This window comes from Barbatula barbatula (assembly GCF_947034865.1).
Source record: "Barbatula barbatula genome assembly, chromosome: 5".
Lineage (NCBI taxonomy): Eukaryota > Metazoa > Chordata > Actinopteri > Cypriniformes > Nemacheilidae > Barbatula > Barbatula barbatula.
The window spans coordinates 11,768,526-11,875,819 of record NC_136769.1 but is presented as its reverse complement, the minus strand read 5'-3'; the positions used below and the strand labels follow the sequence as shown (position 1 = coordinate 11,875,819).

At 39.3% G+C, this 107,294-nt stretch overlaps 3 protein-coding genes across 5 annotated transcripts; all 3 read left to right on the top strand.

Moving 5' to 3' along the window:
* Window positions 1-3,406: 3,406 nt before the first annotated feature.
* syt3 (synaptotagmin III) lies at window positions 3,407-32,536 on the top strand. The gene is made up of 13 exons (XM_079456700.1): window positions 3,407-3,616; window positions 9,758-10,073; window positions 10,190-10,624; window positions 15,719-16,120; window positions 16,912-17,020; window positions 17,668-17,850; window positions 20,398-20,524; window positions 20,798-21,016; window positions 23,679-23,799; window positions 24,364-24,535; window positions 28,322-28,451; window positions 29,118-29,208; window positions 29,690-32,536. Exons 3-12 carry the CDS (start codon window positions 10,477-10,479, stop codon window positions 29,202-29,204), a joined length of 1,698 nt encoding a protein of 565 aa, XP_079312826.1. The 5' UTR covers window positions 3,407-3,616; window positions 9,758-10,073; window positions 10,190-10,476; the 3' UTR covers window positions 29,205-29,208; window positions 29,690-32,536.
* Window positions 32,537-36,633: 4,097 nt separating this feature from the next.
* med25 (mediator complex subunit 25) lies at window positions 36,634-55,497 on the top strand. 3 transcript variants are annotated; one of them, XM_079457151.1, is made up of 20 exons: window positions 36,650-36,831; window positions 37,278-37,418; window positions 37,571-37,616; window positions 37,723-37,847; window positions 38,017-38,115; window positions 38,209-38,329; window positions 38,670-38,829; window positions 38,985-39,115; window positions 40,959-41,034; window positions 41,134-41,360; window positions 41,435-41,521; window positions 43,903-43,988; window positions 44,090-44,147; window positions 45,861-45,968; window positions 46,745-46,918; window positions 47,154-47,255; window positions 47,434-47,505; window positions 54,521-54,673; window positions 54,769-54,868; window positions 54,965-55,497. In XM_079457151.1, exons 2-20 carry the CDS (start codon window positions 37,282-37,284, stop codon window positions 55,069-55,071), a joined length of 2,169 nt encoding a protein of 722 aa, XP_079313277.1. In that variant the 5' UTR covers window positions 36,650-36,831; window positions 37,278-37,281; the 3' UTR covers window positions 55,072-55,497. The 3 variants fall into 3 exon arrangements, with proteins under 3 accessions (XP_079313279.1, XP_079313277.1, XP_079313278.1); XM_079457153.1 differs by lacking the exon at window positions 47,434-47,505 and having other exon boundaries at window positions 36,634-36,831; XM_079457152.1 differs by lacking the exon at window positions 47,434-47,505 and having other exon boundaries at window positions 43,906-43,988.
* An 8,306-nt stretch (window positions 55,498-63,803) lies between these two features.
* Window positions 63,804-92,954, top strand: lrrc4ba (leucine rich repeat containing 4Ba). The gene is made up of 4 exons (XM_079457284.1): window positions 63,804-63,913; window positions 71,951-72,115; window positions 86,902-87,411; window positions 88,880-92,954. The coding sequence occupies exons 3-4, from the start codon at window positions 87,166-87,168 to the stop codon at window positions 90,821-90,823; spliced, it is 2,190 nt and encodes a 729-aa protein (XP_079313410.1). The 5' UTR covers window positions 63,804-63,913; window positions 71,951-72,115; window positions 86,902-87,165; the 3' UTR covers window positions 90,824-92,954.
* The last annotated feature ends 14,340 nt before the right edge of the window (window positions 92,955-107,294 follow it).

Sequence of the window (107,294 nt, the reverse complement as noted above, 5' to 3'; positions counted from 1 at the left end):
CAGATCTGCTGTGTTTGAGGTCTTAAAGGGATACTCCACCCAAAAATAAAAATTCTGTCATGAATTCCTCACAGTTGTTCCAAACCTGGATAGATTTCTTTGTTCTGATGAACAAATGTTTGGAAAAATGTTTGACTGGTTGTCAAAGATGTCCAAGAACTTTTTGCTCTCCTAAACTCTTCAAAATATCAATTTTGTGTTCCACAAAACAAACAAAAAAATAGCAACATATTTTTTCCTACTATGATAGTACCAGAAATGCCAGTTGCTAACATGGTCCCTAATATCTTTCTTTGTGTTTATAAGAACAAAGATTTGGAATGACTTGAGGGTGAGTAAATGATGACAGAAGTTTCAGTATCCCTTACGCCCTGGCATGAATTGTGCTCAGCTGGTTTTGCAAACATAGTTTATTTTTGCAGGGAGCACAAGGTTCATAGTTTGATGTTAATGTAGTCGATGCATTTGATCTTTACTCTGGAACAAACCAATATCCTAATCTTTCTGATCATTGACCTTAGTCATCCTCCCAATAACTCTGTAATAAAGTCTGTTTGGTTACAGTTTTAGACAGGCACATATGTCTAAAAGTAAAAAAGCCAGATCCACCTCAAATCTCTATCTGAAACTCTATATGTTGGAGATGTCTGGAATGAAGTATAAATATTTTATAGGAAACTGTAGTGAAGACGGATGAACATAAATCGGAAGCACGTATTACAGTGGTGAGTAAGAAAAAGCGTAGATAAAAATTAAAAGTGTAGCTGGGATAGAGAAAAGAAAAGTAGCAGAATGAGTCAACGGAACGATGAAAGTCACTGCAAGGAAACTAAAAAATGAAAGAGGAAAGGGAACGAGAGATGTGGGCGACTCTCTGAGAGACTGTCGTCATGGTAACAAAATAAAATGGAGAACTCAAAAAGGAGCAATCTAGTGAAAGAGGGCAGCCAAACTGTTGCAGATGAGAGAGGTGAACTTGGGCATTGATGCCTGAGACATTATCAGTATTGTCACAGGCTGCCTTTTTGATCCTCTCAAACCTTGTGCTAGATCTACCGACAAGGAGTTATGAGTCAAATGGATGAAAATAAGGTCAAACGGCACTTTAGCTGGCTGTTCATGCTTAACGTGATTTGCACACACAGAACATGTTCCTGGGTTATCATGTGTTGTTGTTGGAAATACATTCCCATCAACCAATCATTGCATTGGTTTTAGAGGTTAGGACCGTGGATTTCACAGTTTCAAATATGTGTATTATTTTGAAAATGGAAATATACTTAAATGCTATATGATAATTATTTTGATCATAAACTAAGCAGGCTTAACAAAATGAAAAATAGTTTATCTTCTGGTCCGCAAAAACACCCACAGTCAGATCAAACCTGTGACCCATTTTAGTGTCACAGCCCACCAGTTCAAAACCCCTGGGTTAGAATTGAGTTGCTCTGGACTATGATGGGTTAAAAGGAATGTGGTGTTTCAATTACAAACAAAGGACGTTGATCCAAGAACACGTTCTACTTTTGTAAATCACATTCTGCTGCTCTTTGATGGTTTAAAAGCTCATTATTTATGCAACTCCTCAATTACTGAAAAGCTCTCCGCTGCAAGTTGAAGCATAGCGTTTCCATTGCCAAAAAAAGCCTCCAAGAATCTGCACATTTCTGTGTCCACAAGAGTGTTTAAATGCAATTTGTTAGTAGGAAACAGGAGCACTGCCAGTGCATGTTGCCTCGCTGACATGAGCTCACTAAGGACAACGACTGCCGCCCGAGGCCAAGCTTTCAGATTTCTCTCTCTGAACCCTTTTTGTCTCAGCTCTCCTCTTCTCTCTCTGACCTGTCTCTTGCGCTCTCTCTTCATCTGTCGTTGAGTCTGCCGTCTCTCTTCCTCTCTCTCAATAGCTTTTCCTCTGTTGTCTCTCTCTCTGCCCTGTCCTGTTCTGTTTCTTCCCCAGCCTCTCCCTCTGCTCTGCTGTGATAGTTAGCAGAGGCAGCTGTTTACACTCATTTATACCCCAATCGCCATGCTCAATGCTTCAGGCTGATACACTACGTGCCCTTTATTTTATTGACTGCTCATCAATATCGTACATTACCACAGAAGGAATATTATTGGGATAGTCCATATGTAAAGTATTCGTGTTTCTGTCACTCTGCTGCAGCTGCTCGATTACCTGTAATGATGATTTTAGCTGTACAGCAAGATACTATGATCGCATATCAAGTAGTTTCGAGTTGTTACTGTTTTCTAAAAATAAAGTGAGTGCTCTGTTTGTAGTTTTAAGGAGTGTCTGGTTATCACACTGTATAAATATTCAGTGTAACTGTTCATGTGTGAAATCCCACCGTCTCATTGATGACGGAGAATGACTAGCAAATTTAAGAGCACCTGATTGGCTCATTTACATAAAACATATTTTAATTACTGATGCACTGTTCGTGCATCGATATGTAAGGGATCTTACTTCACAGAGGCAACCCAACTCCGCCTCCTCATCGTGCATTAACATCCTTCAATGCACAGCTAGCCGTGGATTATCCCGCTTATATACCGTGGTCATTTGCCAAGGTAAAGCTGGTATTGATGTTTACAGTGTAGGTATGATCTAAAAATTACAGTTATTTTGTCAGTCCTCACTGGAACTACAAGTGCATTACATGGTTTTAATGCATAGTTTCTAGCCAATCAGAATTGAGTATTCAACTAGAACATGGTATAAAGTGTTTGAAAACATTGCAAAAATATATATTTATAGTGCGATTGCAGCATTCAATTAGTACTGATTCTTTTTTAATGTCTATAGTAACTGCCTCGGAGGACTAAACGGTAACAATGAACAATACCAATTCATGGTAATATCAGAATTTACTAATACATGTTTAAAATCCAAAGTGGTATCTATTAACATTAGTTAATGCACCATGAACTAACATGAATAGTTGTATCGACATTTCACCACTAATGCTGAAAACTATACTGTTCATTGTTAGTTCATACATTTGCTAATGTTAACAAATAACTATTAAAAACTAATAGTAAAGTGTTACCGTTATATCTTAGTTTTGTCTGAATTAGGCAATACACAAGGGGCTCCTGTATTAATACATCCATTATTATCCCATCTATAGGCCCACTTATGTAGGTACCAATAGTCAGAACATATATAGAAGATTAAGCTGTCAACCTTTTATAATACGCCTCGCCTATTACCAAGACGATATCGCCTGCATTTCTCTAAGCATCCTTACATCGTGCTCTTCCCGTGACTGGTCGACCGTACAACAGTCCATGATCCATTACACCCCCACCCCCACCCCACCCCTGGCCCGTCCGCTCTCTCTCTCTCTCTCTCTCTCTCTCTCCCCTCCATACATCAGTATGTGTTTAGAGCTGCACGCGCACTGGAGCCCGTGAGCAGAGTCGCGGCTCGTTTAGTATTCCGCGCACAAGGCAAAGGAGGGAGAAGGAAGGGAGGGCAGAGAGTGAAATAGAGAGGAAAAAACGAGACTGTGAAGACAGGCGAAAACACAGAGAGAGAGGAGGAAGAGGGGAGCGGAAAGACACCTCCTCTGTCCCTCTCGGTCTGCCCTTTGGCATCCGTCTGTCCCAGGTGCGGTATTTCAGTCTTTATCTTTCTTTGGCTTTGCAGGGCGGATGTTACAGTGTTCCCGTTATTTCGCGTCGCATGAGAGAAAATACAATTTGGATGAACGTGAGCTCGAAAGAGAGCGTGCATGTGATGGAGACTGTCGTTGTGTTCGAGGTCTGCATTGCTTGTAAAAATAAAGACTCTACGGGTGGTTGTGTTTCGGTTATCCTTAACGTATATATCTGTATGTGCCGCTTGTGTGTTGTAATGGTTTGCATGTCTGTCCGGTACCGTCGTGCAAAACCCTTCAGTGTGGGAATTTGCCCTCAGCAGTCTTAATTGGTCTATTACAAAATCATGCATGAATTGTTTTAACTACAGTACTCTGAATCGTGACCTCGCATTTTCAAATGTGCACATTATGTGTAGGTTACTGTGTATGCAACAACGTACAGAAGCTTAAGTGACTCACAGTGCAATTTTATTTGATGTTATTCTCTTCTTAACTTCATTCTTTCTGCTCAACGTGAACATGAATCTGCACATGCATGTGTAATTCTAGAAAAAGATGGGAAATATATGATGCTGCTTCTCTTCAACCCCTTATCGGTGTTCCTTCCCCTTCCAAACCCCACCCCTACCCACAGTCTTCAAAGGGAGGCTTACATGGGTTCCTATCAGGCACAGGACTGTATTTATGCAAATATTAATACATCCATATGGAACCGTCATAGGAATCCTCTCCATTGCTTGCAGACGGGCATATACGGGCATTCGTAAAAACCGTATGTGGGGGCGATCAAATCCCCCCACAATGTGACGGAGAAGGTGATGACGTTGCTTGGCTGTCGGGCTGCTGAGAGCTTCCCTCCACGCTCTATCTGTGTGGGAGCAGAATCTAAAAGCTGCCTTAGAGCGTCACCAGCATCCCAGGGTTCCGCGCACGGAGTCTGTGCTTTTTTTCTGTGATGTTATAGATAATTTAAAGATACTTCGAGGGACAGCAAAGCTGAAAAGCAGCACCAGGGAGACTAAGTATGGGCAGGGATAACTTGCAGAAAAGCTTTGCTGGAATATCCAAGTGAATGTGCAACTATTTTGTACACTTTCAAAGTATGAGCACCTGAAAAGGTTTGGCTGTTTTTTTAAGCTTTCTAAATGTTGCATAACAAAGTCGGATCAGCAGTACTACACTCTTCCGGAGACTCATAAACAATGTTACAGCACTTCGGGAGCTTCTTCGGCTTACAGCCACAAGCTGTAATGTCCAAAGTATCATGTTCTTATATTTTACAGCAGTATGTAATATCACCCCTCATTTTTGTAGAGGTCCTGTGGTGTAAATGACAGTAGCCCTTGGCAGTGTCGTTGAGGCCAGTCAATGCAGAGACAGGAAGAATCAGATATTCAGTGTCCAGGAAGCCACAGCATTTTGCCATATATGAACAATAAGTCGAGGAGAGGATGCAGTTATGTGTGTGTTTGGTAAGCAACCTGAAGGTTTTTTACTCTCTTCCAGTGCATCGTGTAAGAGAATGATATGAAACCGGTTGACAGAAGGGATGGAGACGGTAGAGAGTGGTGGTATTAGAGAAGAAGAGGAGTTCTACATCGATGTACTAAAACAGTGTTGCTATCATTTATTCATTCATCCTCACTTTGCAGAATGTCTTAAAACACTTGGCTTTGAAGCCAAGGGGTAAAGAAAATTACTGTTATCTTCTGACAGGTTAAAAAAAAGCCACAGCCTTACAGAAACAAAAGCAGATTAAACTCCAGATGACATTGCAGATAAGACCACAGGCATGGAGGTAATACAGTGAGTGAGAGAAAAAGGAGGCGTTAAAAAGGAGAGAAAGAAAACCACAACAGCTTTATTAAGACATTACTTGAATATCCTATTGGATATACTTAATGGATTTACATCCCTTGTCAATAGAAGTTTTCAAATTCATAGCCTCAGCAGGGAAGAAAGGGATTAGGCATCTTTTTTTCTTTTACAATTAGTCACAGTCACATCTATCAATTTTAGCCGGATAGGGGAAGTTGTGAGACAGGTTTACAAAGAATAAAGAGGAAAGACATTGTAATGGGAAAACCCCCCAAAAACTATATAAGCTCTCGATAGTACGTAAAATGTTTGCTTTAAAATTTCCATCCGGTGATGGGAGCACCCGGTGATAATAAGGACTCAGGACAGAACCTCAAACCCATCTGCTATGTGCTGTAAAAATCATTCAATGACCCGAGTGATATGTGGTGTTGATGGACAGGTATCAGAAATATTTAGACTTTAGAGATCTGACAGTTATGCGGTGAACACCAGGTGTCCTGTGTATGAACAGTCAGTTGTGTGTCCCTTTTGGCTTCACACGTTGGTGGCTGCAGTGAGTTAAGATGTTTATGTCATTAATACCTGTTGTATTATTGGAAAGTGTCATTTGTCATCTCTTGATGTTTTGTCTATGAGGGGATTGTTCATTGACAAGACTGTCTAAATATTATTATTCATGTTGTGATTGAACAGCACTTACAGGTAATATTTGTAAATGTTTTCATTTTAATGAAAAGTATTGATTTTTATGTCGGTGCTTTTTTGAGATAAAATCATCTTTTGGCTTCAGGTCCAAGTTGGGAAGCTTACAATTGGCAGTTTAGGTATTGTCTCAATTGCCTTGACACCAAACAGAATTATAACCTTGTAATGTTTCTAAATGCAATGGTAGCCGATTGAAACTACAAATTTGATGTCTCAATTGTTCACATCTAGACAACAGGATTGAATGGAGAGCATTTTGCACAATGTCTCCTGTATTCCTGTTTTCTTATTTTTCTGAGACACACTCACTCTTGTCTTTTGTGGATCTCTACTATCTCACAAACAGGGCTCAGATTTGGCCGGTCACAGTAAAATAGTAAATATTCTTACCAATATCAAATTATCCCATCTTCCCAGCTATAAGAACTTTGTCTAAGGTTCTCTAGAAGGTCTAAATGTTGAAAAACATTCTTTCAACATTAAAAGAGCATATTATCAACGTTACTGTATTACTTGCTAAACATTCTTATACAAAAACGTTGGTATAGACATTGTTCTTGTAATGTTAGTGAAACATCCACAACATTCAGAAATGGGCATGGGCCGGTTTTCCGGTTTCAAGGTATACTTAGGTTTGAAAGAGTCAAGGTATCGAACCAAACACATTTTGTGTGAAGGTATGAGCTATGTTTACATAAAATTGATTAAATCATGAAATTCAATGTTTGATGTTTACGTTTAATAGGCCTATATATTTCAAATGAAAGAATTTGAAATTTAAAGGCTTTTTGTTGCCTGACATATATTTTGCATAAAAATAAAATGTATTGTGTCCAGTTGAAAAGTTGTTGTTTGTATATGCAGACATTAGAAATTAAAGTTATCATACCGTCAAAATATAATACCGGCCATGCCTATTTAGAAATAACGTTTTATAACGTAATGGAAATGTTACTGTATGTCAACAATTTTAGTCTAATCTAAACTAGGAGAGACATCAGAGACAAAGTCCAAAGAAATATCTTTTGATTCTAGACCTCTGGGAATGCAATTATGGCAATTTTGATTGATTTCAATGAACATCGACCTTTCCTTTTATTTTGGCCCAATTACATATCTACATTATCATTGCTTTTTCTATCATTTTCTTTCTCATTTCTAGTGTGTGTTTGGACAGTGTAATTCTGTCTGGCTTGTGTGTGTGATTGGACAGTGACCATGCAGGTTGCCGGTGTCCCTGTTGTGAGGTATTGCTTTTCCTGGAGATATTGATTCAGATCTGGACAGCAGTCAATGGAATGTCTGAGATGGGTTTCATGTTCTGTTGTTCTGGTTGTGCGTTTCATTTCTGCACCACACGTTGCTTCACTTGTACTTTTATTACAGTATATGACTTGTAAATGTCCATCCGCCAGACACACATTAAGAAGATTTTCTTTTTGTCTATATTCCAAGGCCACATGCTGTATTGTGCTACCAGGCACTTGCTGGCCCATCACAGTTCCCTTTTTATGTCTCATAGTTTATACTGTGCCTCTCTCTCTTTCTTTCTTTCTTTCTTTCTCTCTCTCTCTCTTTCTCTCTCTCTCCCCTCTTACTTTCTCTTTTTCAGCTCCTTCCCTTTATATATTTTTCATTACCTTCTCTCACCCTCCCCTCCTACCCCGCTCTAACTTCGTTCTGAATCGACCCGGCTTTTCTGGACAGTGGCACTGTAGTTTGGTGCCAGACGGCCATCTTTCAGATTGAGATATGCAGAGTTTTTAAGTCAAACTCAGACAGATTTACAGACCGAGCACTGGTGAAGAGTACAGGCAGGGTTTTTTTTGGTGAGGGAGCATTTTTTACAGGCCAATCTGAGACTCATTTTTACAATGGAGCACAGATCTGAGACAGACAGATAAATGGGCCTCGATCTGTTTGGGTTTCTTCTTTTTCAGATCACAAGCCAGACTGATGGAGCACATTAATGCGTAGATTAGGCAGAAAGAGGAGAAGCAAACGAGCGAGTGTGGGTGAACATCTTGACCCGAGTCTTGTCCTGAATGACTTATAGCTGTACTTGAACCTTTGACTGATTGATGAAATGGCTGCGAAAGCGGCACCTAGCTGGAGAGAAACTATCCACCTCACAATGAAAGACCAATGACATTTTACAGACCTAAAAAGCATGAAAGAACAGTCTATCAGAATGATAGATGGACATTCCGCTCAATATGGAGGCATCCCATCGGAGGAAGAAACATATAGGTCTGATTTCTTGAGGGACTTCACTGGCTAAGATAGAGAATAACACGCTGATGAAAGAAGGCGAACTGCCAATCGATTGAAATATCGATAGATTTGGCAACTCTTACCAGCATTTTGCGGTTTTCGGTAAAGCAGAGAGGGGATGAAGGAGGAGTGGATAGAAACACTTGGAGGAGGGTTGAGGCACAGAGTGCAAAAGAGAAGGAGCAAAAAAGGTGGAGCTATGACCTGGTTTTTTGAGACAGAATGAGCACACCACTAAAAACGCTGAAGAGATCTCATAGAGACAGAACCTCACGCTGACAAATTATATACACACTGGTTCACTGGAACATCTTTATATCTCAAACCTGTGTGTAGAGATATGTCGAATGATCTTTTTGCTTCGTATAAATGACAAATTACAACATTTTGTTCACTGTATATAACATCAAAAATGGATAGCAGAATTATTATTGTGGACACAGACTACATAGGGACAGTTCACCCAAAAATTGTAATCCTGTCTTTATTTAATACTAACCCTCAAGTTTTTCCAAATCTGTATTCTTTTTAGTTTGTTTTGGTGGACACAGAGGAAGAAATTTGGAAGACTGTATGAAAGGAAACCTTGCCCATGATTTTCCTACTATTGTAGTCAATGGTGGGCAAGACCTGTTGGTTACAAGCATTGATCTAAATATCTTTCTTTGTGTTCATCAGAACAAAGAAATGTATACAGATTTGAGGGTGAGAAATTATAACAGATTATTTTGGTAAACTGTCCTTTTAAATTAAATGCATTTAAAGAATAGTTCATTTAAAAATGAACTATTCACCCTCCTGTCATTCAAAACTCTATTATTTCTACTTTTGTGTTCTGCTGAAAAAAATTTGAGGGTGAGTAAAAAATTTGAAATCTTGGCAAGTTGTTTCTTTAATAAAAGAAAAATTGGTATTGGCAGCAGTATTCCTTATTATAGCTCTGACCTTTTCTTCCAATCCGGTAATGAAAAGGAATTATAAATTCTGAATGAATAACATTAAGTGCTATAGTGTTGATTGGCTGCATTAACAAGAACACTTACTTCTATCCTTCACATGAAAGTTTATCATCAAACCATTAGGTTTCCCTAATCTTTTATCACGGAACAAGAACCACAACTCTTAAGGTAAACATATTTTATGGTTGACCACATTCTTGTTTCAGAGATGGACTATACTAGGAGAGCTGTTTGTCTTTGAGATTAAACATTTATCCAGCATGAACAGTTCTCCTCTGCATGCTATTGAGCTCTGCAAGCCCAGCGGGTTGCCTTTATAATTTAACCATAATTTTACAGCAGATTTTAATGATGTGTGCATCATTCTCTCCCCCCCTCTCTCTCTTTCAGCCACTGTAGAACATTCCAGAAATACAGCCGTGGACCACAATCAACATTTTTAGTTTGAATGAAAAACGTGGTCTCAAATTCAACTCTGACCCGATGCTGCTCTAAGGACTAAGCCTGCAAATACTCTCCTCTACTCCCCCAACTGATCGTTTAACTGAGAGTAATAGCCCAGCAAATCTTGGCTATGCTTTCTGAACAACAGCCCTTAATATAGTACCACTGTTTATTCATTGAGGAAAATACCATTTAATCTGGTCTTGACCTGCTTTACTATGACAAGGACTCGGGAATGTCAGTGTCATTCTTCATAAAAAAAGTATGTGGAAGGGAAAGTCTGCTCTCACACACACAAACACAAAATCCTATCATTCTGTTTAAATTTATTTCATACATTTATCCATTATCTTTCCTTCCCTCTTTGTTTTTCACCAGGAGTCCATGTTATTATTGAGAGGAGTGATTGTGACTCACTTACCAATGGGTTTCGAGGCCATTAAAGCCAATATTTCAATTAACGGTTATTAAGAGACCTTCACAGCTGCTTGTTGAAACGTTGTCCTTCAGGATCCACAAAAAGAACCTCCTGTTTTATTGGATCCCTACGGTAGAAAGTGGCCGTACACTCCCTTTCAACTCAAGCGCCGTCCAATTGGTGTGGGCGGTGAGGGCTGCCCCGCGATTGGCCGAGTGGCGGGTGGGTGTGCGATGCGGATTGGAGGATGTCGGGGGACTGGGAAGACGACCTTTGTAAGAAGGCGTTGGTGCTGGTGGAGGAGCTTTGCTTCCGGTCTGGAGGCTTCAGCCAGAGTGCGAGCTGCCAAGAGTTCAACTACATGATGAGAGGACCCAACAGACAGATGAACACAGGTGAGGTCATGGCACAGAGATTTAAAGAGACAGTTCACTCAATAATTGAAATTATGTCATTTGCCCACCCGTACATAATGTTAAATACATGTAACTTTGTTTGTTAAACACAAGATTAATCAATCTTTTTACTTTATGCACCATAAATTATAAATGTTACATTTTAAAGGGATAGTTCACCCAAAAAGTAAAATTCTGTCATTATATGCTTACCCTTAAGTTGTTTCAAACCTGTATTTATGTCATTATTCTGCTAAAAGATATTTGGAAGAATGTTTGTAATCAACCAGTTCTGGGGCGCTATTGACTTCTATAGTAGAGTGAAATCTACAATTGGAGTCAAGGTTGCCAAATTCTGTTATTCCCAAATTCTTTAAAATATCTTAATTAATAATCTTAATTTAAGGGTTCGTAAATGATGACATAATTTACTTTTTGGGTGAACTAAAAATACATACATTAACTTTGTGTGAGGAACAGGCAGAAATCTGTAAGTATATGAAAGGAAAGGTCATGCAGGTTCGGGACAAAATTAGGGTGACGAATATAGACTGAAATTTCATTTTGAAGTGAACTATTCTGTTAATGCATATTCAGATCTTAAATTATGTTTTTTTTTGTCCATCATTTTACCAAAATATTGACACTGAACAGACAAACAGCCTAAAAGGGTGATTTCCCAAAGCGCTGAACTGTGAGAGGAAAGGGCATCAAGGAGGAGCACTGGTAATAGCTGCTCGTTCGTGTGATTGCGGCTGGTCATTTATTTGTATTCACATCATGTGCATCCCAGGTGTTATGGCCGGTTGCTGTGTTCAGAGTGAGACTGTCCTGTTTACAGATTTACTCATTATTGTTGAAATTCCCAAGTGACCAGTGATTGAAATAGAATTGAACTTGCATTCCATTAAATATGAAAAGACACAACCATGGGTAATTGGAATGAGTCTAGTGTCTGAGTTTTTAGTAAAAAGTTGAGGCTGTTGAAGCTTTTTCACAGATCTAAAAACACACTAAATTAATTCGAAGATACAATGGAGACAAGTATGGGTGTATGTAGAGCACAATCATCACAAAAGTAATGTTTAAGCTACAAATGCAGAGTTTCTGTATTTACTTAACCCTGCAGGAGTTAACAAAACTATTTATTACTTATTACTTTCATTAAGGACTGTAAATCTATTGTGCATTCATTTGGACTTTCTTTTCAGCTTAATTAATAATAGGTAATTTGCTCTGAAGGTTTTGTGTGCTGTTCTTTTCTCTTTAAATGTGTTTTTTTACTACAACCAAGGGTCTGTATTATACAGTATCTGTGAAACTGTGCCAAATCCAAAACATTATGGTGAGCTGAGTTAAATTGAGCATGAAAGTAGTTTTGCATGTATAGTTTAGTAAATACAAAATTGAATGAGTCGAAAGAGTTCTGCATTCACTACATTAAAGATTTTTATATTGTGACTAAATGTCTGTCATTAGTTATTAAAGGAGTACTGGATTGAATCCTGGTATCACTGAAGTTTTGCTGGAGGCTTTAGCGTTTCAAAGTCCTTAGTCAACATTTCTCTCAATCTAATTAAAATCCTTTTTTATTCTGAACAGAATCTTCTAAAGACACAGAAGTGCCTTGCACATGCAACCTAAGGTTTTTGAAGTAGATTTTAGATTCACATTTCTAGTCTAATCAAGTGACACCTTATGTTGCTCAACTTTCCTTTGAAATGCTTAAAGAGTAAAATGAATAAAATTGAACGTGCATGCCATGGTAATCATTGGCTGCCAAATTTGCTTGGTTTATTCTAACACAAGATGCTCTTTTCTCGTTGTTAAATAGAGACATGCATATAATATTAATTAGTGGAAATCTGAGGGGTGCTGCTTGGGGGTCTTTAAACTCTTCTGTACTCACCGGATGGCCCATATGTGCAGAACTGCTGAAGGGCTCTATACTCATGCTGTCAAGCATACCGTAACAAGGTGAAATGAAAAAAATGAGACTATTTTTAACCCTGGGACTGTCTGAGAGTTAGAGTTGAAGGTTCTGTGCAACATTATGTGAATAACAGAAATGTTAGCTGTTTTTTACAAGAATCTGAGAGATCTGCTTATTTCAAAGTCTATGTTGATCTGTCACTGAGTCACTGACACTCTGTGTGAATTTTGTTTGTTGACAGAAATGTATCAATCCAGTATATTTTCTAATTTAACACTTCTTCCCTTTACAAATTTCAAGGCAGATTATTGGATCTTTGACTACACACTTCTTTACAGTTTACCATTATTAAAGTACAGTTATTTGCAAACTAGACGAGTAGTTATGCAGCCCCTGAATGTCCAAATGTTAAGTAGGACCATAAAAAAGGCTTGTGCATCCCCACCCAGATCTTTAGGAGGCGGTGACGGTGTGGAAAAGTAAATCAAGCTTAGCAAGAGGGTAGAGCTCTGATCTTTTGGTCTTTTGGAAAAAAAAATTCCTTTGCAAGCAGATACATTAACCGTTCTAATCCCAAACCGCTTCTCTGTTGGGTCTCTTTCTCCATCAGTGTCTGATCATTTGGATCCACATCTTTCATTCTTGCAGTTCCGCCTCTCCCACACCAGTGATCGCTCTCTCTCTTTCCTTACATCACTGTCCACTTTTCCGACCTGTTTTTCTCACCCGGGAGCCCTTGCAGACTTTATTAACCCCTCTATTGTGCTATCTCTCTTTCTTCCTCACCTTCGGCGTGTGGAGTAAATACGTTATCTCGACCAGTCAGCCTATGTGTCTGCTTCAACGTGTGCATTAATCTGTTAGCTCCTTCCAGGACCCTCCCTTTTCCCACTGCTTTTCATTCCATTCATTTTCCCATTCTGCCTCCATCATCCTGTATCACCATTTCTCCTCTGTACTCCCTTTTCCTCTGATCTTCTCCTCTGTCCCTCTTCCATTTTCTCCTTGTATTCATCCCTCTTCTTTCTCCCTCTATAGTATCTGCATCTTGTTCTTTAAACTGACAGATCAGTCGCCTCGTCCCTCCCTCTGTCCTGCTCTCTGATCATATCTTTTGAACAAGTAGTGATTAATGACATACAGAGACTGATGAATTATTCACCAAAGAGAGACAGAAAGAACAGAGAAAGGAAACATTGAGGATGAGAAGGAGAGAAGTGTGATGGAGAAAGGAAGGAAGCAAGAGGGCATAGAAAAGGTAAAGGTGTGAGTGTGCACTGCTGAACTTTCAATTTGTGAATTACTTGATATAATTTCACATTTCAGGAACATTGAATTATTTTAAAAATCAATGTGGGTAATGCAACCTGTAGATTTTTGACATCATATTTAATGATCTCATTTGATTTAAATGCACAATGAAAACATTTCTATGAAACGCTCTAGTTTGTCTGTAAAGTCTCCAGTGTGGACTAAAATGAAGCAGGCGCACACCCCCTTGTTGTGTTAGACTAATAAAACGACCATTTAATTTCTTTGAATTGCAATTTGGTTAATTTCCTGTCATTCCAATTTAACATTATGAGGGCTGTCGCCAATTTAATTGAAATACCATCTTATGAATTCAAATAGAGCCAAATTTTATTTTCAGATTTGTTTCAATCCTGACTCACTCTTAGAAATGTGTTCGCAATGGAGGAAAAGATGGTAGTAGAGAGAAGGAACAAAAGGAAAAGATTGAACTGAAAAACAGCTTACGGGTAAATAAAGAGAGGGCTGATGGAGTTTGAGGTAGACATATGATATGGCTTCCTTGGATAATAGAAATTACACCGTAGCTCTTGGTGGAACCGTCCTGGGGTTTTAGAGCTGCTGGTGGGTGTAATGTCTGAGATAGTGATGTGAGAGAGGGTTAAGTCAAGGAACCATGTGGGTGTGAGATCAGACCGACAGACACACTGACAGACCGGGCCTCTGTTCCTTTTGATTGGCAGGCACTTGTTTGTTTCTGCTTGTTGGAGGGGAGCTGTTCACCCCACTGTGGTTCTGAAAGCGACTTGCCAAAGTCCCCTTTTTTTCTCAGATGACTCAGTCATGCACGCTCTTATAGAAATTGTTATTAAAGGCTTCGTGATTGAAAGCTCATACTCAGAGAGATACAGAGTCGTAAGGCTTAATCACAGTTTAGAGGACATCTTTGTGTAAATTGTCATTGGCGTCACCACTTTCTCTTCTAAGAAATAAATCCATCGTTTTCTTGGCTTTGTATTCAGATAAGGGCTTGTGAATGCTGGGGGAGCCAGTGATAATTTACAGGCACAATGCACCATCTCTTTTCCGTTTTCTGCCTCTGATCCTCTCTCTCTTTCTCCTTCCTTCAGTTTCTCCCAAGTCATTCCCCGAGCGCAGCATCTGTCTGCCAACTCCACCTCATTTGCACATTTTTCTTTTCAAATATCTCGCTGCTTATCCATGATAACTTCCAGGTTACGTAATGAAGCTTGTTACCTAGAGTTGGGAGCTAAGTACCAGTTTTTATTCTAAACCATTAAAACACAAAACTGGAACTGAATGATTTTCACGATTCGTTCAGTTAATGAATCTTGGATGCTAGGTTTGATGTAGATGGAGCACCGTACCCAATTCTCTGACAGTGTTTCCTGCAATGCTACTGAATCTACAGGACTGCTGCAAAATGTGTCTTTGACTGAATTGTGGTGTGAAGTGAATTGAATGTGATGTGCTGTTTCACAACGAATACACAGACAATAAATGTACAGTACCCCCTTTGCTTTGCATGCTGCAACCAACATGCTCACACATTCACATTGACCTTAAAACACGTAGTAGACACATTCAGTTTAGTAAACTCATTAAAACATGTTTTTTTATGCATTTGGCAGACGCTTTTATCCAAAGTGACTTACATTTGAACTAATATTGTTTTAGTTTATATTTCCTAAGTGTTTTGTCAAGACCAATTATTCTTCAGGCACTAAAACAATCATTAACGGAATCATTAAGGAACTGGAACCAGTCAATAAAATCAATAACAGGCCCTGAATCATTAAATTCCTCAAGATTCCCATCTCTGTTGTTACTTCCCAAGGTTATGGGAAATCAAACTCTCACCCTCCCTCCCTCTGTTTTTTTTCTCTCAGAGATCTCCGTGAGTCTGCTCTCTGTCATTGTAACGTTCTGTGGCATCGTGCTGCTCTCTGTCTCTCTCTTCGTCTCCTGGAAGCTTTGCTGGTTGCCGTGGAGAGATAAGGAAGGAGGAGGTCTGAGCTTGACGTCAGGGCTCCTGCCTGGTGGTGTCGGTTTGGGTGGGGTGGGGGGCGGAGGGGGCTCCTCTCTCCTCCCTCCCCTGTTGCAGAGGAAAGATACACACTCCTCTTCCTCTCTTTATCCCACCCTTCCCCATGGTCAGCATCACCCCCATTTCTCTGACCAGATGGGGGTGGAGGGTGGAGGAGGGCTGGTGGTGGGGGGTGTGGTTGGTGGTCCGCAGGAGATGCAGGAGCATTCCTACCTAGACATGGACTCTTATCCCAACAATGCTGGTGAGAATTTACAAAACACTTTGTATTTTTCACTTACAGTGATTTTCAAGTACAACACTGGTAGCCAAAGAACTAGATAAATATTTTATTTTATATTTTGTCAGTTTCAATGGTATTAAGTGAAGCATTTAAAGAAACATTCTAAATGTAATGTATTGTGAGTATTTAGATTCTAGTATGGCAGACTTTCTCAGTGTAAACATTCTGGTAAATGTGCTACAGTTTAAAGAGCAACGGTTCACTCTTGTTTACTCTGAAAAGCATTTGTGTGTATAACAAATCTAGATGATGCGCAACATAATGCAACAAACGGCAGGTGTCTCAAGACACTTTTTAAAATTCACTATTTTTAAGTGCAGAGCATCTCAAAATTTGCACTTGTGGTGCGAGAAATAAAAAAACCTGTGAGACGTGACACATCAGTCAAAGGTGTCTGTAAAAAGTGTAGTGCATGTTTGCACAAAAACTATAAAAAAAGCACAGATGTACAACAGATCACATTTTGTGTAAACAGTCCCTAAGACTATAGTGAGATATCGTTGCAGTCCATCCATTTAACTAAACATAATACACTTTTGATATTCTCTATGGCTTATGCTTCCTTTCTTAAATATAATAAATATTGCACTCCAGCCATTTAACTTTACTTACCTATACTCTTTTGATATTCTCTATGGCTTATGCTTCCTTTCTTAAATATAATAAATATTGCACTCCAGCCATTTAACTTTACTTACCTATACTCTTTTGATATTCTCTATGGCTTATGCTTCCTCTCTATTTCTGATTAGCAAACCTTAAGTTGAGCCAGACATCTCCTGAGTTGCCCCCGGCAACAGAAGCAGGCTCAGCTGCGAAAGACCTGCCCAATGCCCACTCGCAGCAGCAGGTCACCACCAGGTCAGTGACCTGCTCTTCTTCCAGTCTGTGGTTGTGTGTGTGTGTGTGTGTGTGTTGCAGAATGATGGACTGAGTGTGTTGAAGGATATGTGCTGCTTTTTGCGCACAGTGTGTACTAAAGTATAGAATAGATCTATATTTTTTAACCACACTACCAGATATTATAGATTTCTTTCAAGGACACAGTGGGGACTAAAGGAAATGAAAACCATTATGATTTTTTTATTCTAAAATTATCTTGATTTATATTTTTAATTATATATTTTATTCCCATTTTCGTCATTATTTTCTCATTACTATAATAAAACGTTTTTAGTTAAATATGCTTAAACTAAAGGCAATACAACAAATTCAACCAACTGTACATTTTAAATGATAAATAAAAGGAATAACTATTCTTTTTATTATCATTATAAAAATAAAAAACATTGTTTTACATTCATGATAGTATTCATAAATCATTTCAAGGAAAGTTCACTTTGCTTTCTTGATTTTCAAGGTAAAATATTGCCTGGCTTGTTCTCGACAGCTTCATCTTACTAGCCTCGAGCCTTAAACACCACATCAGACCGCAGCACCCGCTATGATGGGTGTTTGTGCTTTATATGCATGTGTGAATGAGTGTTCACCCTCTGTTCTCTCTCCAGGCCTAAGACCATTACTCACCAGCTCTCCAGTCCTGATTTCCACGGTGAAGAGAAGAGTGAGCAGCTGACCAGCATCGGTCAGATCAAACCAGAACTCTACAGGCTGCGCCAAGGAGACCAGGGGGACGGCAAACAGGGCGACACCTGCGGCAAAATCAGCTTCCTCCTGCGCTACGCCTTCAAGTGAGATCCATCTTTCCAGCTCCCATCCCCGCGGGAAATCGTCTCGTATGGAGTTGTTACACAATGTGGATCCTTGTCTCTCAATACTTTAGATGGTTAAAAATAGATCTCATCGTCAAGGCCCACAATTTGAAAAGGAGAGGCAGGGGAGTTGCAGTCAGCACAATGAGTTATAATCAGGCCCTCTGCGGGCAGCCCTCGCGCGTCAGTCCCGGTCCTTTATTTCGCCGTCACGAGGAGGGACATTAGAATAGTGGAAAGTGCTGATGTTTGAAAAATGAAGGAAGGAGAAGCTGTTTCGTTCATGAATTATATATGACCAGCCACTTTAAACAGCACAGCCTGTCAACACATAATAACATGGCGCTGTGTTTTGCCCAGAATTTACAGAGGAGGGAAAGAGAACGAGAAGACGGGCGAGAGGAGATTGATACCTCATTCTTCACACATTGGGAGAAGTTTAAATAAATGATTCGACAGATCTGTCCCCGTTCATTACATTATCAGTCTTTTTATGCTCCGCTGCTTCTGAGTTGGGCGACACACGAACGGGGGTTTTAAATTAAAGAAATGCAACAGGATATTGAATGATGCTCCACGTCAGAGTGAGAGCTGGCGGCCGAGATTATATCTCATCCCCGTGTGTGTTTAATTGACATCATCACACCTCCTGCTATGCTGTTGCATGTGAAATGCATCAATGTGAATGTGTCACAGCTACAAGCATTTTGGGAATAGCGGGCAGGTTGACACCGTCAGTCAGAGTTGCATCCCGCGGGACGCGGCTTTGTATCAGCACAGCGGTCGGCCGACAACACCTGTGGCGCCGCGGGAATAGCAGCCATTACTAACCTATTGTGTGTGAGGGTTTCAGCTGAATTCTTGTGTTTTATTATTTTAATTTATCCATCTACCTGTCAGATTCATGCTGAGTGGTGTTCATTGTGTTTTCTGGACAATATCTTTCAGGCAGTGTGAAAGCATGTATTTAGTTTGAGCTCTTGTTTTCTTTAGAATTATTTTATAGGGGTGGAGGGAGCCTGTCATTGGATAATGAAACGCCACTGTGACACTGCTACATGCGGTGTGGGGTAGGGGCGGCTTTAAATGAACACTCTAATGTCTGTCATTTTCTATATAGATCTGAGTGCTAATAGCACCGTACATTTCAAAAGACCAGCCTGATTTAAAGTCATCATGTTGTGTGCCATTGACATGAAATTGAATATCCCAAACAGATATCATTTGGGCAATTCCATGCAAATGTCAACCTTAAAAACATTTGGTAGTTAAAATACCCCCAAAAGCATTTTTTTCGAAGCATGATTTTCTATATCAAGTAAGTGCCGCCTTCACAATGGTCAAATCCATAACGGTGCATATTCCTCATAAATGGGCACTAACATTTTTTAATAACTGTTTTATGTTCTATGCAGAGCCATCCCTTCTTCATTTGTTGGGTATTATTGTTTCCGCATTTTAATTCACAGAAACTTTTTTGGTCATTTCTGTGTCATATAAATGTTTATTCCCCTTTTTTAAAATAGAACAGCGATATTTTCTGATGTTTATCAACAGGGGTTTTCTACAAACAGATGCTTTAATATTTTAGATGAGAGTCTGTATGTCACATCGACAACACAATATGTCACATCCATAATGCTTTAATTGCCCATATAAGTCTAGAAAGCTCAGAAATCACATTGTCTGGCTATAATAAGATGCTAGAGTATAATTAGATTTTTTTGTGACCTCCAGATTCCATAAGAAAAATTAATAATTTAAAACGTTTGTTTCCCTCTCAACTGTCATGAGCTAGTTAATGACACATTCTTTGTGATCGACATGTCTGTTTGCGGGTTTATTGAATTTCGGGATGTGCTGTCCCTCCCCCACTGTTGTTGATTTATTCAAGTGTCCTAATGAAGGGGGGATGCATTTGTTATTGCTGAGAGACACGTTCCAACAAGGCCTGATTAGTAACCACAGAAGTTCCCCCGCCTCTCTTATTTACATCTGTACAAACACTGGGTGAACCTCACGCTTTCAGAAGTTCACCATCACGCTGTGTTTGACATCAGACTGCAACAACCCACTGCAGGAATGACCTACAGTTTGGTTTATAATAAGCTGTGGGTTATTTATAAAGACCCGTGTCGAGGGCTCTCGCCAACCGCCACGGACATTGCGGTGCACATCAAATATTTATGTTTCGTATTCACATTAGAGATGTATTATCTCATTTATTCGCGTTCATACAAGATCCTTTAAGCAAACGCAGAACAAGTATCACTCCATCCGTCAATTCATTCCAAGCTGTTGAGTAGAGTTTTACCACTGGCACCTTTTTGGCTTTTTTATTTCCGGACTTTGGTGACAGCCATAGAGGCTCTGTGAATTCAGTGGCCCGGTTGTCAGTCTGTTTCAGCATAAACCTACTCCCCTGTCAACGCCGGTTAGATGATGCCGAAACAGACTCTAGCGAGCGAAGAAAGTTCCAGATAGTTCAAAGTGAATTACTCTGACATTGATGTGTCTTTCTCACAGCACGGAGCAGCTGGTGGTAAAGATACTGAAAGCCCTCGACCTCCCGGCAAAAGACGCCAATGGGTTCTCCGATCCTTATGTCAAGATCTACTTACTGCCTGATAGAAAGAAGAAATTTCAGACTAAGGTATCTTTTTTATTCTACTGAGGCTGCGACCGGCTTTTGCTGCCTGTTTAATAATCCACCGTTGAGATGGCAGCCCCTCTTAGGACTCATTAAGATCTAGATGCATTTGTGTGAGATTTTTTTCCCCCACTGCCCTAGTTCATATTAAAATAGATCTGTATCAGCCAGGGCATTTGAATTACTTTGTCGTTTGACGTTCTCAGCTTTTACACTTATCTAATTTATTCCACTTTAGCTCATATCTGCTCTTGATTCTGTCGCTCTGGTTTACAGGTGCACAGAAAAACTCTCAACCCTGTATTTAATGAGACGTTCCAGTTTAGCGTGCCGCTGGCTGAGCTGCACTCACGCAAGCTCCACTTCTCCGTCTACGACTTTGACCGTTTCTCCAGGCACGACCTCATAGGGCAAGTGGTGGTGGATAACCTGCTGGACTTCAGCGAGGGGACTGGAGAGAAGCCTATTTGGAGAGACATAGTGGAAGGAGCCGCGGTGAGATAATGCCTGAAATGAAATTTACATTTGTGCATTTGGCAGCAACCTTTATCCAAAGGGACTTGCAGTGCATTGAAGTTATTCGTTTTATCACCTTGCGCACTCCCTTGGGATTGAGATCTTATGCAGCTTTCTCTTTTAAATATCTTAAACATTTTCGGGCTTTTAGTGTTAAGCTATTATAGTTATAGATACCTATAAACCAGTATGCTCTAAAAAGATCATATTTGATCTCGTAATTCATATTCAATACTGAAGGCCGTTCCCTAACCCCACCCATAAACCCCTGGTCACCTCTGGTGTGAAAGCAAATCTCACTAAAACGTACAAATAAGATCGCATTTATTCATTCAAATTAGCCACCCCATAAAATGTGTACGAATTCCTATGAGATTGTGTTGAGTAAACTAAATGCTTCTCGCTTTTTTAAAAAAGAGGAGCCACTCAATATGTCCCACCCTAAGTTCCAGTTTCATTAAAAATTATCTTAGGGCAGTAGTTCTCAAACTTTTTCTTGTAAGGCCCCCTTTGTGTAGAATCCATTGCTTTGCGCCCCCCCCCCCAAATAAAGACTTATAATCTTAAACTAATCATTTTAATCAAACCAAAAACATATTCTATTATAAAATGCTGGAAAATCTATTATTTTGGTTGGTGGTCTTATTATTATTCTGATGTTTGATTTCACACAATTTATGATAAATATCTAGATTTCATAAAATGCAACACAGTTCGTGGTTCCATCTTGGGGCCCCCCAGAGGGGCATGGTCCACAGTTTGAGAACCACTGTGTTAGGGCAGACATGTTCAAGGCACTGGGTCTTTGAATAAATGGACGAATTATTTATTTAACCCTTCAGTAAGGTTAAATAAATAATAAATCTAAGCAGTATGATTTTGGTACAGCATTGTGTCAGCAGCACAAAGATTAAGGCTTTAATTCCCATCATGACATACAGTCAATCTCTTTGGATTCTGTCATTTGCTAAATGCATCGATGTAACAAATGTAATAATGTTAGCATCATATATAGCACTTCAATGAAGTGCACTAGTAAAACCCATTTCATATTTATGATACACTCGCAAGTGAACATCATGCATGATTTCATGCTGAGCTGCTGTCACGTCCTTGGGGATGTTTGTAACAGAGGTGTGAAGAGGTTCAGCGATGCATGCGCTTGTCCTTCTAGAAAAAATGACCTGAAATTAGTGAAGGTCACTTGAGCCGTGCTTTCTTGAGAGTACTTCTAAAAATGTCACAGCATTTTAAAGAGCGTTTGTTAGAAACATTTTTATCAACATCATTATTTTTGAATGAATAATGTGCCCGTACCTTAAGAACAGAGACGAGATTTGATTGTGTGGTTAAAGGAAATATGGCACAAGGTTAAAGGAGCGCAGATCTGTCAGATAAAGGAAAGAAGATCAATTTGGCACCATCTACTGTACTTTCCAGTCCGACATGACAAATTAAAAAAACGTCATGCTTGCTGGAGCGAATTATGTCTCACAATATGACCACATATGACTGGTGCAACTGGAATGTTTTTATACATCCTCCAGATAATCAGCTGCTCAGGTGGCGTTAGCTTTTTCCTGCCCACTCAGCTGGTTAGAAAATAACTTGAGGTAATTTTTCATTGCAGCGTTGTGGTGTGTAACAGAATAAAGCTCTGGGTGCATACAAATCACGTGTTTGGAGTCAAACCTAAGGCTGCCTGCTTCTGTAGTTCTGTAACACGTATCCCAGATGCTTGACGTTTTTGATGAAATACTGTAGCTCTTTTTTGTTTACCTCGGCTGCTCCTGTGCTTTTTTCATTATAGCTGATGATAAATTCTGTCTGGCAGAACAGGAGCTTTAGACAAAGATGAAAAGTCTAGACAAAGAGTTTAGTAGGAAAAACGGACGCAGCATCTCAACACGTGCCTTTCAGATCAGAGGATCCATCTGTTTTTCATTAATCACATACAGTACAAGCGCTAAAGTTTTTTTTGGTTTTGTTACCCGTTCCAAATCTGTATACATTTCTTTGTCTTTTGAACACAGAGATAAGAATGTTAGCAACTTTCAGTTTTGGGGCACCATTGACTACCATTGTATTTTTTCTATGGTCAATGGTGGCCATAAACTGATAGTTGCTTACATTCTTCCAAATATATTGAAATGTGTTCAACAGAACAACAACATTTATACAGGTTCACAGGTTATACATGATATAATTTTAATTTTTTGTTTTCCTTTACATAAAGCTTTACTCCCCAAACAGTCTTTTGATGTTTATTCCAGTGCAATTACTTGCCCCATAGATTTATATGCTAATAGACAGCCTCATTGACTTCCACTTAGCGTTTATACAAAATGAAGGAAGAGAAATTATTTTCCATGGTAACAGTTCTATCTGTGAGCTTTGTTTGAATTGATCCTGAAACATTTCTTTTAGAAATAAACTTTGATTTAGTGTTGACAACCACATTAATATTCCTTCAGTACTGTACATTTGTAAAGATGCTTTGAATTTGTTACAAAATGTTTTGAATCACCATATGGAAAATATGTTTCATTTCATTTATTTAGCATTACATGCAATAATAGTGTCCAAATCCAGCACAGCCTTTGATGTGATCTCTTGCCCTTCTTATGTGTTTCTTATGCAGGAGAAAGCTGACCTGGGAGAGCTGAACTTCTCACTGTGTTACCTGCCAACAGCTGGCCGATTGACCGCCACCGTCATTAAAGCCACCAATCTGAAAGCCATGGACCTCACAGGTTTCTCAGGTAAACGCCCACCCAACCCATTCTCCCTTCCGCTCTAAACTTCTCTTTTAGTTAATCGCAATACCTCATCAGTAGCTTATTGTTAACATTCAGCCGTGATGAAACCAACACTCATTAATAACGTTAATGTCACACGTCCAGCATGTGACTAAGGTAATAACAATAAAGGTCATAAAAATATCAGTTTTCCAAGCTGTGAATATTATATAGCGCCTCTGAAAAGTTGAATGTCAAAACAGAAACGCCTCATAAAGGCATCAACATGGCAGTCGTAAGGATGAGAGACATCCTTAATAAGTGTTGGCTAATTTAATTACTGTAGAGAGGCTCAACGTAATGTACTAAAGATTAAAGGACGTGATTTTGTTGCATCATGGTGCGTTAGGAATGTTTGGCGCAAGCATCATTACACCGCTTCTAATATATCACTAATGCTAATACAATAATTATTGATGCAGTTATTAGCATTAATATTAATGTAGTGGATGCATTACGTACAGCTGCTGAAATTCTCTCGTTTTATCTTTGTATCCTTCTTTATAGTTTTATCTTGTTATTTTTCAGATCCGTACGTCAAAGCATCTCTGGTTTGTGAGGGTCGACGGCTGAAAAAGAGGAAGACGTCCATTAAAAAGAATACTCTTAATCCTACGTATAATGAAGCTCTGGTCTTTGATATTCCTAATGAGAACATCGAGAACGTGTCGGTGATCATCGCTGTCATGGATTATGACTGGTAAGATCACGACAGCTGTTCTCCTGTTGAGATGCCGCAATGTGTTAAGCTCCGGGCAATGATATGGCTTGACAGGCAGCATACGCTTTTGTCTTACAGTGTTAGTTCAAAAATAAGAATTCTGTTTTCATTTCTTCATCCCTTTGCATTCCTGTAGTGCATTGAAAATATTTTCTGTGTTGAACGCAAAATGAGCATTTAGCAAAATGTCCAAGCTGCGGACCAAGGACGGTTGTATTCACCATTCACTTCAATAGTATGAAAACAGCTGCGAAATGTTTAATATTTGTTTACTTCCCTTCTGTTAAATAAGATATAGACATTATTGACAGCAGTCTGTTGATGTCGGGGATATGGTTCTATTCTGGCCAAACTCCCACTGTCACGGATGGACAGAGTGGAGACAACAGCGAATGAAAATCTCCAGGTGTAACGAAACAGATCCAGCAGAATAAAATTACAATACTATTCACATCGTTTCATTTACATAAGATACACTTGATATAACCAAGTAGTTAATGAGCTGGTGTATTGAGAACAAGGTAAAGTAACAAACTGAAGACGTGCAATAGATCTCTGGTGTGAAATTCCTGAGAGCGTAGATTAGTGAGCACTATGGCAAAGGGCTGTCATGCAGGTGATAGTGCTGCAAATGGAGGGGGATGTTAGGAGCAACTTGCATCCATGCAACAGACAGTCAGCAGATAGAATGAACGCAGAACCTAAAACAGATCTGAAATGTTGAGGAATTGTTTATGTTATGATCAGGAGGCTCAACTAATGTGACCTACCTGAATTCATGTGATGCTTGATTTTTGGGTACAATGTCCCTTTTAGACATAAACAGAGAATGTGCAGAATGCCTTGTCGATTTTTTCAGGATCATCAGGATCTCATTTAGCTGTATACACCTAATGTACATTTTACAATAAAAAAAGCAGCATTGCTGATAGTGATGGATTATTTGTTGTATAATTATTAAATTAGAGTTCTTCCTGCACATATTTGTTCTGCTAAACATAGGACCATATGCCCCTGTGTGTCAGATTCGTTCCTGGTGGACGTCTGCACTATTTTGCATGAAGACATGACACCTCATGAATATACATGGTGGCCTAATACTAATGGAAACAGTGTCTGGGGTTGAATGCAGCCAGTGTTTCTTGTCTGGTGGGCACACCTTAGGTCACCTCGATTTGTTTGCGTGTGTGTGTGGCTTTCCTGCAGCCTCCTTCAACGTTATAGCCCCTCAGAGTCACATGTACAGGTAGCTTGAGTATAAATAGCTTTACTTTTTAAGTAGGCAGTATTCCTGCTGCTATGTGTATGCCCAGGTTTTGGTGTTCTTTTGAAGAACAAAATATGCCTTGCAGAAATCATGAGCATACTAATCATGCATCAGATGCTTTTTTAGGCAGTGCTGAGAAAATTCACATCTGAGTTCTCTAATGTGTATTTGTCAGTGGTCTCAGAGATTCTATCTCTCCCCTATGGCATGCGGCACACCACCAACCCTTTAACGAAGCAGCTCGCCTGCACGCCACAGATAACGCCCAAGTAATGGCTCTTAGCATTACTGCATGCCATCTGTGCTAAAAGCCTATCTACTGGATAAGAGTCATTTCTGACATGCTAAACAACAATTTTGCAATATGTTTCCATGTAAGGATTCAAACTAGCATTGAGTTGGGAGATAAAGGTGCATGCAAAATAAAACAAAATTTCTTGTTTGAGATGAAGTATTTGTTTTTCAAGCAGACTGCTTCAACTAAATTTGCTTACATTATCCTGGCAGCCTTAGAAAAAGTCAAGTCGTTCGTTTAAATTCAGCAGATCTGGGAAAAACAGCGGCTGTGATGAGCTCAGATTGAGGACCAATAGGAAATCAAGATACATTTACTTGACAAGCAAAATGACATTTACATTTAGTCATTTAGCAGACGCTTTTATCCAAAGCGACTTACAAAGAGTTCGGGGAGCAATTAGCAATTTTTATGTCATAAAAAAGCAATAGTACAATAGGTGCTAATACAAAGTTACTAGTTTCAACAAAAGCTAGACCAATACCTGTTGAGAGAAGAGGGTTGTCTGTCAAGTAGTCGCAGAAGAGGTGTGACATGCTTTCTGAAAAAACGCTGAATGTAATGATTATGCATAAGGTGAACACAAATATTTTGAAATTTTGAAAAATAAACTAATAGTAATACGTTAATATGTAATAAGTTTCATAATTCAATCAACTTTTTTCATACAGATGGTTTTGGTTGTTTAAAGCACAGACTCGCTTAATATTGATAATTGTTTCGGAATAACATGCCATAATCTTATGTTTTTTATATTTGTACTGGAAAGCAAAATCAAAATATTTGTAATATAATTGTCAACATAAGAGGCTGGACAAAAACCTTACTGGCACTTATTTGTAATTGAAAGATGCCATTATGCGCTATGCTAGATCAACATCCTTTATTGGGTTTTAAACAGCATATTTATCAAATACTCATAAACCTTATCCCTATCTCCAACTGAAAACTAAAACTTTCCCTAAATTTAAAGGGACAGTTTAACCGAAAATGACTGATGAATATTGAAAATTTTAAACCAGCGAAGAAAATCTGACAGTGAGAAAGAATATCATACAGGTTTGCAAAGTGTGACTAGCATGCTAAAGAAGAATAATTTGTGGTTTCCCAAATAACTATTTAGTCAAAGATTCTTGTAAGAAACATTTATTTTCCACGTCTTTAGTCTAAATATCTGTTTACCACTAAAAAACGAACCATTTATGAAACAATGGTTTTTCAGCATTGTGAATCACTTTTTTAAGGGTGTACTACCCCCACCAAAAATATTTTAAGAAATTCTATTGAATGTTGTTAAGTGCCTGAGCCTGAACCCTTTTTCTAAAAATCCTATTGTTGATGTTGATGCAGAAACATGTCCTACTGAGTAAATCACAATTTGGCATGACATCCAGCTTTTTAATGGCCGCTGTTCTCCTCAATCGTTCCAGCAATCAGAGAAACGGACAAAAGTGATTGTTTTGCTTGTTATTTTATCTTCACTCTAGAAGCTTTTCATACTCACTTTTCAGGTAATTAAATGATGATGACACCTCTCTATGTCTCTCTCTCTCTCTCTCTCTCTCTCTGCACATTTTCTCAGCCTCTTTTTCTTTATCCGTGTAATCAGTAGACCTCACATAAGCCACATCCCATCAGCCCACTGTTACGATTCTTCACGCAAACAGTTCCATGTGCTCCTGCTTTGAGCTTCTGCTTGATTTTGTTTATCCTAATTCAATAATTTGGATGTACCTCTGTCTTTCTCTGCTTCTGTTCTATCTGTTTGTCTGTATAATTATATGATCCCTCAGCCTGTGTCTGCGTAATTAAAGGACCATGTGTAAAATCTTCTCTCAATGTGTGTGTGTGTGTGTGTGTGTGTGTGTGTGTGTGTGTGTGCGCGCGTGCGGGCGTGAATGTCTGTGAGTGGGTCTTAATGGGCAGGTTGGTTATATGACATAGCGTGTCCTGTCTGTGTCTTTCTAATTACATGATGGCAATTAGGTCTGCTTTTATATCTTGTTAGTTTGTGCTCCTGAAGGTCTTCTATGTCTCTTTTCCTTTCCCTCTCTCATCCATTTGTTGTAATGGATGCACTGTGCTATAGGTCTGGGCTTCATTTTTTTAGCCTAACTGCATTAATTCAATCTCTCTCTCTCTCTCTCTCTCTCTCTCTCTCTCTCTCTCTCTCTCTCTCTCTCTCTCTCTCTCTCTCTCTCAGTATCGGTCATAATGAGGTGATCGGGATGTGCCGTGTGGGCAGTGATGCTGATGGGCCGGGAAGAGAGCACTGGACAGCCATGCTGGCAAATCCCCGCAAACCTATTGAACACTGGCACCAGCTGGCGGAGGTAGGCAGCTTGACCACATGGAATGTGTGTGTGTTAGCATGTGAGAATCAATTAATGTGCACCGTGTGTTGGGAATGCCCACGTCCTTATTAAAACGGCTTTAACCTTGATTTTAACCTTCATTTTTGCCAGTTTGTCCTTATTAGTGAGACTGGTGAAGAAGGTGAATGAGAAAAGAAAGATAGAAAGAACATTATGATTACATAATGAGTACTTAATAATATTTAATACCAACTTATTTATTATTGGTGAGTTATAATGCAGAAAAATAATGCAGAGTGAATTCAACGTAAGAAAAGTGTAAAAACAAGAAAATGTTTAGCCTGATAACAACAATGAATTGTGTACCTTAGAATCTTCATTCTAAAATATATGACAGAGACTGCATTTAATACATTAATGCCATGTTTTAACAAACAATACCAACTTCCTTTGTTATATTATATATATTATGTTCTAAAGTATGTTACAATGCAGTGTACTATTAAAATATGTAACCATGAAGTCCATATACAATAATGGATTTTTACTTGTGGTTACAATTATTTATGAAAATTCCAAGAACATTTTTTGAATTGTAAGGGCACATTTTCTTATAGACGTCACATAAAATGTTATCAAATCAAGAATGTTAATGTATGTTGTTTTTAATGTCCACCTCCCCAGGAGAAATCCATTACTTCATACGTGTCAAAGAGTGCCACCCCCTCCCCTAAGCCAAACATAGTGGTGGACAGCCCTCACTCTGAGTAGAGATGTGAGTTTACACACACAACAAACAGTATGTTACTTCACCAAATAATATATCTTATGTAACACTTTTAACCCTCCTGGTGTGTGTATACTTCTTATAAAGAGCACCCCTATCACGTTCTTTCTTCTGTGGAATACAGACGGTTGAAGAATTTAAACCTCACAGGATTAAAAAGTGTCCCTTATTTCGGCTGGAGCAAGAGCTTGCCTAACGTTTCATAAAAACTGAAAACAATATTATTTATTTATTATATTGTTGATAAGTAGCCATGTTTAAATGCAGGAAATGATTCATTCCGTCTAACTGATGACTTCAGTAGGACTAGTCCTAAACCGTTGTGACTGTCTTGAATTCTGTATTCAGAATTTCGACTTGTATGTTCCACAGAAGAAAAGGTAAATACATTTCTGTAACTCTTTGAATAAACTAATCCTGTAACAGTGCTTTCTCTCTCTCTCTGTCTTTTTCTTTATCTCACCCTCAGGTCAGCATTATCTTTTTAGCAACAGAAATACATTTTTTCTTTTCACCTGTGAATAATTGTTCATCAAGACAAAACCAGAAAAGAGAGACTGTGCTTATGTTAGTGCTTTTCCTCCCTGCAAACCCAACACAATATAAAGAGATCCACCTAAACCTGGAACACACACACACACACACACACACACACAGACAGACAACACAACCATACAAACACTTGGAATCATAATAAAACTCTGGCATGGATGGTATTGCTTCAGGAATGATGTTAACGTCAAATTATGTAACGATTTATTCAGGGGAAATATGATGAACATTCCCACTTTAAAAATAGATGATCTTTATTTAGTTATTTAAAACTGAGCCTAAAACATTTTAATTACTTAAAAAAAAGAATCAGGCAAGAAACCTGATCAATTCTGGACCACGAATGTGTGTGTGTATGAGTGCATGTTTGTGTGAGAGAGTTTGTACGGGTGTCTGTGCGTAGCTATAAAACAAATAATCTATACAAAGTGTTTTCAGTCGGACAAGTATTTGGAGTGGTCTTCTCTGCCAATGCAGAACACTAGCAACTGTTTCCCATATCTCTGGAGAGGACTACTTTATTACTGTACCCATCTGGAGAAGGAGGACTAAGGACGGACGCATTGGCCAATCACGTTGTGCAGTGTTGAAATGTGTCCCTCTGCCTTTAGCATTTTAATCACCTTCTGCTTGGAGCTCATTAAGATCAGCAATTCATTTTATTTAGTTTATTTACCATTGTTGTTCTACCAGATAAGAAAGGAACAGTTGGTGGGTTTGCAAATATGATTCCCCAGCCCGGACGCACTGGCAAGTTGAATTCCTTTGCGGACTCTTCCATGGAGCTAACATTGATTTCAAATATTGCCAGAGGACCCTATCTAGGATGGACCTTGGATTTACGTGCACGTCCTGGGAAAGATTTGACCATAGTATTTTATTTTTATACCACGGCAGGATTTTTTTTTGAGTTCTCTCATTTCAAAAGAGGAAGCGCGTGCTCTACATGACCCCTCTGCCAGGAGGACCGCTTCGGAAAGACTCCTCCCCGTGTACCTAAGTGTTTGTGGGAGTATTCTTTTGTGTCGATATGCGTTTGCTCGTCGGTTCGTGTGTGCGTGCATATGCCCGTGTGTCGTATATGTCACTGTGACCCCGTGTTTGCCACCAACGTCTCGCATCCCCTTGCCCCGTCCTTTCTCCTGCACAGAGTTTTTGTTTTGAACAATCAAAATGTGTCTCCTGTCCTGTGTCTTAGATGAACTATTTCCTGTTGCACTAGGTAGGGACAGGGTGTATTTCTCAGATGCGGTCGTAGAATGTGCTGTTGATCTGTCTCTGTTGTTTCCCTAACACTGAGTGTCCCTAGCCTGATCTGTGTTCTCGTGTTGGGTGTTCTTATTTCCTTTTTTTGGTAAATGTGCTATGTGTGTAAGAGGGGACAAACCTATGGTGGCCAGGAAATAAATGTCGGATGTTTTTAATTGTCTTTAAAAGAAAAAAAGACTCTTCATCTCTTTCGGCTGAGCATTTCTTGCGAACAGAGATAAAGAGGGAGACTTGTAGTCTTATCTCATTTTAGTGCCACGGGGGTCCCGACACGACTTTTGTTTGACTTTGTTTACATCTCGCATTCCAAACATCTCTGTACAGTCCTTGTATATCAGAATAGGCGCTTCTTATATATCGACCAAGAAACAGCTACATTTATCAATTCACGTACCATTGATATCCAGGTTCACTGCAGCTATTAATATCGCAGTACAGCCACTGCCAATGCTATTGCACATACCCCTCGATGGAGGAATACTAAATTACCAATCACAAACAACCATGAAATGTATATCAGTATAATTATTTTCCACGCCAGCCCCTGAGCTCATATTTTCACCATTTCTATTATTAATCACACATCGGGCCAAGCCGTCAAGCTATCGAGCTTGTGCACACACACACATACACGCTGGTGTGTGCGCAGTCTTTAGTCCGTTATCATATATCAGCTCTTGTTGTTTTCTAAGAGCCCATTGATTCCGTCATACACGTAGATGTGGTATCGACCCACAGCCCCATCCAGCTCCTGTCTGCAGCCCTGTGTCTGAGGACAACACACTTCTGCTGCCTTAGATCTTACACTGTGGAGGCACGTTCTCTGTAGAGTGACCTTTGAACCCCTCTGTCAGCTTCCGCACTCACCTCTCATTTTTACGATACGTCCGTCTTTCATTCCATTTCTCTTTCTCTTTTTTGCAGCCTCGGTCTGTACTTTCTGTACGTTTGTCTCCCCTCTTTCCTTTGTCTCTCTGTGTCAGTGCAATTCTGAATGATCCCGAGGAAATGTGTTTGCATGCTTATATTAACATGGATGATGTCAACTTGATGCAATGATAATTTAATAAGTGATGCTCAACACAAAATTTGACAATGAACTTGATACTAACAGTACTAATGACAAACATGTTGACCTGTTCAATATCATTGAAACACTGACGATCAGTGATGTTGTTAATATTGTATATCCTCTTTGAAATGGTATTACAGTTTCTGGGTATATTTTTGTTTGTATGTTGGTTTGTTTGCTTTTTTAGTTTTCTTCGAAAGGTTTACTTTTTTATATGTTCAGATTAAGCTGAGAGCAAGATGAAAATGAAACGCAGTCAGGGCGAGAACATTTCAGCTGAAAAAAAAATAAAAATTAAAACAATATTGAAAAAAGCAAAAAAATTAAAAAATCCCCCAAAAAACTGTTAGGAGGATGATAATGTGAATGATTAAGATGATTCTAAGGCTGGAGCAATGATGGCTGAAATAAAACATATGTATGAAAATCATTACCATGTGTTTGCGTGATACAACTACGTATTTGTCTGTTCATGTGAAGCACTGTTGATAAGGTGTGGATCATCTTGACATTCCTTGTACCTCTTTCTTTTTGAGTTTTACTCCCTTTTCACATTCCACTGTGCATTATGCTGTGCGTTAGTTAGTTACTCTCATAAAGTGTTTAGTCACTGTGAATCCACTTTATATAAATGCAGCATTTCATTCCTCATGTTCAAGGTTCTGTTTGTGTTTCTCTGTTTTTTTCCCTGTGCACGCAAACACATACTTTAAGGGATAGTTCACCCAAGAATGAAAATTCTGTCTTCATTTACCAACCCTTAGATTGTTCCAAACCCGTGTAAATGTATTTGTTCTGCTAAACACAAGTGAAGATATTTGGAAGAATGTCAGTAACCAAACAGATCTCATCCCCCATTGACACCCATACTATTTATTTTCCCCACTATGGCTGTAACTGATGGGGGATGATGCACATGTTTGGTTACCAACATTCTTCCAAATATCTTCCTTTGTGTTTGGCACCAAAGAGAAATTTATAGTGAGTAAATGATGACAGAATTTTCATTTTTTGGTGAACTTTCCCTTAAGATCCTATCTATAAATTTAGCCTGACCCACTTCTCAGACCTCAGACCTTTCTCCACATCAGTGGAGAACATCCGCTCAAAAGTCAATGCTTGTTTCATCTGCCTCCATCTTGCCTGCTCTCCGAGTCTTCTCATCTGTGTTCATGTGAGTCTAATGCACCGTTCATAGAAGCCACAGAATATCTGTAGTCAGCACTCTCTTCCAACCCTCCACACTGACACACACAGATAAAGGAAGAGAGACAGAGGTGAAGGGAATTACCGTGTGTCGACTACAAATCCGAGAAAAGCAGGGGGAACGTTCTTGAAAGAGACCAGCATGGCGAGAATTTTGAAAGAAGCATAAACGGGATTAAGAGAAAAATACATCTAAAGGAATAGCAGAACAATAGAAAAGAAAACTAGTTGGGTAAATTGGAATTAGTTGTGCGGGTGGATTGTGCGGGTGTGTAAGGACAAGATAGCATAGAAGGAGAGAGAAACAGAAAGGGGATGAGGATTTGTCCGTTCACAGGCAAACTGAGACGTACACCTGCGGCGGCCCACACTACCAGAGACGCTTCTGAGGTGAAGACACGCCAGTTAGCACGACTACCCGTTCCCCAATACACACACTTACACAGAAAGGTGGGGGTCGGGGGAGCCGCAGTCTCCATGGCAACGTTCCCACAGTGCAAAAAAAATCATTTAGTCAGAAAGATATTTCACCAGGCTCAGTGAGCTGAGAGAGATGGGAAAGAGAAGGAGAGAGGGGGTGATCAGAAGGGAGAGACTTGAGAAGGCATGCTATGGAGATGTTTTTCTCACGTTGGGAAAAAAATGATGGAGTAAAATTATTAGCGTGGTGCAATTATCATTACCACTAATAGCCATGAATGGCGAATGCTAGGTTCATTTTCACAGCCGGAGAAAACATCCATTGTGAGATGCTGTTCATTTCGGCACTGACAGCGGGGAACATTTTAAAATATTTATTAGTCTTAAAGGCTTCATTATCCCACACATCAGAGCGATGCAAATGTTTATGTAAACTGTCTCGTGTTCGGTTGTGCATGAAGTGTATCGCCTGGTTTTCTTCACCTGTGCCTGCAGCACTCCTTTCTTTATTATAAAAGGTATCTCTGAGTCTATGTTGCTGTAGTCCCAGTGACCCAGTGGTAGTGGTGGTATGGATATTGGCGTGTATGCCCGGGTTGCCTGTTGAGAGTTCCAGATGGCTTCTGTCTCCCAGCAGAGAGGACCTGTAAGGCTGCCTGTTTTAGTCAGAGCCACCTGGAGCACACCTCTCTTGAGAATAATGTCGGACGTCCAAAAACAAGTCATAACATCCTGTTGGAATGTCAAATAAGCGGACCGCTTAAATGCCCAGGGTGCTGCACAAGAGCTGAAGTTATAAAGCTCAGACAGGCTATATTTAAAATTTAAAGACACTTAAGAGAGGTAATTTTTCAAACGACTTGCAATGTCACTTATATGCTAATATATTTCCTCATTTAGGCCAGTTCACACTGAATTTCTGTGTATTACACAAGAAGAATTTACATTTCAAACTAAGTTTTAGGAGGCATGGACCACCTCATTCACTATATTTGACAGTTTTTTGGAACAGCATAAAATAATAAATTTGGCTATTAAAATGTTTTTGTGAACTTATAACTTTATTATAAACATATTTTTCACACCATGTGAGAAGATCCGCAAAATAAATTGAGATCACTCCAGTAGTGCCTGTATTTAGCATTTCTGCGTGTAGTTTTCTTTGCAGTTTTCGCAAACATTGCATCTTATCAGTGTGTCCCATTTTAATTTCTTGCTAAATAATATTTTTGTTTGGAATTTGGGAGAAAGTAAATAGTAAATGCAGGATTTCTTTTATAATTTAGGAGTGATCTCAACTATACAGTACTGTATGTTGGCTCCTGCAAATATGTTAACAAGACAAGGTGACTGTAAATCATAATCACAAATCGAAAATCTTTTATGAAACATGCAATACAAAATAATGAGAAATCACTGAAATATCTAATATAATAGCTTGTGACTTCCAATGAGTGGAGAAGTAGAATCCAGAGAGGACCATATTCTTACTCGAAAAACTCAGATTTTGATTTAATATGATATGCTGAAATGCTTTTAAAACCTTATGTATAAATTGTATCTAGTCTCACATTAGGCTATGTATTTGCGTCTTAATATAGTGTAAGAATATCATTATATGGTTTAATTCCATATAAGCCTTCTCTCTGGCTTCTCTCCTAAAACCGTCTCTCCTTATCTGTCCACCCCACACCACAAAGCTCAACAGAATCAGCTTCCAAAATTGTGTGGCCACACAAAGGAAAACTCCCTGGAGGTCAATGTGGGAAAAAGAGCACAGGGCATGCCTTTTTGCAAAAGCCCATGTCTAGACCAAACAAGTGTTTATTCATTCTGCACAATCTCAAAAGAGGTTTCCTAAACGATTGAGCAAAACGTACAGAAATGAGCGTTATTCGTATGGGAGATCTTATATTTGATAAACCTGATGTTCAGTGGAGCGCTCTGACGGTGTCGTGGTCGCCACTGGAGAATGTGGTTTCTATTGTTGGAGAAAGAGAGAAGATCAGAGCTCGCGGGTTGGATCGCTCGGGGCCGTCTGAGTAATTATGCACATTCTTGCGGTAAAGAGCAACGAGGACAGGAAACAGGTTGCACGCCGACCTAGAAACACCATTCTTCTTCTTCAGTGACTTACCTGTCTCCCTCTTTAAGCTTGTCGGTGAAGTACAGACCATTTTGTTTTGTAGTAAAAGTAGGCCTACTGTTTTGCCACAATTTGTACTATATTAGCTATAGCCTACTTTTACTACAAATATCATGGTTATCCTATGGTTGCCGTGTTAAGACCATAGTAGATTTGGGTAGGCTACTACTTGTTTTACATTTAGTAACATTTACATTTAGTGATTTTGCAGCAAAAGAAAAAGGAAAGGGATGTGACCATCTTTTTGTCAATTTTTGAACTCCAGTAAACAGGATGTAGAAATGTGACAGTAATGTATCAAGTCAACGCACAATTTGATGAATTATTTTGCCCAATAACATTACATTATTATAACAAACATTATTATAGCATATAGTGATAGTTTTCAAGCGCTCGTAAATTATTATGCGGATGCTTGACTTTAGTGACATCTGCTGTTTACTTAGTTGATTGTTCTTTTAAGAAATCATTTAATGACCACAGTGACAGTACGACTACGGGTAATAGTAATAATACCAGATAATAATACTAACCTACTGCTAAATACGAGAAAAGACAAGTCAACGCGTCCGACTACTGTATCTTCATAATACACATTTAAAATAGTTTAACCTTAATAAGCATATATTTCATTTCCGTGTCCAACGTCAAACAATAAAGGAGATGCTTGGTAATAAGAGAAATAGACTAGGTTGGTTTGAAATTGACGTTTTGAGAATAAAATCGATTATTCATGACTCGATTCGCCAGCCCGGTCCATTTTCACAATGTGAGACCAGAGCGTAGTGTCGACTGCCGAGCGATGTTTGTCGTCAATACGGTTTGCTTTAACGTTTAGGTGAAGCCTTCAAAGTGCTTTGAAGGCGACGGGTTTAATATCACCGAGTTTAAGGACTGCATCAGTCCGTTTTATTTCCGTCAAAGGGTGGTCTAATAAAAGGCGCAGGTAAGAGACACGAGCTAAATTAGCATTTGATGATAACAGCTAACGTTAACTAACATGCTAGGATTGGCGTTCACAGGCGCAAATTGCTCTATGCACACATTCTGTTTATATGTGAATTTACAGTTAAAACATATAAAACTTTCACGAAGAATATCTTAAACCTAAGTGTTTGGTCTCAGGTTATACATAATTAATCATTGGATTGGATGTAATTTTTATAATCACGTAAGGTCACTTTAACATCATTTTATTAAAGTTTTGCTGGCAGTTCACTGGATATTGAGATACGCATGCGTGATACAATAACTATAAATGGTTAACTATTTATTTTAAAGTTAATACAATTCAGAGGACAAGTCCACAACAAAGAATCCATATCACCCTCTGTTTTATATTTTCAATGAATGTACATTATTATATTGATCTGCTGTCTGCTTTGGTTCTAGACCCATGGTGACCCATATGGACCCCACGTCTAAGTCTGGATTAAATCAGGTGTCAGATGTGGTTTTTGTCATAGAGGGAACTGCAAATCTTGGTCCATATTTTGAATCGCTTCGAAATAATTACATACTACCAACTATAGAGTAAGAGTCATCACATTCAGACAGTTTATATACATTTACATTTCGTTGCACTGTACTTGTATGTGTGTAATGACAATAAATTGAATCAAATCAATTTATATACAAATAATAATATATGGCATTCTATACAAACCTGCTTTGTGTGATGACAGGTATTTTAATGGAGGACCACCCGCTGAAACAGATTTTGGAGGAGATGTAAGTTCGATGTTGTCGTACGTTTATACCTCTTTCACTTTACTTCTGTCACCTCAGATATGCCTTCCGATGATGTTGCATATGATCAGTCTTTTTCCTTTATTAGTATGGCGGTACACAGTATGGACTGGTGGTCTTCAACACAGTGGATTGTGCCCCAGAGTCTTACGTTCAGTGCCACGCTCCAACCAGCTCTGCGTTTGAGTTTGTCTCCTGGATTGACAGCATTCAGTATGGGCTTCATATGTTTCAACACATTTGCTATATGTCACCTGCAGTGTAGATAACTAGCCACTCTATCAGACATCAGGTCCCTTACAGGAGGTTTTAATTCTTAGATGACTGACAGATAAGCCTATATGCGAGGAACTCCAGGTTTACACAGATGTGTTTTGCACAGGTTCATGGGAGGCGGAGCAGAAAGCTGCAGTCTCATAGCCGAGGGCCTTTCCGTGGCTCTTCAGCTTTTTGATGACTTCAAAAAGATGAGAGAGCAAATGTAAGTACAATGTTTCTCATAATTTAGTACTTAAATGAAATTCTAAGGCAGCTATTGACAATGACATAAATGATCTCTCCGCTCTTTATCCAGCGGTCAGACTCACAAGGTTTGTGTATTGCTGTGTAATTCTCCTCCCTACTTACTACCGGCTGTGGAGAGCGTCAGCTACACCGGATGCACTGCAGACAGCCTGGTCCAGATCATACGTGACGTGAGTCTGCACTGATCTACTTCCATTTAATCAGTACTTTATTCTGGCCATGTTTCTGAACTGACGTATTTTTGCAATGTGCTGTATGATAATAATTCAGGTGTACCAATATTGATTTCAACAATTATTTATTTAATTATTGAATCAGGGGCAATAGACACATATTTGTACTGAATGCAAAGGTCGTCATTTAATAACACAAAATAACACAAATTCCTAGTTTTCATCTTTCTAATACAGTATTTTTAATATTTCCAATAGTTTAAGATAGACATTAGAACTTTGTTCTGGACTGTTTAAAAGGACATTATATTGATTATGTTTATGCTTTTTGCTGTAGCGGGGGATCCATTTCTCCGTAATTGCTCCACGGAAACTTCCAGCGCTACGATCTCTTTTTGAGCGAGCCTCCTCGATAGCAGGGCCACCAGAATCTGCACATCCGGACTACAGCCAAGATCCCTTTCACATGATTTTAGTTAGGGGCATTGCACTTCCTGGTGAGAAAACCTTTTTTTCCTGATAAAGTCTCTAAACAGTGTTTGGCCGCAGACCTTTGTGTTGCAAAAGGGGGCTTTTGAAAAAATATAATTGTATTTTAATGCATTAGCAGACTTGCTCCACTAATGCTATTTACTCTATGTTGTACATCCAGTTGGTCCTGGAGGAGGTTCTGGAATAGTTTCCCTTAAACCTGTCCCGCCACCCGCATCTCTGACTGTGTCTCAGTCTCTGGTACCTCCAACCCAAGCTACTCCACCAATAAACACATCCCTTCCATATCAGGTACGTCTGTGAACAGAATATGTATTGACGTTGAAGAAATGTAAAGAAAGGTAAATATTTTTTTGGGAGTTCAAGATTATTAAGACAGGTTTGTTCATTAAAAAGTTTATAATAAGTGGTTTAAATTGTAATTTAAAAATGATTGTCTTTCATTTGCTGCTTAAATCAGAGGAATACAATGACATCATGCAATGTTAAATAAAAGTTCTGTAACTGTTATGAGTTTGTTTTGCCTCTCTTTGACCCCTGTGGTAAATTTACCATCAAAGTTTTTTCTTTATGAGTCATAGACAAAAAAGAGCCGCTAATCCGTGGCCACAGTTTTGTCATTTATTCCCTCAATTTAAAAAAATGTACTCTCGGATTAATAAACTGTACCCACGAGTTTCCAATCCGTGCTCTCGGTTTTGTAAATATCAACATATTAAGACAACTTCTAATACAATCTAAAATAAAACGGTATACAATATTCGTTAATATGACATTTTACACTTTGAATCCTTGAATGTTCCTGCAGGTGCTTGTTCCGTCTTAAAACGGAAGCTTTAATTTCACGAGTAGGCTACAGTTTGCAAAACTGCGAAAGCATGTGCAGAAATTATGAATTTGTGGGTACAGATTTCAAAAACTGAGGGGACGGTTTACAAAACCGAGAACACGGACTGGAAACTTGTGGGTACAGTTTATTAATCTGAGAGACGGTTTTGTAAACTGGGGGGAACAGTTTTAGAATCTGTGGCCATGGATTTACAAGTCTTGTTTTTTTTCTCTGACGAGTAACCAGGCGGGCTCCATACATTATTGCCTATTGTTGCAAAGCCGCAAAAAGGAAAGTCATGGTGGGTCATCTGTTTTGTGCCAGATTTAATTTGTGAAGAAGCTGTATATAATTATACCTAATAATTTATTTCTGACAAAATAATCCAAATTCAGTTTTATTATGTTATTACAGTGACCTTTGGTAGGTAGAATGTTACCTTTTCTATATCATTGTTATTTATCGATAAGAGTAATTAGGATAATTTTAGTCTGTAAACTACATAATTGGAGGCTCGTAATTGGTTATTTTCAGTATAGAGGGCTTTTTGAAAGCTATAGTTCAACCAAAAATGAAAGTTCTGTCAGTATTTACTCACCCACGGGTCATTTCAAACCTGTAAGACTTTCTTTCGCAGAACACAAAAGAGGATATTTAGAAAAATGTTGGTAACCGGCACCCATTGATTTGCTTTGTTTTTGTGTCAATAGAAGTGAATGGGTGCTGGCGCCGTTCCGTTACCAACTCTCTTCAAAATATCTTTTTTTGTGCTTTGGAGAGGAAGGTTATACAGGTTTGAAATGAGGGGGGGGGGGGGAGAGGGTGAGTAAATGATGACAGAATTTTCATTTCTGGATGAACTGCGATTTATCAGTAGATCTAGTAACATTTACATTTAGTCATTTGGCAGACGCCTTTATACAAATGGACTTTGAGGGTTCAGGGAGAGATAAGCAATATGTCATAAAGGAGCAATAATACAATAGGTGCTTATACAAAGTTACTAGTTTCAACAAAAGCCAGACCACTACCTGTTGAGAGAGGGTTAGTGTTTTTTTTTTCTTCTCATTCATTCAGTATTCACAGAAGAGATGGTTTTTCAGTAGTTTTTTTTATGTTGTGAGAGATGTGGTTGACCAGACTGAGTAAGGAAGAATGTTCCACCAGGAAGGAGTTCTGAGGCAATTCATTTGTGTTGTGTTGTGGCTTTGTTTTTAAATGAGCCTGTACAATAATGATGAGACCTCATGACTGTTGTCCTTTGTCGCACACACACACAAACATTTTTATTATCTCTGCCCATAGAGTAACCCCTCTCTAAGCGCGGCCCATAATGCAGCACAGATGGCTCTAGTTGCCAGTCAGCAGCAGAAGATTCGATGTGGGTCAAGTTGTCTTCTTGGATCATCTTTTACAGTTATTTCCCATTTTAAATGCCATTTGTTAACGTGTTTCTCTTTTGGGTTGTTGGATTTTGCAGTCCCACAAATAGCAAACCCTCCCTTCAGTCAGTCTGCAGAAGGTAAACCCAGTCTGTCTACAGTAACAACAGTGTCACCTCCAGTGCTAACACAGCAACAAGTTCCACCTCAGCAGCAACCACAAGTTCAACCCCCGGGCCCGCCCGCACCCATACAACAGCCACCTCAGGCCCCTCAGCCGCAGCCCACCAATCAGCAGACGCCGCCTCCGTCTCAGCCTGGCATGGTCAGATTTGATAATACTACATTTTATTTAGACGTTACTTTCATCACTCAAAAATTGAATTTTTTTTTGTTTAGCCTGCTTTACCTGCACCTCAAGCTGGAGCGCAGCAGGGTGTTGCCAACAAAATTGTGGCATGGAGTGGAGTTCTAGAATGGCAAGAGGTGAGAAACTTATACTGATGTTTATACAACAAAGTCTTTGCAGTGCTTAAAGTCCGGGTAAAGACAATTCTGAGAATTGTTTCTAAACGCACTGTAGATGTTAGAAATGTATTGCTGAAATACATTACAAAGACACAGAGGTGTGTAGTACTAAATTATGGAGATAAACCGTTAAACAGTATTTCACCAATTCTCTGTTCAGGATTTTTTGGGTGGGGCTAAAACAGGAGATCAATGATGTAATTGACGCATACATGGCCTGCCCCTATCACTAGAGCGCCTAGCATCAGGCGTCTGCTCAATCACAAGCTCAGGGTTGTAAGCGCTCATGCACACGCTTTCATACTCTCGCTCTGCCCAACTAAACTAATCTTGCGCCAAATAACAAGAAAATGCTAACGCAGATGCGAATGGATGAAGGAGAATTAAGAGAAATGAAGGAGGATCATTGCATATGATCGCGACGTGCTTCAGTGAAGGACGTTTAATTAACTCATTTTGAGATGAGCAAGTGCAGATAATCCACCCTACTTTTTCGCTATCAGCAATCTAAGCATTTACCTTATCAGCTCAAGAGAGAACCACTACAAATAGACAAAGCTGTCCTACCTGTATTCACTCTACAGTCTTCAGGCATTCCTCCAACACCCCGGCTCCTCACCACGAGACCTTTTTCTCCTGCAGGAGCTCTGGGTTCGAGCTAATACCAGGCCCGGAGCCCTCTTTCTGGACAGCAAACCAAATATGCATACCTTTTAACCTGCATTATTATCTTCATAGGCGAACTCAGGAATTATCTATTGATGAATATCGCGCACATTGACTTTGAATTCAAATCCTCCCATAAAACGTATTCACATCATTCACATATAGCCTTCTTGGCTGGGGAAGTTAGTTGAGTGATGCCAGTGGGCGTAGCTTCCAACATTTTTAGAGCAGAGAGAATCCTCCAATATTTTATGATTTATTTGATTTAATTGGAGGTTTTTTCTCCATTCAAATTTGGCTGGGTTGTTAATAACACACTTTTTTGTTGTGTGACAAACTCAGAACAAATATTTTAACGCCACTTAACTCGGATTTTAAAGGGACAGTTCTGCCAAAATACTAATTGTCTCTTCATTTACTTGCCCTCGATGAGCAAATGTTTTTTCTGATGATCACAGACAAAGATATATGGAAGATGCTTGTAACTTGGTGGTCAAAAGTGTCCCAGAACTGTTTGCGTTCCTACATTCTATAAAATATAAAATAAATAAAGAGTTTATAAAGCAATTTTTCCTACTAAAGTACTCAAGAATTGTTTGACCCTGGAATTGTTGAATTCACATATTGAGTTGTGATTTATTTATCAAATATTTAGGTTAGGGGGTTTACAATCGGAAAATGAACAATAGAGATCTCAATCGATCTCTCCAATGTCTTATGCAAACCCCTAAGCCCACTTATCCTAACCTAGCTCTCTAGCCGTGTTAGAACAAACTGATTATCTTGAGAAATCATTGATGTATTTTTAGGTGATTATTTTGACCCAAGGTTGTTGTGTCTGGGGTGTCATTTGCACAGTGTTTAATGGAATCAATGATATTCCTTGATTTCTATTTGATTTATAGAAGAGTGTCAGCGTCTAGATTAATGCTGCTCTATTGACCTCTCCACACTAGCCAGGAGATCATCTCAGGGGACGTCTAAACAACTCCTGTTTACAAATTCTCAAGCACACAGTCACTTACCAATTTTTTTATTTTTGACCATGGGTCAACACAAATGATCAGGAAATAAAAACACAGATACACACACGCTGTGCTAATTATCACCATCTGGTCAATAACATGCCAACAACGTCCGCTTATCAAGCGGGGAGGCTCGCTTCGCTGCCGAGGCCTGTCATAGAGTCACCATCTGGATGATGAGTTCACACGGCTCGCCGCACTCTATTCTCCAACACAAACACTGCCTAGCGCTGCAGCGTGTAAATTAAATCAATAGTAACTCTGTGCAACAGCTCTGTCGATCCGCAGATGAGTCCTGTTTCTGTGATATCATGTCTGTTCAGGAGCTTTCACACAAATCTAGATGAACAGACCTGGTCTGGGTGATCAGCCTTTGAAATTTAGAAGATGGTGGGCAGTGGTCCATTTGTTCGTAGGTTGCGGCGTTGTTATTGATATAAGAATGTTTTAGCTGTCTCGTTGTCAGGGCGATCTCTCATGTTCCTGAAGCTGCACAAGCAGGTTGTATATTTCACCAAGCTTTGAGCCTAATCATCCGTCTCTGCCAACAAGAGTTTTTTACTCCTTATGTTAACCTCTTCATCTTATTCTGTCTTTTTTACCCGCCCCCTCCGTCACCTCTCCTTCTCTCTCCATCAATCACCGCAGAAGCCCAAGGCATCGTCCATGGACTCCAATACCAAACTGACACGCTCTCTGCCCTGCCAGGTCCAAGTTAGTCAAGGGGAGAATCTGTGAGTATGAAACTACAGTACTGGATTGATTTGAATATTGTAGAATATATAGTAGAGCTGCTCAGAGAAGATAGAGTTGCGTTTTGTTTTCTTTGTTGCAGAAACACAGACCAGTGGCCACAGAAACTGATCATGCAGCTCATCCCTCAGCAGCTTTTGGTAAATGTGAACTTTATAATTCTCTATTCCATAATTAGGATTTTTCCGCTTTTAACAAGTGGCTACTGAAGATACAGCCGTGTAAAAATTAAGAGACCATTCCAAATTTTCGTTTAATCTAGATATATTGTAGTCATTCCGGTTCATTGTCTGTTGAATTTCAACAAAATCAAACCTCAGGAGTGACAGTCATCCAACCGCAATGTGAAAGACTGACAGCATGACAAGACACGTGAAAACTGATAAAATCAAGGTTACCACATTAAAATATACGTTTATAAATATTACTGTTGTATCGCTTAAAAACAAAGATGAACTTATCTTTGCAATATTTGAGGTCTGAAAAGGTACAAAGCATCTTTTATTTTATTTTGCCTTGTTTAATTTTATGCAAATAACTGCAAATAGAAACTATTTTTATTTTAAAGGTCCGGTTTTCTGCTAGTCTCATATTAATTTTGAGTAACTATAGAGTAGTACTGTATACTTTGTATCTTGGAAAAGGATTTAGTTTGATCACATTTATAAAAGATTGTTACAGCTGTACAATTATTTCCGAAAACACATGACCTCCTGGGGGTGTGCGGGGGCAGGAACTAAATCATGAGCAGCCAATACAATATATTTTGATTCACTTTGAGTTTGTGTTGTTTACATTATTCACGTTCGCGCCAATTGCCAACAAAACACAGATATATGACTTAATTTCGCTTTCCGCATGCGGTTCATGTCCGGCATCTTTTAGCGTTGGGAACGCTCCATCTATCAGTTTCAAATGATCTGAAAATCCAGCGTTATATCCACCGTTTATAACATCCATCACTAAAATGCTGTGAGCAAACAAACACAGAATCGAGCACAGAATAACTACGTAATAGACCTTTATCACATTTCCTGTATTCGCTTTTTCAGTTAAAACAAATGGCTGAATTTTCTAACCAGCGGTGATACTGCAGCACTCAGCTGTTTTAAAACTGAACATCGTACTCCTTACCTTACTTTCTTTACACAAAATAATTGAGGAAAGAATGGGTGAGATTGATACTGTGAAATGAAGTGCCATTCTTTAAAAATAAGCATTAAAGTGCTGAATTGTTCCTATAAATATATTTCGAATCCAAATGCACATTCTGAATACATTTATTTCCTAACCTACTACAGTCCTGTGTTTTCTTTTACAGGTCATATTTCATTTTAAACAAATATGACTGATAAACACCTTTTATGGGAATTACACATAGTTTTATTATAGTGAGAGTGTGTTATATATTTGTAGTAAAAGCAGGGGTATTTTATAGAGCTTGGTCATTTTTTGTAAGAGCAGTATTGCTTACGTGCGTTGTTAGTCCTTAAAATAGCGTAATGATATTAAACACTTCCTTAATCTAAAAAGAGTAACGTGATGACAGAAAACTAAATTTAATAACAACTTATAATGAATTTCTTTCAAATCTTCTGTAAATGTCTTTTAATTTTCAAAGACATTTAAAGTGTCAGTGGCGATATACAGAACTGCGTTGAGTCTTTGCCAAACGTCATCTATGTTTACCTCTAGAGAGTGAACAGTTATTTCTTCTGAAGTTTTCTCACATTCTTTTGCTGCCTTGCAAGCAATCTATATGTCCTTTGGGAAATGCAAATCTATTTATAATTCTTGCTTGAGTGTTTTTAACCCTCTCACTTTCTCTCCATCTGTCTCTTGTCTTTCAATAGACTACTCTTGGTCCACTGTTCAGGAACTCACGTATGGTGCAGTTTCTCTTCACCAATAAAGATGTGGAGTCTTTGAAGGGGCTGTATCGCATTATGGCCAATGGATTTGTGAGTATACTTACAGCATCAAGAGATGAACCTGGAAGTCCAAGGGCTGTATGTACAGTATATATATATAAACAGTCGTGGTAACCCTAAGAGATTTCCAGGTGGGCATATTGAAATAAATGTTGCTTTTAATGCCTCAGGTTAGTCTAAATCAGTAAAAAAAGGAGTTAAGTATAGTACAAAATAAGCATTTTTTATGTATTTTTCTAATAATCATTAATTGCTGCTTTACATGTAAATAAGTACATGCAATCCTCAGGATCAAACCTGTGACTCGAAGGCTTTGTGCCTTTTCATTTTATTATCTCTTAACCATTATACAAGGATTATTTTTCCATTGCAGACTTCTACAGAGAATATGACGTTTGTACCGACACTTTGTTGCCTCCAGGGGGAGTCCTTTATCTGCTTTTAATGTCTGCAGCTGAAAATAAAAAGATTGTGTTTTACATTTAGCAATGTAAAAAATTGTCTCCCAAAACTAAATTTATAGCAGCAAAGTCAAACCACCAGCACCTCTTATGAAGTAGGAATAAATCTGAAATGAACTTGTACCCTGAAGCTTAGTCCCTTGACACAGACGGACAGATCTGTCAGTAGTGAAACACCATTAACACTGATTAAATTCAGTTTTAGACTCTGTGTCTGAGAAATGGCTGCTTAGTTCATTTTAATCTTGTGCTCAAATACAATCATGTAGGCCCAGGCAGCTCTACAGTCACTTAAGTTTGATGAGTGGATTGGCACATTGCTTTATGTATATTGTGTTTGTGTAGGCTGGCTGTGTACACTTCCCCCACAGTGCGCCGTGTGAGGTGCGGGTGCTGATGCTGCTCTACTCGTCGAGGAAAAGGATCTTCATGGGGCTGATTCCTAATGACCAGAGCGGATTTGTTAACGGCATTCGGCAGGTCATCACCAACCACAAACAAGTGCAGCAGCACCGTTCCGTAAGTCACACATACATACACATTTTTATTCCATTCGCACCTGTTTCACCAATCATTACACATGAAATCACTTCTTATGGGCGGGATTTTGCCACCTGGGTATCAGCATGAGACCATAGACAAAAGAATGAGAAAATGTGCATTCAAGTGAACTCTAACACACAGTAATGTATACACTAATAAAACTGTATTTAAAAGCGTTCTCTTTGTAATTCCACACCTGTCTTGTTCTCAGATGAGCAACGCAGCTCAGATGCAACCCGGACAGGTCCCAACCAATCAGAACTTCCTCAACAGACCGCCAGGTCCCGTCACACATGGCAACGTGCAACAGCAGGTAAACCAGAAGCGCTGCCCCACCCCCTCTTCTCACCTGCCCTGCTCACACTTCCTTTCTCTGGCCCTGTGCACTGACCCTGTTTGTAAGTCTCATCTACTTGAGATGGAATGACATGCATGCTGTTCTAAACCTTCCTCGACTTCTCTTCCTCTCTGCCTTTCTCGTTTTGCTTCAGTCTGTGGTGGTGGGCTTACCCTCCGTCAGTCAAGTCACACTGATGGAGGACCAGCAGAGACAAAACAACATGGTGAGATTGAGAAACATAATTACACGCGCACATGCACACTCACAGAAGACATTTGCATATCCTGCAAGCACGGCTCGGATTCCTGCATTTTCAGTACCAATCATGCGAGCGGCACCACATAAATTTGTGCCAAAAAAAGTGCAAAAGCGTCCTCACCAGTCAAGTCAGACCATTTATAGAAACCGAGGTTGCATATAATGTGTCACTGTATTGATGTCACCAACCATGAGCAGATTAGCGAATGACCGCCCACATTTACATATCAACCTGTTCGGTTTGGAGCATCTTAGCGGGGGAGTTGTTACTCATTTCACATGTGAAGAGGTTAGCCAAACTTAACAGAAGACACTTGCATAACAAAGTAACAACGACCCTGTGGTTTTCCCCTGCTTTAAATTGGACAACGCCTTGGACAGTTCGTTCCTAACTGAGTCTACTCGGGTGGTTCGTTCTTCAGCTTTTTGAAATCTTGCTGAACTTTTATTTGATATGTATATTTTTCTGTCTTGTAGCCCCAGACTAATTAATGTTTTCTATCAATTGATATCATTGTTTTGTCTTCGTAGTTTATTCACACAAAAAAAAGAAGTCTTTATTATTTGATGGAGTGCCTACCTATTTAATGTTACAGCTTGAAAGGAGCGGGACGTAACATCAAATTGGGGGCTCGTCCAAGATGCCACATGTAAAAGTAAAAGTATATATTAAGGTGCACTTTTGTATTTTTTGTGGTGCTTACCAAAAGAAGTATTAAGATAATTGTTGAATGACTTGTAGGATGTTTTTTATTTATCTTGTAACAGTAAGGCTAAGGTTTTCCACTCGGAGTGTGTTTTCTGTAACATTTCCTGTCGCAGTGGTTGATGGGATTTGTATTTTTCAGTTTTCTAGTATGCGTTTCTGTTTGACGGCAATACAAATACAATACGGCAAAACGAATACAATACAAAACGCACACTGTATGGCAGAGCATTTTTCAATATTATATTATTCTGTTATTATTCGAGTGCCAGCATTTCATAACAAGTTTATAATTAGGCTTTAGGCCATCCAAAAACAAGCATACATTATCCTGTGTTATTAGTAGAAAATATGCTATGCGAGTTTGTAAAAAGTACAGAACAACAGGAATTAAGCTCACGCAGAGTGAACGAAAAACGTGTTAATAAGCAGACTGCCCAGAGCACAATAATATAAAGAACATAAACATTTAAGGGAGTATAAGATCATCATATTTATATTTAGCATGTTTTTGAGCAAACGATCCTGTACGCCAGTGGCTGCAGCCGACTTTCTCACTTCTTCATCAGGCAGGTGCTGCAGATGTGTGTTTTAAAAGTCGTTAAGCCATCAAGTTTATTAAGCTCTTCAAATAATTTGAACATTTAATTTGGGGATACAAAATACGGTTAATTATTCAAAATTTTGAACGTGTTGCATGGTCGTTGAAATGGCCAAAAGAGTTTTGGGCGTTATTGTTGCAGTGTGTATTAATAGGCAGAGCACAGGAGGTGTATTCAGCACTAACTAACGAGCAGAGTCGTAAATTTGATGTTGTGAAACCAGCTATTTTGCACACTTATGATCTGGCGCCTGAGGCATATCACCAGAAGTTTAGGAGTCATTTAAACCTGTCAAATGCACTTATATTGAGTTTGCTAGAGAAAAACAGAATCTTTTTGATATGCTGGTGTTCTTCGGTAAAAGTTACAACCGAGGAACAGCTTCGAGAGCTCCTTCTTTTGGAGGAGTTTAAAAATTGTGTTGCAAGAGCTGTTACGATGTATCTAAATGAACACATTGTGACTCAATTGTCAGATACTGCTCTTATCTGATACATTTGTTCTTACTCACCAGAACGTTGCTCATTGAAGAGTGGCCTTCAATGCCTCGTTTAAAAATGAAAAGATTGATGCACATCAGAATGTTGTGTTGGCTCCTTCTTCTGACCATTTCTCAGTAACAAGTTCAAAATGAGAAATGATCCGTTTTTTGTAAGAAGGCAGCACATAAAATCTCAGAGTGTGCTATTCTCAAAAAGAAAGAGAGCGTTGTAAACCTGTTGGTTTAGTTTCTACATCAAGCAAATATGGTAGTCCTGACAAGCAGATAAAACCCAGAGCATCACTGAGATGGAACATGTAGTAAGCACTGCTAACTTTGCCCCTTTTGTTACGGATGGGACTGTTTCTTTGCCTGAGTCTGATGACCGATGTACCTGTCTGTATCCTTGGAGATACTTGGGCTGGGCAGTCATTTTTGATGGAAGGTATCTTTGTCTGGAGATACGACCACCAGAGCTCATGTTTTGGTAAGGGGACTTGAAATGGGATTCATGGAAGTTCCTTTACATCGTATTTGTCTTAATTCCAGTCTTGTGTCTGGAAACGTGGTTGTGGGAGTTTGTGCTATGCTCCCTTTTTCTGGAGTTATGTTTATACTTGGTATCGATTTAGTGTTTGGGAGACGTCAGATGCTAATGTTCCATCTATAAAACTTGAACAGAACCTCTGAGAGTTATCATTTATTTGCTGCCTGTGCAATAACTCAAGCGATGTCTAAGAAAAGGATGCCAGATGAGGGCATACGATTCTTAGTGATACGTTTATGTCTTCTATTAACGCTTCAACTGAGATGGTGTTCCAGAGAATGAGTTACATTCTGTTGATGATTGGGGGGACAAATCTGGTTCCATGTCTGAAACTCCATTTACTTGTGATGAATATGTTGACACTCATTCTCTGCCTCCACTTCAAAGTGTGGCTCGAGACGAGTTAATTAATGCGCAGCCGGCCAACGAATCCCTTCATGAATTGTTTTTTCTTTAGTGGCTGGTGGAGAAGAAAAATCTTCGTCTCTTTGTTATTTTTTTCAAGGTGGATTGTTGTGTAGACAACAGTCTAGGAGTTCTGAGATTTCATTTGATCCTAGGATTCAAATTGTTCTTCCTCTAATTTTTTGACAAGCCGTCCTTCAGTTGTCACATCAGGGTTTTGCCGGTCATTTGGGTATACGGAAGACTTATGATCGAATTTTGAGGAGATTTTATTTGCCTAGAGTCAAAAGAGACATCATCAACTTCATTCAATCTGGTCACACGTGTCAATTGACTGGAAAACCGAACTAAAATGTTCCATTGGCTCCTTTACAGCCTATTGCTGTAGATACTACTCCTTTTCAACACTTGATTGTCGATCGCGTAGCTCCTTTACCACGCTCTAAGGCTGGACATTCTTATTTACTTACTGTAATCTATCAAACTACATGCTATCCTGCGGCGTATCCTTTGAGGGGTCGATTACGACTAAATTAATCCTGAAGGTTCTAATGAGTTTTATGTCTGTTTTTGGCCTTCCGAAAACCATTCAATCAGATCACCAACTTTATATCCAGGCTCAGAGGTTAAACATAACATATTGAATTAGGGATGCTCCGATCCGATATTCGTATCGGGTATCGGCGTCGATACGTAATAAAATTCTAGATCGGGTATCGGTGCAATTTGTCACCGATACCCGATCTGACATAAAATTTGTGCTAGACGATGTAAAAGTTCATGGAGACACCGGCGCTTAAACTCTCTCGTGGGCGGCTGCGCATTGCGCAACGTGCGATATCATACGCTAGCAACGTGTGACATCATACGCTAGCAACGTGCGACATCATACGCTAGCAACGTGCTCTGTACGTAGTGCACGTGAACAAGTGAACATATAGCAGCGAACAGCATGGAGCGAGCCAAAATATCTGTCATTTGGAGTTATTTTACAACAACTACGCCAATAAGTTCCACCGCTTTCATTGTTATGGATGGGCAACCGCTGTCCGTCGTTGCGAATAATGGCTTCAGACTCCTTATAAACCACCTGGAGCCGCAGTACGACACGCCGAAGCGTAAATATTTAACTCTACCTTGAACTGTACCGAAAAGTCTGCAAACACATATCCGAAAAAATTAAAGATGTCAATGCGGTGAGTTTTACAACAGATATCTGGAGCTGCGACGTGTCGCTTTTAAGTTTAACCGCACACTGGTTGGATGAGAATTTTGTGCCACAAAATGCCACGTTAAATGCAACAAACGTGCAGTTTTACTAAGCTAGGAAAGCTAGCGTTTTATTCATCTGTTTCTGTGTTGGATGTTAAATTTTATTTTCACTAAACTTTAGTTTAGTTAAGTGGACTTTGCTTTAGTGACTAAAGCATTAAAAAGATCTGATTCATGTTATTTTGAATATCTAAAGCAGTAAAGCTATTACTTTTTTGCTCAATTTCAGCAGCTTTTTTTTGCGAATTGATTTTTTAATTATTTTTGCACTTTCTTAAAAATTATTAAGAGATTTTGTTTCCATTTATTTATACCCGTTTATCAAGCTAGTGAAGCTGTTGTTATATTCAGCTGCTTAATTTGCACTTTAATTTTGAATGTCTTTTGTCCAAAGATAGTGAACACTTTTGTTTTATTTTTCATTTGTTTTGCACCGGTGCTGGTTTAATAAACTATTTACTAAATTTGTGAATCATTAGTTTGTTATTTTGTTTTACGGGGTCAGGAAATTTATGTTAAGTCGAGCCTGATGTCTTGCACAGCAATGCACATAGTTTATTAAGTAATTGTGCACTTTAAAATTTTTACCTTAGTATCGGATCGGTACTCGGTATCGGCCGATACTGAATCTCAGGTATCGGAATCGGTATCGGAAGCAAAAAAGGTGGATCGGAGCATCCCTATATTGAATGCTTATCATCCTCAGAGGGCTGGAAAGATTCCATCAGATCCTTAAGTCACTTATGAGATCTTATTGAACTTGATTGTGACTGGGAGGATGGCCTACCCTGGATACTTTTAGCTATTTGTGAGATCCACATGAGATTGTTTTGGACTAAGTGAGTAGTTTTCGTTATCGACTGTATGAAGCTAGAGCTGTTGCTTTACGAAAACTAGGTAAGTCTCAGGAAAAGATGCTAGGGTTGTTTGATCGTAAATCCAGACTTTTTATAGTAGGCGATCAAGTGTTGGCTTTGTTGCCTGTGTTAAGTAGTCCTTTCCAGGCTGGGTTTACAGGACCTTACTCTATAGTTAAGTTTTACCCTAATAATAACTACCTGTTAAACACCCCTAACCGTCAACGAAGTGTGTCACATTAAGCCATATGTGACCTTTGTATCGTCTCTGCCTATTGGAGTGTCTACTGACATAATAGAGCTTAATGTTCCAAACGCATATGCAGTGATGGATGGCGATTTGGAGGAAAAGGCTGGTCCTTCTCGAGGTGTGGTTGAAGGGCGCCTCAATAATTCAGAGGTTCTTGAAAATGTAACACTGTATTTGTCTCATTGGGTGAATCAGAGAAGTCTGATATTATTACGTTGGTAAACTCATTCACCTCTCTCTGTTCTGATATTCCGACACAAACTCATGTCATTGATCATGACATTGATGTCGGTACTGCCCAACCTGTGAAACAACATACATATAGAGTAAATCCATTCACGGCAGGAGTGATGGTCGAGGATTTATCTGCGTCTGCACTGTATGATGATATAAACACATAAACTTAATCTCCAGAGTTGCTCTGAGAGTTTATTTTACGAGCATTTTACTGTTTGAGTGAAACTATCTGCAAACACACAAAAACTCGGGCGTCTTCCTGAAGATCCATCAAAATAAAAGTCCCATTAAATTGTTAACCCTTTAAACACTTGGACAAAAAAATACAGTTGTGTACTATAGTATTTGATATTGAAAATTGTAGTGCCCTTGAAGTAAATTGATAAACACTGTATACTATGGAAAAGTTCACATATATATATACTATGTAAAGTTCAAAAACACTAGTATCTAAGAATTTTACTGCAGTTTACTATAGTAATAAATAGTTTATAGGTTTGTTTTAAAGCAGTCACTGAGAGTTGGCCTATAACCAAATTCAGGCAAACTTGACCAATCTAAATCCGAAACAATTATATTGATTATATTATGTTACTATTTAAATTACTTTTTTTGTATGACAAATATACTTGTCCATAGGAACACTACATGAAAATGCTTAATGTCAAGCCCTGCTACAGTAACATACTTTGTATAGTAGTAGTGTACTCTCTTCCCTAGTAGTGGTGCAGTTTCTTGTTTTTTTTTCCCTTGCTGAAATCTCTCGTCGTACTTCTCGTAGCTCTTGTTTTGTTGTTTTGTCACTTAGCTTAATACCCCTAGGCCTAGGCTAATTATTGTTTTCTATCAATTGTTATTATTGTTTCGGATTCCAAGTTTATTCACACAATAAAATAATTTGTAATTATTTGATGATGTGCCTACCTATTTTATGTTACGGCTTGAAATGAGCGGGCCTGTTTAAGGGTCAGAGGGATCGTGATTTTACGATTTTGGCCATGTGCCACCCATTTAAACAGGAAGACCAAATACAGTTCAGGCTTTTGTTTATGCTTGTCGTTTAGGGTGGCTACATCTAAAATCCATAATAGCACAATAACACACTGCCATAGAGAAACGCAAATAATGACACGGCATGATTGTACAAAAATGCAGAAAATATTGGCAGAATTGTGAGTAGATGTAGTCAGAGTCTTTGTCCTAAAATTACCCCATAAATGGTGAAAATTCAAAAGGAGAAAGCAGAATCTACAGTTCCTCTCTTGCATGTTTAGTTTACGTGCTGCAGACTGGCTTAAAAACCCGGAATATTTTCCAATCTGTTTGAATATCAGTCCGTGGGTGTGCTGTCTGCGGCTGAGACTAGAGGGAGGGTGGAAAATGGTCATGTACATTTACTGTTTTTGGTGCAAGAAGCCTTGACTTGTGTTTTTAGTAGACTTCTGGGAAAACAAACACTACAAAATTGCAGAATCTTTCCTCTTTAATGCCATTGGCACTGTTACACTGCTCTCATCTAGGATATAATTCTCTCTATTGTACGAATATGTTTATAATCTTTTTCAGCATTTATTTTTTGTCTTTTGTTGCATTTCACATCACTCTGATTTTGGTTTCCATTAGATGAGAGCGGGCAATCAGCAGCAAACCGTCACTGGTGCCCCACCCAATCAAGTGGCACAAGGTCAAGCCCAGGCTCCCGGCGGCATGCTCCGCCTCCCAAACCCAGGAGCCAATCCCCAACTCCGTAGCCTCCTACTAAGCCAACAACAGCCTGTAAGTGTGTTCGATAAATGGTTTATTAACACAGTGATTTACTTTATAAACAGTTGTTTTTAATTCTCATCGCATCATCTCTCTTTCCTTTACAGCAGGGTGGACTGCAGGGCATGCACCCCATCCAGCAGATGGGTCATCCAGCACCAGGAGGGGGCGCTCAGATGCAGCCCCAGTGGAGGCAGCCTCACCAAGGTACTGTGTTGTTTACAGTGAGGTGGCATTTATGTCATTTTGTAATGTTTCATTTGATTTTTTTTACTAATATTATGAGTTTGTACATTCCCACAGGTCCAATGATGATGTCTACAGGTCCACGAGGTCCAGTCTCACAGAATCCTGGAATGCCACTGGTGTCCAGCGTCATGGAGGATGAAATTCTTATGGACCTTATTTAAGGATGACCTTACTCATTTGCTTCAGAGGTTTCATTACAGAACACATTAAGTCATTTTACGTTTTGTTAGAAGCATAAGGGAAGAAAAGAGGTATTAAGGTGTGATAAAGGAGCTATTTGTTTCATACTCATGTATTCACCAATATTTTTACACACAAACACATTTATCACTGAGTCCTGTGGGCGGGAATGTTATTGTTCATTCAGTCTGTGCGAGTGTAGGGCTGAGTGTTACAAAACCAGGCTCCGTTTCAACACTCTCTAATAATACAACGCCTCATTCAGCCCGATAAAATTAATCGATCAGGTTATTATTGTATTTTTATGAAAGTTTTACTTTCTATAGATTTTACTTTTCTTAATTTGTCTTTCGAAGTCTCTACTATGTTGTTTTATGAAGCTGAAATAAAGTTAATTTTGTCAAGCAATTTTTGTGTAAGGTCTGTATTTGATTCTATAGAGCTCAGAATGGGGACTTGTTTGTTTGTATTTGTGGGTGTTAACCTGGTAGTGGTGTGTTAGCAGCCGGTAAGTGACTGAAATAGGCTGAGTGATGGGTTGCAAAATGCTTCATTCTGCCAAATGGTGTCACAGTGTTAAAATTAACCACTCCAATATGTCATGGAACCATACAGTGGACCCTTGTGCCAAGTAGTTCTACCAGATGGCTGCACTTGGCCGTGCTTTTCTTGGCATAACGTGGAATCGGGCTGACCACGTACACACATTGTACAGTGTGCCAATGCTACACACATGCACATTGTTGTATACAGTAAGCGAATACCTGCGTGCTAGATGATTGAGATTCAGTTTTGCACTGAGCATTGAAAACACAACTCTGATCTTGTGGGAGCTGAACAGTTATTAATAAGCTAAGAATCTGATTTGATTTCTGATCACGCTTATTTTAGACAAGCCCGAGGCGGTCATTATTAAATGGCATGTGATTAATGCAAGACATACTACATATCTGTCACATTACCAATGCATATTCTAGATCCATCACAGGTCCAGGGATTGGTTCATTTCTTTGCAATGAACCACTGTTTTTTTTTAACTGGATCGTGGGCATGCAGTCCGTGTCAAGACAACGACTGCATTCCGGAAGGATTGTTAAACAGCCTCCGGTCAGACAGCAGCCAACCGTTTTCAATAAAGCGCGCACATAGACGTTCGTGCTTGTACTTGCACATGAACACATGTGGACTGCTCACTACACAGACAGGCATTTTCACACAGACAGGAAGTGATGTTAGTCCCTGTCACCTGAGAGACGGAGACGGTTGCTAAGATACGCTGACACTGGGATCTGATTCTAAGCCTTTTCTCCATCCCTTCCTCACACACAACGCGTGCACTGATAGATAGAGGCTCTTCTGTTTCACATTGATGCCTGCTGATCCTGTTTGCTGCCATCCAGGTCACGTCGACATCTGAATCGCCTTCACTTTTTATATTTATTTAATCTTAACCGTCTCTTTCTTGTTCCTTTTTCACCCTCTCTGGTCTGTGATTCCTATTTAAAACACTCTGTTTAGTTATCGCTCCTTAGGATCTGCAGACTGTTTGCACTTATCAAAGTTTGATGTGTGTTGATGCACGGTTACTGTGTCATTAATAAAGCATTGCAGCGAGTAAATAGCTGTGGCAAGTACAGTGATGACTGGGGCCTGTACTTCAGTATATTAAGCGTAGCTTGAGGAGTTGGGCCATTCTGCTCACTCATCTGGAAGAGAGAGTATTGTTGCAGTTCCAGTGGCCGTATGGCTGCGCTTTATCTTGCAGCGTCTGCTCTATCGATGTTGAGCTGTGGCCAAGGGAATAAGTGGGTCACAAAGCGACATAGTTTGTTTTGGGAGGGGGAATGCTTGACCTGACTTTTGTTTTCAATATAAAACACAGTAGCTGTGGAATGGTTGTTTTATCCCCAGAGATGTTCGTCTGAAACGGTAAACAAATGTGACATCTTTCCAAATGCCAGAGTCATCAGACCTCAGGGCAGAGATACAGCGTTAGTCTTAGTAAATGCCATGGCTGAAAATTGACCATTTTTGTAGCCTTTGCCAGCATTACCAGCAAATTTTTTTATAAGAGAGAGAGAGAGAGTTGTATTTGCCCGATGGAAACAGGATTGTTTTCTTGTATTTCTTTCTGACAAACTTTCCTTAGTATTAAACAATTTTGAGGATCTATTGAAGGAAATACAATACAATATATTATACATAACTATGTTTTCAGATGTGTACAAAGACCTTACATAATGACACTATGTTTTCATTAGTTTAGAATGGGCTATTTCTATCTACATAGACCACGGGTCCCCCTGCATGGAATTCACCATGTTGTTTCTTTACAGTAGCCCTAAATGGACAAACCTCTCTACAGAGTGCGTTAAATACGTTATCTCCTTCGGCAAAGAAGCGAAAACGTGACGACATCTTAGTACTGTGTTAGCTGCCGTTGTGATTCGAAAAAGGGTGGAGTGAGCCGTTGGTTGCAATTAGAAACCTCAACACTAGATGTTGCTAAATGTAATACACTGCGACTTTACATTCTAAAGTTTCTTTAACTTTGGGCTTTGTAAGTGTATTGACTGATTTTCATTCAGCAGGTGTTTTCCTGTTCACACAGCTAGAAGATGCTTGAGTTTAACTAACATCAGTGGTATTATAAGGTTTTATTGTGCATTTTTCAGGGTTTCATGCCCGTGAGGAGGCATTTGAAGAGTTCATACTCTGACAGCGGAGATGTTTATTGGGTGAATGTGAACTACTCTCTCTTCTGTGTTACATGTTCAGGCACGGCAAGGCAACAGCTTGATGGTGAGGTGAGGCAAAAGCGCTGGAGCACCATGCTGACCATCTCTCTGAACTGTTTTAGTTTGGATCCACATGAGTGAAAAGTGGAAGTAAAAAAGGGAAAAAAGATGCAATGCATTTCCTTCACAGCAAGACTCAGTTGGCTGCAAATCCTGACTCAACATAGCACAGTAGATGACACACAGCTAGGAACCGGAAGCGGAAATATTATTAGCCCTTTGAGAAACGGTGTGAACAGGAAACACTAGAGTTTATCAAAACAGGTTCCCTCAGGTGGCAGTGTAAAGGTGCTTGTATGGTCAGTTGTCAGTGCTGCTATTTTGGAGCGTTTTGATTGGTTTAGCCTGCTTTCCTTTTACACAAACAGTTATTTTAAAATGATAGCAGTCCAACCTCACTAACCAGATTTGTTTCCAGATTTGTTTCAGATATTTCTATATGGCAAAAATTTTACTAGTAGGTGCAGTAGCCAACAGTAACCAACAGACCCAACAGTCATGACATGTATGCTGCTACTTCTGTGTAATTGAATCATTAATTGTAAAGAGCGTGTTCTAAATAATAGCAGTGTGGAGTTCAAATAGAGAGGTAAATCATTCTGTTCAAAAACAGGTGTCAAACAAGTGGCCCTTGTTTAAGGACGAAAGCAGCAAATGTTGTAATGTGCATTTACCTCTGAAAATCGGAGTAAAATGGGTCGTTCCAGACATTGTTCAGAAGAACAGCTTACTTAGATAATTTTTTTTAAATAAAACCAAAACCAGAAAGACATGGAGGAGAACAGAAAACTAGCATTCAAATGGATCAAAGAACAGCCAAAATGGCAAAGACTCAGCCAATGATCAGCTCCAGAGTGATCAAAGAAAGTCTGATGTTACCTGCGAGTACTGTAACAATAGAAGACGCCTCTGTGAAGCCAAGCTATCGGCAAGAAGCCCCTGTAAAGTCCCATTTTTGAAACAATATGTGCTGAAGAGGTTGAAATTTGCCAAAGAACACATTGTCTGGCCTAAAGAGAAATGGCGCAGTATTTTGTGGGCTGATGAAAGCAAGATTGTTCTTTTTGGGTCTAGGGGTCGCAGACAGTTTGTCAGAAGACCCCCAAACACTGGATTCAAGCCACAGTACACTGTGAAGACAAGTGTGGGGATCATGGATCAATTTGAGTACATTTAAATATACAGGTCATGTTGCCTTAAGAGGAAAAGAGGAAAGACAACGACACCAGTAAGCAAGCAGTATCTTGGTTCCAGACCAACAAGATTAATGGTATGAATGTGGCCAGCCCAATCTCCAGAACTTAATCCAATAGAAAACTTGAGGGGTGATATCAAAAACGCTGTTTCTGAGGCAAAACCAAGAAAAATGCAGAGGAATTGTGGTCTGTAGTGCAATTGTCCTGGGCTGGAATACCTGTTCACAGGTGCCAGAAGTTGGTTGACTCCATGCAACAGAAGTGAAGCAGTTTTCAGAAATCTGTGGCTATACAACTAAATATTTGTTTCGTGATTCACAAGAATGCTAATACTTCAAGCCTTTTTCATTTTATTCAGTAAATGTTTGACTTTGTAAGGAGAAAAAAGCAGACACTGCTATTATTTTGAGCACCCTAAAATTCCTTTTACTTCACTTTCTGTAAAATAATAACAAATTTGATCATGTTTTCTTCATGTTTTGATTTAGAATAGAGTGTGCACTGTTCCCAATGCATTTCTGTATTGAAATAAAAGTTATTCTTAGGATTTTGAGCTTTACTCACTTTTTTAAACACACGTGGTGAGAATTTTTGTGTTTTGTAGTGCAGGCAGTGATCCATTAAATTACTCCTGCAATGCTCACAAACGCGGTCATCCAGAAAACATCCCTCACATAGAACATACGCATCTTTACATGATTAAAACATCTCAGCAATCAACGCAGAGCAAAGCAAAGCACTAACATCACACTATACCAGTATGCACTCAGAAGGTAAAGTGTGTGCATTTGTGCTAATGCTGTAGTTAAACTTTAATGCAATTGTAAGTAACAGCAATGCTTTAATTTTAGATGGGGCGTGGAGCGTCACACACACGACTGCATTGCAAATCATCATATTGTTTCGTCTTTCAAGTAGGCACGCAAAGAACACTAGCCCCACCATGATGTGAGCCAGCGACGACAATACAGGGCTTAACACAAAAATGGCATAAATAACTTAGGGCATAAGCATAAATATATTCTGACGTGCCCTTGAGATTTTGAGTTTTGATGGAGCTAAATGCGCTGACATGGCCTGCCACAGCAATGCTTGCCACATGTCTGCTGGATCAGTGTAGAAAGGTGTTACAAAAGCACTGAGGCACAGAACAGCTTCTCTAGATCTAATGCACGAGCAGTCTGAACAACATGGGTGCTTCTAGGGGTGGGCTTCCGGACCTTAAGCCCTCAATGCTCTTAATCATGTTTTGTCCTTTAATGCTTGGCATTTTTGTCACTGGTACAATGAGCTCGACTTGCAAGCCACATGTCAGACAATTTTTAATGAAGTCGCATATCGCTACTGTCCTCCTCAACCGTATCTCCATTTTTTTTTTGTTGCCATAAATCCTCATTATTAGTCACACCGTTTGTCTGTCACTGGGTTTTGCAAATATCTAACCAAAAGATATTTAAAAGTGCTTGTCATCTTTATTTTCATTTAAAAAGTTTTTTCCATTTTTTTAAAAACTGTTTGAAAAAGTTTCTTTCTGCTATGAAATGATGGTGCAGTTCATTTATTTAGCCATTGTCAATAACCATGGCATCTTGTTAATATTAATATCTTTTGTATAAGAAAAATGGCTAAAAAAGAATTTGACTGATACCATTATTTATTTATTTAATTTATTTAAATTGTTTGGTCACGATAATGGTGTAGTGAAATATTTATATTGGGACAGCCATATAGATGTTTTCATCGGACGCAGGCGCCTGGCCCATTGTAAACTTCCTGATACAGTAGAAGTCAAATTGTTTATGCAATATATACAGACATTTTTGCCACAATGCACATCTTAAAACTCAAAAACAATTTTTAACGGCATTTTAAAATGTGATTTCGGTTTATCTATGTCTGAGACCTTTGTACATATGTTTTTTTACATTAATATTTCACATAAATTCCACCCTACAGATTACTTATTACGTTTATTAAAGTGTATATGTTATATAAATTCCTATATTTTAGTAATTGTTTTCCTTATATAAAGGTTTAGACTATGCCCTGAATTGCTCTTGACCCTAGAACCTGTTCTTCTTACAAAACAATTGCATTATAAATTCCTATCTAATCCTTATGGTGGATTATCACAGTGCACAAGCTCAACCAAGAAACTCACCGTATCCTATTGCACTGTAGCACACTGTCGTTTAGAAGTAATTCACACTATGGGAGAGGACACAGCGCAGAACATTAATTCCGAAGCATGCCGTGAAATACAGTGCGTTTGCTAAAGCTAGTAAAGCATTGCAGCGCTCAAAGTTCTGTACGCTTTCCCGCAGCTCCCCGTGAAGGGCGGTAATCGCACACACAGGGCCTAGTGTTGTTCAGAGAGCGAGAGCAGTGCGCACGTTCCATCTTCATCATGGGAACTGCATTAATCTGCCGGCCAGCTCGCATCACTGTTCATTTAGTGGCCTGTGGTGTCTGCATAATAAGTCACATCTCAGCCGCCCCACAGAAGAGAAAAAAGGTTTACAAAGATTGAACTGGGACAACACGGTCCACATGGCTGGCGTACACACGTCCTGACTACCGTACCATTTAAGCGGGGGAACTCTGGGCTAGAACAGGTTTTGTTTTAATTGGGGTGAAGCGGAAGAGATGAGGCGATTGTAAATGAGGAGGGGGGACAGCTTGGAGTCTTAATCAATGGAGATTGAGGGCTTTGATTTAGAGAGAGAGAGCAGTCAACGGGGAGACAGAGAGAGATCCAGGAAGATTTCAACATAGGAGGGTATCTGTGGGAGAGGGGAGGAGATTGGAAAGAGGAGAGAGAGGGAGGGCGAGAGACACAGTGAGAGAGAGAGAACCGGAGGGAGGGAGGGATATCCACTGCACTGTTGTGTGACTGGAAATTTAATAGAGAGAGAGAGGGAGGTAGGGAGGGAGGGAGGCAGAGGAGCAGGATGCTGAAGCTGGACGAGAAAGAGAGCGAGAACCCACTGGTGGAGAATTCCAGGGGAGAGCTGCGGGCTATGAACAATGCCTCCTCTACTGCATAGAGTGCAGGAGGGGGCAAAAGGCAGGAAAGGAAGGGGGGGGGGGGGGGGGGTTGATATTCAAAGAGAGCCAGAGAGCTAATGGTATAGATCTGATGTCAGTGAAGTGTGTGCTCTACTGTGTGCTGCAGAGAGTGGCGGATGAGGGGAGGACAAAAGTGAGGTGAAGTGGGTTTGTTCGGGGGCATGCTGATTTGAAGGGTGCTGGACTGTTAAAGAACCTGTGAGAAAGCAAAAAACAGTGACGTACATCATTTCAGACTGGGAGACAAAACAAGCTGTTCCCTCATTTCATAGCAATTCAAACTATAAAAGAGATGTTGAGCCTGGTTATTGTTTAATCTGGATAAACTTGAATAAACATTGTTTGTGTACATAAGAAAATAACTATCCACAGACGAATTATTGGAAAGAAAAGTTGTGGTTAGGCTGCACACTGCATAAGAAAGTGACTGATTCCTTGTGTCTGAATTTAGAACGTTATCAATTCAGTACTAATCACCCTTCTGATACATCTCATTTTTTATCCCTGCCCTACTTCTCCCTTTCTCATGGGCAGAACATATTTTCCCTCTGACCTCTCCCTCCTCCTCTCACACCTCATTTACCCCCAATTCCTCCAATCACCAACTCAAGCTGTAACGCCCCCATCTATCGAACGATATCTCGCACAATAATTTATCGCGATCTTCCCCAACCTCCCCAAAACCGAGCTCTAAATAAGCACGAAAGGCTGCTTGGGAGCGTTTAAAGTCATACGCTGGTGACCGTGAACGGGAGGGGGGCGAATTCAACTACTGTATGCGCCTCAGCGTTGCTATGGGAACGCAACATCCAAAGCAGCGGCCGCGCACATGCGTTTTTCGCTCTCTCTCACACGCGCGCGCGCGATATCACTTCTATACAAACATGTGAAGTATGAGCCCGCAGCATTTCCTAAGCAAGAAATTCTTACAGGTGTACAGGCCATTATCAGATTTCACTGCACATGATGTCGATCGAGCGCTATAAAGGGGGTTTATGGGAAGCGTCTGTCTCCTTCTTAGAGCGCATCGATTGACATGTCCTGCGCGTCTGATGCGACACGCATGAAATAAGGTCTTATTGACATTCACCTGCACCATTGCTCACCTTGCAAACTGCCCCCAGAGGCTACAAAGCTGGAAACCAATGCTGTATGTACACGTGTGTATAGTTGTCTAACCCACGATTTTGCTTTCTGGGGTTGAACTTTATTATCTAGCAACATCTTTTGTTGCCTAGACTTTTTTGGAGCTTGGTGGTGGTTTTCCAATAAAGACGTTCTTTTATTTTGTGTTAGGTACAATAATATATTTGTCGAACTGTTTTAAAACGGAGTTGGATTCATTATCCAAGCTTACATGCAGTTCGTTTGTAGTCGTCCTTTGGTAAAGTTAACTGTTATTTTCTCCTCCTGCGTGTATTTTTCCACCTGACCCGCCACTATACTCACAGACAGTGCTGCTTCTCTGCGAAAGGGTGAATCAATTTAAGAGAGAGAGAGAGAGAGAGAGAGAGAGAGAGAGAGAGAGAGAGAGAGAGAGAGAGAGAGAGAGAGAGAGAGAGAGAGAGAGAGAGAGAGAGAGAGAGAGAGAGAGAGAGAGAGAGAGAGAGAGAGAGAGAGAGAGAGAGAGAGAGAGAGAGAGAGAGAGTTAGACAGCGAGAGCTGGGGAGACGGAGAAAGACAGGGGAGAGGAGACATCGACTCCGCACCAGAGCTTCTAAAGGATATATTTATATTAACAGAAAATAAAGGCGAAAAAGGTAAGAATTTATAAATACCGTAGTACTATCTGGAGAAATATTAGCCTATTTGTTCGTGTCATGTTGTGTTTTTGTTTTTGTTTCACAGTCCAGGGAATGTGGGCATAAATAGAAGGCTAATCGCAAACATCGCGTACAATAATAACTATTCCTTGTTTTAAACATTCAGCTGTATTTACCCAAAAGTTTACGCACATTTTGTTTTATTCTGTATGAATACACTAGAATGAATGCGGCAGAATGTGTGTGCCTCAGTATATGTCCAGTTGCTCGCGCGCGCGCTTGTGTGTGTCCGTGCATACGCGCGGTGGCGCACATCGATGTAAACTAATGAATTTGTGCTGTCGAGACACCTTTTAACCAACATGTAGTGACCTACAACCACAAATCAACATACAGCACTTTCGGTTAAGAGATTGCTTGTTTTTTCCTTTTTAGTAATGAAAGGCATTCGTTTTGAGGCGATCGCACCTGTTTGTCTGGTAAAATGATCTAAATATTGTGTAAGCCTTAGAGTCAATGGTGGTTATTGATATTACGATTGTAATCAGGGTGTGTTTATAACACGCAAACATTTACCTCATCACATTGTGTGGGAAGGATGCTCACCAATGCGCATTTTCTTAGTTTACTTGTCACGCTGTTTCTCGGTTTCCAAATATCTCAAACGTTTTTAAATTTCGAAAAATGATCGAGTGTTTTCATTTTGAAGACGTTTTCTGAATTCATGGGTGTAAATACGAAGGCACCATGTGGCCTGTAATAAATCACGGAAGCGCGCGCGAGTCTCGCGAACAAGAAACAAACAGATTAGGTCAATAAATATAAAGATTTTCTGCTATCTGCGACAAAATTATACAAGGTTTGAAATGTTTATTGGTGTGGTGTTATCGTCTCTGACAGAAGAGGCTCATGTACGTTATGATAAAGTGTGTGTGACATGAGTGGTGATAACTTGGGCATCTGTTGCTGAAGGAAGAGGAAGCATACAGGGCACTGGGGCAGTTCTTCACACTAGTTCCCAATGCTGTGGAATGAACGCTGGAGAGTAAAAACACTCTCTCTGTTATGATGTCATGTTGCTATTTCAGAAAGAACGCGGGATGCGTTTATGGGATAGCTTGGCTGTTTATTTCCAAAATAGTGATTTGTTTTTGATGATTTTGAGATAGAGTTTGAGATACTTCTGTGGTGTAGAGAATTATTGGAGCTTTTTACAGAGCTTTCAGGCTCCATTTCACTCCATATCAGCGAGAAATGGGCTTTCATTTCTTTCGTCATATATGTTCCCTTGGCAACATAAGCCATGACACATCACATAAATACAATTGAAAACAGCTTTGAGGAAGACATTTCACATTGCAAGACAGGTGTCACTGGGCCAAAATGGCTGCGATCAGCATGATGAAGGATGTTTGTTGGTAAACAATTGTTTTAATCATGCATAACCGGAGCATTTAAATAGCATTAGTCAGAGACGGTATGGTTGAGTGCAGAAACACCAGCGCAGCTGATAAAAATATGACCGGTAGTCTTAAAATCTGGAGTCACAGAGGACCGTATTCATAAAAACCATCCACAAGGATAGAATTAATGCATGTTAATAACTTTCTAATGCTTGATGTGGATTTTCCAATGGGTCTCTTAAACATACAGGTGTTAAATTTAAAGGAGACATGAAGTTTTATGAATAATAATTTAAATGGCTTCATAAGTGCCATATTCCTCTCTCTGACTCTGCTTGTGCGATATATTTCATGAGAAACTGTAACTGATACCTAATTGTGTTCTTTTGCTTTTTAATTCACACGTTTGTGTGTGTGTTGGTTGACCTTTGATGCTTCTCCTCACTTGCGTTTCAGGTATCGTTTTTTCTTTGCACCAATAGGCTTTTGACTTCAGTGGGTCAAAAGATGGCAGACATCAGCCAATAGAGGAAGATTTACACAGACGTGCTTTAGGGAACAATTCACAGAGAACATAGGCATTGCTCCCTCAACCATTCTGCTTCAATTAGACCCTTCAGGGCTGCAACTCAGCAAGGTGCTTCTCAATGTCTGTGGCAAAACTAAATCTAAATAATTAGACATTGTTTAAAAGGTGGTTTAGAGACACAAGGAGGGAAGCCTGTTGACATCAAGGAAAAACAAAACACAGTTGCAGAACAGAACTAGTAGTCCTGCCGGGGTTTGGAATATGAAAATATAGAGAGTAAGATGCCTCTGGAACTATTTTCTTTTTTAGATGCTTTAGAAATGAATAAAGCAGCTTCATCTATTTAGCATCCGTGTGCCTGGGGTGTTAACGTTTTGCGTTACATTTGTTTGTTTATTTATTTGTTTACTTCACCTTTGTTTATCTCTGTTTTCAGATCAGTAATAAAGATGCCCAGTCATTTATTAATTAAACTGCAGCTCTCTTTAATTATTTCAGTTATAAATCTGTCTTGTTTGCTCATAGAAAATGACAATGATAAGCAAATACACACACAGGACATGGTTCAACACATCTGTACACCTGTATCATAGCCAGACATTTAGTTGCTAAATGTTTCTTCCCCCAGTATCCTCTGCTAAACAAAACTGGTATGGAAAAGACAGACTCAGAAGACGTGGGAGGGTTTTTGTTGCTTGTTGGATGATGTTAACCAGACGCTAGTCTTTGTAGCGTCTGTGCCATGGGATCTGAGGCAAAATTATGGCTGATGACATGCAGAGAAATATTGCAGTAGAATATTGCTGATTGGCAGCAGCAGTCAAACCATTGGAGTCCATATATGAGGATTTGTCTAAAGCTGCGTGAAGGGACTACACACACCAAAATGAGAAAAGCAAATAATCACATTCTGCATGTTAAATTTGAGATTCATATTCCCTAATCTATTGCAGGACGATTTCTGCACAGGCATTGCTGACCGAATGTAGTCTCCATCCAAGGCCATACGACACTATGCGAGAGCATAATGTTTAATGCATCCTGCTGTGCGTTACATCTGCTGTCTGTCTGATTTACGACTTTGAGAGAAGTTATAAAACCGTCTTGAGGGAGTCTGTAGTGTAATGTTTAGGGACAGAAGTTACACCATCATAACAAGTGCAAGACATTACTGGATTTCCTCTTTTTTTTTGAACTGCCGTGCATAAAATATAAACTTGTTTTGGACGAGGGAGGAAGACGCTCCTTTTGGCTGCCTTCTTTGCCAGTTCAGGCTGAGCTGCTTTGGAACAATCTGCTGACTAGAGGGGCAGAAGTCACAGTTTTTGTACAAAATGTCTTAGTGGCATTCAGGACACGGTACTCTTGGCCGGATTGCGAGAAGGCCATCTGCAGTCTACCGAAGAACTGAAGGGATGGCTGGACTGGAGACAACTGCTGAATTGACCATTGCCCGAGCAAAATGCGAGAACCTGCTCCTCCCTTAACGCCTTGTGCATCCGATCAAGGGTCGATATGTAGATAGTCTCTTATAAATCATCACATGTCAACTTGTGTGCGCCGGCACAGGGCGGAAGAGGCGAGTGGTCTGCATACTCTGGCGCTGTTTCAAAACCAATAAATGAGGTGGATTGAGCCGATCGAGCCATTCAGGCGCTGACCCATCCATAGTGCTGATTCTTGGCTCTTGCTCTCTCCCTGCAGAGCGGAGGCGTGGAGGAAGATGGCCATGGCATAATTAGTAGTGATTGCTTTGATTGAGCCCCTCAGACCAGGCCTCTGTGCTGGTCCTTCAGGGGCTCAATGAAGACTGTCAGACCTTTAATTATTGAATAATTGTCAGTAACGAATGGCAGTGCTTAGCAATATAAAATTAATACCGTAATCCAGCCCAAAGTGACATAATTAGAAATAGCGGGAACGTCTCCCTGGACAGGAAGCGCTTGTGCCGTTGGAGTCTCCTGTGGCGATGTCTGGAAAACCCAGTGGAGCGGTGGAAGTCCACTCATGTGAAGGTAAAAGGCTTCAGGGATGGAAGGACATGGGTGAGAGGTCTGTCATTATGTGAGACGAAAAGGTTGAGGAGGTGGGCAAGATCTTACTCATGTGTTAGGAAAGATGGACAATGGGCATGCTTGGCCGGCACCAAGTTAATTTAATCGCTCATTAGGGATTATTAATGGGGCTGTGTGAAAACAAGGCATCCCATGTGTTTAGATTATGTGTCCGTTAGTAGATTTAACATGTCCTGGTAAGTCAAGTGCTGATTTCGACCAGATTTTAGAAGCAGGTCACTTTCAAGCGAGCATTCGTAAAAGTCTAGTGTATGAAATTAAGTGGCATCTAGTGGTGAGGTTGCAAATTGCAAAAAACCAATGGCTAACTCCACCCCTTCCCCCTCCCTTTCGAAGCACTATGATGGCTGACACAGAACTAAGATGTCGTCATGTTTTTCCTTCTTTGCCGAAGGAGATATCGTATTTACGAAAAACACTCTGTAGAGCAGTCTGTCTGTTTAAGGCTACTGTAGATACTACAAGGTGAATTCCATGCAAGGGGACCCACGGTGTATGTAGATATAAATAGCTCCATTCTAAGGTAATAAAAACATTACGCTTTATTACGTAAAGTCTCTGAAGACATAGTACACCGCTGAAGACATAGTAATGTATATTATATCGCATTTCTGTCAATAGATCCTCCAAAAAATTATACAGCACCTTTAACTGTTCAAAAAAAGTGTATTGACTTAGAAGGAAGAAAATATGGAGAGATTTAAGGTCACACATGGTTTTATTGAGTATTTTTGTAATGGCGTTACTTTGAGTCATAAACGTTTTTGGACTGTGATGTAGTTCTATACGGCTCTTTGATGTAAGCCAGGATGTCTTCAAAACATACAGTAAACTATGCAATGTGTTTGTAGCGACTGTGGTCATGCCGGGATTTATCCTTGCGTGACAAATGCTAACTGCAAGAGTTGCCGCTATATTTAACCCATCATGTTTGACTCAAGACACATAAAAACATCTTAACGCACATTGGCAGATGCACTCTGTTCAATGTCAACCCAAGATTCAGTCACGTGTTTGTCAGTCATTGATTACAGGGTAAACGCAGGTTGAGATGTGATGCTATATAGATAAAGGATTTTCATGCTGATATTTCAAAATGAGCCGAGACCGTAACTGCTTACTTCATGAGTAAACATCTAGAGCCTGACTTGCAAGGGTGGTCAGACAATGGTTCGATCATATGTGAGTAAAGCTGACTTGGGGTAATAGAAGTGGTCAGGCTATGGTTAGCTCATGTGTTTGGAGAGGCAGTTTGGTAATGAGAGCATTCAGGCTTCAGGGACCTCACAATGGCCGTTCCACTGCATTGAGCCACACTATCTGGTCGGAGTTTGAATCGGGTCACCGGAGGAATAAGTGAGCCAGGGGAGGAGCATAGCTTAGTGGAGCAGTATAGACCCAGGCAATGTTTTTGTGAATGATGGAGATAACTCATGTATACGTCTGTATGCATTTGTGCATGTTTTTCTAACCTTTAGTTCTCCCATAAATAACTCATCAATGTCAATGTATAAGTCATCTGTGTGTAAAATGTATTAATCGTTCTTTTTTGGGAAATGTTTCAGGGGTTTTGTCTCCTTACAACGGAAGTCAATGGGGGCAAGTGTTGTTTGGTTACCATCATTCTTCAAAATATGATAGAATAAAAGTCATACAGGTTTGCAATGGCACGAGAGAGGGTGTAAATTATGAAATAATTAAAATTTTTGCTAAAACTGTCCTTTTAAGCTTGTATATTTTACTCAGTGGCTACTAAGAGAAAGTTAAATATTTTTGACTGCTTTCTTATTTTTAATCAATTAAAATTAGTTGATATTTTTAGAATAGTAGATATATTTCGAATAACATAAAAAAGTAAATTTGTTTTTCCCTTATATCTACACGCACCCTTGACTACTGCAGTTGTCGAGCACATTGGCATAATTTGCATAATGATATACTGTATTGATCTATATGTGTGTATGCACATGCACGTGTCTAAGTACAGTATATGGGCCATTCTACAGAATTGGTTTAAAATCAGAGTCGGAAACATCTTTAAAAAAATATTTTCTTTTATGTAAGCAAATTATATAATATCTTTTGCAGTCAATTTTCTTATTGTATCATATTTCAAATAGTTTTAGAAAATTCTTCCTCTCCCCAAATTTAGTCAAAGCAAAATAATAAATTATTAATAAGTAGCATTATATTTACATATTAAGATTTTGTTTAAGTCTACTTAAATATATTTTTGACTATTTAAAAAAAAATTCACATGTAAATCAACAACATTTTCAATTTTAACTATAATTCAAGCGTAATTTATGATACCAAATCTTTCTTTGTAAAAGGTATAACATTTATTATACTGATTTCAAAGTTAAAGCTTCATTAGTTTATATATACATTGAACCAAACACTATCATAACATCTTAGTTGATGATTTAATATACTTTATTTTTGACAAAGTGATGGTAATGTTTTGGTAGTGATCACAATATTTAATTTGCACAGCTGAATCAGAATGTGTTAACACAAATAACTAACTATGTTGCACAAATGCAGCCAGCACATATAGAAGACACACTTCTGACAGTAAATATCTAACCTAAATTTAAAACCTACAGATTACATACTATATCACTACTAAAACATACTAAAATACTAATGATATGCATAACTGTGAGGAGTTTTGTTTATTTCCCCAAATAAAGGATTAAGTGTTCCTTTTTCTCACAACCGAAAGATTTTGGTCACTAACGAACAAATTATACCCAGTGATACGTTTCTGTCGTGAGAGTTTTGGTAGTGACAATTTTTGAATACTTTGATCCTAGCTCAAAGATGCTAATCAGCACATGGTTAGTTCGGAACAGATGTACACACATAACTACATTTTATGGAATAATGCCCAAAAAGTTTGCTTAATTGCAGAAAATGTTTGGTAGTGACGGTATTTAAAGTTACACACTAATTTTCAGACTTTTGAACACATTTACTTCTACCACGATCTACTTACCATGTAGCTTATTAGAGAGAGATACACAGTAATGATTCTTGATCAAAATGTGGGGGTGTGGCTAAAATCAGTCTCTATGTAAAATGTAAGAAAATTTGAACTTCACTTCAAAAAAAACATTTTTTATGTATCAGAATACGCATGTTGACTGTGTTTCACAAAGCTGGCCAGCCAGAATACAACATATCACGATGACGACGATGATGTCTGATTGTAATTCCCAGAGTCCAGCACAGATTCAGAGTCTCATCTGTGCTGATTTTGTGGTGCTTTAAGCAGACATTGTCCCTGGGGGAGAGCTGATTTACTGTGAAGTGGTGGTCACCACGAGGTGTGTATGTGTGTGTTTGGGGATTCATATTAATGGCATCCTCCAGGGTAAGAGGAAATAGTCACAAAGGAAGGGTCTTAAATTTTATACATACTTCACAATACCATAGAAATATGTACAGTATAGGTCCCTTAGAGAAGGCCACGAATGAGAAAAATGTCACCTTAATTGCATTTTTGCTAGTTTAGGAGTGAGAAAGGTGTTTATGATGAAGGTGAAAATTGGAGTTCACAATACTATGACGAGGAGGTTAAAAGAAGGACGAGTTAGGAATTATATTGACCTACCAGGTGGTTATTATCCCCCAAATAAATCCGATAATAAACAATAAATAAATATTTGATTTGCAGAATACCAAAATCGACCAATCAGAATCAAGTACTCCACAGGGCCATGTAATTACATCAGAGAAAGATAGAAGTGTCCGTGGTGTGACTTCAGCATTGTTACTTTGATAAATCAAAGCCTTGGCTCCACATTTAGAATGATTATGCAGAGTGCCATCATGCGAATGTACTGGCCTTTATTTCTTAACCCACACATCTCTCTCACTCCCTTTCACCCTCCCTCTCAGGGATCCTGTGGGTGCTAGAAGCCTACTGGGGGTTGACTTGCACAGCGTGCACATTTATTTATTTCATTTACTTGTCCTTTCATTAATTTTTTGCTCGACCTTGTCATCTCTCCCTGTGTAGATACAGCCCAATGTAGCAGCAGTGGCAGTGCAGAGAGAAACAGGAAGTCCCAGGTGGGGTTGTGAGTCCCCAGCGCAGTGCGATGGAGCCGTTCCAACCACGTAGCCTCGGAGTCGGGCTCTGGTCGTCAGAACCACTGCTCATGTGATGGTGACACGCAAGATGGTGAGTTAGGCGGTTACTATAGCAACCCTAGGCTCTCAGCGCGTGCTTCTATTTCACCCAGTGTGGGAGAGAGGGATGGAGGGAGAATGCTGTAAGAGAGAAAGACAGCTGCCAGGAACTGCATGGAAGGGTCTGGAGAGCAGAGAAAGAAAAAACGGTGAATGAACAAGGAGATTGGGTAGAAAGGGACAGAAATGTCCATATGTCCACCTGCAGACGAGCGAAACTAACAGACAGGTTTGCATGAGGGAAAAGACCTCCGAAAACGAAAGCACTGCAGCATTGGCTGTCAGATAAACGCAGCTTTTCTTTGCACTGCTCTATTCATGTCCATCTCTCCTCACCTCCCTCCCCTATCTTACTGGCTCGCTTTGATTTTGATGGCACCGTGCTGAGAGAGACATGGTGTCTGTCTCCACGGTGACAGGTATCCATGGAGACATCCATCAGTCTGTATATGTCAGCGTTTCCATGGGGACGAGGATCTGGGGGTGTTTGTCAGTGCTCTGTGCTCTTTTGTTGTGTTTGCTGTGATGGTGTTTATCTTTGTTTGTATTAGTTGTGGTGTCACTCAGCGTTTGTGAAACATAAATGTTAAACTACATACAGTAACATGACTGTGCTCAAAAACCTTCACACTCACGCATTCTGGTCTGTGATTTGTTGATGGTAAAATGTGTTAATGTGCATAGTATACGTAATTTACAGGTTGATTCAACATAAAGCATAAACACAGTGGCTCTGTGCCGCATTTTAAGTAATTGCTGTTATTGTTTGTTTATGCGTATAACTGCTCCTAGTTTGTTTGACGTACTGTTTCCAGTACATAGTGAAATTGTTTTGTTATGGTTTGAAGGGTTGTTGGAAAGTGGAGTATAAAGTGTATATGTTTTAGATTTTAATGCAAAACATTAATGGTTAGTGGTGGGGGGACAGACATGGGGACAGACAATCAAAGTAAAGGAGTTTATTCCGCGTTATCAACCATCTGACTGTATGTTATCCTGCTTATTTCATGGATACGTGACACGTGTCAATTATCTGACACAAAATATATATTTTTTTTCTTTGAAATATTCTATTAGCTCCTTTGGAGCAATATAAACATATAAACATTTTGTCGACACGCTAAACAGTACCGTTAGTTTCCAAGTACCGTTTAGTTTAGTATTCTAGATTGCTGTTTAATAATGTTTGTTATTAAATGTCCTAAGTCATTGAAAATGTGTGAATGCACCTTAAAGCACCTGTAAATACAATCATAACTCTCAAATATGTTTATACAGAAAGAAAACATCACATACACGCATGCACGAGTACAGGCAGAGGCATAGATTTCACAAGAGGATTCCACAGCACAGTGACCGAGACACCCGTCTGCGTGATTCTAGCCTGCAGAGCCCCATAAAATCACAGGAACTGAAGAGAGAGCGAGACAGAAATGGAAACAAGGAAAGATGGTCAAAAGTGCTGAAGTTTTCACAAAAGCCCCCGGAAACATGGATTGCTGAGATGAGCTGGCAGGGCGTCAGGCGCACAGTGCATCAGCGTGATGGTTTACATGCTTCTGTAAATGGCTGAGAGACGTTCTGATTAATAGCTGCTTCTCTGCTCCCCTCGCAGCCAAACAGGAATCAGGAGGATCAACACTTTAACACTGCAAAGTGCCAATTAATTGTTTGCCAGAAGCACTTGTATACATGTCACACAGACTAGGGGTGTTTAGTTTCACGAAAGCGCTTCTATTCCGAGAGAGTCAAGCACAAACTGCGGTGCCTCGGCAATGGTAAATGCAGACCTTGGGTTCTTTAAGGGAAAAAGAAGATATTTTGTAGAACGTTGGTAACCAAACAACACTGAGCCCCATTGACTTCCATTGTATGGACACAAAACCACAGAGACATTTCTCAAAATATCTTCTTTTGTTTTACACATAACCATATACCGTACGAGAACGTTTAAATCATTAAGTTGTAATATAAATTGTATTTACTCTCCAAAGCTGTTCTTTAGTCGCCTTTGGCTCTTTACAAATGTTAGTTATGTCTGTAGTCTTTGAAAGGAAGTGCTAGAGTGAAAAATCTGCATGTGTTTGTATGTATCTGTGAGAGACAGTGTACAGTGTGTGCCTATCATCTGATAAGATCACAGAACGCTCATGACTTGTTTTGCCACGCACACTCAATGTATCAGCGCGCCCTGCAGGTGTGAGTTATTTATACGGCTGCTGCATATGTGCTCGCTATTGTACAATACCGCGCCATCATCTCCAATTCCCAGTTGTAACATCACTGCATCTCGGGCGAGACTGAGCTTAAAAACTTTATGACACATGAGAGTGGAGGATCTCTCTTCTACCATCAGCATTCCTATCATTCCCAATCACAGCCCATCACATCTCATCGAGCCCCGCAGTCTCTCACAGACCGTTAGAATCCGGCCGCACACAGATCACGTCCTCGGCAGACGGCCATGTAACTCTGGCGTGTAAAAGTAAAGTGTGAAATTGAAATAGAGGCTGATCTCGGGTCTGGATTCATTTGCTTTGATATGACCATCTGTATGGTGGTGGGTGTTGGTGCTGGGTCCCGTGTGGCCACGCTCACCTCTCGGCTCGCCTAGCCGTGGGAAGAGTATCGACTGTCACCATCGATTTACCTGTACAAACATCCAGCTCGAACCACGCGTAGAATATTTCAATAACCTGGGGGCTCCTCTCCCCTGAGCCTGCACATAAATCAGCCACTACACAGGCTGCACAAAGCAGTGGAGTTAGCATACTATTTGTCATGTCTCATACAGCGGGGAGCCGGCCGCATTGTGCCAGCCCCGTGTATAAGGGGACGAGCGCGCGTGGAGGAGTGTGTGGGCACGTAAAGTCAGAACCTCATTCATTGGTGAAAGTTCTGGACCAATGTACTTCTACTCTACTGTGTAACCTTACAGAAATTATTCTTAAGAATCTTTTCATTCATTATCTATGAAAAGTTACAAAATATGACATCTTTAATTTGCACAGTGGAAGCAAGCTTTTATAGTTTTGTACATTCACAGCACAGAAGCGGATGGGTTATGCAGTAATGTGAAGCGATATCCATGTGCGTACCATATGCTAGTTAATAAAATCATACCGATCGCACGAAAATGATGTGGAAACGGTAAAGTAAGGAGGGAAGTAAGGAATTGAGAATGGATTTTATTTTAAAATTTAACCCACATGGACTGTATCCTTAAAAATACTGTAATGTAATATCGGTTTGATCTTTCATATATAGTATAATGTGCACATAGACGTAGACGTAGTTGCCCATAGTAGAATGTCTGCCCATACCCCATTGTAGAATATTTTAAAGTAAGTTTATAGTCTCCAATAGCGACCAACCTAAAAAAAACACCCAAAAAACATTCAAGTTCATATTCCTTGTGTTTTACCTGAACATACTGTGTGAGAAAATGAAGATATATGGAACAACAGGAGGTTGAGTGAATAATGACAAAATGTGAATTTTTGGCTGTACTACCTCCCCGTTTTAACTGAACAATGTAAGAAAAAGAGAGCCTTTTGGTACAATATGCGATACCTTTCTTTTTAAGCGGTTGAGTGCCATAACGTTGCACAACGAGCGCATTTATTCATGTAAAGCTTTGGCTCAGTGCGTCTCTAAGGCTGTTTTACTTGGATTCAGTATGGCAGTTTGAAACACCCTAGACCAATGCAATAAGACAAGGAACAGATGAAAATGAGGCAGAGCACACTCTCCTTCAACCAAAGATTTGTCGAATTCCCCAACCTAAGGACTGTAGCTACTCTCTAAGGTTACCAAATCAATAAATAATGGAGAGAAAAGTAAAAATTATTTCCACATTCTTTACACAAACCTTTATGTGGATGAACAGTGAAGGGTGCACTTTTACTGCCCATAGAGAAACAACAGAATGAAAACCATGTCAGCCCCGTTCCCATGTGACTGCCTAAAAATAAAATATTGCTACGCATCACATTAAATTAGCACAACAGAGTTTCATTCTTCCTAGAAATAGTAACACTATAATTGTAGCTGTGCTTGATATGAACTTGGTATAAAAACATACCAAATGGCAAAGATGAATGTTTACTATTTACTCACAGATCCCAAAATTCCCCTGAATCTTTGATGCAGTGCTTGAGAGCTTGGATTGAAACATTACATTTTTTGAGAAACACACAACTCATCAAACATTCAGGGAAAGTTTGGTATTAACAACAACTGCACATCGTAGAAAACATGGTATCACCTATATTGACCATAATTAATAAGCAGCAAAATCCAATTTAATAGTATTCACATTTACCTGGCCTCCAATGACACTTAAAACTTTAAAAATGTCTCTCAGTGAAGAACATCAGACACAGGCAGATGGGAAAACACCCATCCAGCAGATAAGAAAATTGATGGGTAGAGTAGTATCAGGGATGTGTTGGATTCATGCGGACTGGCTCTCATTGTAAGTGCCACAGGAAGCTCCTGTCGGACAGTACAAAACTGACCATCCTATTAAATATTGTTGACCATCCTATTAACTATATCATGACAGACTATAACAGGATATTAATGTAGACAATAGGTGACGCAGTCTATGAAAATAAATGTATTGTTTTCTGAATAAAATAATCCATAATGTAAAGAACATTATGTGAAAACAAAACATTACTATCTTTATTATTGACTGAGGTCATGTAAAATAAATTGTGAAATTAATGCTTGAAATTAAACTTTGATGCTTATTATCTCAAAATTTGATTTTGAGTCTTTAATCTGGTTCACAAATGTCTTCATAATGCATAAAAAATCTAAATCTAAGGTAATTGTTTTAGAAATGTACACCACGATACCAAGATATTATGTACCAGTAGTTAAAAGTTGATTTGACCTAAAAACTGCTCGCAGGTCTCTTCAGACCGTAGAATAAAGGCACTACATTGCACTGAAATCATCTTTAAAATCGTACATTATTAGAATTAATGTAGAAAAGTGATAATCAGGGTTTAGGCCAACCACAATGAGTGCGTTTACATGCACAGTCTTACTCCGATTATGCTTAATAAGCTGATAACGTGTAATGCCGCGGTCACACTTGACTTTTCCCTCCATTGACTTCCATTCATACGCATGCAAGTGCGACAGGCCGGAAACGCAAGCCTGTCCAACGATATTTCGCATTTCACTGCGTAGAAAAGTTTAAGTTTGGTGAACTCTGACCTGCAAATTCCCACTGCATTTGTATTACTAAACAGACTATCCATGATGACGTCACTGCACAGGAAAACTTCCATGTAAACGCAGTTTTCTGCGTAGCCGGTTTATTACTATGCATGTAAACACGTGAAAACAGGTTTCTTTTTAAGCTGATGTTTGATAGATATCCGTTTATTTTGTCCATGTGTTTGTGTTTAGATGTTTGCATAATAAAACAAACTGCCATTAATAAATGAATACATACATTAATGAATTTTTTATGTTTAATTTTGAGGACATTTGTTTACAGACAATGCTGGTACTAGGGCTTTCGCAATCAGATTTTCTCTTGTGCAGAGAAATAATGATATTGTGAAAAAATATAGACCAACACTGATCCAGAACCCCTTCCTCCTCAAACGTTTTAAACAAAATACAACCAATAGAACATTTATAGCCAAATCAAAATGTTAAACAAATATCTTTAAGAGTTTGGTGTCTGGCGCTGGATTATTTAGGTTATTAACAGATGTGTAGGATCATCATGAGAACTTTTGCTATAGAGGGTCATTTCATTATTTAAATAATTTGTAATGTCATTTTGGTCGTCCTCTCTTATATCCCTAATCAGCGTTTCCACCAATAAAGCGTTAAATTAACTTTTTAAGCCATGTCAGGGTCATCATGTCTCCCTTATTACACTTACATACTAAAACTGTCTGATAGCCTTTATCTACAAATGTACCATTTTGAAATGACTACGTCCTACTACACCTTAGCCTGCAAAGACGACGTGAAGCACCTACGGTTTAGAATAAATAATCCTTATGCCAAGCAGTGATTTAAGTATGCATCCACAGTACGTAAGAAGTCTTTTCCCAATGGTGATTACTGCTGTAGAGTTTATGTCAGTTCGCTCACTGTCTGGCGTGATGATAAGGTGCTTAACTCACTGCTGAGTCTAGTTTACACATTATATGGCGTTGTGCGGAGAAAAAGTTGAGCCTAGTTATTGGATTTCCTTACATGTCATTACCATCATTGCAACAGTGAGCATCCGTAGGGTTTTATGTTATCTGCACTGTCAATGTTACCGCTTTCCGCACTGTGAATAGTCTTTATGATGGTCAGATATATTTAGAGATTTCGCTCACTGAATACCAGGGTCCATTCTATATACTGTACATAATTCCATGTTTTCTGTGAGCACACGTTTTTATTGATGTCTTGTGTAGTAGGAAATTTCCCTGTAATAATATTCTGGTCTGCGCTAAGCCGTGCTGCCACCCAACATAGAGGCAACCGGAGCTCAAATTAATTGTCACAATTTTATTACAGGGAAAACAATAACAGCTCAACATACACGTCGTTGTGCCAGTACATCTGTCAATGGCAATCTGCCTGACAAATAATTATCATTTTTCATCATAGGTCCACATGTTTTGTTGTGTAACAGCAGATGAATGGGTTATCTAGGGGTTCTGCTTGCAGCTTTCTTTATTTTAGCAGACCCCCTTGTATTGTGGCGTCCCCCACCTCAAACATCTCAGAAATATAAACCAGGGGGGCTGTGCTCACATTCACAGTGTTTTCCTTCAAATCTCTCGCGTGTGTGTTGTTTATGATAGGATCTGAAATGCAATATTGAGGCATCGCTTGATATTACAGGTGATATGATGGGCAGTTTTGAAAAGTACCATTCAACAAAAATGCTACATCACAAGCCCCAGAAACCATGTTAGTGGCATATTTCTAAATATGGAGTTTCCCTGAGGAGGAAGCAGCACTCAGTAACCCCTGTGTGACTGCATTCAGCATCTGTGCTAAAAGTAAGACATGTTGTAAGTGTGTGTATACTTCATGAAAGGTTAAAAGTGATGTTCGTAGTTCCACTGGTAAAGCATGATACTAGCAATGTCAAGCTCATGGGTTCTTTTCCCAGGATAAGCTTTAATGTACTTTAAAGGGATAGTTCAAACAAAAATGAAAATTCTGTCATCATTTACTCACTCTTTTTTTCTTCTGCAGAACACCAAAAAATAAGTAAAGAAATTGAAAGAATGTTGGTAACAGAAAAACTGAGGTACCCATTGACTTGCATTGGTTTTGTGTCCATACAATAGAAGTCAAAGAGTGGCGCCGTTGTTTGGTAAACAACTTTCTACAAAATATCTTCTTTTATGTTCTGCAGAACAAAGAAAGTCATACGGGTTTGAAACTGCAAGACGGCGAGTAAATGATGACAGAATTTAATTCACTTAAACCCTTTAAATCACTTAAAGGTGTCCTGAACTGGCCGTTTTTATTATTTTATACTGTTGTCTGAAGTCTACTTATGATATTCGCGTGGTTTTTACATTCAAGAACATCAAAATCAATAAGTAATAGGCTATTTTCTATCCGGGTTTTGAGTCCAGCTCAAGAAAAGCTCAGTTTTTAAGGGCGGGTCGCATTGAAGGCTTGGAAGTAAACACCCACTGCTTTGATTGGATAACAGTTCCAGAAGACAGCAGTGTGCCCTGGGATGTACATTTCTGTTTGTCTGTTTCGCAAGCTACGTGCTTAGTTGGAGCCTTCTGTAAACTTGGTTAGACAAATAGGTTTACACATAATCATGACATAAAGCAATAGTGATGCGTCTTACATATATTTTTACTCGCATAAGATTTGGTCGGATTCAATATTGACGGCACAGCATTGCTTTTTAATCTCAGTCTCTCTGCAAATCCAGCATCGACATGTGCCTTGTTTACAAAGGAATCCACGGTGAAATGAAGCTAACAAATGCTCAATGTTTCACCCACGTGAGCATACTTAAAAATAAACTTCAACTACACATTCCTAATATCAGAATCCAAAGGAAGCGACTGTGTTCTTTCACAACCAGGAGCGGCACAATGTTGCATGTTTGTTGCTTGGTCGCTCTAAATAAAAATAACAGTGAAAGAAAGCTTTACTTTTGCACATATGACACAGGATTAGCTGCTCTGGAGATTGACTAAAGTGCTAAAAGGCTAAAGTGACAGGGTTGCCAGATCATCACAGATACAATAAGCAAATAAAGACAAAGACGACCTAACCTTACATTGCAAATTGTTTATATATTTTATTAGACCAAATAATCTCAAACTCTGCAACAGACCATTTTTTAATAGTTAAGTGCAGAGGCTTTTTTATCTAAGACCAAACAACAAGCATAAAAGAGCTTATTAATAACAAACATGGCAACAACAATAAAAGAGCGCTGTGTGATGCAGCATAAACACAACACAGCGCGTAGCGGTTTAGTTTAAACTGACGGACAAAACAAATCTTTAGCCGAAAAATATGTCCCTATGATTACCAGTTTATTTCAGTAACAAGGACGACTTCAGTTCTGACACTTACAGGATGTCCGTTTGAATACAATGAGCTTTTATATAACAAAAGCTCATGTCAAAATTGGTTTCTTAATTCATGACACCTTTAAAGTCACAATGAAACGGAAGTTGACGTATATCCGAGTAGAACGGCTTCTGAAATTAGAAACAATTTAGGGTGAGGCTTTATTTTGCCCTTTTTGATTGGTTTGTTGTAAGTTGGGCATGGAGGGGAGGGCTAAAAATGCCTGGCCATTGAGTATAGTCCTACCTCTTTTTTGTTGCTTACGTCATGTGGTGAAGAGTTGTTGTTGAGAGGTGGAGAGGAGCTTAATGTTTTTGATTAAAGATTTCAAGTGCAAATGAATAACAAAAATAATGGTGTGCACGGATAAATCATTTATAATAGTCATTGCAATGTAAAACACTTCAAATTTTCCTTTTTAACATAAAAAGTAAAATGCATTAAATGTAATGTCTTTTTTTGTTTGAAAATAGTTTTCCACCCTAATATGTATATCTTTACAAGTAAACTTTACTTGAAGGTTGAAATAAAACACTGAAGGTCTACATGTTTGTGTCATTCTGTGGTCACACTAGACTTCTCATTTCATTGACCTCAATTGATTCGCATGTGAATGTATGTGGCAGACGAAATGCAAGCGTGTGTGTGAACAAAATCTCATTTCACTGTATTCCAAAGGTCAAGTTTGGTCAACTCAGACCTGTGAATTTGTATCACGTGACAATGTTTGACCAAAAGAAGACTGAAACATCATGGCATGACCTTTTCAGTTAGGAAAATTAAATTGCACTTTGTACAATTCAGCTTTACATTAACAAAACAAAAAAACAATAGCATTGTAGTTATGAACTCTTTTAATCTTTTTCTAAAGGATTTTTCTGGTTGTAGCACATATACACATATATCTGTATAAAGATTTAGCATTTTCAAGATCTAGTGTGACCCCAGAATAAGGGGTTCGTGTAGATGTAGGGTCACATGATAGAAAATAGAATCAGTCTGATATGTAAGTCCTCAAAAATACAAATGTGTCTACATATATGAGCGAAAAAAAAAGACAAAGTTTGGTTAAAAAGGTAACCATGGTAACTCTGTGCTAAGATTTAAGTAAGGGAAGAGAGATGAGAGCCTGATTCTCCAGGAGACTGATACAGAACTCAGGCTAAAGGGTTAATATGTTTCAGTGCAGCAGGTTAACCTTTCATCAGACTAAGAGGCCAATGCTGTATTTACACACCAACAGAACACACGCACAGGGGGAGTGTAAGAACGAATTAAAGAGAGGAAGAGACAATAAAGGCAATCAGTGGGTTTAACACTCGGATAGAAAGGGTGTGAGACAGGAAGAGAAAAAATGTAAGCTTGTGTGGCACAGGGCCTGTAACAGGATCACAGTGTCTTGTGTGTGCGCCGCAAACACGTTTTGTGCAAAGGGACACGACGATTCAAACCACATTTCCCAACAGGCTCACAGCTGACTCAATTTCCTGTCATCACTGTCATTTTGGACTCCATTTCCCATCAACATCACAGCAGATGCCATGTCCCATTACAGCCCTTTAATTGGCAGTTGGCACTCAGAGCTAATTGTAGCTCTTGTCAATCATGCACGAAGATGACACAACATAGATGGATAAAATAAGGTCACTGTTATTTCCTGCATGACGTTTTAATAATTATTCTATGGTGAGCACTCTTGCCCCTTTCTTTCAGCTCACACGGTCCAATGGGCATGGCTGGACCAATTTCAGGGGTCCATTTTGTCCCAATGTAATTTACTGTTAGGTTAGCCCGGTTAACATGTACTTGTTTCCTGTCCTTTTAAATGCAGAACATCTTTGCAAATGTAGGCATGTTTCCCATTTGCTCTCATTGTTTCCTTTCCATTGTTTCACTGCCATTAGTCTAGCACAGTATGTATGCCAAATGTGTATATAATTTGAAAAGCATTATTATCATCCCAATAACAGTATTACTTACATTTATGCATGTGGCAGATGCGGTTTTCCAAAGCAACCTACAGTGTATTTGAGCTATACATTTTGGCATTATGTGTATTCCATGGGAATTGAACTCATGACTTTTGCGTTGCTAATACCATGCTCTTTTAATTGATCTACAGGAACAATTATAATTAAGGTTAATAATATTTATTAAATTAATCATCTAATCTAACCCCCATAATGTATTAAGAAGTTAAATTAAAAATTGCAATTTAAAATTGGTCTTGCCTTTGTTCTTAACACATCACAGTACAACCAGCATAAAGTAAGATTTGGGTCCACTTTATAAAGGTTAATACTGTAGCCTATGCCATTATGAACAAGCGTGGCAGGTATTGCTGCAGGTAGTTGTGACAGTATTAGTAATGCCTTAGTTCCAGTGTTTATAGAGCATGGCCTGGGGTTTGGCTTTCTGTAGTCTGTCGTAGCGATAACTTATCGTCGCCTTCTTTGGCCAAGGCCCGCCCAATAGACCAAATGACTGACAGGTAAATCAACCAATCACGTTTCGTTGTGAGCCGCGTTAATGTTTAGAGGTGTGGCAATGTACCCGCAGTAACAGACCGATGAATTCACGAAAATGTCAAAAGTTAACAGCAACAAAATTATTATAAGTTCATGCCGTAAACCTTGCATACTTTTAAGAATTAAATGTTTAGTCGATCGTGATGAATTCTTATAGCAACCGTTGAAAACACGACAGCTTACTTCTTAGATCAGACAGCTTTGTTGTTTCCAGGACGGTCCCTTAAAGAACACGACACACACGTCTACCGGAAATCCTGTGAAATTTAACCAATCAGATGACGACTTCGAACGTGCTGAAGTGTTTCCAAAAAAGTGTGCCATATGCATCAGACGTTCAGCCAACAGAGCGTGGGCGTCTGAGGCTGCGACTAGGCTTTCTTTTATATGACAGCTATACAAATTGCTTTGCCCATAATGCCTGGTTATGGTCACAGTCAAGCGGCAGCAGGGAACATCATATTTGTTCACCTGACTGGAGCGTGTGTTTTAGCTGGGGTTCATCATCTTGTATTTTCTTAAGGGGCCAGTGTATGAAATTTAGTGGCATCTAGCAGTCAGGTTTGCGAATTTGCGAACGACTCACTCCACCCCTCCCTTTTGAAGTGCTACGACGGCTGACACAGAATTAAAATGGTGTCACATTGTTGCATCTTTGCTGAAGGAGATAACATTAACGAAAAACGCACTCTGTAGAGCAGTTTGTCCGTTTAGGGCTACTGTGGAAACAACATGGTGAATATTATGGAAGGGGACCCACAGTGTATAAAGATAGAAATAGCTCATTCTAAGATAACAAAACATAACATTTCATTATGTAAGGTCTTTATACACCTCTGAAGACATAGTTATGTACATTATATTGCAGTTCTGTCGATAGATCCTCCTGAAAACTACACACTGGACCTTTAAGAGACTGGGTCTTATTCAACAGGATATGATAGCATTTTCTAGAACTTCTATTTCTTATAAATAAAATACAAATTAAAATAAAAGATACTGCATATTGCATTCTTTAAACTGGGTTAATATGTGGTGTTTACGGTTGTTATGTGTCGAACATCTTTATTTTACCTTATTACACGGCTCGTTAGAATCGCTTGATTCTGATTGGCCAGTCACAACTTTTGCAGGTTCATTATTCCCAGATATCAACCTCTCAAAACTAATAACACACAGTATCCCAGATGCAGCAAATCATTTTGACAGGTTTTTTGACAAATTAAATATAAATATGTCTTTTAATAACATACATTACAATATATTTCAAAATGACTTTTCGTGACATTTGAAAGTTGTTTCTTACCTTAAAATCGAAAGTAAACTGCGTTTCTTCGCGGAAGGTCTGCATTCGGTAAAAATTCACATTTCCTGTCCAGTTTTTTCTAATGTGGCAAATAGCCGTGTAATAAGCGGAAAATGTACAAGCAACCGGCTGTTGTCGCGAAATAATGTTTATGCGATAATAACCGTCTGCCTGTACATTATCCCTTACATATTGACAACATTTCTTCACATGTGCATTTGCCATAAGTGAATAAAGCACAAAGTTGACAGCACGATTAAAATAAAGAGTTACAAAACATGTATGTGATTCTGACAGGGATCTATTAGTAAATGAGAGCCATTGTACTCCATGCAAGCTTGGGTTGTCATTGTGCATGGCAATGAGGCAACACAATTGGTCTGATCAGTCACTGAAATACACATAGTAATACACAGTACAGACACTGCAGTGCAGTTATCTCTCTACTCTCTATATCTCTACCTGTTTCATATTCAATCCTTTCTGTTCAGCTTTGCTCGTCCTCTCTGGGAGAAATTATGAATTCATGTATCTGTCTCTCTCTCTTCTGTATCCCTCCTTCCCTTCGTTTCTCTTTTTCCCCATTCTCTATTTCATTTTTTTAGCATTTCTTACTTTCTGTCTGTTTCATACTCTCTGTCTCTAGCTCACATTTCACTCTAGTCTCTCTCTCTTTCTCTCTCTCTCTCTCTCAGTATTCATCTATTAGTGTTGATGATTCTGTTCTGGCCCTGCAGCTGTACAGTCATCTATCAGTTTAATAATCTCTATTCTTTTCTTCCTCTTTTCTTTATTTATTTTTACTGTGCCGAGTGTAAAGCCCTGTGTGAAATGAACATGCATGTCAGTGTACGATAATTAGGGTCATCATCATTAGTAATGCTCTGTGTCTCGCTGGATACCCTTATATAGTTACTGGAATCTAAATAATCTGCAGTGAGCGCTGAACCCTCCTGCTTGAGGTTCGAGCTAGCCATCCATCAGCTTTAGCACACTGCACCATATAATGCTGCTCTAAGACCCCATGAGCTTAAAGTCTATGGGCATTAAGATTAGTACTATAGTTCACCCAAGCACTATTATTGTAGTAAGGCACGAGGAATATGAGCATACAAATCGTGCCAGATCTCTTATGAGTTTTTGCTAAAAGGAAAAACAACAGGCTAATAATTGTTTATTTATTCTTAAAAAACATGTGACCAAATCACGTTTGGTGTGTTAATACTACATCACCCAAGATAAGTCTTAACAGCAGATGAACATTTGACCTGCATGTCTTTTCTAATGTACAGTAAATGTGGTCCTGCATATCACCTGTCCTTCCAAAACCTTGTTTGTCAAGATTTGCTGTTTTCATAGGGATTTGAAAAAACACTGTGCTTGTTTTTAAATGATTAAAGACCCACTGAAAGGCTCTGTGCTATCATGTCTCTGAACCGGAACACACTCACGTGCAACCGCTCACGTTGTTCTGAAGCTAAATTAGGACTTTGTTTATGCTGTCAGGATTGCCCACTATCTCCCATATAGTGCACTTTGTGTCATTCTATATGTAGGACATAATAATTTGTGCGAACAAGTGGCTGATATGAGGCACCGCTTCTGCTGAAGTGTAGCATGATGTCACAGAATTTCTCGATTTTTTGAGCGCACGTGCCAGACGTGGCAGTTTCAACGCTTATATCTTCAAATGCGAATTTTGTCAGAGCTTAAGAGTATATCAGTTTATTGACATTCTTAAGGCTAACTTATTATTAATAAAAGCAAAAAAATTCATTTTGATTTCACTGGGGCTTTAAATATTATGTTGACAAACACTTTTTAAAACTTTTTATTGGTTAGATATTTGGAGAACCCTGTGACAAACATAAAGGTGTCTAATAATTAGAGATGCATCAATATATTGGCCAAAAATTGGTCTCAGTCGATAAAAGGTATTTAAAAACAGCCGATGATCAGGGACGATATATCCCGTCCATCAAAAGAGTTCCGGAAAATGCAATGAATATGTGCTCTGATCAAAAATGTTGAGAAACATCCCCAGTTTGATCTTCAATATTAATAGTCATTATATGAATGAATAACATTCAGAAAGTTAAGAAATATCAATTTAATCTTCAGAAATAGCATTGGCATCGAAATATCTCACTTTGAATATTCGACTCGGCATAGAAATTTAGTTTCGGTGCATCTTTACTAATAATAGGCTAACGGTTTATGACAAATATATGTTTATGTGGCATTATGTTACTAACTCTATATGAACCTGAAATAATGTCCATATTTGACTCTCTAAGAGGTATTAAACATGACTTCAGACGTCCTAATTTATCCTTTTTTTCTCTTTTGCAGTAAAACATGTATCCATCACAAAGAGGGCTGTCGAATCAGGAGACCCTTTGAAGCAATGAAGGCACAACGTATGTAATTGTATTGAAGGAAAAAACAAGCTACCGACCAAGGAGGATTTTTTTCTCTTAGAAAAAGCAGACGTGAATTCCATTCCTGGAAAAGCTATAAAAGTTGAGAGACAGACTAATATTCAGCAGGACATCTGCACCTTTAAAACCAGCCTATCAACTTTTGGAATACTGGAAGGGTCATGACCCAGTTGCCATGCGCATCACCACGGTGACCAGCCTTCCTAGTCCCTCCCCCCTCCTCCTCTTATTGGCTCAGTTGCTGTTGCGGGTTATCCTCCCTGGCCAACAGGCAGCAGGAGCCGCTTCAACCTGTCCCACTCCCTGCAGTTGTTCCAATCAAGCTAGTCGAGTGATCTGTACAAGACGCAACTTAGACGAGGTGCCTGATAATATATCAAACAACACACGATACCTCAACTTACAAGAGAACTCGATACAGGTAAATAGTCACCAGACCAATCATTTCCCATCATGCATTGTGAGTGCATCACGTGCCACTGTGTTTGCTTGTTTGTTTTTTATAGACTGAAATATTGAGCGCAATTTATTTTTTCAGTCTCTACAAATACTGAGATTTCGAGATGTTGAGTCAGGCGCTTGTATGACCTACTTTGAGCCTGGAGGTTCGTGTTTATTCTAAAGATAAAGTAATGGCAAACATACAGCGAACCCCAGCACTGAAAGCATTAACAAAAACAACACTATTAAAAAATAAAGCATGATAATAATAATAATGCTTTTCATCAAGGCTCCATTTTAGCATAAAAATTCTGATTTGGTTTGTTGTGTCCTCGAGCCCCACTTGAAATGATTAAAAATCTAAAAATGTTTTAATACCTGAAGGCATCCTAGTTTCTTTGGCTTCTTTTTCTCCCTTAGCAATGTACCACGAGTGCGCTGCTCTGACAGTTTCCACCCTCCTCTTCAACACCCCCATTCCAGTGTGTTTAACACCCTCCACCCCTCCTCTGCTCTATATACAGAGGGTATTGTGGCTGAAGGCCAGCAGAAAGTTTCTCTCTTACCAAGAAAATCAGCTCTGGCTGCATCAAATGCACAGAGCCTTACAAAACCCATAGATTTTTTTGCTAAATTCTAATTACTTAATGACTATTTTAACTTGTTTTTAAGTTGTTTTTCCCCACCACCCTTACACAAAGAAAATATGTTTTCCTACATTAACTGTCACCATTAAATCATTTAATATATATTTAAAAAAATATAAAATAATACAATGATAATATATTACAATATATTGTATAATACATACATGCTTCTCATATATTGAGAAATATTAGCACTTAATAAAATGCAATATATTTTCCCATACTCCTATATATTTTTGTTTTGTAAGGGTAGTGCTTACTGAGATTTATACTTTTTTAATGTGTTTCTGTGTAGTTATATTGCCTTGGGTTTTAAATGTTTTACGTAGTGGTAGGAATATCAGAGATTCACTGGGGAGACTGGTTGGATACATTCTTTTTTTTAAACCATAGATACAGAAAATGTCACTATATTTATGTATAGAGTTTGGATGGAAATTCTTTACATTTTGAGGTGGAACCCCTTGAAATTCACTTCCTGGACTCCATCTGCCGCATTCCCCCCATTTCTAGACCTGGTTATAAGATTAAATTGTAAAGCTATTTATATCAATACAAGTTAAACTATAAAACAAAATAATATATATATATAATTTATTTATTTAAATACATTTATTTAATATACAATAATTATATATATTAAACCTATAGATTTTTGTGAATATAAATTCTGTAAACAGCACTGTTGTACAACATTACCATATTTATTTGTGTTTTGTTTGTTTGCATTGTAATGTTATTGATGAGACATGGATGTCAATAAAGAATACCTATCCTAAAAGTTTTTTTCACTTTTATCAGGTCATAAAATCAGACACATTCAAGCATTTGCAGCACCTGGAGATCCTCCAGCTCTCCAAGAACCAGATACGTCAGATAGAGGTCGGTGCTTTCAATGGCCTCCCAAACCTCAACACTTTGGAACTGTTTGACAACCGCCTCACTCTGGTACCATCACAGGCTTTCGAGTACCTCAGCAAGCTGCGGGAGCTGTGGTTACGAAACAATCCCATTGAGACCTTGCCAGCTTATGCTTTTCATAGAGTCACCTCACTGCGGCGTCTTGACCTCGGTGAACTTAAGAAGTTGGATTATATATCCGACGCAGCCTTTGTTGGACTTATCCACCTGCGCTACCTGAACTTGGGAATGTGTGGCCTGAAGGACATCCCTAACTTGACTCCCCTGGAGCGACTTGAAGAGCTGGAGTTGTCTGGGAACCGTCTGGAAATAATCAGACCCGGATCCTTTCAAGGTCTGAATGCATTGCGTAAACTGTGGCTCATGCACTCTCAAATGTCTGTCATTGAGCGCAATGCATTTGACGATCTCAAGAACCTAGAGGAGCTCAACCTATCCCACAATTCCCTGCACTCCTTGCCCCATGATCTTTTCACACCTCTGCAGAAGCTAGAGAGAGTGCATCTCAACCATAACCCGTGGGTCTGTAACTGCGACGTGCTGTGGCTAAGTTGGTGGCTTAAAGAAACTGTGCCGAGCAACACAACCTGCTGTGCGCGGTGCCATGCACCTCCCTACCTGAAGGGAAAATACATTGGAGAGCTGGACCAGAGCCATTTCACCTGCTATGCCCCTGTTATTGTGGAACCACCTACTGACCTCAATGTGACCGAGGGGATGGCCGCAGAACTCAAGTGTCGCACCGGCACCTCCATGACCTCTGTCAACTGGATCACACCAAATGGAACGCTAATGACCCACGGCTCTTATCGAGTCAGGATTTCTGTTCTGCACGATGGCACACTGAACTTCACCAACGTGACGCTGCGTGACACGGGTCAGTACACCTGCATGGTGACCAACTCAGCTGGGAACACTACTGCAACTGCTGTTTTAAATGTGACCTCGGCAGATTTCAACGTCAACTACACCTACTTCACCACGGTCACTGTAGAAACTGTTGAGACAACAGGAGAGGAAGATTCTGCTTTACGTGTCTTTAATGAGACCTTCATTCAAATCCCTGGATCTACACCCTCTGGGCACCTCTGGCATGATGCTGTCACCACTACTGCTTCTTCTCTGTCTATACTTGGCTCATCCTCCTCCTCAACCAAACCCACGTTCACTGTCCCCATATCTGAGCCTAACTACCCTTCTGGGCTAGATGATGTGATGAAGACCACCAAGATCATTATTGGTTGTTTTGTGGCCATTACCTTCATGGCGGCAGTCATGCTGGTGGTATTCTACAAGTTGAGGAAACAGCACCAGTTGCACAAACACCATGGTCCGGCACGAGCGATCGAGATCATTAATGTTGAAGATGAGATTGGAGCTGGAGCGGGCATTCGTGGCAGTGGCATCTCGGGGGGATCAACAGTACCACAAGGAGGGTCTGGCGGACAGAGCCTGCGGCTTCACCATCCCGAGATTGTCAACCTCCCCAACCTTGCCCGAGCGGAGCATCTGAACCATTACTACAAAGCCCATCACTTCAACAATAACATGATGGGTCTGGGTCTTGGTGGAGGCTCTGGCGGAGGCCTAAATAATAACAACAACCCTTCTCCCTGCTCCCAGAACCAGACTACCCCCATCTCATGCACCCAGGTACCTGTTTCTGCAGGAAGTATGTGCTCCATGCCTTCTTCAATGCCCCTGCCGACCCTTGGCATTCACGGGTCACTGAAAGGCCTGATGAGTAAAGCCCAGAACCCACAGATTGAGCCATTGCTCTTTAAGAGCGGCTCCAAAGAGAATGTCCAAGAAACCCAGATTTGAAGTTGAGAAAGAGAAAGAGGGAGGGAGATAAATGTACAGGGAGACAGAAACAGTTGAAGGGTATTGGCAATTCAACCCTATGGGTATGTTCTCAGGAGTCATGAGAAAAGGTAGAGCCAGCATTGTATGAAATATCAACTACACCAGAATAAGACACAGCTGTGAAATCACTACAAAGTCAATGCGCTGGCACAGTTTTGAGGAGGAAAACAGCAAATCACACCACAGCTGTAATCTTTGACACACTCTGATCCACCTGTATTTGGGTGAACATCAAACTTCAGCAACACACATTTGCCAATACAATATGAATCAATAGATTACTGTTTAATGTGAGGTTGATAATTATGTGCCAAACTTGCACCAATCTGTGCCAAAGCAAAATGTTTGCAGATCAACATCACTACGCATGTGTACAAACACATCTCAGAATGTGAAAGATCAGTATACTAGCTTCACATATACAAAACTCCATACACAAAGCAGAGAGGCTGCAAAAATCTGAATAAACCATACGCACCATTAGGCTGGAAGTTTATATAGAAATACATGAGCATAAGCTGAAGTGTTTACAGAAAGAAGTGGCAGAGAACGAAAGACCACACATGAAAATGGTTTGAAGTGCAAAAGTAAAGCTCAGAGGAGAAAATGGATCATTAAGATTTTGTCATGGTTCACACTCCTGCAGAAGGAAAGATGGATAAGTAGACCAGCACTGTGCAGAGGACTCATGTTCGATCATTATAAACTCAGAATCTCCCGTCTCGCAAAGGCCCTCACATGTGAGGTGAAGAGAGGAAAGTGGAAAAAATACCTACTAAGCAAAAAGACAATGGAAGCTATATCAGTTTTAAGAGAATATATAAACTATGAAAGTACACGTGATATATAAATATATTTTCATCCAGAGAAATAAATTATGAAGAATCTATACATTTTTCTGACTAAAAGCCACGGCTTTTGAAGAACCCTCGTGGGTCTTAAAGGCATTCTGAGGGGTTGAAGAACAGGATGAATATACGAATTCTGGAAATTGTATTTGATTACATTGGCTTTGTTTTTTTAAGTCTTAAAAGGTATCACTTTTCCGGTTCTATAACTAACAGGGTCATTGAGGAGAGGTAATTTTAATTCACATTATAAATAGACTACTGTATAATTCTTCTGGCCTTTGAGATCCAAATCGGGTCAATTTCCGTATCACCATTATCAATGGAATTATAAAGACAGTGATGATGATACGTTGTAATGCAATGAAAGTGTAGAAGCTGATCTACATGCTGCTATACAAAAATGGATTTTAGTGTGACAAGTTATGAAATCCGATAACAAAAAAAAGGTTACGGTTGACATTACAGTAACTATCATCATTATTGAAAACCATCAAGTGTCAACAGCATAGCAGATTGTTTTAGTCGGTTTCTTTGTTTTTACCTAGAGGTGATGTTTGTAATTCATTGTGTAAAAAGTGATTGTCGCTACAGCTGATGATCATCTTGTTGGAAAAGCAGTGGAATTACAGTACCGGAAGCTCTACAGTAAAAAGCCGTAACTACAACAACAAAAAACTCCAAAAAAGGAATCGGATGGGCCTTAAAATGGTTCCCTCAAGGGCCTGAACTCTCCGTTTTGTACAAGACTAAACTTTACCAGGACCCTGCTTCTTTGCCCGTGTGATTCAACATGATTCGGAACAGAACACAAACTCTGGCGATTACTGCAGGGGTAAAATGGATTATAGTGAACACTGTGTCCAGAGATGTGGATGATGGAACTGCTGTTTAAACAGAATTCTGAGGACCCTATTTGAAAGGTAAGAGAACCCCACTCAGTGAGAGAGAATGGAGCTTGGAATTTTTTTAATGAAAATGGACAAATAAAAATTGAAAACTATAGAAACTTATAGAGCTCTTTTAAAACAAAACTATTATGATAAGTGTCTTTCATTATTTGTTTTTACCTAGTTTCATTTTGTTTTTTCTTTATCGAAATCAAGTGTTATCTTAATTGTAATATTGTTATTGTTATTATAATTAGCTAATACTACACTCGTTATAATTATAAAAAATGTTCTGTTAGCAGAAGTCACTTCGAAATTGAAAAAATATAAATATATGGCACACACAACGACAACTGAATTTGTGAAACTTGGTGGCATTGATTTGTTCTATGTTTTTGTCTTTTCTTTTCTCATGTATTTTGAGGTATCACTGTATGTAACCGTTGGAGATTATAGCTTGGAGAAACTTCTCCAGAAGAACAGAGAGAACGTGATGCGGCTGGTGGTTGTGTCTTTCTCTGCACAGAACCAGCTATGAGAGAGATATATACACTTGTTCTGAGAATGTCACCCATTATCATTGCCGAGAAGTGCGGCTGTGCGTGTCAACACCCTGTTGCCACGGCAACACGCCTTTGCGCTAATGTGCCAAACACTGTCGAAGCCGGGGTGCCGTCTTCATGAGTGCCCGTGTCTGTGTTTGTCAAACCTTGTTACCCTACAACTCATACAAATAATCGCTCATGAGTGTGCTGCCACCACCGTGTCAATTGCCATCCGACATATTGTCGCACCCATACTCTGGCACAGGGTCCCAGCAGGTTCCTATGGTGAGGTTTCCCTGGCAACTGTTGCTGCTGCGACAGTCCCCATCACAGCATTCAGGTCTCGGATGCAAATGTGAGAACGGAGGCAGAATAGGACGCCATTTACGAGGACATATCCGCCTCGCTTACCCTGCACTGTGTTATCCATGTTCTTAATTCAGAAATTTGCATATTTACGGCACTAAGACTGCACCTTGGCTTTGCATTTCAATAAACCGCCTAATCATTGACATTCATGAACCTGGATTAGCAGTTAGCGAGATGTCCGTATCTAATAAACCATTAATCTTCCATAGGTACATCCCTTAAACTACATTTATTCATATTCTCCCTCTCATACCAGTGATTTGCATATGCTCATTCGGTTCCTGAGCGATTAACATAAACATCTGTTTGTGAGTCCATATGTGCGTACCAGAGAGCAATCGTGTTCCGTTTATGCTTGAGGCATCTGCTTTCTTTCCAAAGCAACTTATAAGAAAGTGTTGCCAAGCAGACTGGTTGCAGGACAGGGCAGAGACTGTTATAACATATCACATATCGCATCCTCTCCGAGCTTACATTTTATAAAGCTTCTTAAAGTCTTTATAAAGCATTTGAAAGCTGTGTCAAAGGTATAAAGACGGGATCCTTTCTCTTCTTCGTAGCACTGCGGTATCTGAGTCACAGGGATGGAAACTTAAGACACACACACTGATGAATCTGAGCTCTCTCATAAACATACTTTGCAGAGAAAAACCTGCCCACCAGCCGGTTAGGATTTATGCAAAGAGCATCCGAGAGTGTGGTGTTGTGGGTTAGGCTTAATCGTGTGTCACTGTGTGAGTGTATGATTACTACAATTGCTCAAGAAATTGGCCATATCAGCTTTTGTAAGCTTATTTTAAGACGTTCATGTATTTTCATCAATGTTTCAGTATTGATATGGTTTTGTTGCCCTCGTGTGTGTTTTAAAGGAAGACTGTGTTTTTGTTGTCTTTGAGTCTCCATTTGCAAGGTGTGTGAGTGCGTGTGTGTGTGTGCGTGTGCGTGTGTGTGTGTGTGTGCTTGCGTGTCTGAGTTGACACATCAGTGTGTTTTTTACTGTGTTAAGAGAAAAGACTGTCATGAGAGAAGATGAGAGGCAGGCATCCATTTTAAATCCCCAGTTTAAATCACTTTAGCATATTTTTCCTAGCTTCAGGCTTGTGTGTGATCTTCTGAATAATACTTTTACTCGAATGTGAAAAAATTCTGCTGGGGTTTCATTTGCATCATTTTATTCCTAATACCCCAATCTAAAAGTCAGGGGGCAGCCTTTTAAATTTTCGACTGGTTAAAACAGCAGCCGCTTCTCTTATATCAGTGGCCCTGATACTGTATACATGGTCATACATTGAGATGATACATATTTATAATGCTCTTTGTTTTGTGATAAAGTTGCACTCATGCTAGGGCTTTGACAGACAAATCTAGGGCAGTTCTTGCTTTTGGGCTTATTCCAACGTTTACTTCAAAGATTTGTTTTTGGTTGTCGGCACTTTGGTCCTGCATTCATCAGAGCAGGTCTATTGTTTCATCTATTGCTCTGTTGGGCCATGAGGTGTCAAAATCTGATCCACAACACCAAGAATAGGAGTTTCTGAAGAATACACAAACAACTACCTAGTAAGAAATACAAATCTTTAATGGGTTCTCCTGGATAGCAGAGAGTTCAAAATAGAGTAAATTTGACTTTTTTTCTGTTAGACTTTTCTCCTAAAAACAAGAAACAGAAATCTGCAGGATCTGAACTCTTCTTTCTCAAACCAAACAATCTTTTATGTTTTATTTGATAGCTCTGTAGTATTTTCTTAATGTATTTCTACAATTGTCAAGGATGGAATGCAACATTTATTTATAGTGAATACTTAAAAACAGCTTAAATACTCCACAATTATTTTCAGGTTTTCTTAATTTACTATTTATAGATGTTTAAGTAAAATACTAATCTTTAGTTTTATTCTTTGAACTAGTGAAGATTTCTTCCAAATTAAAATGGTTTCTTATTTGTCTTTATTGAGACCATTTAAGGATCCGTTTAAAAAAAATGAATATATGATTAAATAAGCTTGATATTTATGCATATTTTCATCCTCTTAGTCTTTAACATTGCTGTTAGGTAACTTTATGTAATTCCTGAGGTTTGTTTCTGTTTAAATGAACAGATACTAAACTGGAATTGCCACAATACATTCAGAAATGCACGTTGAATGCAAACTGGAGTGATCTCTTTTTAAGTCTCACGAGCAATAAAAGAGCAACATTCAGTTGCGTCCATCCTAAAAAAACCTCATAGCCCGGGTGCTGGTAGATCCACAGTGATGGGTTCATCTCTAAACCAGCTGCATGGGATGGTGTCATTCTTCACATATAACACTGGTTCATTGTAATTGTCAGGGCTAGACAGAATAGACAAATCTTTCATGACAGGGTGTGGATGTATATTGTGTCCCTAACAAACGCAATTTTTACACAGCCTGTCACAGGCCTCCGACACTGATTCTACCACTTGTGACCCTTGTTTTAAAGACAGCTCTGCACCACAAGTGTAACCTCATGCATTACTGATTATTTGGTCACCCGGTGCCCAAAAGGAACACTGGCCACATGCCAAATGTGAGTTAAAACATGGCCAGTCCCCTTATAAAAGACTTCAACATAGTATGGCATACATTCATTGATGTGATAGGCTGTCCACTTGCTGATGTAAAATTTTATGTGATTCAAGAAAACTCACACTGCAGTATAGGGGGCAATTCTCGCTATTAGCAAACCATTAACTATGACTTTTCCCCAATAAACTCTTAATTTGTTGCTTATTAAAAGTTAGTAAAATCGTTGTTAGATTAAGGAATTGGGTAGGATTAGGGATGTGGAATATGGCCATGCAGAATATTCGCTTTATAATGACAAATAAACAGCCAATATGCCAATAATACGTATGCTAATAACAACCAGTGAGAATTACCCCTTATACTGAAGTTTTACCAAATTTCAGTGATTTACTTTGCAACATGAATCCCATTGAAATCTAAATGGTCTGTTTTTTGTTTTATACAACCTACATTAAAGCAAATAGCAAAAATAATACATTGCTCAGAGGTCCTTAATAATGAATGCCCTGTAATGGCAATGTCTGTTTTGTTGGTTGTTTATATTTTCACGCCTGTCATTTATTTTAACCATCGTTGAATACCGTAACAAAAATAGTAAAAATATCTCAAATTATGCTAAATACAATATCATGGCTGGTAAAAAACACATTTACGGCCAGTATTACCAAAATTATCATTGGCAGGCGTGGCAATGGGTACATTTTAAAGTCCGCTGACTGCTTTGCTGGTTATGAAACACAGAACCTAATTTTATCTCCTTTTTACATCTCAAACTGACAAACTCCTGTTGAATTATGCATGATTATTGTAATTGGCCACGTATTACTGTTATTTGTTGCATACAGAACTGTTGTCGGTCTGTTCTGTAGTTAAGTATGAAAAGAGAGAGAGAGGGCCAGCGTGTTGTAGAAAACTTATTTAGCCCCTGAGATTTAGTGTGTGTGGCAGATTTGGAATTGAGCATTAAAGAAGCGTATGTGTGTGTGTGGCACACACATGATTTATCGCGATCGGGCGTGCGTAGTTTGTTTGAACGTGTGCCTGGTTTGTCATTGTAGTTGTTGTGTGGGCTGTCTGATACCTATCAAGACATTTATGTGTGTGTGTGTGTGTGTGTGTTTGAGGAGTTTCATGTAGAGAATGAGATCAGCTGTTCGCAGCATCTCTTTGCGTCATCGTGGTGATCAGTACAAGAGCCCGCAGCAGCTTGTCAAACACTGATTGCTCCCGAGTACACACACACTAATGCAAGATTGTATCCCAGATTCTCACCTCAGTCAATATAGCAAGCTAATGCTTGGTGTTCAAATTAAAGCAAAGCTTTCGGAGGTTGTGAGGGCGGTGAGAAGTGGGTCTTGCAAGCGGAAAACAGAGGCAATGGATAACATGTAAAAGCAAAGATGTTTTTCAGTGATGTCATGTTTAGGACCTTAAGATCTTTTTTGGATACAACTTCTGTAGTTTGTTTTCTTGTTCTAAAGCGGAACATTTTTATTGCAAAGTCGCTTTTTAATATTAATCTCCATCTGACATCATGGAGGTGCTGACCTCATGTTGTAACACATTTAAACCCTCTTGGCCTGATTTTAGAAATAACTGGGAAGGCTGTGACAGCACTTAAGGGGCTCAAGTCTAGGGACTACGAACACTGCTTACCTTTTTTGAGATCGGTTTTGTGGCTTAGTTTGGTCTTTTTTGGGTCATGAAGTATGGCACGAGGTGTCCCTTTTGATAGCGGCAATGTGAATATGCGGCACCTTGTTTTGTGTGTTCTTTCCTGGAAACAAAATTGTTTAAGGCAATTTGCTATAATAAATTGTGCAATGGCTATAAAGATGAAGTTACAGTTGAGCGAGTTCGCCATCAGGCATAAATTATATTGCCAAGTTTTAGTTCCCATAGCAAATTTCATAGATCTGTCTGGACAAATTTCTCAATATTGTTTTCATTTTCTTTCAATTCCGCGTGCCCTCCCACAATGCGCTTTGGTTTGGAGACACAGTGATCTGTTCTGCTCCTTTGGTCTAGAAAGTCCTATGACACTCCATCTTGTTCAGAGGGTCTGCCAGCATCCTGAGTTATTCGGCCCTGTTAAAATCGCTGAAGCAGCATTTTAGCTTCTCTCTAGGGATGAACTAGGGGTTGAGCTTCAGACTTGTGCCCTTTCTGGCTCTACCGCTCCCAGTGCAGTTATTGTTCATGGGTTTTGGGCACGGTAATGGATAGTTGGCCAGTTTGATGTTTGTTCAAAAGACGTTTAAAAGTAAGGATTTGTGTAATAGAAGCGGTTCGCTGAAAAACTTTGAAGTGCACAATCTCAAGCCATTCTCCAAACCCCCTAGATCCCTGCAGAGGGACTGGTGAGAGAGCAATGAGACGTGACCTAATCATTTTATGAGGAACCAGCTCACGCTGTGATGGCATGGAGCTACCCAGGCTGGAGCTCCAGGAAAACCTGATCTGGGTTCTCTGGGTCAGAGTACCGATGCTGACAGAGACTATGCGAAAAGGATCTGACCCAACTGCTGCCTGAAGCAGCGGAACGTAGAGCAAGATTTGCACAAGAGGCGAAACTTAAGCATGCCATTGTCTCAGTGCATAAAATCTGTACAGACATTTTGGAGCAATAACTTTAAAAGGCAGAGAGCGGTGCAACAAACATTCATCAATATGAAATAAAGTTTAACTACAATTATTGATTTTACTTTAAACTTTTCGAGTTTTTAATTTGAGCCATTGAGTTTCTCTCTATCTCTCTCTTATCCAAGTCTGTTGTTTGAATACATCATTGTATTACCCCAAAGGCAGACCCATTAAAGTCACTTTCAGCCTCTCTAAATAGTTATGCGACTGTTCTTAACAGCATTTGAAGTTAACTCTTTTAGTTATTTCACTCTGAATTTTTAATGTACAGTCAGAAGAATATTTAAAACATTAAGTTTTATGCATCCTTGTAGATGGGCCTACAAATAGACCAGAGTGGCAGAATTGTCTAGGGCAGCAGGGGGTGCTGTTCTGCACACAGCTCTAACATGGACTCCTAGGGTCACAAATTTGGCTGATCTGCTGCTGGATGGCCCAGTCAGCCCCTGCTGGTTTATTTTCTTACTACAACTTGTCTGCCTCCAAAGAGCATTTTTCTTAAAAAAATTGTTATATTCAGGCAAAATTTTATTTAATATTGTTTTAAAAATGATATAGTAGATAATTTCCAGCAACGCTATCTTGAAATCATAACATTAAAAACGTTTTTGTTTGCTGTTTGCTGACATAGATTTGCTCAGAATAGTCACTAGTGAAGGGTCCATCAACATTGTCATGACATTATTTTCCTTTGCCTCCAGAGTAATTAGTCACGTGACATCAAAGGTTTAGTTTATTGGCTAAAAAGGAAACAAGTGCCCATGAGCGATGGCAGATTTCAAATCATGCAGCTGCTAGCCAAGAAACCACAGATGAAATGAAAGAGACCATTACCAGAGGTCTAATGCCCTCTTTCCTAGTACAACCATACATGCAATAAAATGCAAACAAATCCCCCATACTGACAAAGTGATGTTTCAGTTTAATTAGTTTATTCTTAAAACACAACTGTACTGTAATAAAAAAATCCTTTAGACCTTAATGTCTTGATCGGATACCTGCCTCAAATCAGCTGGTAAATTTGTGATGAAGAGCAAGAGGAGAGAAAATAGAAAGAGAGTTGAGCCTAGTTGTCATAGGGCATTCGGACATGTCTTGTCACTTTTGATCATGTCTTATTTGAGTGTGTGTGTTTGTGTGTGTGTGAACGCTTGTCTGTGACAGCATCAAGAAAAAAAAGGTGTTCATATATCAACAAAACAAAGTGTGTGTGGGCAAATTGTATGCATGTGTTTGTGTATGTGTAAACATATACATTCTAAGTGTGTGTACGTGCGATTATGCTTTGGTCATGTCAACATTTTGTGTGAGAGAGAAATTGCAGATGTCTGTCTGTCTGCTAAATTGAGCAGTCATGTGATTTGTGTGTGTGTCCGTGTGTTCAGGGACATTGCTGTGCTTGTATGTCAAGCATTGCTTTGGGCTGTGATGACCTCACTGTTAGTAACCTGCAGGAATGTGAGGCGCACTGCTGACATCACCCCCTCTCCTCTTTTCTCACCCTCTTCCTCCTTTCTTACATCTATATCTTCCATCAGACCTTTTCTTTCTGAGTCACCGGCTAAAAGAGAGAGAAAAATGGGCGACATCTTATCCTCCTCATTCTGCCCTTTAACCTTTCTATTGTCTTATTTGAGAAGATTTCAAAAAGATCTTCATATCTAAAATCGCTGAATTTTGTGGCATTTGAACCAGAGTTTGTTTGGACTTTCACCTCGGGCCTTTTTAAATGTTACGCAGTCTTGTAGTTGCTTTATAAATCTATGAGTAAAAAATTTTACAACACAACATTTATTTGGTTTTGAATCCACTTTGTTACTGTGACTGCATTTGCCCTACTATTTCTCTCAAGGCAGATATTTATACCTTTCTTTTGCAAATAGCAGAACACTGCAAGTTGTTATAAAAACTTAAATTAGAGTTAGAAATGGGACATCTTTTGCACTTATTTTGCACAATTTTAAATAAATTTGTGCTATATTCAAAATTTTCATCATAATACACTTTAGTAAAAAACACACGCATCATAATTATGATTTGTTTATGATTTTCAATAGCGTTCACTTTACCAGGCAGGATTGATCCCTCTCCTTTTTCTCTCTCTCTCTCACTCCATCATCCTAAAGAGCCAGAAATTCATGACTGTCTGACATGCAAACACACACACACTGCAACCACCATCCTTGAGAGAGAGAAAAAAACAAAAACACTACAGAGAAGCAAACTGATGCCTCAGATATTTCCTTCCCTCTGTCCAATTAAACATTCCCCCATCTGCCACCCTGAGCTGCTCTAATCCCTCTGAAATATTGAAAGTAGTTGCTTTTTGAAACGTGATTGTTTAACCTGACTTTGTTTTAAAGCGATTAGATAAATCACTCTGGAATGTGTGTATTATTAACATCTGAAATGTGTTGTGTGTACGCAATGCGTGTGTCTGTGTGTGTGTGGAGGAGGGCAGATTCGTTCTGCTGTAATGGTTCTGTGCCAAATCTTTTTCAGACCATTCAATCTCTGTTCATGTGCCATACTGATAAATTTATGGAATAAAAATGTTCTTTTTTCACAAAATGAGTCTTGAACTGTGGGTGGTTATTTTGGATGTTTGTCATGTCGAAAACAGGATCAAACACACACTGAATGCAACATGGGGGTGTGAGAATCTTAAAATTCAACACGAAGCAACATCTTATATCTTGGAATAAAACGGGATATTTAATATTGGGCAGATTTTTTAATACATGCAATGTATCACATACAAAAAGAAGGTATGCGGAAAATAAAATGAAAAATGTGTTTAAAAAGAAGTATCAGTGATCAAGTTTTCAGAAAGTGCCCTTATGGATGTTTGTACAGTAAAGGAATTGTTGTGTGTTTGGATGTCATTGTGCCAGCGTCTTTATAGCTGCATTGACACTCGAGCTGTGACTTGCTGGCTGTAGGGTGTTTAAATTGACCCCGGTGGCTGACCTCCGCCTGCGCTGTATGTTGTGCAAAAGTGTGTGTGTGTCTTTCTCTGGGCTGATGTTTTGCCTGCAGTCTACATGCCTCATGTGCTTGGTGGGGGTTAGCTGAGGGGTCAGTGTCTGAATACTGACTCAGGGGTACAATTATTAACTAACCCAAGGGTATGTGTGTGACTGTGCTTATTTGTCTGTGTGCAAGGGGGTGGCAGTGCATGTGTGCGTTCCTTCATTTGTATTTTGCATATTAGATCCAAAAACAAGGAAAAAGTGCAGAATGTTCCAGAGCGGAACCGTGCTCTACTTGTTCTGCGTAAAGGTTGACATTTCATTTCACCCCAGTGGAAGTGTTTGCTGATGACGTGAACAAAAGCGGTGCAACCTCAGATGTTTATGGGCATGTGTGTTTATGAAGTGACAGCTTTGAATTGGTGAAAATTGTGTCTTTTCTCTCTATAATGATAGTATCATGGTAGCATGACACCATGCTAATACATTCACAAATTTGGTATATGTTTTTATTCAGTGCGACTTAAAGTGCATTAAATGTATATACAATTTTGGCAATATTTTGACAACATTTTAGACATGAACATGTACAATAGTAGTACGACGGCAAGCATACAAAATCCTGTGGTATATAAATATACGTTGAAAACATTCAGTGCTATGTTATTTATAAAAATACAATGGTATACCTCAAGTACCCAAGTAAACAATATAATACTTTATTGTAAGGAAGATTTCGAATGTTGTCTTTGCAAATTGTGTGTTGTTGTGTGGGTGTTAATGTTCACCCTCACGTCTGTGCTCCAACTTAAAGGAATATTTCCCATTAAAAATAATTTGAAAATATGTCATCATTTACTCACCATTTCTCCATTAGGAGACAAAAGAAGATACTTTAAAGAATGTTGGTAACTGAACAATGACGGTATCCATTCATTTCTATTGCATGGACACAAAAGCAATCTGGGTAGCTCCGTTTTTCGTTTACCAACATTCTTCTTCTTTTGTGTTCTAAGGAAAGAAGGTTTGAAATGACAAGACTGTGAGTAAATCATTACAAAAGTTTAATTTTGAGTGAACTATCGCTTTATCACAACACCTCTTAAACTGAAAGCTACATGTACTATATTGAGCGCTACGTTATGAATATATTTTCTTTCTCTGCAAGTTTTCAGATTAAGAATCTATTTCTTGTTGTGAGATCGCTATTAAAGCTGTCATTGAGTCCTTTGCGGAGTTTTATTTCCACTTTCTGTGGCTTAAAACCCATCCATCTTCTGCAGCCCAAGTTTGATGAAATGAATGCGGCCCTACCACAGGTCAACACAGGTCTTTGATCTCTGCACTGACTTAAGAGCCATACCCTCCACATGCCATCCCCCTTTGAGCAACCAGTCCCCGCCTCTGCCAATCCGCTCTGTGCTGATACAGTTGTAACCTTGGATACAAGGGCTAATCATCCATCCCATAACTACCCTTTCAATCTACCCCAACCCCCCGCCCCACTTTTTCCTAACCGTAATGATGGTATGTGACAGTTTCCGTATATTTACGGGGTTTGCTGTAATTTTCCAATGATCAACTCTCACATCATGTTGTCTCTTTCTGGTGTGTCATCATCTTGCTCTCTCTCTCTCTGTCTCTGTCTCCTTTGTTTGTCCTGTAGAAGGACGTTTGTTTTCCTGTGGGGAAAAGGAAAATCAACGCTAAAAGATGAGTTATTGATTGCAAAGCAGGGTGCAGGATTGAGTAAGTGAGGGACAGAAAGAGGATGATAGTGGGGTGGGGGGGGGGTTGAGAGTACAATGACACATCAACAACATTACACATAGCAGCAGGCTTATCTGTGAGATATATGGCTTTGCACAATTTTAAACATACGCAAGTGCAGCATACAATAGTTAAAACTTGTTGACTTGTTGGTGCTTTTCCCCACTTCTGGGGAAATACAGATGTTACAGAAATTGTTCATGCAAAATTATAATTTTGGCATTTTTACTCCCATACTCAGTTCCATAGGGTTTTAACTTTAAGAAATAAGCATGCATAAGTCATTATTCAGTGAAAGATGACATCCTTGAATGCCTCAGTCCCTTTCAAGCTCGGAACTAGGCTGGCTCGACTAGGGGGAGCAATCATATGGTTGAACAGATACAGAATATACGTTTACTCTGATATTTTGTCTCCTTGGAATTATAAAGTTCTATCTTTATTCCGAGCAGTTTTGAGATACTGAGCTTCAAAGGTCCTGCATTCTATTTGACTCTGTAGATAAAACCTTTAGATAAAAGTCCCAAAATGTACATAACATAAAGAAGACAATATCACATAATGTTAAGTTATCACAAAATAAGAATATGCCAATAACTCAATTTTGACAAAAATGTTAGATAGAACCTTCTAGTCTGCAGTCAAAAGCTCGAAATTTCTAGAAAATTAAATCAAACCTCTTTCGTATGATTTTAACGTTGAGTAAGAAGCATGCATAAGTCATTATTCAGTGAATTAATTGTATTTGTCAGCTGGATATTTTTTGGAGGCGCATAAGAAACACTGGAGAGGCAACCTAGCCCCCCCAGACCAGGCCCTATTCATTGCAATTGCACAAAGGACAGATACAACTCTCAAAATGTCTTCTTATAAAACATAATCACATGAGTATGTAACATTACACACAATGAGAAAATAATACCTCAATGTCTACTTTAAAAAGTTGTTTTCACAGTGCATGCGATGTAGGGCTTGATTAAAAAGTCTGTACCGAAGCTTGCAAAATATGTGCGAGACAGCAAAATTTAAAGGTCTAACGCTTCACACCTCTGTCAGATACGATCATTTAAGGCAATGAGAGAGCAAATACAGCCTATATCCTACTTCAATAAATGACTTCTGTCTGTATCTTTAAAAAAAGCTCTAAATGATCAATTAGGGAAGCATTACGAAGCATGTTCTCCTTAGCATGGAGAATCATTATCCATGTTTTCTCCTAAACATAGAGAAACGAGAATTAAAAACACTTGTTCGCTGCAGAATGACAGAACATCAGGTTACATCACAAATGTCACCACGGTCACCGTTGCTATTGGAGATATGCTGTTTCCATGGCAGTGAGGGGCTTGAGGATCTGTGTGCTCAGAGTTCAGAATCATTTTTCTGGGTATAGACGCACAGCAATGCAGAGTGCTTTAAAACATTCTGTTCTTATGAGTCTATAATCAGCACACGTATACAGTACACGTGTAAAACGCATCACAGTTTGTCAAAGGCAACATCATGTCTTGGTTGCACAAAAGCGGATCATTAAGGGGTCAATGCTGTTCACACTAGCAGCTAGCAGAAAAAAAACAAATGAGATCTATTTAATAAATCCATTTACATAATTGTTTTTACAGGCAGCAATGCGATTAGATGGTGAGCAAATGGAGACTTTTCAGTGTTCTGCTTTTTAGATTGTTCTCCTGAGAAGCAGACCAAATGTGATCACACTAATGTGTTTCCTATATAATTTCAGGAGATCTCAACAGTGTCTCAAATTGTGCTCACGTTTTTGGATATTTTGTCGTCTGCAAATATATGGTTCTATCTGCCTTCTGAGCAGTTCTGAGATATTGAGCTTCAACATTTCTGCATTCTATTTGACTCTGTAGATAAAACCTTTAGATAATAGTCCCCAAATGTAAACAACATAAAATGAAAATATCACTTAAAGTAAACAAGTTATTACAAAATAAGATGACCTTGTACAGTAATTCCAAGGCGACAATTTGTCTGCAGCCAAAAGCTCGAAATTTCTAGAAAATGAAAACAAAGACTAATTTGGGCATCTGAGCTTGTCCTCTATATAATGTATAGTCAAAAGTTGTATTGTTGTGTTATTTCTGTTTTGTTTATTTAAATCTCTCTTATGCTATTTTATATTATACATATGAATAATAAAAGAATATATTATTAAGGGTTTGTTTTATCTAACTTTTTGCTGTCACACCATAGGACACATTTATGGTTCATTCGTCAAGTGCCCATATATATTTGGTACCAATATGTACTTTTGAGGTACTAAAATGCACTCTTTATGTGTAAAAGTGTTTTGCTTTTGTACTTTTTTTCTGAGAGTGCATCGACTTACACTTGACAGTCTCACGTCCACGTGTTCTTTATTACTGGATTGCTGCGATTTCAACAGGAGGTGATGGCAGCCAGCGTTCAATTAAATTAGTGATATCAAAGCAGATCTATTTATAGATTAAACCTAGAAAATCCTTTAGGAAATCAAAGCACACTATGTGGGGTGGAAGAAGAGTTATTTTGTAATAACAGGTGATTCCAGCAGACACTACCTGTTGAGGGTAGATTCAGTACCTGAGTCGATTACCTGGCAGGGTTATTTACTCATTCAAGTACTGAATGTCACAGCTGGATCTTTGGCTCAGGTGTTCATCAGCACACAGACCATACACGTCCCTTGTGTGTGTTTGGACTATGCACACAAACTCCGTAACAAGCATCCATAGGTAGTGCACATACCCAATCGGCATAAAATGAAGTCCGGTGGTCTTAAAACATGACCTTTAATGAAACTGCTTTATTTATAGAGCAATCTGACAGGGATGCTTCGGCCATTACTCGCATAATGGCTCTTTTGGAAATTGATGAATACTTGTCTATATTTGTATTCACGTGGGGAACCAATGTCACATCTCCACAGTTACCCTGGATACCGGCGTCGGCTAAATGACCCAACAATAATACAGATAACAATGGCAGCACTGTTTAAAGACAGACTTTTCAGCCTGCGGGGAGAACAGACAGTAGTGTGAGAGGATAGCAAGATAAACAGCCCTAGTGAGCCTGAGTGGAGAGAGAGAGAGGAGGCGGAGGAGGAGGGAGGAGTAAATACACAATTGGTGATCAGTGAAGTAGCATTAGCATTGTTCACACATCCCCTGCCTCATCTCTCCTAACCCCCCCTCGCTGCCTCTCTTCCTTGCTGCAGCGTTACCATGACGACCGAGAAATGTGGGAATACCTCTGTCCTTCAGAGAGAGGGAGCAAGAGGGAAGTGAAGGAAGGAAAGAAAGAAAGAAAGAAAGAAAGTGTGGGGGTGAGAAGCTGGTTGAGCGACACGGGGATGTAATGCAGAGAGAGAAAGAGATGCAAATAGACGTGGTAAGTGAAATTAGATTTGCTGAGAGACTACATGAAAGGCCTTATCAGAAGAACGGCTGAAGTTACAATCTCATCACATGCTTGCTCACAGAGACTCTGGAAGAGTTTAGAAGCGATGACATTTTTAGAAGAGTCATCGCTGTGACTCAGACAGGACACATTTTCGGAGCTCTCAAAGCGTTGCTATATGTTTATCTCTTCCCCATCCACGTTTCTCACCCTACCTCCTCACGCTATAGCGAGGCCGCCGTTACTATGACGACAAGCGGCCTAAAATAGTTAGCTCTCAGCCGCTGATTTCTACTTGGTGCTGTTTTCTTCTCCTACCTCAGAGCGCACGTCCCCACCCTGCCAAATGTCCACCTTATTGCTCACTTTACTGTGGGACGTGATCCATAGGGGCGCTAACTCTCTTTCTCTCTTCCAACCTTGCTTTACCTTTCTCCC

Bases quoted from the DNA above. Each gene is read 5' to 3' on its own strand.
- lrrc4ba (XM_079457284.1), top strand. From the start codon at position 87,166: ATGCGCATCACCACGGTGACCAGCCTTCCTAGTCCCTCCCCCCTCCTC. The intron at 87,412-88,879 runs GTAAATAGTCAC...CACTTTTATCAG, and splicing joins TACAAGAGAACTCGATACAG to GTCATAAAATCAGACACATT.
- med25 (XM_079457151.1), top strand. From the start codon at position 37,282: ATGGTGACCCATATGGACCCCACGTCTAAGTCTGGATTAAATCAGGTG. The intron at 41,361-41,434 runs GTCAGATTTGAT...TTTTTTGTTTAG, and splicing joins CTCCGTCTCAGCCTGGCATG to CCTGCTTTACCTGCACCTCA. The intron at 46,919-47,153 runs GTAAGTCACACA...TCTTGTTCTCAG, and splicing joins AAGTGCAGCAGCACCGTTCC to ATGAGCAACGCAGCTCAGAT.
- syt3 (XM_079456700.1), top strand. From the start codon at position 10,477: ATGTCGGGGGACTGGGAAGACGACCTTTGTAAGAAGGCGTTGGTGCTG. The intron at 10,625-15,718 runs GTGAGGTCATGG...TTTTTCTCTCAG, and splicing joins CAACAGACAGATGAACACAG to AGATCTCCGTGAGTCTGCTC. The intron at 21,017-23,678 runs GTGAGATAATGC...TTTCTTATGCAG, and splicing joins ACATAGTGGAAGGAGCCGCG to GAGAAAGCTGACCTGGGAGA.